This window comes from Passer montanus, unplaced genomic scaffold (assembly GCF_014805655.1).
Source record: "Passer montanus isolate IOZ18808 unplaced genomic scaffold, ASM1480565v1 scaffold77, whole genome shotgun sequence".
Classification (NCBI taxonomy): domain Eukaryota; kingdom Metazoa; phylum Chordata; class Aves; order Passeriformes; family Passeridae; genus Passer; species Passer montanus.
In genome coordinates this window covers 503177-625072 of record NW_024372923.1, presented here as the reverse complement: position 1 = coordinate 625072, position 121896 = coordinate 503177, and the positions used below count along the sequence as shown (strand labels likewise).

Sequence of the window (121896 nt, the reverse complement as noted above, 5' to 3'; positions counted from 1 at the left end):
TAAAATAAAAAGCGTTATTTCATATTTATCTTACAGTACAGCTCAGCCAAGATTAGGAAGCTATTTTGCTACTTTTGAGTCCTCAGAGTTGGAGTTACTTTACATCAATAATGTTTTTTCTTCCACCACCTTCCAAGGCCACTTCTGGTGCCCTTGAAGGATTAGAACTGGCATGACTCTGGGATTTTTTCATGTATTCAGTGTTTTTAACTGCAGCAAAAAAGCCTCCCAAGACCTCGGGGCTCATCCACAGAGCGCAATAAAAAGAGTTTTTGCCACTGTGACTCACTGGAGCCCTGCACAGAGCACAGAGGCAGAGCCCTGCCCGTTGCTGCAGCACCCAGGGGTGCAGCCTTTGTGCTGGGATTAGCTCCCACATGCCAGCCCTGCAATCACAGCCACAGCTCCAGAGCCTCCCCCACAGCCACAAAGGTCAGGCTCAGCTGCTCTGCCCAATTATTCCCCAGCCTGGACAAGAGAAAACACTGGGACTCACGGGCTGGACTCAATGCTGAACTGCAAAATCTGCTCAGCTTCTCTTTCTGGTTCCATTGCTGCCATTTGGAAGATTTTGGGTGATTTTTTTTTTTTTTTAATATACTTTCTCCAGTCTCACTAGTGTTGTTAAACCACCCAGAGCGGGACAAGCAGACCACAAAGGCAGCTGGACACTGAGCCTGGACTTTTAAACCCAAGAGCTGTGAAATACTAATCCTGGAGCGAGGAAAAATGGATTTACTCAGGTTTAGGGGGCCAAAATGATCAATCAGCACACAAAGAACTCCTTCCATCACTAATGCGCTTTTGCTGGGAATAATATATGTAAGAAAAATGGAGTTTTTAACCTTTTCTCCAGAGAACCACTGCTTTTCAGAACTACTCGACGGCAGCGACGGGGATGAAGAGGAAATTCTCGTCTGTGGAGAAGATTTAGAGCTTAATCCTTTTGATGGCTTGCCTTACTCCTCCCGTTATTATAGACTGATGAAAGAGAGAGAAGAGCTTCCAATATGGCAAGAAAAACGTACTTTCATGGAAAGTTTGCTTCATAATCAAATTGTGATTGTGTCAGGAGATGCTAAGACTGGCAAGAGCTCCCAGGTCAGTACAACAGATGTGGTTGGGGTTTTTTAATGTATTTTTAGAACATTTAATAAGGTATGAATTTCACAGTCACTGTAACTACTGTAATCCAAGTATTAAGGCCAGAAAGGGAAAGTGAAATACAGAAGGTGAATAAAGATTAATGCAGTCATGTACAGATGTAAAATATATTAAATATTTTAATAACTTTCTTCAAACACTCAAAAAAATTCAAAGTTACTTTGTGTTTTGCTTCTGGCTAACGCTGTATCAGGAAAGAAATACAGGGATTTGTCATAAGATAAAGTGACAAAACATTCCCAGGGAATGAAGGATTGAAATCAGCAAGGCTGATTCTCAGGGAGAATTAATGTGCTTTCCTCCTCTTCAGCCAGGAGCAAATGTTTTCTCCAACAGCACAAAATTACTTTACAAAACTCATGCTAAAAGAAACCACTGAAGCCACAATCTCAGCTGAGTCTAAGCACACAAGTATCAGTCAGGACTATGAAATTCTGCTTTACCAATATATAACAACCCAGCTCTGATGTCACAGTGAGCAGAAAAGAATTTTCAAGTAAGTGCTACTGTTGTTTATGACTGGGATCAGGAGAAAAAATTTCTTGCAGGTAGAGCTGCAGGATAATTACTGTTACAGGGCATCTCATATATCCTACAGACTTCAATGCTGGACACTTCTAGAGATCACATTTCAAACTAGAGACATCACACTTCACCCTGAAAATTCCGATGTTCCCATAAAAATGATTCACTCGCGAATAATTTTTGAAGTGCCAAGTTTTTACCCCTTGTTATTGCCTGCAATTTACACACAAAAAACTTGTGTAATAGTAAACAACTTGCCAAGAAATGTTAGCTTTTAAATTGTCCTTTAAAAAGGCAAAATTTATTGAACATTCAATAAGATGTAGCACCAATTGCTGGTTGGTTTTTAAACATTTCTAGAAATGCATATAACTATACAGAAATAAATTATATGTGGCTGATGCACCTAGGTTTAGATGTTGATTAAATTAAGGATTTGAAACCTGATACATCCATTAAAATAATATTTATTTTGCAATTTTAATTTCTTAAAACATCATGGATATTCTCCAGTGTTGATGTTATGTAAATGTCCAAATTAAGGAGCTGCTGTGTGAGTTCCTGGAGCAGTTCAGTTTCAGTGATGTGTTTGTAGAGTAATTAACCCAAAATTACAGATATTGGCCATGGCATTTGTCAGTTTGAAATCCTGGGATATGTTTTCCATGGATATGATCCAGCAGGAGCGGGTTAGCTACTGAGCCAGCCCTGAACACAACTGTACTGACCTCACTGTCATGCCTCAGGTTTAGCTTTTCTATTTTTCAGGTTCTGAGCTGCTTTAGTGTGTGGGGCTGGGTTCACATCAGGGGATGGTGAGCTCTGTGCACAGAGCAGGGAGACAAAACAATTCCTGCTCCAGCTGGGCACCAAGGACAAATGATCCCAATCTCAGCCCAGGAGCACAAAGCCCGTGGGCTGCAGAGAGAAAAACAAGCAGGATGGGACTGCAGGGGCTGCAGTGGGATTGGACACTGAACTGCAATGTGCACATGGAGCAGAGCTGAGCCCAGGGAGAGACCTCGTGACATGTTGTCCATTTTGTGGCCACTTTGGGTTGTGCTGCTCAAGGTGGATCTATTGAGGACTCTTAACAAATCCCTACTTTATTCTTTAACTCTCTTTAGTCTCTGTTCTAGGTCAGCTGTAGAGGGAGATAAGGTCACCCCTGAGTCTCCTTTTCTCCAGGCTGAGCACCCCCAGCTCCCTCAGCCGTTCCTCTTTACAAAACATGACAGGGAAAAAATTAAATTCATTAAGTATCGGTGATATTTTGCCCGATATCTGGGAAGAATGACGCATCTGACTCCATTGATTCAGAAGGCTACTTAGTTATATTATTACACTATATTATACTATATTATTCTATGTTATATCACACTATATTACACTACATTTAAACTGAAACTGCACAAGCACTCAACTGAACAAAATCTTGTGACTGTCTCCTGACTGACAGTCTGGACACGCGCTTGGCCCTGACAGGCCAAGGAAACAAAACACCACCACTCTGGGTAAACAATCTCCACATTACATTCTCCACTGGCACAACACAGGCGCAGCAAGTGAGACAAGAATCGTTTTGATCATTCTTTCCCCCGCTTCTCTCTGGTTCAGAGGAAGCGAATCCCACAATTAAGCGCTTTTGCCCACACGGCCTCGCTCAGCTCACAGCTGTGACCTGCTCGCGGTCTCCGGAGGCGCAGAGCTTGCGGATCCCGTGCAGCCCTCAGGGATGCCGTGGTGTCCCCGCAGGTCCCGCAGTGGTGTGCGGAGCACTGCCTGGCCCCGCGGGCCCGCGGAGCCGTGGTGTGCACGCAGGTGCTGCGCCAGGCCGCCGTGGCGCTGGCCCTGCGCGCGGCCGACCAGATGGACCTCAGCGTGGGCCACGAGGTGGGCTACTGCGTGCCCTTCGAGAGCTGCTGCACGCCGGACACCATCCTCAGGTTGGTGCCTTTCGGGACGAGAGGAGGCTGGGGGAGTTGGCAGCTGGCAGTGCTCAGATCTTGCTTTGGAAAGTTGTAGACTATTTTTAAATCACGGTGCGCTGAGGGAGAAGGGACCCCACAGGGATCACCAGTTCAGTTCCAAGCCCTGCACAGCCACCCCAAAAATTCCACCCTGGGCATCCCTGGAGTGTTGTCCAAACTCCTGGAGCTCTGGCAGCCTCAGGGCCGTGCCCATTCCCAGCACCCTCTGGGGAAGAATCTTTCCCTAAAATCCATCCTAAACCCCCTGGCCCAGCTCCAGCCATTCCCTCAGTCCCGACACCACAGAGCACAGATCAGAGCCTGCCCCACTTCTCCCTTCACATGGAACTTTCAGACTGCAATGAGCTCTCTGCTCTCTTCTGCAGAGATTTTGTGATTAATCAATAAGCACTAAAAGGTTTGAAGGTGGCATTCTGGGATAAATTATAGCAGAGATTTAAGTGGGCACAGTTACTGTCCATGCAAAACTCCATTAAGTACCTCAGTAACCTCTTTTTCTTTTCCTCTACTTTTTTTTTTTTTCTATTTTCCAGTACAGGAGTGTTCATTACCAGGAGAGAACAGAGGATAATTTTTCCCAAAGTAAAGTTAAAATTCAAAAACAATCAAAAATGTGGGCAGAAGAGGGTATATCCAGCAACAAGAGGAAAATAGCATTCAGGGGGATTTTTGGGAGATAAGAAATGCTCTTAATGTAGCAAGTACAGGCAAGTGACAGCAGGAACACAGAGATTCAGCTTTTGAGCCTCCCAGAAAGTTATGAGAGTTATTTTCTTTGGTTCCTTAATATGGGAGGCACAAAGTATCATATCTAGACCACAAGCTTTTTTCTCAGTCACCAGTTTCCAGTGGAGAAGAGGATACTCACCACTTCTGAAAGTCCATTCTCACTGCTCTTCCTCTCACCTGTCCTTTCTCTGTCTGTGGAGAAATCCTTAAACCTCATCCTGCAGCAGAACTTCCTGCAGCTGCTCCTGGTGAGAGGGAGATGAATCCCTCCCTCTCACACATCAAAACCTGCTTCAAGAATTCCAAGTCCTGATGAGCAGCACAACAAAAATAATATCCTTTTAAAAAACTGTCATCAGAAGGGATAGAAGTGAGGAAGGCCTTATGGTATAAATTAATTGCTCATCTTGGTTCTAGCTCTGACTCAAGTACACCTTCTTTTCCTCATCCAAATGGATTTGTTCCTAGATCAGGAATTGTTTATGGCATGTGATGGAGGATGAACAGACGATTTCAGGGCAGGAGGATTTCTGCTTTTGCCTGGAGCATCCTTTCCACCACTGTGTCTCTGTGTCATTGACTCACATCAGGTTTGTAGCTGCTAAAGGAAGGATTTAAACATGTAACTGAGACTAAAAATACTCCCTGTTCTGTTCTTCTAAAGTTCTTCTAAACCTTCTGATATTTACATTTTTGTAATGGAGTTTCTCATGCACTTTTCATGTAAATAATGATTGTTTTGCATTCCTTTCTAGAGGAAGAGATAATTGATGGACTGTTAGTTTGACCAGTGTGGTTAGAGAGGCAGCAAATTCATCCTCCAATCCATGGTCACTTTTAAATTTCTATAAATATCAAGATCCAGAAATGAATGTGCCTTCTTTTGCCTTAGACATCTCAGCATGTGAGTGTCGTTCATTTCGAGTCGTATTGCGACACTGTTCTTATCAAATCTTTTGTGTAGGAACAGAAAGAACCAAGCTGCCCCCAAGACACTGAATTACTTTCTTACAGTAATAGTCCAAGAAACCTGGTAGAGTTTTGTGTGTCTGTGTTGCAGGTACTGCACAGATGAGATGCTCCAGAGGGAAATGATGTCCACGCCCCTCCTGAACTCCTACAGCGTCATCGTCTTGGACGACGTGCACGAAAGGACTGTGGCCACAGATGCCCTGCTTGGCCTTCTGAAGGAGGTCTTGGCAGCCAGAGCAGAGCTGAGGCTGGTGCTCCTGACTGCCCCCCACATGTGCAGCACCCTGCAGGGGTTCTGTGGCGATGTGCCCGTGCTGCGCGTGCGGGGCAGGCACCGCGCCCAGGCCGTGTTCTCCTGCAGCGCCCACGGGGAGCCCTTCCTGCCCGCCCTCAGGCTGCTCCTGGAGATCCACCACACCAGGGAGAAGGGGCACATTGTCGTCTTCCTGGCATCTGAGCAAGTGAGTTGTTGAACCGATGCCTTAAGTTTTAGCTTTCGTGTTTTCCAGATTCTGTACTGCATTGGGAAATAACTCTGAACTTCATATAAAGTGTTTTAGCAAGTTCTCCTCACAGTTCAGTCACACAAAACAATGCTTTTCCAGGCCCAGAAAGTGCAAACAACATCAAATTGGGGAGAGCAATCTGAGAGGATGAGACTTCATAGCCTGGAGCTGTAATTGGACAATTAATCCCAATATGAAAATGGACCAAAACTTATAAAAGTGTGAGAACTTGTGACATGCCATCCATCTTGAGTCCACCTACATTAAAAATAGAATCAATATAGTCTCCTATATTTTAGCAAAAATACTGCACAAAAAAACTTGGATTAAACCCCTGGCTGTCCATTCCAGTCAGATATTCTGAAAGCAACAACATTTCAATATTAATTCCAGTATAAAATGGACCAAAGTTTTAAAAATGTGAAAACTCGCGACTCGGGGTCCATCTTGGGTGTAGCCTTGGCCAGGCTCTTGTACTGCCCAAGGTGTATCCTGTGAAGGCCTTTTAACAAATCCCTGCTTTATTCCTTTAATTCTGTCTAGCCTCTGTCCTAGGTAGCCCCTCTAGGAATCAAACCTGTTGTCTTTTTGAATTTAATCAGTAAAAGCGTGTCTTTATCTGATCTGACATATAAATACCTTGCTGTCAATAACTAAGACAGCAGATGTGCCACCAGGTTTTATAACTTCAGAGTTTTCCTTCAAAGAAGTCATGGCATACATCACACTATGTTTTGTACACATAAAATATCTATATAACACATAAATACTGTGCAGAAAATATATATATTTTCCATAGGCTTAAAGAAAGGCCACCATGCTTTTGTGCTATGCAAAAAGCTGTAAAAGTGCACACAGGGGCACAGGCCACAAGGGCAGGGATTTAATAACCTGTCCTGGCATTGGGCATCCCACAGTTTGTGTTATCCCTGTTGGGTGGGGATGGACACACGGACACAGCTCCAGCCTCCATCAATGCCCTACAGCACAGGGGTGTTTTTACCTTCAACCTCCCAAGGAGATTTTTCTATCTGGATTCTTCTTCCCAACCATTTTTGTGCACAGCAGCAGGAGGAAAATGTCACTCCAGAGGTGTGACAGAAAATCCAGGAATCTGCACAGGCTTGGCCATTCTAAATAGTGACACCTTTGGATCTCTGTAGACAGCAGTGGTTCCCTAAATTCACTGCACCAGTAGGTCCTTCATAGCTGTCAAAGTAATCTGACAATCAAAGAAATATTTCAGTATTTGTGATTACTATTATTATTACTATTATTATTTTCCTGATAATGATCCCCAATCTTCCACTGTGTGTCATTAAATCTGCTTTAGAACAACAAACTCCCCAGGAAAGAATGACTTTTCACAAGCAAAGATAATTTACCACAAACTACTCAGGTAGTTTTGTTGCTTTTCCTTTTTTTAAAAGGAGGATGGATATGAAACACTTTTAATAATGTAAATAATCAGCTTTAAACCATATAGACACCAATTTTACAAATGATAAAGTAATGAATTCTCTGTGTTAGACCCCATGTTTACAGTAGATAATGTCAGAAAAAACACACTCTGTTTCCATTTCAAAAGGTTGGGAAGAAAGTTTTATGTCTGCTTAAAAGGGTTTTTTTGACAGGTAAATTCCCCACAAAACTAGAATAAGAATTTCTTTCTTGCCCAGAAAGATCACTCATTTTTCTCTCTCACAATGAACAGAACACTCATTACAAACCAGAACATGCCATGAATTCTTGTTTAACTGTGATTTAAAGTTTCATATTGGTAATGGTTCACTGTTCCCAAGCACTCAACTGTCTTTTAAACTAAACAAAAATATGAATTAACCAAGAACAGCAGGATTTATGAGCTGCCCTGCTGCCAGCCTTGCTATTAGATGTCACTCTTGTATCTTTATAACAATTTTTATGGAGCACTTTCAACCTATAACTGCTGGAAATGTGGTGTCACTCTCAAAGAGAAACTCAGTCTGGCTTTTCAATTTTGCAAAACCTTTGCTAATAAAAATGCTTTTAAAAAAATTCCCTTTCAGACTGAGGAAGGCCATGAATTATTTTTGTATGCCTTTCAAAAAATCGTGCAGAACATAAATGGTTTCTTATTAACCCCCCTAACAACAAAACACTGAAACAACAACAAAAGCTTTTACAATTCATATCCAATCTCTGGATCTGTGAACTATTTTAAAGGTGATGTTCCATCAATGCAAGTTAGGGACATTTTATTGACTTTATTAAATCGTTATAGAGTTTATTAATCATTGGGGGAAAAAATTCAAACCCTTACAATAACTGCATCTTCTCAAATATAATAATTAAGGGAAAGTAGGGAGGTTTCTGCATATTTTGATCATTTTATGTGTTGCAATTGGACTAAGAATATAACAATTTTGTAAGGAAAAAAATTTATTTCTCTTGATTGCAGGAAATTGAAAAAGCTTATCAGATGATCAGGCAGGAACAACCCAATTTAAACCCTGACCTTGGAGAACTCATCCCCATCCCTTTGTACCCCACAAAACAAGACCTGACTCCCAAACTAATTCAAAACAAGCAGAAATGCTACCAAAAATACAGGAGGAAAGTGCTACTCACCACCAGCTCTGGAGAACCTCTGATCTGGACTAAAAACGTGGCTTTTGTCATCGATGTTGGTGTGGAGAGAAGAAAGGTCAGTGAAGGGAACCAGAAGCACTTTGGCCAAAATAAACTCTGCCAAAGGGCTTTTTCAGGGCAGGGAGAGGGAATTGTGCAGCTCAGATGAATGCAAATGGTTTCTAGAGGATCATGTGGTTTTCTCTTCTTTCACAGCACAGGTTGTATGATATTTTTAACATGCAAATTAGTAGCATTTAAACCATTTTCATGGACATCTCATTCCTCCAGTTACTTCCCAAATTCAATCAGAAATTGGATTTTTGACGTTTCTAAAGCCAGATGAACACTTCCAGTTGTAAGTGCCACTCATTTGGGCACCAAACCCATGGCAGATTGTTTGCAAAACAAATCTCACCTGAGTTCTGGCCTATCAGTCATGAATGTCCAGTATTCTGTACATAAAGCAGAATAAAGTCACTTCTTAGGCACTTATTGGCAGATCTCCTGGTTTAGGAGATTATTCTCATCCCTTTTTTAATGACTTAGCAATTGCCCACACAGGGAATCTCTATTTTTTCAAAGTGCTTGTGCTCCTCCTGGCCATGTGCTCCCATCCAAATGCTGTAATTTATCTAATTGCATTAGAAATAATTAGATAAATTAATTAAATAAATTTATTTATTTAATTAATACTTAACCTTTTCTGTTCATTTTAAGTTTGGCCTCATTTCTTGTTTTCCACCCTGGGAAGGATTAGTGCAGCTGCAAAAAAAATAAAAAATCTCGTTTGTATTATTTCTACTAAACTGATTTCCTAAGGGATGAGTAACTGTGTAGGAACATGAACTGGAGAGCTGCACTACTACAGGTTTTGCAACTGTCCTGGTGAAAATAAAAATTCCAGTAACAGGCAAAAGAAAAGTAGTACATTTCCCTTCTATAATACAAGGTGGAATAACCAAAATTGGAGTTAAGAGTTCCTAACATGTTGGAGCAGGGATCATTAATCCTGATTGGCCTTGCAAGTATTTCAGGGAAGAGCTTGTGAACTACAGTAGCTTTCATCTGCATTGCAAAAATCTGTCATTTTAAAAGGTTTTTAACTGGGAATTATGAACTAACTCAGTCTCAAGGCAAGTTTTAAAACAGTAAAAAAGTTACAGTTTTGTGTGCAAGGAAGAAGAGCCCAAAAGCAGTTTTCAATTAGACCATGCTTATTTCCTAAATTTATTCCTACAACTGCAGTTTTCTTGGATGGCAGAAATGAATTTCACTGCCTTGGTAACCTGAAGCCCAAAGTACAATTCAACAAATTGCAAATGTTGGGAATTTAAAATACAAATCAATGGGAACAAATCAGATCCAACAGTCCTGATGTCTGTCAAATCACCTCTATCAGTGATGCAATTTTTACCTTTAATTCAATATTTTGTTTACTCCTGTGATATTCCCTCCTCACAGTTCAAATTCCCATTCAGCCAAAGTCAGCTGAGCACAGAGGGAACAGGAAAAGTTCAGTGCAGAGCAAAATCCCACCTGAGCCTTGCAACTGGGATAAATCAGCAATTCACCTGCAGGAAAAGAAATTTGTGCCCTGCACTGAAGGATATTTTGTTTTTTTAATTTTTTTTTTTTTCAATCTGCTTAAAGCAGCTAGAGCTGACTCAGAAGGCAGGAATAGAGAGCTGCCTTATCCTGGCAGGTTTATATCTTGCTGGACACCCCAGGATTGTGACCAGAGCAGGGAGTGAATCAGCACCTCAGCTTAATCCAAATAAAGCATAATGAAGATATAAAGAAACTATAAAACATGGCATCATATAACTTTAATGCAGCCCTCATCTCCTGTAATTTCAGTATTAAGACAAAAATCTGGAGTTAGGGAGCAAAATGCTGTCAGAAAAGGTTGGGATTCTGTCACTGCAAGAAATAAATAATATTTTCTGATGTTTTTCCTGATGATACCATTTTCTGCTTCAGTAAGGTACATTTCTTCAGGGGAAAAAAAAAGACATTTATCTCAGAGTACACTTAGAGTGACTGCAAAACATCTGTCAGTTTGTCAGGGTGCCGAGTGCTCTCCTTCCCGAGCTGCTGAAACAAAAAGAAATGAAAACTGTTACTACCTTTCCTGTAAAATGACCTAGAGAGAAATTCAGTACAGACCATTCATATTTTTGCAGCCCTTGTGTACTTGTCTGATGCTTGGTGTCTCTTTCATTTAAAGGTGTACAATCCTAGAATCAGAGCAGACTCTGTTCTAACCCAGCCTATCAGCCAAAGTCAAGCAGAGGTGCATAAACAAATTCTGGGCATGTCTCCATCAGGTAGAAATATTAGCTCAAAATTTAAATCCATTAGCTCAAATTAATTAATACAATCAATGTGGCAACGTGAGGAGGAAGCATTTTAAAAAAGGTAATTTTCCTGAATTTTCTTCCAGGGAAAATCTTTTGCTTGTATCCTGAAGAATTTACATACAAGGAAATGAAGCCAGAAATTCCAGCTAAAGTTCAGGAATCCAAACTCACCAGCTTGGTGCTGTTCCTGAAGAGGATGGACATAGCAGGCTTTGCACACTGTGACTTCATCAGCAGCCCAGGTAAGGGCATGCACCAATTTCTCATATTTTTATCACTATTTTAGAAGCTCTTTCCGGGCTATTTTTACCCTGTCACTCACAGGATTGTTTTTTATTTAAGAACTTGTAATAATATCACCCTTTTCCCACTTACCTGCTACAGCCATTCTCAGCTCAATAATGCTTAGAAAAAAGACCATAAAGTATCTGGATGAAATTGGAATGCTAAAAAGAAAAATCAATATTGCAAGTATCTCCTCATCTAGGTTACATATTGTTTTCCTGTAACCCACAAAGAAAATTTGTGCCCTGTTGTACAAGGTATTGTACAGATATCCAATGAAATATATTCCTTTAATCAAAAGTTTACAAGCCAAATAAACCACTGTTGTTACCTGGGGGATGTGTGTGGAGGAAATGAGCTTCCTCCTTATCCTCCAGCATCTCCCAGCTCAAATTTACAATGGGCCATTCCTTAAGGACAATATTCCTTATAAAATAAACCCAAATACACTTTCAATACTAGGCAGGGAAGACACTGAATTTTGAGGTAAGAGAATGAAGGAAGTTGCCTTTTTTTTTTTCCCCGACTTCATAATTTAGGGTTTTTTCTATAGAAGGATATTTTCCTCTGTTGTGGCTTATCACAAAACCCAAGTGCCACTGCAGGTTCTGCAACCCATTAAAGTGAGGGAAATAGCCCTGATTTCAGTAGTTTGGGGATTGCTGGCTTCATTCTTGAAAATTTTCCAGTGCAAACAGGAAAATTTCTTATATTTTTCTTATTTTCTTATATTTTGTGCCCTTTCTTGTGCACATACACAAAATTGGAATGATCTATGTGTTCACTGTAATTAATCAGTAATAAAGTGTTAATTTACACTGTTGGATGTTGCAATAGATAGTTAAATGGAATTTTAAAGAAAATTTTTTTCTACTTTTCCCTGGTGTGTCTGTTTAGCAGAAACATGCCTAAAAGAAATAGGAAAAAACATGACGAGGCTGATGGTAATTAATTCAAAAGCAATGAGAATTGGAGTATTTTGGCCTTGTGTCACCTCCTGTGCTGAACCCACAAAATCTGCATGGAAAATGCTTCTGGAATAGTTTGCTCCCATTCAAATTTAAAATATATTTTGCTACTAAAAAAAATATGCTAAAACATATTAATGTTCTTCCTAGACATGAAGAAAGTTGGTCTTGAACTGTAAAAGGAATTAGCAAAATTATGTGAGGGAAAGCATTTGGCATTTTTGGATTTAAAGGGGACAGCATTCAGAGAGAGTGAAATGCTAGAGGCACATAAGGGTTTCACAGATGCAGGAATTCTAAGTTTTGTCTGTATTTTTGGATAATTCAGCTGAAGAAAGCATTGTCCTGATGTGTGAAAAATTGTGAAGGTATTTGATGAGTGAAGGAATTGGCTTTACTTGGATGGACATCACATAAGACAAAGCTTTTGCTGACTAGATCAAGAGTGTCAAGTGCAGGTACTGAACAGTTTTAGAAATTACTAAATTATTGTCCACTAAACTGCCTGAACAAAGAAAAAAAATCCCAAAAACTGCCTGAACAAAGGCAAAATCCCACAAACACTGCAGGGGTGCTCTGAAAGGAGAGGAGAAAGTCTGCACAACTTCCTTGGCTGCTTCCTGCCTTGCACAGTTAAATATTTGAGACACAGCTTTGATGATGCAGCACAGCTCTTCCTCTAACCAGGACACATCACACATTGGCTTTCTTTCCACTTTGGAGCAGGCAGTGAACTTTTTTCCTACCAGCACTTGGATTGATCCCTACAGAATCCTCCAAAGATGAGAGCAAAGCTCCCCCAGTCAGAACAAAGTTTGAAGTGCCTGCTGTGAAATTCTCTGAAAGAAACTGGAGAACCCAAGGGAGAAATGTGTCAGTTCTTGTGTTGGACCAGCTCACAGAACTCAAAACACATCAGGATTTCAGGCACACAAACCCAAGGATGGTTTGGGCTGGAAGGGACCTAAGAGATCACCCAGTTCCATCCCTGCCATGGGTTTGACTGTTCCATGGCTCTTCACTTCTCTGGAGCCGAGTTCCCTTGGAGTAAAAGAAGTAAAAGCATTGCAGCATTCCCTGTGTGCCACAGGCTTCCTCTGCTCTGTTTCTGTCCAAGAAACATTCTCACCTTATCTTTGCAGCTTTGCAAACACAGGGAGGCTTTAGGGATTCTAAGAGGTGGTGGAGTCACAATCCCTGAATATGTTTCAAACAAGTCTGAGTGTGGCACTGGGTGCCAGGGTTTAGTTGAGGTGTTGGGGCTGGGTTGGACTTGATGATCTTGAAGGTCTCTTCCAACCCAGTGATTCTGTGAATTCTAGGTGAATTTCTCCTTAAAAAAATTCAAATTTTCACTGAGATGACAGAGTAAGACATGGGCATGAACTGGTGAACAAACAAATCAGGAGGACACTGGAATTCATAGCAATAAATACTTCTCAATATGTTTCCTGCACATAGAGAACGTGCAGCAGATAAGATAAAAAATACATCAGTAAAACATTTTATTTCTGCTCAGCAACAATGAGCACAAGGGATTTTTTTTTTTTGTCTGCTGCTCTTTGAGGAGAAATAAAAGCCTGGATTAGGTCTGACTCATTACTGCATTATGAAAGCAACAAACATGTCAGGCTTACAGCTGCTGCATTTAATTCATGCCATAATCGAGAGCAGCAAATGCAGCAGATCTCATTCTCCTTTCTGGAATTCATGAGCCAGAGGAAAATGAACCTGGCACTGCAGCTCCAAGGTGCATTAGAGGGATTCCTGTGCCCCTGGAACAGGGGTGGGTTTACATCCTGATCAGTTAATCAGATAGATCTTTGCTGGGGTTTATAATGGGACAAAAGAATTCCAGTCCCACAGATTGCAGCAACGTTGAGTACTTTTGTAAATCACTGGAAAATCCTTATATAAGCTAAGTGAATCATTAGAAAGATGAAACCATGTAAAATTTCTCTGTGGGATCAAGGGGAAAGCATTTGCAGATTCTGCATTAATTCAGAATTTCCCTAAACAATTTTCAGATTAAAGGCTATGTTGATGGTCATGACCGTGACATTTGAGACCTATGCTTTCACAAACCCCTGGAGAATATATTTCCAGAAATCCAGAATAATTTTATACAATAACATAGTATAAATTTATACAATTTCAAACTGTTTCAGAAAAATAAATTGTTGGCATATTTTCACTGGAGACTGGCAAAGACAGAAACTCAATGCACCATGTAAGCTCTGCTCAACAGAGATCACTTCAGGGCAGATTTATTATCTTAAATTTACTTGTTAATTCTTTGATGTTTGAGGTTTTGGATTTCATCAATTAAATGATGTGTGCAGACATTATTCAGTATATTCTGTCAGGACAGGGCAGGTCAGGCTCTGTCCTGGTTGTCCCTGCTGGCAGAAAACACAGCAGGGACCATCACCAGCCAGACTGGAGGAGTGATGAAGCAGCGTGAGGGGGAATAGAAATACTGCAAAGTATGAGTTTGGGGAAGCAATTTCTTCTGATCAACTATCATTTCAAAATAATAGTTATAACTGGTGGCTTCAGAGCAAAACAGACACATAAAAAATCCTGACTCAGAAGGTACAGGGGGGAAAAGAGAATCAGGACAGAGAAACTTGTGCTTGCAGAAGAAAAATCTTTGCATAATTTGAGGAAAACTTGGCATAGACACCTCCATCTTTTCAGGATGTCCAAGAAGCAGGGTTAGAAACCAGGAATGGCAAACACCATTCCCCAGGACTGCTCTCCCTGCAGTAATTAATTTGGCAGTTCTTTCTGCTGTTCAGCCCAACAGAACCTGCAAAACCTGTGGTGTGCCAGGCAGAGCATCAGCTCCTTAAAGACAACATTCCTTCACCTGACATCCATGGCAGCTCTAACTTTTTAAGTTATTCCTCTGGAAGGAAAAGATCTATCAGAAAAAGGTATTTTACAGCCTCAGCATTTGCAGAGTAGAAGACCAGAACACAGGAGGTGTTGATCTCCAGAGAAGCACAAGAGAGTAATTAAATGGACTATTAAAAATCACAAAATTTAAATTTCATTCCTATCTCTAATATCCACTTATTACAGAACTTTGACCAAATCCCTAAATCACTTGCTTCTTAATGCAACAAGAATTCTTTGGAATTTATTTGCTCACACGCTGAGCATTTCAGCCATCTGGGATGTGGTGCTGAAGACTACAGGTGTAGCTGCATTTAGAGACAGAATTTACTCTGTTCACATCAAAGTTACAGAAATGTGAAACCAGGAATATAATTTTAAGTGGCTTGAAACTCTCAGATAAACTATTGCAGTGCTAACAATAACATTGAGTTATATACCTGCTTTACTAAGCCTAAGAAGGATCAAAAGCAGGATCTGTATTTACATAGAACTGGTCAGATTTCCTGAAATGAGTCCAGAGCAACCCAGTCTTGAGCAGCCAAAGAACACAGAGCAGGGGAAGAAAATATCAGATTAGGAAATACCTTTTAAAATTCCAGGGATGTGACAGCTTCTTGTTGAAAGCACAGGACACATCTTGAGAGGCTTTTAGAGCTTTGCTGCTGTCAAAGCAGCAGTGGAAGCACAAATCCTCGTGGTTCACACCTCAAGGCAGCAGTGGCTGCTGCTGGCAGGAAGCCCTAAAAAAACCTGGTGTTTTATTTTTGCTTTTTTACTGTTCCTTCACCTGCTCTAATCCACCTTTACTGTCTTGTCCTTTCTAGAGCAATAAAACTCCAGGAATCTTTTTTTTTTTCTTTTTTTTTTCCAGAACACTCATAGCAAGACAAGGGAAGTAATTTGTGCTTATAAATCTCAAGGCAACTAACTCTAGGGCATAAAAATGCAAATTACTGATGCCATCAGGGGGTTGAAATTGGCTGCCATATAACCATGTATTTTGTGAGCTCTAGCAACAAACTGCTTTGTTGAATTCTGGAAAATAGCTTTCCATGATCTCCTAGTAATTACTGCACATCTGAGTGACCCTTTTACTCTCCCTGTACTTTCAATCTTTCAATCACTGATTTTTATTTCCTGTCACTGACTCATATTCATCATCAGCTGCTACTTCTCATTTCTTTAAAACTCCTCATTATTTTCTTCTCAGATGTTTCAATTTTGCAAGGGCTCATCGTTTATCCCACTAAACCCCACATTTTTGTAATAAATGTCCTCTCTGGATAGAATTGTGCAGGCAGAGGGAAGAACTCTGAGACTGAGATGAAGCAGGTCCACAGTTTCAAAGGAATTTACAGGTTCCTGAGAGAATTTGTCTGAAAACTGGGTGTTCTAAACTTAACCAAGGTCACATTAGCAGATTGAGAGATTCTGGAAAAGCTCATGTAAGGGGAATTAATAAACCATTTTCCCCCATCAGACATAACAGAATGAGGTTAAAAGCAACAGGTGCTTATTTGCTTCCCATTTTACTTTTTCCTTGACTATAAGTGGTTAATTCCAGAGAGATGGCAATAAACAATCCACTATCAATGAAATCAAAACCTGATCTCAAGATTTTCTTGCAGAATGTGTGGGGAAAGTGTGGCTAAATGTGACCTAGCAGCTAATTACAGCCTTTTAGTCTTGGTGATGCCATACACATTCCCACTCTTAATGAATGCAAGAAATTATTTCTAGTCACCTACTAATGAAGATCCAAGTGCAAATCCACCCCCTGCCTGTGTGGGCAGCTGTGCTTGTGGTCTGGATATTTTATTTAGGGATTTTTTCCCCATTAATATACAGACTGACAGCAGCTGACAAATGGCCAGTGCAGTTTCCCAGGGCTGGGGATGAGGCCAAGTCCTGCTGCAGTGGAATTTCTGCCACCAGCTTCAAATTTAACTTGTTATCCATAAAACTGAGAAAATATCAACCAGATCCTTAGGCTGGAGTAAGGAGAAAGTTGCTGCACTGGCTGGAGAGCAGTTGTGAATGTAATGAAAGATATTGACCATTCCATATAACCTGGAACAGAAATCTACCTTGGAAAAGAGCTGGGAGGAAAGAACCTTAAAGAACCTTCACGCTTCAGGAGTTCCCAAATTTCCACCCATGTTTTCCATGCCCTGGAAACAATTTTTTGGAGTGTAGGCCTGACGACTTCAACTTGAGGTTCCCTCTCTCGACCAAATAAAGCTCTTCTGTGCTTGTTTGACCTCCTTTTATCACCATCAGATTCCTACAGACTTGCTCAATTCCTAATTTTAAGTGCTGATTTGCTTAATCCTGTTCTCTCAGGACATTTTCTTATATTCCCTCATTATTTTTGCTGCTTCACTGTTCTCACTTCTACCTTACAACCTTGGAGGTTGTAAGGAAGTTATAACCCACACTAAGGGAAAAGTGAACATTGAGTTTTGTGGGGTGAGAAAGTACAGCCAATTGCTAGGGAGACATTTTCTTTTACTACATTCCCATTTTTCTTCTGATATTATGAGAATCTATGTAAAAAAAGTAGAATAATTTAAAAGGCAACCAAGAAAACTCCAAATACCTGCAAGAATAACAGTTATAACTTCTGTAAATATCCAAATATCTCCTCTGGTTAACAAAGACCTTGCCTAGACCTGCATCTCAGCAGCCCTCATATGTGACCGCCCCTCTTAAAAAAGAATGAACATAAAAAACCCACAAAAAAGAACCTGCCAATAATGAGAACCAAACTGAAAACTGCCAATAATGGAAGCAGTTTTGACAGTCTAAGGTTATTAAGGATTGTGTCTGGGCTTTTGACGAAAAGTGTTCTGACATTAAAAGTATCAGCAAAGTGATTTGTAACTCTGTAATTGTTATATTCTGTCTGCCACATTCTTTCTCCAGAATTTTCTCAGCCTTCCATTCATCCATTACTTTTTGTTCTTAATCACTGTCAGATAAAAGAAGTGTCATTTTCCCACAGCTGAAATATTATAATGAGAGTTCAGACATTCATTCCTGTGTACCACTCTCAAGAACTGGAATTCTCTTCCCTTTTCCTTAGCTCCTGAAAGCCTGATGCAGGCTTTGGAAGACCTGGATTATCTGGCAGCGCTGGACAACGATGGAAACCTCTCTGAATTTGGGATTATTATGTCAGAATTCCCCCTGGACCCTCAGCTGTCCAAGTCACTGCTGGCTTCGTGTGAATTTGAGTGTGTGGATGAGATGCTCACCATTGCAGCCATGGTCACAGGTACTCCTGGATCAGCTCTCACTGCAGGCCTCGTGCCACCTGCCCAAGCCAGACTCCTTCCAAATCTATCCACAAAAGCAAATTTTTGTTATTCTTATCCTGCTTATCTCAAGTAAATGAATACATTTGGCTGTTCAAATCTTAACTGTAAGGATACAAGGAAAGCTAAGCAAATAATTCCCACAGAGAATTCAATTTCCAGGACTCAGCTGCTCGTTACCTTCCTCTCTTTTGTCAGAAACATCCCTTCAAAATGAAACTTTCCTATTTTAATCTACATTTGTGACAGATCAGTGCAGCAAAATAAAGGAAGTTCTAATTATAAAACATTGAACTGTTTACCTACAAAGAATTACTTTGTGGTCTTGTCTCTCTACTTCAAATATTTTATAAAATTGACATAACCTTGGAGTCTTGGGCAGCAAACACATGAACCACAGGATATCAAGCTGCATGAGTTGTTCTCCTTGTGGGACAACTTTTCATGCCCAAACTGGGTTGATTTTTAACTTGTGATAGTTTTTCTAAACTACATATAACAAATGTAAATGATTGAGCATAGGCACAATTCAATTTTAGAAAAGCTCAACCATCTCAAAAGATACAAAAGTAAAATGTACTGGAAAGCACAAATTTCAACATAGAGGGGAAAATTAAGGCATTAAATCAAAAGATGTCTTTTTATAATAAAGAAACCATTTGTTGGATTCTGGCTAAATTAGGTTGTGACATTAGGAAGCTTTTTTGGCATCAGTCTGGGAGAAAGCTGCTCTTTTGTGTTTGCAACACACATTAATTACACAACAGACCAAACCCTTCAGTGTCTGTGGGAGTTTCTGTTTTTCTGATTCTCACAGAACAAGACTGGAAGGACACCCACAAAATAAACCCTTAGTGAATGCAGCAGGTTCAGTTCTTCAGCACTGACCCAATACTGGGGGTTAAACACAACTGAGGAAGGAAAAACCCAAAAATACCAGTGGGGTTTTGTGCATGCACCTTGTGTTTTCACCACTGGCCTGGTTTTTCCTCAGCTCCCAGCTGCTTCCTGCACGCCCCTCCTGGCACAGAGGAGATCGCTCGGAGCCGCTGGCGCCGCTTCTCCCACCCGGCAGGAGATCACTTCACCCTCATCAACGTCTTCAACGCCTTCAAGGCAGCCACTGCCAGCCCCACACACCCAGGCAAGTGTGCCCGAGCCAAAACAAGCACACTGGGACCAGTGTGGAAAAAAAAACAAACCCAAAACTTGGATGATCCTTTCTAAAATTGCTGATATGTGGGGAGAAACCTATGGGAGTAGCTAATGCTGATGAATATTAACTTACTAATTAATTAAAAATGTCATAGGAGAGCATCTCTTACCCAACAAGGATCCATAACCACTATTCCAACTGTCCTTTGAAGTGACACTGTGCAAAACCAGAATGATGGTCCCTCCTGTAGAAGCACAAAATCCAAGTTTAGGATGAACAAAAGCTGTTGAGGAGGGCCTCAATTTCCCCAACAGCCCAACACACAGCTAAAATCTTGTAAACTGAATGGGACAGCTGTGAACTGAAAGGAAAATTTAACAGACAAATGGAAAATAGTAACATCCACATTTGCAGGAACACAGATAAAAGCCAGGAGACTGCAGAGCAGCAGAAACTCTTCACTGCATTCTCCCCTGCTCAAGCATCCTGCTCCAGTTCATTTAGCCCGAGTCCAGTGCTCAGACAGCAGAGGGAAAAATTTGCACACACTGAGTAAAAATTTGAGGCAGGGAAGCAGGATTGTCTCCTGTTCAGCCATGTGGAATGCTGAAGGGAGCTCCAGGAGAACCAGTCCTTTACCAGAGTGCAGCATCAGCACCAGCACTACAGGAGTGATTTCAACTCTATATCCTGGCATAAATCCACAAGGCCTGAAAAATAGAATTGCTACTCATTCTCTGGGAAGCTTTCCTCATAACTGAGCAAAGAAGGGATTAGATTCAGGAAGAAATAGCTGCAATTCTAAAAAACTGACGATATCAAACATTGCCCACTAATTTTGTGAGCTGAGCCTAAGCTGTCTGTAGGGCTCATTACCAGAATTTTGCACATCATCTGCAGCAGTGCAAGAGCACTTACTCCACAGAGCAGCACCTCTGCACAGTGAGATTCTGCTGTAAGCCAAAACATTGTTTTTCCCCCACAGGCCTCAGCAGTGAGCAATGGTGCCGTGATTATTTCCTGAGCTGCTCTGCTCTGAGCATGGCAGAGATGATCAGAGCCGAGCTGGTGGAGATCATGAAGCGCATTGAACTTCCCCTCTCAGAACCACACTTCGGATCAGAAGCAAATCTACTAAGCATTAAGAAAGCTCTTTTATCTGGTTACTTCATGCATGTAAGGAAATACACTGTGGTTTCATCTTCCTGCACTGTTAAATTATGTAGAATGCTTTCAGAAAACTTAAGTTCATTAGTGAAGTCTCTTGATTAACATAAAAGCCTTTTTTTTCCCAGTGTATCAAACACTTCTTCCCATTTGAGGCTTTTCTCTGGGGTTCATCTCTCACTGCATGGAGTTCACACTCTCCACAGCAAGAAAAAAACTGCCAATATGCCTTTCACTCAAAGAACTCTTACACCTCAAAAAACCTCTTGAAATTGCAATATTCTCTCAGGAATTATCCCCTTTTTGAAGGTGAAAATTGCCTGGAAATAGAGAAATGACTTGGATATATTTAGGTGTGCATAACAGACAGCTTGCCTCATCTCAGGAAGGCACTCGAAGTGTAATTGTAAATGTAAACTAGATTGATTTATTCCCACTTGAGTCTCACTTCACATCCCTGTGCACTGCCTCCACACAAAAATTACCTCTCCCAACTGCACATTTCATGGCCTGACACATTGTATTTAAAAGTCTGTGAAAAGTATATGTGCTGAAGAATACTTGTTTTATGTTTTCACACAGACCTGAAAAGCCAAACTCAGATACTTCTGTACTTATTTGTTGCAGCTTCCTTTCAAATACACAGATCAACATTTTCTTCAAGTCTCATTTCATGGTATTCACTCCCAAGCTTTCCCACAGCAAACTTGGGAAGAGGTTCCAGTTGAAAGTATCTGAAGGGAAGTTCAATTTCTGGTTTAAATCTAAAAGGCACTGATCAATTAAATAATGGGTAACTCTCCACATTGTTTGTTTTTTAGATTGCTCGTGACGTGGATGGCTCAGGGAACTATTTAATGTTAACACACAAACAAGTGGCCCAGCTCCACCCCTTCTCATCCTATTGCAACACCAGGAGGATTCCAGAGTGGGTTTTGTTCCACGAGTTCAGCATCTCAGAGGGCAATTCCATCAGAGTCGTCTCGGAGATCTCCCCCCATCTGTAAGTGAACTGGGATGCAACTGCTCCTTCACTCCTAAAGCCACAAAATCACCACTTTGAGAGGATAAAAAAATTAAAAGGGAATATCTGTGATCTCATGCCCTCACTATTCTCAGTAGTTGCCACTGTAACTGTAATTAATTGAAAAAGCCCACATTATGAGCTGCAGAAGTTTCTTACAAGGTAAAATATATAGAAAAAAATGCAAACAGAGTTAACAGAGCAGTGTATTCACACGTGAATCCAGCTGGAAAGGTCTTTGTTCCCTGAAAACCTATTTTCCAGCAAATCCTTTTCTCAACATATTTTCTGTACCCAGCCAGCTGAATCATGGACTCTTTATGGATTCAGAGAGAGACCAGAGTCCTCCTTCTGCAAAAATCTCTTTACACAAAGAATATACATTTCACTCTCCAATCTATTTCCCATGTTTATAGGAGAGCTTTTATCATAATGTTATGGAACCACTCTGCTCTAAAGCAGGGAAATTCCCATTTAAAGCAACCTGCAGCACTGGGAACTGCATTGCAGCTCAAGTGCAGGCTGAGGATTTTCAGTGCCAGGCTACTGAAAGCACAAACTCTTATTAGATCTTGCAGAGAATCTTGGATTCTTGCAGAGTTTTGGGATGAAAAATCAACTTTGTAGCTTCTTTTAGATATGCCTGGAAACAATTGTTCAAATATTTGAAAATCCAATAAAAATGAATAATGTTTTGTGTGATTTCCTCCCCAGATTTGCAGAGCTGGTACCTCAGTATTATTTCAGCAATCTTCCTCCAAGTGAAAGCAAGGATATTCTGCAGGAAGTGATCAATCACTTGGCACCTGTTTCAGCCACAAAGGAGGAACAGAAAACTGCCAGTGACAGCAAAGAAAATGAGGAATTTCCCCAAACTCCCCCTGAGCAGAGATGTGTTATTCAGTGAATGTAAACTGAACCATCACATACTGGACAACAATAAATAAAAGCAATATATCCAAAACACATCCCCACCTTAACCTATGTAATTATTTCAAACTTTTGACATAAATATATTTAAAAGCAGAAACGAGGAAAAAGCACTTTTCTCAACAAAAGGAGTTGCATGCATTGTTTTGGAACAAAACCACGTGATTTAGTTTTGGTTAAAAACACATTGGACAGATATTCAGGTTTTGACATTGGGTTTTTATTGATTGCTCCATGATGACACCAAAGTAAAACAGGATGCAATATTTAAAAATATTAATTTGTTGATATTTTTGGTTGTACAAAACCGTTGACTCAACAGCAGCTCTGCAGATAGTGTGAGGTCACAGTCCTGCATGGCTGCTCTGTAAAAACCTGGTGCTTGCAGGGGAGCTCAGAGTGAGAGATAATCTTTGAGTTTATCCATGATTCCATGGATTCCATCAGCTGGAACCACAATAACTGTCCTCAGGGGTTTCATGGGTACATCATCAAAGGACCATCTGCCACCCAGACAGGTGTCACTTTCCTCTTGCACAGAGTAGTTGAATTTCAGAAGGGCTTTCTAAACAACAGAAAAAAAACTTTCAGATTAAAATGTTTAATTAGCATGAAGATAATACATCATCCAAACAAAGGGAAAATAATGAACCTATTATGCCCATGCTTATTAAGAAGTTTTTTCCCCTCCTGAAGTGTCCACTAAAAAGAACAACCAAAAAATCCACTATTTGAAGTATTTTAAACAAACATTATATTTTCACAGAATTAATATCTTTCATATTAAATTCTATAATGTTTGCTACCATTATAGTTTGGGATGAGAGAAATAACCTAGGAGGGAGGGCAAAAAAAAAAAATCAATGTTCTGAGGCTCTGCTGCTTTCAGGGCCTACTCTTAAAACTGCCCAGAGTCCTAAAAATTAACAAATTTTTACTTTTATGAGTAAAAATCAAACATTAAGGGGATGAGCACCAAATGAATCCTGAGGAGAATTTCAGAAATCTCTTGGAGAGGTTCCAGATGGCTGAAACAACTGGAACATCCATTTATGCTTCTCCAGACAGGCAGGTGTCTAGAATGTGCATGATTTGTTTCCAGGGATATAAAACCCATACAGAAAGCCTCTTTTCATCAGCTTTCCTAGACAAAATTCCTGATGGACCAGAAAAACAACCTAATGAATAGTTCTAGTTCTCACACAAGTCAGATGAAGAGCTGAACCATCAAGTATAAACACTCACCTGATTCCTTCCCTTTGGGGGAAAACTGAGATCCACTCTCCTTTTAGGCTTTCCACTAACAATCTATCAAGGCTTTAAATCTCATTTTGGATGAATTACCACACCAACTGAGTGGCTTTGTTCAGGAACAATTTGAGCACCTTTAATCAGTTCCAGGTCTGATTTTCTGGTTATGACTTTAAGGAGCAGAGTGAAGGCCAGGGCAGAGCCAAGTGCAGGAAAAGGCTTCTCTCAGTTTGATATGGCTCCAAGTGCCTCACCACATTTAATGCTATTTTATGGCAATCTAATTAACATTATGTGTGATCAGGGAGGACAGGCACTCAGCACTAATTTAACACACACACATTATTAAGTACAGAGAGACATTTCATTTAATACCCTTCATAATGTTTAAAATGATTTTTTTTAAACACTGGGAAGACTGTTAAAAAGAAAAACATGCTCAGTTTGAGTCTATCCTTTTGAGCTGAAAATTACTGGAGTTTAGATGAAAGCACACAATTAGCCTTTAATAAAGAACAAAGATGAAATAAATAAATAAAAAATGGGCCTTCTACAACAGAACACCCATGGACACATGAGCCTCACAGGATTCTTCCAGCAGCTTTTCAGAAACATTTGACACAGACTTCAGCTTCAGCTTCTGTGGCAGGAACACAAAAACAAAATCCACAACTTTCTAACGCACAGAGGCTGCAACACAATTCCCTACAGCCACCAGTGAATTCCCCCACTTACATTTCTCTCACTCCCAAAAAATAAAATTACAGCCCTATCACAGCCTCTGTCAGAATGATTGCACACAGGAACCTTTGCCATTAACCATCCCATGCATGTGCAAGTCCTTTGCCCTGCAGGCACTGCCAGAAATGAAAAATAACAGCCTCTTGACAAAGTAATGATATTGTGTAATAGCAGTTTTATGACTTTGGGAACAAACAAACAAACAAACAAAAAAAACCCAAACCAAAACAAAAAAAAAAAAAAGAAACCCTGAAAAATTCTTTGCACTTCAAAGCACATCTTAAATTTAATTTTCTGCATTTTCCCCTCACCTGATCTGGCATGGGACCAGCAGAATTGTGTGGCCAGGTTGCCTTAGGAAATGGGAAGTAATATTTTCATCTCAGTGTTTCACCACTTTTTATTAATATACTTGCCCTGAGCAGAATGGAGACAGAAAAGGGAAGCAAGAGCCACCTCTTAGGATCCCCTTAAGTTTTTATTCTGAGCATTTTTTGCAAGTAGCAGGTACCCAGGAGGAAACAGATAAATCACTACACAAAATGAGGTTGATTGCTCCTCTCTCAACACTACTCCAAAATACCCTGGATTTAATTTTAAAGTATTTCTGATCATCTTGATAAAAGCTCCCATTGAATTTGAGGTGAAACATCTCTTGTTGATGACATGTAAAGAAAAAGAAGCATTTAAAATTAAATAATCATGTTACCTCATGGAAGAATTCTTCTTCTGCATTTGCAAACATTAATTCCTCCTTTGGCTGATTCCTCCCTTCCTTCCTCTTAGAATTGCTCTTTGTGGCCTCTGTAAAGGTCTTGCTGATAAGGAGGTAATAGTGGCACTTTCCACAGGGCTTGTTTGTTCTCTGTGCCTCAGTCAGCTCCTTCCTGAAGAGGAATAAATGCTTACACAAATCCCAAACAAGCATATAACCAAACCTTGTAATGCAGTGGTATAGAAAGGATATTCAAATTGCAGCCTATTCTTTTATGGCTACCTCAGAAAACCAATTTTGTAGCTGCATTCCTGGACCTTCAACATACTATTGGTACTTCAAACTATAAAAACATGGATGTTTTTCCTCAGCTCACAGGATAACCCTTTTTTTCCTGTTCATGGTAGTGTCTGTGCAATGATTCTAAGTGCAACTCCTTAAAAATACATCACATTATCACTCCCTTGAGGAACTGCAACTGAAAAGACAGAAAATACTCTTGCTCAGCCTTGTGTTCAACATGTTGTCACGCCAAAACCTTTAAGACAAAGAGGCTGAGATCTGAATTTGAGCTGTGACAATGCTGAATTGGGGAGACCTCAATCTGACTTCTAATCTCATCTCATGTGAGAGGAAAGAAGGCAAAAATGGAAGAAGAAAAAGAGATGATCTCCATTCCATTACTGGTTCCTTATCCAACAAAACTTCCTTGTTCCCAGCTCTCAGCGTGGCACTAAAATAATGTAATGCTGTGTTTCAGTGGATTAATTTATTTACATTCACCCAGCTTTTGATATAATCCATGAATTAGCAGAGATCAACCAGCACTTCACCTGCTTTTTCATTACTTGAAACTAATCAAAACATTGCATATTTACATGGGTCAAAACAAATTCACCTTTTAATCCTTTCCCTCAGTCCAAATCTCCCATTCCTGAGCCAGACATTAACACAGAAACACCCAAGCTGCTAACAAAGTTCTCATTTTTAAATTTTCCTAGATCAATGTGAAAATAATCTGCAATACAAGGATGAACTGCAACATACACACAGCTATTTCTGTAGAACAGCATATTCTCAAATTATATCCTCTATAGAATCTGAGAAAGTTTTGTACCTTTATAAAGACATGAAATATTTTTAAAATTAACTGAAGACCATATATGAGTTTTTTTGTTCACACTGCACTCATATCTACAGCATCAACTGTCTTAACACAGCTCTGTATACATAAGAATTCTGAAAAATATGATGAAAAATACCATTCAGCATCATGCAAGAAAGAAATAAAGCAGCAAACCTACTGGAGCTGCTGGTGCATGGGCAGAGCAATCTGTGGAGGGACGTTGATGAACCTTTCACTGAGGATGAGCCCCACAGGCTTTGTGCTGTCGTTGAGGAGCTTACTCAGCTGCTCCACCACGCGCTGCTCACAGCTCTGCTCACAGCGACTCACAAGCAGCTCTTTGATTTGCTCAGCACACTGGGTGCCCTGCAAGCAGAAGGTGCATTTCCTTTACCTGATACAACAGATGTTTACACAAGAAAACCTTGAATGCCACCTTTGAGGGAGCTTCCTACAGGCCTGGTGGCAATTCCCCTCAGCAGCCTCTAAAGCACTGCACAATTCTTTGAAATCATTCTCCAGCCCTGAAGCTGAGGGCAAGCAAAGCTTGTGAAGGGATGAGAACAAGGAACTGCAACACCACAGCAAAACTCCAAACTGCACAAGATCAAAGGGAGGAAATGCAAGAGATTGACAGCTCATTTATGATGGAATTTCTAGGACCAGTTTTAATTCTCTGGTTCATGTTTGACCCTCAGTAAGTTACTGCACTCAAAAAAAGCTACGCCACTTCAAGTTTTATCACCCCAGTCCTCCAGAGTGGAATTCCAAATCCTGGTCCAGCTGTCCAGGCTTGTTTCACAGGATGCAGTCTCATTTATTACTGATGCTAATATTTATAAGCAGATGTTACTGAGGAATACCAACCTTCCTTTCTGTTAAGTTCAAGCAGCTTATAAAACCAAATACTTCATCATCATCCTCTTCATCATCAGAACTGTCTTCCTGCACTTCTGCTTGCTGTTGAAAGGAAAAGCAACAACTCACACTGACATTCTATTTCCACTCTGTAGCAAAAGATGTTTTTCTTTCCAGGTGCTACCAGCAGATGAAAACCATTGAGGAAATCTGTACAAACACACACTGCAAATTCTGCTGCATCACTGAACACCTCAGTGTGCTCAGAGCCAGCTTTGGAGAGGGCCAGGCCATGCATCTTCTACAGCAGAGTCCTCTGAAAGGCACTAAAGGCTGATAGCTCACATTTAATAAGCAGCATCCCAGCCCAGGGGATGGAAATATCTTCAACAAAACCAATTTCCTTCAGTTTCTAATGGAGGAAATGTCTTGAAAAACCACAGAGCAACTAAGCTTTGACAGGGAGGGGGACAAAGAGCTGTGTCTTTGTAGGAAAGTCACAAGCTCCTATTTCTTATGGAGATGGTAACAAACCTCTCTATTGCATTTTCAGCTTCACTACACTGAAATTCAGGAAGGGAAAAGCCTTCCGTATGAAAAAAGAAACTAGCAATAACAATACATCAAATTCATTCTTTGCATGAAAGCAGGCATAGAAAATTTCAGTTCCCATAGAAAAATTATTCTTAAAACAGAAAAAGCAAGAAAGCATACAAATAACAGACAGGATCTCCTTCTGAAATACAGAAATAATGTCATTTTAACAAAGAAAGCTTTGTACTTCAATGACAAATATAATATCTGTCTTACCTTGATAATACTCCCAATGTGGTTCTGTTGTATCAATATATCAGTTAATTCAGCAGTGTTAACAGGAGCTTTTAGAAACAACTGGAAGACAGGAAACAAGTATTAAGTTTCAGGCACTGAGGGTATCTCATGGACCACTTAACAGAAAACAAAGTGAGATTTTTATTTATCTTCCTTCATTATAATACTGCAAACACTAACATCCAGCTGCTGGAGGTGCTTGCTCCTGCACCATCCACACGCTGCTACTTCCACACTGGTACCCTCTGGAGTTTGGTATGATCTGAAAACTGTGGCTATTCCATTCCTGAAGTGTCCAAGGGCAGGCTGGATGGAGCTTGGAGCAATCTGGGACAGTGGAAGGTGTCCCTGGCCAGGGCAGGGGGTGGCACTGGTTGGGCTTTAAGGACCCTTCCAATCCAAACTACACTGGGATTATCTAATAAAAGGAAGCAAAGTAATATATAAAAGCTATAAATCAATACAAAGAATGCGAGCTGATGCCTTTGCACAACTCCCTAGATATTATTTATCAATGCAATATCAAGTAGCCACAGTACCTGCTGCAGTAACTTCTTTATCCCATCATAGTCATTGTCTGATATGGAATGTGCCTCAAATTCAACATTCACTTCCTGTGGGGTATAACAGAGAATATCACACACATGTAGCAAGAGGTTATATCAGAACAAAGCTAAACTGTAAGAAACTTGAAGACAAGTAATGGCAAACAGCAGACACAGAACTTGTTTCCACCTTGCAGTAATGTCAGCAATTGTTATAATTTCTCCTGTGACCTTTAGAGAACATCTGTGAAAGCAACTTTTTAAAACTGACCCACCAATTGTGTCATGAACAAACCTTAAATGCCTTGCTCCTGCCATCTGGTTCACACAACTACAGATTTTGTAGCCACAGACTCCTCCTGGAGAGAGGCTTGATCCAGGCAGTTAAACCCTGGAAACTTCAGGACTGGGGTCTAACACCTTGGCTGCAGATTGCTGCAGACATTTAAATAATTACACCCAAACCCACAGTTCTGCTATTTCCCCAAAGCCTCCTGGCATCATTAATTAACCCCACTGTGGAACTCTGCAAGAGATGAGACCCAGGCTCTGCAGGAGAACTGCTGCTTCTCCTTCCAGAACAAATGCTGTGTGTCTACCAACATTTTTACTGCTATTCAATATTAAAAGTCACACACCTGCTTGAGGTTACTCTGCCCACCTATTCCACTGTTCAAGATCATTCAAGGTTATTCTGCCTTTTAATTGCCAGTTTCAATTACACCTCCTGAGCAACCTCAACAACTCAGCCTCACTTTTTTCACCACTGAGCCTCAGAATTCTTTCCAATCCCACATCAAAGTCATGGCCTTTGTTGTCCACTGGAAGAACAGTGTTAAAGACCTGTTTGCAGTGTAGAAAACAGGCACACGGTCCCTGGGGAAGCACTAAAATTCAGGAGACCCTGGCACAGGCTGCCCCTGGATCCCTGGAAGTAACCAAGGCCAGGCTGGACAGGGCTTGGAAAATCCTGGGACAGTGGAAAATGTCCCTGCCATGGCAGGGGGTGGAACTGGATGAGCTTTATATTCCTTTCCAAACCAATTCAGGGATTCTACAATAAAAGGAAGCAGATTTATTTTTATAATAATAAAACATAATAAAAGAGCTAATCCTCTGTGCTGACAGCACCATTTCCAAGCAGCCGCCCGCAGCCCCGCACCTGAGCAGACACACCTCGGGCCGGGGGGCTGTACGGCTGAAACCCCGGAGACCCCAACACTTGAAAAACAGTTAAAAATATAAAAACTTTCAACAACAACAACGCAGCGAACACGCTTCGGATCTCCGGCCCACAGGGACGCGCTCCCACAGGACACGCACCCAGAGCCCGCTGGGCCGGGTGGGGGACCAAACCCTTCCCGAACATCCCCTGACAGTCCCATCCCGAACATCCCTGACAGCAATCCCACACCAAACCCTTCCCGAACATCCCCTGACAGCAATCCCTCACCAAACCCTTCCCGAACATCCCGACAGTCCCATCCCGAACATCCCTGACAGCAATCCCAACCCGAACACGCCCTGCCAGTCCCACACGAGCAGGAGCCGTGCGGGGCCCGTCGCGCTCACCTCAGCGATGGGCTCGTCCGAGTCGGAGCACTCCGAGCCCTCGGAGCCGCTGTCGGAGCCCTCGGAGCTGCCGGAGCCGCTGTGGGAGCCCTGCTCCGCGGCGGGGCCCCGCGCCCGGCGCTTGGCCGGCGTGGCCATGGCACGGTGGAAGGGCGGTGTGTGTGGCCGCGGGATGTCGCCGAATGTCGCCGAGTGTGGCGGCAGGCAGCGCCCGCGGAGCGCGGAGGGGCCCGGGCGGCCGCGGAGCCTGAAGGGGGAGGCGCGACCCGCACCGCCCCGCTCTGCCGGATTTCCTCCTCGTGCTGTGGTGTCACTTCCTTCCAAAGGGAATTCCTTCACGGGGATGGTTGTCAGGGGTTAAATCAGGGCTGTTTGTGTCCCCCGTCCCTGCAGGAAGGGCTGGAGGTGGCACTCGGGGCTGTGGGGCTCGGCCGCAGCTCGGGCTCGGTGACCCTGGAGGCCGCTCCAGCCTCAGGGGTTCTGTGCTGTAAAAGGAACGGGGTGTCTGAGCATCTCCGACATTAGCGAAAAGTACTGTAAGTAGAAAGCAGCGTTAGTAAAAATTGCCAATCAAAGCAGGAGCCAGCCTGCTCGCTGTATACAAATCGTGTCCCGGCTTCCCCTGAACCAAATTCCCTGGATAATTCCAGACAGACCTCAGAGAAGGGTGACAGGGACAGCGCCGTAAGCACAGCGTGATTCTGGTCTTTATAAAAATGCCAGTCGGGAAAACGCGTTGAAATGTCCTCAGCACTGAAAGATGCTCATTACCGATCGAGCCTCGGTTGTATGGAACGTGTTCATTTAACGCTTTGTGTCTAATTAATGAAGAAATGAGCTGTTAATGAGGCCGTGGAAAGGAGAGCACTGGGCGCTCGCTGTTGCCAGCCAGAAGAAACGCAAGGCACAGAGCCTTGGGATGTAATTCCAGCCTTATAAATAATTTTAAATAACTGCTTCAAGTAGGATCAAATTTTCATATTCCCCTCAAACGCATTTGTGGGTTTTTTTATTTTGTTTTGGTTTGGGGGTTTTTGTTTGTTTGAGTTTTTTGTTTGATTGGTTTTTTGTTTTGATTTTATTTATTTTGGTTGGTTTATTGTTGGTTTTTGTGTTAGTTTTTTTTTTTTTAATTTGTTAAAGCTATGTTTGCTCTGTAAGCAATTAGATCATTGCTAAAATGTGAATACTGATATTCAGGGAAAGAATTTAGAGGAAGATGAATTTTCCTGTGTGTGTGATCTGTCAGGAGAATACCACACTGGTAACTGGGGTAAATGTGCACTTAGAGAGTGGATTTCTGTTTGTCTTATTTGTATATTTCCTTACTTCTTGTAACTTTGAGTTTAGCACCAAAGCTTGTAAGGAACTGAGAAGTATCATCTCCCATTTTTATGGCAGAATAGATGTTTTCAGTCCTGCCTTGTTTCCTAGAGTATCAGAGAAGGCGTATGAATATTATCTATATTATTATAGATGTATAAATATGTGCATATAGGCACATATATATTAAATAAAATCAGTATCTTTGCATGCTCATTTTGATGAGCAGAGGGTGAAAACTAGCATGGAAATTACCAGAAAAATTATATTTTTGTAGATAGGATCTGATTCAATTGCAGAACTTGGTGGCATTGTAGGGTTTGTTACAGCTTTTACAAAATATTCTTTAAAATGTGTTCCCCTTGATGAGTTTCACTAGAGCCTCTTCCTTGAGCAGTGTTATCTGAAGGCAGCACATTATTTTCTGCCCTTATCAGGGTGGGTGCTCCTGCCTGGAGAATGCACAATAACTGCTTACTCACTGTGTAAGCAGCAGTACAACTGGTAGCAACCCAGTTCTTGGAGCTGTTAAAGCCACTGTTTGAGTTAAAAACTCTCTAGATCTAATTTAGATAAACTCCATTCTTGTATTTCAGGGTTCTGCTGGGCTTCCGTGGTGAACAATGAAGGTTCTGCTGCTGAAGGATCCCAAAGACAAAGATTCAGGACCAGATCCTTATATTAAAGTGAGTAAAAGTTGAGAAAACAAAAAAAAAAAAAGTGTCACTTCTTTATTAAATGTGAATGCAGCTGTTTCAAGTGGGCAAAGGGGCTTAATCAAAATTAGAAGTGCATGTCTGAAATTATGCAGAGAGAAAAAGTATCTTGGAAAATAGCCCTTCCTGCAAAAACTTGTATTAATTATTGGACATTTGTACTGAATTCATTGTAACGCTCTCAGCAAAGTACTGATATTAAACCAGCTTCATTTGAATTAATTACTATTGATTATGGTCATATGGACAGAATAAAGATTAATTAAGAATAAAGAAATTCTTTGTGTTTTTACTGGGAATGTGATGTAAAATAGAGGTTACCTGTTGCTGGGGTTCCTTGGTCATGTGAGTAAATCTCACTCATAAGAGGAAGAATTCCTGATAAAAGAGGATTATTTCTTTAGAAGAAACCTACTGACAGAATTACAGAGATGCACAGGGACATTTGCAGGACTGGGTGGGCACTTGGGGACTTCAGAGTTTTGTGCTGGTGTCTCCTGTACCTCAGAAGGTCCCATAGCTGTTTGTTTAATAAAATCTTGTAATATTAAATAATTAACAAATCTAAACTAGATTTACCAGGGAAAGGAAATAAAATGCCTTTTTATTTTGCTTTAGCAAAGAGAAATGCTGCTGCTGACTCAGTCAGCTCTTTGAAAAAGCAAAAATGCTCTCTGGAATTTATTTCAAGAGCTGCAAACCTTTTCTTGACAGGAATTAGGATCATACAGCTTGGAAGCAACGTTGGTCCCAGTTTTGTCATTTGAATTCACCTCTATTGACAGCTTATTTGAGAAGGTAAGCTTGAAATTCTTTCAGTTGTCTTATTTCCAGCAGGATTTGGTTGCCAAGATCCCATGTCATCACTCTCTGTGTGGTGCCTCTTTTTGTTGCCACAAACCAGCTTTGTGCAGTAAAATTTCATGTACAGCAAAATTTAAGGACCTTGCCCTTGCTTGTTAAAGAATTAAATTGGTCAGACAGAATTCATATTTAAATTCTGAATTTTCACAAGTGTTGTTGTGCCTCATTTCAGGCAGTTATTGCAGCTGTTCTGTTTGTCACAAGGTTGTGAATAATTGATCAACTGATTTTTAAAATTAATTTATGTATATATATTTTTTTTATTATTTCTTACATTTATTGTTTCTAAATAGCTTTCCCATCCAGAGTGCTATGGAGGCCTAGTTTTCACCAGCCCAAGAGCATTAGAAGCCATCAAGATCTGTTTAAAAGAGAAGAGTAAGAAAGAGGGTAAGTACATATTGATATTCCTTGGTCTTTTTCTTCCAGCATCTTGTGAAATTTGGATTTTAATGAATTTTATTTCACCCACCAGTAGATATTTGGAGCATGATTTTTTAGAAAAACCTGAATTTCACAGTTCTTTTAACATCATAAAGGGCTCGTGCTACACTGAGCTTTTAGGGGTTATGTTTTCCACACTTAAAAATGAAGGAAAGGAGCTTTTGGTGCAAATTACTGCTCAGTGAGAGCTTTGCCAGCTCTGGTTTAGGAATATTTTGCTGCAGTGCCTGGTTTGCTTGCTGACTGCTGTCCTCCCTTAAAGAGAAGATCATCTCATAAGAAATTGCCATCACTTCTGTGCCTGTATAATTCATATAAAATGCTGCAGAAAAAGGCAGTTCTCTGTCTTGAATAAGAAATTTCTCAAGTGAATTAATTATTAGCTAAAAAATAGTGAAGTGCTGATGCATCAAAGCCAAGAGATGAGGAGTGAGGAAAAACTCTGCTAAATAGAAATACCCATCACAATGAAATGCCAAATCCTTGCAAACTTTTCCAAATTCTTGTCTTGGCTGATCTGGTGTGGAGTTTCTGCTTCACCTGCTCAATTTCTGGGCTGTGGACAAATCAAACCTTACTCTTGTAAGCAAGGTTACACTTTTGAGTAAGCAGTAAATGCACTGAGACCATCAGCAATTGTAGCACGTCAGCAGCAGAGGACAACCGATGAAGATTTTAGGTCAAAAGTAATCTCTAAATTTCATCCCTAATCTTAATTAGCACTTTTGGAAAATAAATATTTTAATAATAAAAATGAGTCTGTAGTTCCTATTTGGGTTCCTCTCAAAGGCAGTAAAGCCTTGTGGTTTTACTTCTGATTTTTATTTTTACTGTTGTAGTTTGTATTTCTTTTTTCACCCCCAGTAGTCCCAGAAAAGACTCAGTGTCCTGTGCTGCTCTGGTTAAAGCAAGGCAGTAAAAACTGGTGTATATATTTTATATTATATATAACTTGGTGTATCTATTTTTGATCCTTTAGAATTTGTACATCCAGATTTGCTGACTGTGTAGTGGAGTTTTAGTTATTTTTATCATTTTGCTGCCTTTGTGGATTAACAGAAGTCCAAATAGTCATTTACCATTCACATTCTGTTGCCATGTGCTTAAATTTCATTTAATTTAGTATAATTTAATGTTTTTCAGCCTGGTCAAAATCTCTTAAACAAATGTGGAATATCAAACCAACATATGTGGTAGGAAAAGCTACAGCTTCTTTAGGTAAGCTGGGGTTCAAAAAAGAAAAATTGGCTAAATCTGGCTTGTAAGTACAATGTTTGGAGGAGGAGCTGCTGTTCAAGGGTGCTGAGGAAGAAACTTAAGTTTTAAACTGCTTAATTTGGAAGAGAGGTAATTATATAAACATGAAATTATCCATGCTCCAGCCAAGGACATCCATGGATCTAATCCAGCCTCTGGATTTCTGCTGCTTTTGTTGTAATGTGATGGTCACTGCTTGAAAAATTGGGTCAAAACGGGAAAAAAACCCTTTATTCTTAATTTGAATGTGGTTTTGTCACTGCTTTTGGAAGTGAAATTGCACAGATGATTTGTGCACAAATTACTTGTGTGCCTCCCTTTCCATCCCAGGGTTCTGTGACAGGAAATCTGAATTGTTCTCATTGTTTTCCATGGTTTTTTCTTTGCTGCTTTTGGTTCCAGTGGAAGAAATTGGTCTTGTTCCACAAGGAGAAAAGGCTGGAAATGCTGAGAAATTAGCTGAATATATTTGTTCAAGTAAGTGGCTCAAATGTTGGAATTAAATTAAGGTAATGTCCCTTCCATCATTTCAGAATTTCCTTAAGGTAAAACCAAATGCATAGTGAGGCAAAAATACTTCAAAACACATATACAAGATACTAATTTGCATGTAATCTTAGACCCTCTAGTTAATTAATAAATACTATACGAGCCAGCAGGAAAAAAGTTTATTTTTACTAGAAGATCAGAGCTGTAATGATTGGAAATTGCTGCTAAATCAGAAGATTTAAGTCCTGGTGACTTTCCCCAAAATTACCTTGTGGTTCCAGAGGGATCTGGTTTTCAGCACCAAAGCTGAGTGGTTTTGAAGAAATTAAAGTGATGCTCTAAGTTTTGTTCAACCATTTTGTTATGGTTAAATCTGTAACTCTTCTCAACCTATTATCAGATTATTGGGGAGTTTTAAAAGTCCATTTGCTGACTTCTGTTTTTACTGTAATTTGTTAACATTTCCAGTAGCAATAAGGAAGATTTTTAGACTGAGGGGCTGTTTATTTTTTGAGTGGATGGCTCAGTGGAAGCACTGAAAAAGGAGTTTTTGTGCAGATGTGAGAGGTGCTGAGCAAAGTCTGCTCAGTAGCAGAGATTTATAGGAAAAAGAAAAATGGGATGGGAGCTGGGAAGGATTGTTTTTGCTGGGCACAGTGCTCCTTAATTCACTGGCAAATAAAATACTTCAGCCCTAGAGAATATTTAATGATAAAAATGAGAGCTGGCAACACAAGATCAAATAATAAATTCTGAAAATTAAAAATACAGCACGAAGGTGTCATGAGTGAAGAATAACCCATCTCCTCTCTTCTAATAGCAAATGTATTAAAGCAAAGAAAGCTTTCAGCTAATTTTTAGTGCTGGAAAATCTACTTCTGGCAATGAATTAATATTTGCCAGGGATTCTTTTGAGCAGAAAGACAAGAGAAATACCTGTTTATTGTGTTGCATGAAGGTGAAAAAAATTAACCAAGCAGTGAATTTCAGTCACTGGAGCCTGTTTGTTGTTGAGACATAGAAATATCCTCCAGGATTTACTGGGCTGTGCATATTTAAATCTCTCAGCTGATCAAGTGATTTACAACAACCTTGGAAGTACAGATGAAATTATCTCATGTTCCCTATTATGTATAAATTCATTTTTGTTTGTGCATGAAGAAGTAAATTAAAGGAATAGTTCTGAATTTCTTGTATCATGAGGGGTTATTGCCAGAATAAAATTAAAAGCTGAAATAATGAGATTTTTTTTTTTGGTTACCTTTTGTGCTTTGGTACCCAATTCAGTTTAAGGGATTGGGAGATAAAGGAATTTACTCCAAGACAGTCTGGCTTTACTCTTCTCAAGGCAAATACTTGGCTACAGAAGCAAGAGATCCCAGTCCTTGTTGTGTCACTCAGGCCTACCAAGGAATTTTTCTGTGCCAAAAGAATTGGGGTTTGTTCACAGGTATCACACTGACATTTCAAATAACTGCCATGACTTGCAGCAGAATTGATGCTGGAACATTTCAATTTTATTTAATTTTAAAATCCTTTTTACATTCTGAGCCAAGTTCATTTTTCCTCTTATTTTTAGTTTTAATTTTTAGAATATCTGGCTTCTTTTTAAACCTCAGTGTGCAGTCAGGACACTCAGGTGTGTCTGGGTTGGCTGCTGCAAGGGTCTTTCCACTTGATTTTCACTCCACTCCCCTTTTTTTTTCTTAATCCCTGAAGAATGTCTGCTTGAATAAACCAACAATCTCCTTCCAGCACTCAAAAGCATTTCTTCTCTAGTAATTGTCTCTTAAAAATATATTAACAAATCTGAATTAGTAATAAAATTATTTCATTTCTTTGGAAAGCTGAATGCAAAGCTGTATCAATCCATAGAATTTAATAGTGAAATTTTCTCTGTGTTTCTTATTTATAGAAAAGGCAAAAGCTGTGCAAAGCAAGTCTGCTGTTAAATTCCTAATTTACAAAAGCAAGTGAGGATATCCACTCCCACGCCAGCCGTGCAACCAGAATCCTTTTTCCTTGGGGAATTAAGAGAATGGAATTGCAGATAGAAAAGTTTCCAGCACAGTATTGTCCTTTTCTTTGTCTGCCTGAATATTCTTTTCCAGAGAGCTCTGTCATTTATTGAGCAGGACAGATTTTAAATATCAAATTGAGGCAGGTTGTGCTGAGGAGGAGATAAAGTGCATTTCTATTCCCCTTGCCCTTCTACAAAGGAAGTTATCTTTTTAGCCAATATTCATATTCTAGTTATGGAACATTTTTAATGTTCCTGCTAAGTAGCCTGTCCTGTGAATTGGGGCTGTGGATGTTTTCAGTTACCTCAGAGCTGAGTCTGTGGTGAGGCATTTGATAAATCAGCATTTGATACCTTTAAAATGTATTAAATCACATTTACTCTTTATTAAAGGCCTGAGTTAATTGAAGTTCTTGTTTGTGTGTTTACAGGAGAGAAACCCAATTCCTCAGCTCTCCTGTTTCCTTGTGGAGCCCTGAAAAGAGAAGTACTTCCTACAGTGCTTAGAGAAAAAGGTTGAACTTCCCCTGGAGACCCATTTTAATTAGTCAGTGATGATAAAAGTTGTACCTAAAGCTTGTGAACCAAATTGGAAGAAGTAAAAGTGGAACTTGCTGAGGAGAGGACAGGAGTAAACACTGGGAACTTGGATGGCTGCCCACAGCTCTGGGACCTGCAAATCTTTCATAGAACTTTTATGTGTCTTTTTTAGCCTAAAATAGTTACAATTCAGTGCAGTTAGGATGTTGTGAGTGCTGAACTGAAATAATAGAAATTAATGAATGAATTAATTATGATTGCTTGTCCTAATTGCAGGCATACCCCTGGAAAGCCTCACTGTTTATCAAACAGCCCAACACCCTGATCTGCAGGAATCTTTGAGCAGTTACTTCTCCCAAGAGGTACTGGACACTGATGTAGTTTGGGATTTTCTGAGGCAGGTGACAATGCTTCCCAGAATATTCTTTTTTTGGAAGTAGTGTAACTGAAATATCACTGGGCATCTTTGCTGTGCATCACAAATCAGAATCCAGGAATAACCTGCCCTACAGTTTGTGTAAAAGTAATTGCTTTTCATTTTTCAAGATTGCCCTTCTGGTTTTTCTATGTTAGGAGCCTCCATCACAGAATTACAGAATCAAGGAATGGTTTGGGTGGGAAGGGAGCTTAAAGCTCATGCAGTGCCCCCCCTGCCATGGCAGGGACACCTCCCACTGTCCCAGGCTGCTCCAAGCCCTGTCCAGCCTGGCCTTGGGCACTGCCAGGGATCAGGGGCTCCTTTGGGCACCTGTGCCAGGGCCTTACACCCTCACAGGGAGGAATTCCTTCCCAAAATCCCATCTAACCCTGCCCTCTGGCACTGGGAGCCATTCCCTGTGTGCTGTCCCCATGTGCCAAGGCCCTGGCACACTGCTGGAGGAGGGAGCTGTGCCAACTAAATCCCATCTAACCCTGCCCTCTGGCACTGGGAGCCATTCCCTGTGTGCTGTTCCCCTGTGCCAAGGCACTGGCACACTGCTGGAGAGAGTGAGCTGTGCCAACCCCTTCTTCTTTCCCCCAGGGGATCCCTGCCAGCATCGTGTTCTTCAGCCCATCTGGTGTCAAATTCTGCCTCCAGCACATCCAGAAGCTTTCAGGGGATTTGATCAACCAAGTCAAGGTATCTTCTCTTAAAAATGGTGGAATACAAGAGGCAATAAATTTGAGGTGGGCAAATGAGATAGAAGGGCTGTTAAACTACTGCAAACCTAGATTTTATCTTTGGTTTGTGTTTATTTCTCTGAAGAAAACCCCAGTTTATAGTAAATACAAATGATATTATACAGAATTATAGAATCCTAGAATGGGTTGGGTTGGAAGGGACCTTAAAACCCATCTTGTTCCACCCCCTTGCCATGGGCAGGGACACCTTCCACTACACCAGGTTGCTCCAACCCCATCCGACCTGGCCGTGGCTGGATTTTAAAAAAGAAATTGTTTTCCCCAACCAATTCCCCCATCTCCGTTGGGATAGACTTCATTTTCCCTTAGTGATGCCATGGTGTGAGGAGCTGTTGCTTGCACCAGGCTGCAGCTGATTAAAATTCCTCTCACTTTTCCCTGTTCTGTGGGACTCGGAGCTTTCAGTGTTTGTAATGGCGAGATAAATACTCATCCTCCCCGAGTCACTGCTAAGTAGCTCCATTGATGGGTGGCTTTTAATGCTGCAAATCTCCAGCCTGAGCTGGGGGAGCTGATGGCTGGGAGGAGCTGAGCTGGTGCTGTCCCTGCAGTTCGCTGCCATCGGCCCCAGCACGGCAGAGGCGCTGCGAGGCGCCGGCATCGCCGTGAGCTGCACTGCAGGGAGCCCCACGGCCCAGGACCTGGCTGCTGCCCTCCACGCTGCCCTGCACCCACGCAGCTGCTCGGGGCCCCTCTGAGGGCACAGCCTGCCCGGCGAGGTCTGCGTGGTGCTCCAGGAGGGCTTGTCCAATTTACAGACCTGCTGTCCTGCAAGAACGTGGGTTTTGGGATCATGAAGCACTGTCCTGGTCAGGGATGGGTGTGAGAAGGTTGCACTTAAATACTCTAAGAAAGCTGGGATCTGTCCAGCATCCTTAAAATATCCAGCTCTTCCCCTTCCTCCTGTGTGCACTGTGAATATTTTACCCTTGAAAAGCAGCTGTGAACACTGGGACACTGAAACCAGCCCCACACCTCCTCACCTCAGGTATCCCTCAGCACACAGCTCAGGTTGCATTGCTCTGTATGATCAGTTTTACTTGCACTTTTGTAGGAAAAACCCCTGTTCCAATGAAGTATTTTCTTCCGTAAACTTGTTTGTTTGTTGTTCTGCTTTTCAGATATTTGTACAAAAATGTTAATTGTAGATTCTTAGTGGAACAGGAGAACTCTTGTGGTGAAGTTGCTCTGTGTGGGGCTAATTCAGGTCAGCTGTTGCCCCTTGTTACCCTAACAGGGTCTTAAAAATTAGCTTTTGGTTTCTGTTCCTGTAATGAAGGATTTATTAACAGGGAAATAAACTGGCTTATCAGAGTTAATAATGGTGTTAGAGTTGTCTGTTCTGGATGTGGTTTATGCTTTAATTGTTTATCTCTGGAAGGGGAAAAATAATCCTATTTAGCACTAACACTCCCTCCAGCTAATGCCAGCGGCCTCACAGGAGATTTGAATCATAATGTACTCATTTATAATCCTCCTGAAAGTCATTTGTGTTGTTAGCACAGTGCTGAGGATCCTGGAGTAACAGAGAAACTCATTTGCTGCACAGTTCAGGTGAAGTCTGAGGATGGGACCTGAATTTCCATCCATGTGAGAGGCTCCACACCTGGAACAAGAGGGAAGCCAAGTTCTGTTCCTGTAAACTGAATAATTCCAGAGTGTGGGGTCATCAGTCACACCAGGCTCAGCAGGACATGTTTGGCTTATGAAACACTTCCCTGGAGCCAAGTTCTGTTCTTGTAAACTGAATAATTCCAGAGTGTGGGGTCATCAGTCACACCGGGCTCAGCAGGACACGTGTTTGGCTTATGAAACACTTCCCTGTCTCAGGATGAAATGGAATCCCAGGCTGGTTTGGGTTGGAAGGGACCTTAAACTCACCTAGTTCCGTAAGAATGCATGTAAAACCCATTCCTACCGTTCTCAAAAGTGGTTTATACTGTTATTATGCAATAAAGAACCACATTTATTTGCAGAAGAGCATCAGGACATCAGATGTTATAGTCTGGATAATTTTATTTTCAAATAATACATATTAGCAAAAAAACCCAGAGTCCTCACATGTTGAGGTAAGACCCCACTCACTGTTTGATTGGAGTTTACAGATCTTTTGGAAAAAAAATTAAAATTTGTCTTTCAAATAGTTTTAATTCTGTTGAATTAAAGTTTGCAGCTCTGAGGAGGGTCATAACCAAGAAAAACGAGGCAGACTGATGTTTATATTTAATAAATAAATTTTTATTTAAAAATATCCTCTCATTTATTCACAGTTTCAAGTCTGAAAAAGATAATACTATTCTTGATCAATTCCAACATAGCTGAAACCATTCACTTTCCAAAACAAAATCCCAGAGATGGCTGATAAACTTCAAGAGTCACATCAAAGCTAGAAAGGCACATGTTTTTGTGCAGGATCCTCCCTGGGATTAAGAAGTGCATCCACATATCCACAGAAATCTCCTGGTACAGCTTGGGCTGCCTTTAGCAGTGGAAGCGTTCCAGTGCAGCCCTGCTTACAAAACACATTTCAATAAATACCAAACCAGAGCAGCTGTGAGGTTACACTTTATGCAAAACACGGATTTCACTGCAAGAGAAAAAACCAGGAATTTCCCCACGGTGCAAAAGTTACATTTTCATCTCCAGAACTCCAAGCTGGCATTTCAAACAAAGAAACGCTGCGAGCCGAACACGGCGAGCTCTGTGGCGACAAAAAGGAATGCCCGTGCTTTCCCAGGTTCCAAGGGAACAACAGTGCTGAGAGCTCACCCCAACACCCACAAACAGCCCTGGGAACACGCAGTGCTCCCAGCAAGGCACTGGTGCTGCAGCCTGCAGGCTGCCCTCAGTGCGCGCCGGGGCTGCCCTCGCTCCGCGGGCCCAGCTGCTCCAGCAGGCTCAGCAGCAGCTCCGTGCGCTCCAGCAGCGACGGCCCCTTGTTGGCAGAGGCCCGGAGCAGCAGGGAGTAAACCTGCTTGTTTGTTCTCAGAGCTGCTTCCTCCTCGCTGCTGCCCCTGCAGAGAGAGCAGAGAGGCACAGCTCGTTACTGACCACAGCTCTGCGGGCTGCTCAAGAGCATTATTCAATAATGCTGGTGAGTGTCCCTGGGGATATCCTCAGCTCCCACCATTCCCTGCACTGCAGTCACAGCATTCTGTTTATAATGCAGGCAGGAACATAAAATATAAATATAATAGAATATAAAGTGTACAAGCAGCAGTCAGGTTAATTGCAAGTGCTTCAGGAATGACTGAGAAATGTTGAAGCAAATTAAATTCATCACACGCTTGGCAGGAATCAGGTTCATTTATTAAACAGAACAGGTAGTCAATAAAAAGCCACTGAAATGCAAAGTATTTCTGGGATAAGTTACAAGTATTCCCAGAACAAAGTATTACTTTCAATTACTTTTCCCCTCCAATTTGCACAGCCAAGTTCTGCTCATGACTCCACTTTGGGAGGGTAAAACTGATTTCATCCATTTTGACTGCCAGGCTGCAAGTTTGGCTATCAAACACTAATTTTATGGCATGTTTTACTGGTTTTTTTCCAAAGAGCACCTGAGTCCCTGAAGCAGCATTTGAGCTCAAATTTCCCCCCTTTTCACCCCATTATCAAGGCAGAAGGCAGAACTTCCCCTCTGCAGAGCAGAAAGGTGGAAATGCACACAGGATATACAGAAGGCACAAGAAGGGTTAAATCAAAGGTAGCTTCAAGCTTGGCCTCAAAGTTTCAAGGAGCTGAGGAGATTTATTTAAGAGTCCCCTTGCACAGCATTCAAACTGTAACAGGTTCCCCTGTGTGGAATCTTCAGTGCAAAACCTCAGGATGATGCCAAGGTAAATGTGGAGGTTAAAACCCTCCAAAACAAAAAATGAGGAGTTGCTCATGTTATGAGACAACAGAACTAAACCCATTTACTCAGTTAGCTGTGACATCTGCTTGGTAACATAAATTATCCTGTAAAAATCCTCTGTATTTCACATATCCAGACTGCCACCTTGTGGAAGCTCTTTTTTAGGAGGTGAAAGCTCCTAACATTGCCTGAAAAACAGCAAAAAGGCACCCAAGGCTGTGTTCTCTTCTCATGTTTTTTATTTACCAGTCTCCTAATATCAGCAGACAACTTCTTGGGCACAATGAACTCATTTCAGAGTTTACTTTTGGCAAAACAGCTCTTCCATCAGCAGTGCTTCAATCCCCAAAACTATTAACCCAACTTCCAAGCCTAAAAGAATCCTCTAAACCTATTGCCACATTTTCAGAACTGCACTTTATGTAACATTAGGAGCAGCTCCTGCAGTCACACACTTGCTGCAGGGGGAGTAAAAGGTATTTTCTGGGTCCCAGAAGAACACCACACACATTCAGATCGAATCAACAGAAGGAGTGGGGGAAGGAATTTGCTGCCACACCAAATCTCAACATCTCTTCAAAGTCAGCACAAAAAGAAGTCAGGTTTGTCCTGAATGCCAGCAGCAGGACAGAAGACTCCATTAGGAGTTAATAAATTCTCTGACACCAGTGCACACCTCCCCATATCCATCCCTCTCTTTGCTGCATTACTGATGTGCCTGAATTTCTTCTCAAGTGCTCTGCTTGCCAAACTCCAGTGACATTTTATCAGCAAGATGCATCAAGAGACCAGCAGCACCCAGGAGCTTCTCCCCCAGAAACTCTGCTCAGTCACACACCAATCTCACTCCAGTCAGGATAAAGGACACCAAGTTTCAACTTACCCAATCTTTTTTTTGCTTGAAGTTAACAATTTAATGGATTGGAGGAGAAGGAAGGACATCCTGGACTCAAAAATCCCAAGCAGTTTCAAGACTTCCTCTTTATTAAGGCCTGCAGAGGAATCGTTCACTGACACGCTCTCAGCAGGACTTTTATCCTTGCTGATCTACAGGAGACAAACAACCCAAAATAATTCCACTGAATTCCACCTCTTAAATACAGGGAATGGTTTAAAAAAACCCTCTTGCAGGTGAGCTGACTTTTTGATGTGTTACCCAAACTGCCAGCAAGGGACACACACGTCAGCACTCCTGCAAGTAATTAGTGACTGAGGCACCAGGAACATAATTCACACTGGCTACAGACAGCCCTGCATGTTTAATATTTAAATATTAAATATACCAGAGACAGAGAACTTCTTGTATTATACACAGATTCTGAAGTTCTTAGAGAAGACTTTTAAGGGATAGCAGAGCTGCACAAAAAGAAATTCATTCAGAGTCAGACCACATTTGTACAGAAATATGTTTTAATCCATCTTTGGATCATGTTCTAGAGGAGTTTTTTTTTATCCACTTCCAGGTTAAGGGAGAGCTGCAATACAACTAACTCTGTCCACACTCTTTGAGCCACTGGCTCTATGGAGAAGTAACCAAGGAATATTTTAACTGCCAAATGCCCCTTCATTTGTGAAGGCATAAGCTGGAAGGGGGCAGGTATCACACCACTTGAAGTTCCTTTACCTGTTCAGTTTCTGCCACAAGCTCCTTCCTGATGAGCTGAAATGCACCCTTGGTTTTGGTCATTATATCAAGGGCCCCAGACAGAGTCTTCAATTTCCCAGCACTGCTGTTCTGACCTAAAAAAATTAAGTACAAAAGGCTAATGTTACAGACTGTATTTCTCTTCCATCCAAAAACTTCAGGAGTTAGGAAGAAAGCCCTTACTGCCCTAGCCAGCTGAAAAGCAGCAAGATAAAAGTGCCTTGTCTCCTCTCTTGAGGAAAATTCCATTCTGAGCAGCAGATCGCTCCTGCTCTCATATAAATTTAGTTATCTAAAAATGAAACCAAGTAGGCAGTGGTGGTTTGGAAAGCTGTTTAAAGCCAGAGCTGCACTTACTGGCCATCTGGAACTCTGCAAAGGCCACTCTCTCCAGCTGCACACGCAGGAACTCGCAGGGGGCATCCTTCAGGAGCTGGAAGAGCCGCACTGCTTTGCTGTAGTGCAGCTCAGCGAGGACACGGTGCTGCTTCCTCAGGTGCTCATCACCAACCTGCACTCACAGGAGGGCACACAGTGAATCCCCCCTCTCTGCATGTTCATCAGGAGCCACTGCAAAGGCTCACTTGGAGAGGGTTGGGAAGCAGCACGCGTTTCTTTGGTTAAGTAATTGAAATAAATATATCCCAGCTACAGGTAGAAAATAAATATCAGCTCCACACATACTGAACATGTTAAAGATGGAGTTCAGAAATCCAAAGAGCCTGGGGCAATACCTGGTTCCTGAGGCAGCTGTGGTACATGGAAGCCAGCCTGTGGTGGATGGTGGCAGCTCGGTACTGGCACAGGGGCTGTCGTTCAGACACTGTATCAACATCACAGTACTTCAAGGACTTCATCATGGCTTCACTGACTTCCTTCTCTATCTACAACACAAATAAATACAAATGTCAGGAAAACATCCCTGAAGAAGGGCATGTAGTGTAGGACAAAGGGGAAACAGCCTTAAGCTGAAAGAAGGAAGATTTAGAGTAGATATTGGGAAGGAATTGTTCCCTGTGAGGGTGGGCAGGCCCTGGCACAGGGTGCCCAGAGCAGCTGTGGCTGCCCCTGGATCCCTGGCAGTGCCCAAGGTCAGGCTGGATGGGGCCTGGAGCACACTGGGATAGTGGAAGGTTTTACGTTTTTTTTTCCAACCCAAACCACTTTATGATTGTACAATTGCAGTACCAATTTTGCTCCCTGTTCAGTTTTCCAGGATGCCAACAATGCATTTTTTCAGACACAATGAATGCCCTCTGTTACCTGCTCCTGAGCCTTTCTGGATAAGGGAGCATAATCCTGCTGCAGAGTTGCCATGGTGAAATACGTTGTAGACAGCTCCCAGTTCACAGAATCCCAAACAGCTGGATGCACATCCCTCTTCCCCAGAGACCTCAGTGCCTTCAGGTAGTAGTCAATAGCCTACAAATGACAAAATCATGCACACAGTTACTGCCTGCATTTCTAACAGCTACAAAACAACTTCCCTTTAGTCAAAATATCTCCCTGAGCCCTCTTCAGTATTTGCCATCTGATAATCACTTTAATTCTGACCATGCAATTCTTCTCCCTTGTGTGTGACACTGCATTGTGTTCAACAACACCACCAATGTCCTGACAGCACGGATTAGGGTAGTATGGAGGCAGGACAGCCATCCCAGATTATTCCACCCAAATTTAAACATATTTACCAAAATATTCACAAATACCTCACAGTAGAAGTCATTTTGGTGTTTGGGGTTACCTTATTGTAATAAAGGGCCTCTTCTGGGGAAAACTCCCTTTTGAAGTCCCCTTCAGCTGCACAGTGGGCCTGGGCACAGATCCTCATCAGCCTCCCCGTGTTGCACAGCAGAAGGGCAGCATTGGTGGCATCATCAATGGACTCAAAATTCTGAATTCCTTCTTCAAAGCAGGAGAAACTTTTCTTCCAGAGCTGCTGCTCTGTCGTTGAGACGTTTTTACTCACTAGGGTGAAGCACAAGACTTAGAGACTCAAATTCCTCAGAGTTTGAAGTTTTCCCTGATGGATTTTTGAGATCATTCTACACATTTTGGAGGAATTTTTCCAAACTGTATACTCCATTAATCAGTTTAGGCTCAATTAACTACAGTTTACAAGCCACTGTGATCTACTGTAAACAAATAATCACAATGGACATTGAAAAACTACAAAGTCATTTAAATGTCCTCTTTATAAACAGAAATAGATTTTTCATACAAGTAGTGAACTTGATCACTGCTGTAGCTCCATGAAATGGTCAGGAATAGAAAAAGGATACTTGCCCACTCTCTCAGTCTGCACTGCAGCTGCCTGGTTCATGTAGAACACTCCAATCTCATTCCTGATATTGCCCATCCTCTTGAGCACCTGGATGTGCTGCTCTGGGTTTTGGCTTTTTAAGTTACTGAAGAGTAGGATTTCATAAGCTGCTTCATAGCATTTACAGCTGACAGAAAGCTGGTATTCCAAGTCTGTGGATAAATCTGTAGCCCAGGCAAACACTGGAAAACAAAATGCAAAGCCTTGGTGTCAAACAGTATTTCTCTAATTTAAGTCTAGGGGAAAATGTCCAGAGAAAGTACAAGACTCAGGTAGATTTTGTTTATCACTGAAACAGTTACTGCCTTTAGTTGTTTCACAGCTTCAGGCCATGTCATACAATATCTTGACAACTCCCTTCTGTATGACAGGCAGGCTGAGCCTTCTCTGAAGAAAGCACAAGTGAAGTGCAATAATCCCTGTGCCACAAGTTCTCCAGTGCATGGTTTTGAGGAAACCCAGTGGATTATTTATGTGTGTCACATATCCAAAGTCTAGCACTTCTCCTGTGTCAGGATCATACCTTGGCACCTGGATTCTCTGTGAAGGCTGTGTAATATCTCCTGATCTTCTTTAGTCTGGTAATTATATTCCTCAAGGTAAGCTGCTCTGTTGTTTGCATTCTGAGCCAGCATTAACTGGATATCTCCACAAAGGGTTAAGCACTGACACAGGAACAGCAGCACCTCGGGCAGCATGCTGCCACACAGACAGCAGTAGGTATCTGGTGGGAAACAAAACCAACGTGGATGAGGGAGGGGGAAAGAGAAGAATTACACATCAAAAGGCTTGACACAGACTGACAAGATAATTGGGTTTTATGTTACCTGTCTGCAGAGAATAAGTGTGACAATGTGTTATCCTTAGAAGAAATAACCTATTTTAAAGTCAGTTGCTCTACACAGCTGATAGTTCAAAAAGAGCCTCTATGGTGTCCAAGATGAGCAGTCACTCTGGTAATTACAAATGCTAACCTCAGATTTGACCAAGAGAAAATGGACTTTTTGCAGATTAACTCAAGGGAAATACAGCCTGAAAAGTTAATTTCCAAAAGGTAGAGTTTAAAGCTGCTTCTCAAGTCTATAAAAGACTGAAAGCTGCAGAGTCCTGTGAGTTATTAAGAGGTCTATTGATGCTTTGTGCTAAGATCAAGTGGGTTTGCTTTATAAACCTCCTCCTGCCCTAAGACAGGAGCCTTCCCTTATGGCAGGGAAATGGCAGCACTTTAGCACTAAGCTACTGGCATTTCCCAGTTAGTTACTCTCATTATGGCAGTATCAGTCTAAACAGCCTGATTTTACTTTTTTCCTTTTCCTCAGTAATACTTCAAGATGTATTCTATTTTAGAGGAGCATCCAATTCAAACCTCAAGAGGTTTAGTATTTCTCAGAGTCAAATCTATGTTTAAATAACATGGGAACCACCAGGGAAAAAACACCAGCTTGCAGCAGCATATCTTAGAGCACAGAATACTGTCTTGGCCTTGGCACCAGGACAGACTCTCCCAAATTCAACTGCTCTGGAGCTCCAAATGTGCCCTGAAGTTCCCAACCTGTCAAAATGGGATCATCTTTTTATTGATCAGTGACTGAAGTTATCCTCACTACGGACTTCTGCCCTGAATACTGAGCTGGACACTGACTTCAGTTAAACACAAGCTTGTCAGACTTGTCACTGCACACCACAGGGAAAAATCATGCACAGCAGTGTCTGATGTGGTGACAGGTCTCTCCAGGCAGTGGCACAGGTGACAAATCCATCCAAGGAACTTACCATGGCACTGCAAGGCCAGCTTGATGTAGCGCAGCGCTCGCCCGTATTTCTGCAGGATCATAGCAGCATCAGACAGGACATAATAAGCTCTTGATGACTTCAGGATGAGCTGGAGTTTCATTTTATATTGCCACGATCCAGGAATCATTCCTGACTGACTGGAATGCTTGCCCTTCTGGAAGGAGCCCACTGTGAGAGGAACAGAACCTTGTCAGTGACTCTCCCCTCTAGCACGTGCCAGAGGCTGGACAGGAACAGGCAGGATGGGAACTGCCTGATCACAGCCCTGCACAGGCAGAGCTCTGCAGCTCATCTGCAGAACAGAGCCAACACGTGGCACTTCCCCTTGCACTGCACCCAACAGCAGCATGCTGGAAGGCAGTGGGACAGTGACAGTGCAGGTGACCTCTCTGATCTCTGACAGCTTGTGAAACACAGGAGCAGAGGCCAACACTGTTCCCTCAGGGAGCAATAGAAAAACCACAACAAAGTCACAGGCAGAATTTGGCATGTTCTCTACCACATCCTCAAGATAAATGCTCAGTTGCTGTATGAACAGTCTCACTGAGAAAGCTTCCAAGTGTGGGATTGCCCTCCAGCACACAGGAACCTGGATAAGCTGGTCCTTCCTACAAGGGAAAACAAGCACTCTCACACTTATTTCAGGATATCCTCTGCATAAAGTGATGAAGCTTTTCTTTGAAGCTGCAGTGGTTATGGAGCCAGAAAAAACTGATCCTGATTTAAGGCCTCTCCCCACCAAGGGACAGAATTTTGCCCTGACAGCATTTGCACACAGAAATGAGTCTCTTGGTAAGGTGAATTTACAAGGCCTGACTTGTAAATCCACTATCTTACAATGTTTATATATAAATATATAGTAAGTAAATATAATAAATTCTTAAGCAGTACATGTTCTACTAGGACAAAGGCCAATCTAAAACAGTAACACCCCAGCCAGCTAAAGACACACACACTGTACATACCCTGTATCCACTCACAGGTAGTTCTCTTGAAGTTAGAAATCCCAGTATTTACAGCATTTATCCTTTCCATGTGTACATAAATATGTAGATGTGGCAGAGGAAAGCCATAATTCACATCACAGCAAACAAACCCATGGACTGGGACACAGCAGTGAGCAAGTAGCTCTGCTGCTGCTTCGGGGACGGACTCAAGCACAGATCCAGGAATCTGTGTGAGTGTGAATAACTCAAAATTGAACTGGCTTCTTATTCAGAGATTTTTCAAAGGCAGAAGGGAGGAGAAAGGAAAGAATAAAGAACTGCCAAAATAGGCAAGACAATTTTTTTTCCCCTGGTCTGTGCTTACAGGGCTCCTTGCCCTGCAGAGAACTCTGCTACTTTCAAACAAAAAGCCATTCCTGGAACTTTTTATATCACTCCAGAACAAAATAAAATAAAGAGACTGTAGTCTGTTTGTAGTCCTGTAACTCCAGGAGTTTGAGCATTTAAGCAAACAAAACATTTCTAATTTGCTGCTTCTTTTCACAACAGTAGAGGTACAAGAAAGAAAACAAAATCCCAGTTAACATTTTATATGCAATTCAAGCACCAAGCCTAATGTAGGAACAAAACCTGCCAGAAGGGAGAAATTCTTCCAGAAAACATCCAGGCCACACACACATAAAGAAATTAAGCCTATTTTTAAATCAACCCACAAAACTTAGGGTGCTGCACATACCAAACCTCAAAATACCAAGCCTTTATAGAAGTCATCTGAAAGCCACATCTAAATAGGGTCCAGTAAAATAATGTGTTGACTAATAAAAGATTCTTTGCTATGCAAAATAACTCAAATGAGCTCCTCTTTTCATATTTAAAAAGGAACAGACTGTTCTCCAATTTTCAGTGCACTTTTCCTTAGGCAATGCTGTAATTAGTGATTTAAGCACACTGTTTTGACAATCAAAATAAAGTAGCAGCAGTTTGTGTTGGCACTGGAAAGGTCTTATTTGCACAACAATACAACTTACTTTTGTCTAGAAATAAGGCCATCTGTTTTTCCAGAGACTCAGGACCACCACTGGTGGATTCATCCTCATATTTCAACGGGATTGGAGTGCTGGGGTCAGCTGCAGGAAGGTCACCTTCTTTTTTAACACTGCTGTCAACAGACTTCAAACCCTACAAAAGGGAGAAATCATTTTGTTCACCTTGAGAGCAATGTTTAGCAAACAGAGCAGATGAAGAATTGGGTGGGAGGTGAAGCATCCTCAGGAAGCTGGCAGTGAACTCACCTCCAGGACGTGGTTGAGCACCAGCCTGCAGCGCTCCTCGGTGCCGTGGCAGACAGGGAAAGCACAGCTGGGCTTCAGTGGGGCACCAGGGAGGGACCAGAAGAAATGGTGACACAGGAAATACAAAATTACTAGTCACAATATGTAAATGAGAGGTAACATCAAGACAAAGTGGGATATGGTAAAGAAAAAAAATCTACACAAAGCTTTTACCATGGAATTCAACCATCTCAGATTTTATGAGCAGCCCATGAAGTGTTTCCTTGCCCACTTCAGTTAACCTGAAGGCAAAACTAGCAGGGAACTGAATTTCACCACCCATGAACTGAATCATCCAGGAAAACCCCTAAATACCCCCAGTGTCACTTACACGTATTCGATGCACAGACTTGTACTTTTCTGGTACTGACAACTCCCCAACAGATTTGATGATTGCCACTGCTTTATTGTCATCTGGGGGATCAGAACTGTTGCTGTAAGAACCATTTTCATCACTGTCTGGCATCTCTTCCTCTTCCTCACTGTAACTTTCATCAGAATTTCCATTTATAGGGAAGTCTGCACTGTCTTCTTTTTTAGGTTCATCCAGCTGAAAAAGCTCTGATAACATGTAGTTTGCTGAAGCAATAATCTTTGCAAAGAAGAGAAAAAAATTATTCAATCTCAAGTTAAATTTTTCTTTTGAGAGGAAAGAATATAAATTATCTTAGAATAAGGAGGACAGAGGACATGCAAAGAGGTGTTGATAATGTGTTAATACAGCCTGAGCTAACTCCCTGGAAGGGAAAAGGATCCAAGCTGATCAAGTTCAAAAGAGAATAAAAACCAATTGGTAGAGAACAAGTACTGCCTGTTCTGACAGCCTGCAGATCACAGGAGACAACACAAGGAAAAAAAAAACCAAAAAAACCTGAAGAGATTCCATTGGGATTTTGAAAACCTTTCACAACTCTAGAAAGAATCCACATTCTTATTAGTTTCCTCTTCTAATCCATTCTAAATATGACTCAGATTTTTCACATCACATTTTTGGGATTCATTTTCAGCTGAAAACAGCTTAAATCATTTAGAGTCTCTCTAGCCCAAGCCAGTTCTCAAGGCAGGTTGCCCAGAACTGTGTCCACCTGGGCTTTGAGTATCTGAAATGATGGAGACTACAACTTCTCTGGTTGGCCTGGTCCAGTTTTCAGCCACTTTCAGAGTAAAAATGTTCATATATTCACATTTTACACTTTTTATCCAGGATCTGCTCCCAAAGGAGCAAGAACAACAGACTGAACATAATGAGAAGTTCCTTTTTAGATCAGGACAGAAGACTTGTGCTGCAATGAGGGGCAGCAGAAAATACTAGTTTAAAAAATAGCATGGGGATTATTTAAAAATAAAAGTTTTTTAAGTTTGTTTATAAATTGAAATTCTCTCCTTTGGGAGGAAGAAGTAGCATACTATTTATTACCAGGTTTATTATGATTACAGCATCTGTTGTTTATTAAGATTACACCATATTTACACAAAAGTGCAAGAAAACTTTCAATTCTCACTTGAGGATGTCTGCCATTGTCCAACAACTTCAGACAATTCAGGAGCAATGTTCTGATTGTGCCATAGTGTTTCTTGTTCTGGTTTTTCTTCAACATCATATTGCAAGCAACTCTAAAAAGAAAGTTTAACAAAACAGTGAAATCCCTGGATAATTGCTTTGTGCTAGAGAAAAAAAAAGCTTTAAACAATATTCTACAATTGTAGATCTTCCAAACTTTCTAATGAGTCTACAAGACTCTGTCAGCAAAGAAGTTTAAATGGAGAAATGGTGAACAAGAAAAAGTCTCTTTTGCTCTAGTGGGACTAAGATTTAGATAGTTTGTACATGACTGTCATTTGATCATGATTTTTGCTCTGTGCTCTGAATAGAACTGCACCAAGAATGAAGTACTTCAATAAAAATGATAAAAACTCACTTGTACAGCAGAATTGCCACTGGCATTGTGAAAGGGTTTTGGTATTTGTCTTCAGTCTCTTCACAAAGTGTGGTGAGGTCGTAGAGCTTTACTATGTCACTCCCACTTGCTGAAAAGGAAAATCTTTCATTAATCAACATCACATGAACATCAATCTTTTCAAACTGATCTAAACCTTCTTACCTTTAAACAGCCAATAGGTGTGTCCTTCTTTGGTGCAATTTGATTTCAGAAAAGATAAGATATTTTGAGCAATATCTTTTATCACTTTGGTAGAAAAATTGGAGTTTTCCAAATTGGGAATATCTTCAGTCTTGATCATTTCATATTTCTGCAAAGAACAGAAATTAAGACTCAAGCTCAGGAGGGTTTTGAGACACCAAAATTAATATAGCAGTGTCTCTATCAACAGCTAGAAGAAACAAAGTCTGGTATTATAATAAATTGAGTTAATTTCTATTATTTACTTTAAGCAAGCACATCTTAACTACACCTTGACAAAGCTTTAAGAAGGATCCATTTCTGTCACAAACATGGTGAATGGAGAACAAATGAGGAAAAATAAGGGGCAGAAGGTACAACAACTGCTACTTCAACCAAACCTAGTCAGCCTAGGAAACAACTCCAGGCTACCAGGTAGAACAGAAACACAGCTGCTCTACAGTAAAACAGCAGAAACAAACACTCAAAAGCTTGCATCTGTCTTGGCAAGGGAACACTGCAGATTTCAAGATGCAAGAAACTGATTTCTGCTGTTGCATTTTTTCATTTTGCCTTCACTCCAACACCATGGGAAGGAATCTTGCATGCGTGAAAGGGAGGGGAAGAAAGAACACACTATTTTTAGATGACTGCTGCAAGCTGTCCAAGATGCTTTTCATTCTGCACCACAGGATTTTTGTCATCTTTGCTCAGAACAGTGTGAAGGATTTGGGATAACTGAGGCAGTTTTAGAAGATGAAGAATGAATTATTATTTTAAGGCATAATGCCAAGAGCCAGACTTACCTGAACAATTCCATTGACATGAAAGCACATCACAAGCTCTGGTACGTTGCATATTAAGTTGTCCAACCAATAGTCAATCCCTGTTAGCACATTTATTGGCTTGTTGTTATCCCTAAAATAAAATATTTCTAGTGTTACTTAAATCTTTGTTTACCCTTCAGGAAATATTAGGGATGTTTACTAATGGGATTTAGGTGTAAGTCACCTGAGAGTGGATGAACACTAAAACCATTATTTGTGAATTGTTGTATTAATGAGTTATAACAAAAGAGATGTGCTGATTAATGGAATATGCTCACATTCCATCCGCAGTCTGGAGTTTTTGCCCACATTTAACAGGCTTCAGACATCACACTATTACCAAGATAAGTACTTCAGAAGTTCTAAAGGAAAAGCATTTTTAGCTGCAACTAATTATAGCACAAACCTACTCTCAAACCTTCCAACACTCCTTGCAGAGCAAGGTACTGTTAACTCCTATGCGTGTCTTAAAAAGATGACAAATACACCAAATCAGCTTCAAGTTTTTGCTCACTGTTTGCCTATGTAAAGGCAGGAACAGAACGAGTGGTAATGAAGGGACTGACATTAAATTAGGACTGGAATAGTTCTGTCTCACTGCTCAGTAACATTTTAAGTGCTTATGCTCAACAAACAGCTACTGAAATTCAGACTCCCAGGAAGAGAAATGTTATTGCTCTCTTTTATAAAAATAGCAAAAAATACACATTGCTAACTAGGAAGCAGAGTAACAAATCAATCAAGGCTGGTATAAATAATATCTATGAACTTCTGAGCTCACCTGAGACGCAGGCTCACAGCAGGGTATCTCCCACCTCCAAATATTGGCATGTTTGATCCCACCAGCATGTGGATATCTTCAAAGGTCCACAGGATATTACGAACAAAGTCATTTTTAAGTCCCTTGTTAAGAGAAAACAGAATTGGCCAGTAAACCGGTGGCATAACACTTGTTCTCCATGACATTCTGTGGAATTATGAGACAGCAAGAAGCCAAAGCAGCAAATAAAAGCCAGCACGTGACAAACCCAGCGCGTTCACGGGAACTTAAAAGTGCAGATGCCACAAAAGCTACTTCTACAGGGATGAGGTTTGGCCTTGGCTCCAGTTTAGGCCTGGTTTGGAGGCGCTGGTTTAACCTGGGGGGTTCAGCTCTCACATAAAGCATACCTGACTGTTCTCCCCGTCATTGAACAAAGGAGTCAGGTTTTGTTCTCTGGGGGCTGAGGCCACGTGCCCCACTAGATATGAGGGTTCAAGAGGCACATTTCCCTGTGGAGAGCACAAGGATAACGAGTGATTCTGCTGCTGAGGTCAAGTCAGCCATTTAAAAAGATATGAACAACAAAAGCATGTAAGGGAAAAAAATTTACCTCCAACATCTTTAAATAAATCTGCATAAAACTGCAAAAAGCCTCTAGGCAGTGACTAGAATGCTTCTTTTCTACAGTTAGTGCCAAAATGTAGGGTTTTGTAATATTCTCAGAGGCTCTGGGAAGAAACCAGGAAGAATTTACAGGAGCTCCTTATTAACCCAGGGCCAACACCAGATTACCAGTGTCCAGAAGCAAAACCTCTATCCTGCTGGATTATTTATGAACTAAAGACAATGGCACTGTGCAAATGCCCAACACCTTCTTTATGATAAAAAGTCTGCTGAATGGAGCAATGGCTCCTAAGGAGGGTGGAAGAGAGGAGGAGTCCATTTCCTAAAAGCTTTCAAGCACTGAAGCATTTCTCCATTTCACACAACACATGCAGTTATAATTTTATGGCCAATGGAGGTTAGAAACTCCCTAAATTTGGCAGATCAGTTGGTAACACTGTGCAAGCACAATTGTAGCATCATTATTATATTAATGCAGACTGAAGACAGCAGACCTTTCAACCTCTCCAAAATTTAATCAATTCTGTTTCATATCACTCACAAAAACCACAGGAATTAACAGTTTTCATAAATAAGTTTAGCCAGAATAGAAACCCTGAATTAGGGCCTGATACTAATCATAGCTTGTTGCATAATTGCTGTAAACATCTCCCCTTCCACTTGTGTAATCTCATGGCAAGTATTTTTAAGTACTGCTTAACTGTTTTCCCTTTTCAGAAATTTTCATTTTCCTCTTCACCTAACAAATTCAGGGCCACCAGAAGATGGATTTTAATGGAAGATTTAAAAAGAAAGTCCAGAACCTTAAGCTTCCAAACACATCTTCTGATTATGAGCATTTTCCTACTTTTAGGTAAAGGCACTGATGAATACTCTTAGCCAAAGGCTTTGTTTCTCAAAGATGCTGGGATAAATAGCAATTCAGCATTACAGTGACAGAACAAATATCTGCATTTTGGAGCTCTGAATCACTGGCAAATCTGGAACTGCACCTCCTGCCAAGTTCTCCTCATGCCTTAGCTCAGCTCTTTCAGCACAGGGAGCTGCAGCAGCACTTCTGAGAACCTTTCCCCATCTGTGGCTGTACAAACTCTGTGGTGCCACGTAAAACATTCTTCATACCAACCTGGTTAGAGGCACCTGGATCTTCAGATAGCGAGGAAGGCATTTCAAAAGGAGCTGGCCAGGAGGCCCTTCCTGCTTCATCACTCTCACCTGCAACAGGACCCTCCTGGTGCTGCTTGGAAGTGGAAGGAACAGGCTGAGCAGCTCCATCTCCATTAATGCTGACAAGGAAACATTTACAAGTTCAGCTGACAAGATGCAAACAGATCCATTTTTAGAGTTGTTATGTTTGATGCACCCTTGCCAACAAATGACTTGGCTGATATGCAGTTAATTAAGTCACGCTGTTTATTTTATTCTTCAGTATTTCAATTTTAAAATAAAATACTTCCATTTCTGTGAAAACATTTTCATGCTATTTCCTGACCTCACCCCTCAATTCCCTCTGTTTAAAGAAGAAGCAGTAAATAAGTCAGAGCATAATGGAATTTTAACATTTACTCCAAGACCAAAAACCAAACAGAAGTGCAGAATGCAAGTTTCATGCAGACAAAAGGTTACCTGTAATACAAAAACTTAGAAAGTATTGCCTTCTGGTACCAATGTTCTTTACTCTTCTTTTTTCTTTGCCATTTCTGATCTATCAGCCTTTGATAAAACTCTTTCAGCCATGTCCAGTCTCCTGTCTAGGCAACAGAAGAAATATGAAAATAATGTCAAGAAGCATCTGCAAAGTAAACCAAGTACCTAATAAACTCACAAATACTCCTCCCCAAGAAGAAACCAAGAAAAAAACTTCAGAGCTGAAGTCCTGAATTGGTCATTTATTGAAACTATAGCTTCTAGGAAAGTTACGTTCCTACTGATAATTTGACTTAACTAGGAAATCAGATAGATAAGAGGCTACATAGTAAGAAATACATATTGCTTATAAAATAAATCAAATGGTATAGCAACACTGAAGTAATGACACAAAAGTGAGATAAATATTAACACTACAATGCCATAAACACAGGACATCAGTGTAGTTTGTGGGTAAATTGCTGCAGAACAGAACACCCTTGGCACCCACATATGATTTTTAGGGATTTTCAGACTTTTTTTTGCTACTCCATTCCTGAAATAATGCATTTTGCCCACGTGCCACAGTTACCAAGAATCAAGTGGCTCACCTGAGACGATCTCATGAAGAGTTCCTGGATATCCAACTCATCCAGCAGGAGTGTTCTCCCAATTCTGTGCACTGCCATGCTCACATGGGATTTGCTGTAAGGGATCTTCAGCAGTTTTTTGATGTTCTTGCAGAAGGAAAGTGAAAAGAGAAAGTATTTAATATAACTATGCTGCATGGAAAACAACTGTCAGGAAACTAAGGCTCCATCATGTGTAAGTGATTTGGGAAAACTCCACCACTCAAACATCCCCCTCCTTCCTTCTTCTTCCCCCTTTGGTCAGTCAGAGTCCCCTCTCCTGGCTGTGTCTGTTCCCAGTTTTCCATGCACTCCCACACCCCTGCCAGCAGGACTGGATGAGAAACAGGAAAATCCTTGGCTCTGTGCAAGGCCTGCTCAGCAACAACAAAAACATCTCTGTATTATCAAGTTGTGCTCAGGACAATCCCAAAGCAGTCCCTTTCCAGCCACTGGGAAGAAAATTAATGCCACCCCAGCCCACATGGTCAATAAAACCTGACAGTGCCAGGGATTTGAAAACCATTCCACAAGAAAATGCATTTGCTGAGGGCAGAGAACACAAATGACAGTCATAAAGAGACCAAATCATCAGGAGAACAGCACACATGGCTTAAACACATTCTCTGATTTGATCACCATGACCAGGTACCAACAAAAATGACAAAAATATCCAAGGGGATGATTTGGACTGTGAACCTTTATTTTCACAGCATGAATATCAATTCTTTGCCAGGTGTCCAAAGCAATCCAGACAGAGATCTAAATCTGAATACAAATCTGACAAATATTAGCATGAGCATGCTTCCTCTTCTGAGTAGCTTCATCTGAATTCTACAGATAGTACCAGCACCGAAAGAGCTGACAAAAAACAAAGGAAAGAAAAAGTTGAAGGGCAGCTCTCTCTTCCAGATAAGAATAGAAGTAAACCATCTCGAGAGCAACAGTTTGCATCAAAATAACTGACTTCAAACACACAAAACAACTACCTTGCAAGACTGATGTGCTGCATTCATTAAACTGCACACCTCAGCTGTAAATTATTTGTAGAATTCCAGAGGAAATATGATTTTTCTCTCCACATTTCTTATTCAGTATTCACAACTCCCTTACTTGGTGATCTGTGATTCACTAAGGGATCTTTCCAGATACCATGACAGCATCTTAAAGGTTTATGCAATATAAGAATTTGAATGAGAGAATTTAAGATGTGTCCATACCTCTGAATCAGATACAACATCCACATCATTTCCAACGGAGTCAATGAAGTCATAGGCCATCCCAAAGCTATTAAAAAAAACATTACAAGACAGTTCCAGTGTGACATTACAGACCTGGCTTTTATAGTCATTATATCTTTGAATGGCTTCGTAAAAAAAAAAAAATACCCAGCTAAACATCCCCTAGTGTAATAAGACCTAAAATTAACAAAGTGAAGATTTCATCTTCATATTCTGCAAGTTTTTCAAATATGTCTTTGAAAGTGCTTAGATCTAATTTCAGGACATTTAGAACACTTCAAGTTTTGTGGAAATCAAGAAAAATCAGAGAACATGAAGGATTCTTTTAACACTGAAAATAAGAAGAGTTCTTCAAGGAGTTTCTCTTTAAGGCATTAAGTATATTAAAGACTTTAATTTTAGTAGTTCTAATTGAATTTTACCTCTTATTCACATTTTCCAGAACTGCCCTACATGTTGTAACAGACACATTGTCTCTTTCCTCCACCCTTGTTAAGGAAATTACAAGGTACTTAAGCTGGAATATTTCAATGTACAGATCATTCTTTAACACAAATCCAGATACTACTAAAATCCAAAACATACATGATGTGCAAGCTATACTTTTGTTATCAGCTTTTTAATACTGACACTAGAGAAAGAGATTGAACTGCCAGACACAATCATAGTATCTAAAATAAACATGAAAAATTGATAAAGCCCTGAAGAACATGTTAGTCTGCTCTGAAAAGTACAGCTCCTAAAAGAGATGATGAGGATGTAAACAGACCTTGAACAAACTGTTCAATTTTACTGACTGGCTGACTTGGTGTGAATTTGCTTGCTCAGCACAGGACTTGAGCCTGCTGTTTATGAACACTCTGAACTCATTCAACAATTCAGCAAACACCCACACAAAGGTAACACTGCTTCTGGGTGTGCCCCTCATTTCACCTATAGTGTGACAGAAATATGAAATCCTGATTAAATACGAAATTTCATTTGCCATTAGTCAGGTCCAGTTTCTAAAGATCCAGAGAGCTGTAAATTGGTTTCCAAGGGGAAGCAACCACATGTTCCATTTCACCTGTTATCAAAGGCAGAAGGGCTGGCTGAACCAGTCCAGTTTGATTTGGGCCAACCAGGCAAGAACAAGAAGTCAGTTTGACTCTCTGAGGCAAGGTGTCAACAGGCACGTGAACAAATAAACAAAACCATCTCTGTATGTTATAGAAATAATCACCATCATCAAACATTTACTAATGAGACAAGACCATAGAGGCAACAACTCAAAATGAAAAAGCAGAGGGAGAATGCTTAAAATAAAGCCATATGTAGTTGCTATGGTAAAACCTGTACTTTTTACTTTAAATTACATAGGATCCAAGTTCACAATCAGAATTGCTTTTAAAGGCCTGGAAAAAAATAGGGGCTGCTGTCATTTACCTTGAGAAGGGTTTACTTTTCTTGCTGTTGCCCAGAATGGTTGTCCCTGCTGGTCCCAGCTTGGCACTCTCCCGTAGCCAGTTGGCAGGAGGCAGCTTCAGGTCTGTTTTCTCCTGCAGACGGGCAAAGGCTGCCTGAGGAGGGGCTGAGGAGTATTTCACCACAGCACAGCTCTTCACCTCGCTGCCTCCGAGGAACAGCACCGAGCCCTGGTTTCCAGAGAGAAATCAGCCTTCTGCTTAAGTGCTGGCAATTAAAACTACCAGGCTTGTTATGTGATAAGTTATTTTTAAGGCTAAGTGAGCAAAATCCAGTTCTATATTCACTTACCTTTCCTCAGCACACACAGTTTTCCAGTTATCCCAATTCCAATTAATGTCAAGCATAAGCTTCACTTTAGGAATTATCACAGAAACATTGAGGTTGGAAAAGACCTCCAGGATTATCAAATCCTATCTGTGATGGATCACCACACTGTCACCCAGACCAGAGATCTGAGGAACACATCCAGTCTTTCCTTGGACACCTCCAGGGATGGGGGGGCCTGTTCCAACACTTGACAACCCCTTCCCTCAAGGAATTCTTCCTGGTGCCCAACCTGAGAGCCCCTTCCCAGCTCCCTCAGCCCCTCCTGGGGCTCCAGAGCCTTCCCCAGCTCCGTTCCCTGCCCTGCACACGCTCCAGCCCCTCAGTGTCTTTCCTGACAAAACAGCCCCAGAAAGTGAGGCTGGACCTCAGCAGGGACAAACCCTGCCCCGGTCCTGTGGCCACCGTGGCTGATCCAAGCAGGTGACAGTGGCCTTCCTGCCCACCTGGGCACACTGAGGTACGAGAATGAAGTGCCACTAAGGTCACAAAAATCAGTCAGAAAGGCTAAAACGACTCCCACTGAAGTTTGTGAAAGTAGGTGTCTATTAACACCAAGTGCTCCCTAACACCAACATTAAAGCTAAACAGGCTTCTACCTTATTATTATTAAATAATGATAAATTAAAGAAGCTTAGTGTTTGCCTGTTTATTTTCAAACACGCAGCTGTCACCCGTGCGAGAGGAGCTTTGAACTAACACATGCCGAGGGAAAAACAGCTCCACAGGACACCACTTACGTAAATACAATGCACTTAGGCATAACAACAGCAACACGGCTCGCAATTAACGCCTTAATCATAATTACCGTGTTCCCTACAGCACTCCGGCCCTGACAGACTGGAAAGAGGATCAAAAACACCGCTCCAATTAAAACACCACGGGGAGATGTTCTGTAGGCACCGCTCGACCCCCCTCAGCCCCTCCACCTCACCGAGCGCGGCCGCCCCTCCGCGCCGCTCACCTGCTTGGGCTCCTCGGCGTCTCCCCTCAGCGGGGCAGCGGCGCCCGCGCCGCAGGGCTCCTCCATGCTCCGGGAATGGAACCGGGAATGGAACCGGGAAGGGGCGGCGGGAGCGGAGCCGCTTCCCGGGGGCGTCCGGCCGGGATCCGGCGCCTCTCGCGAGACTTTTCGAGAAGGCGCGGGAAGGGCGGGCGCTGAGGGCGGCGCCGTGAGGGGCGGGAGGCGGCGGCGGCCGCGCCGTGAGGGGCGGGTGTGGCGCTGCCAGCGGGCTCAGGGAGTCCTTGAGGTCGGAAAAATACATGGCTAATTTGTGAGCGATCCCTACTTTGTTCAGTTACACCAAAGCACGGAGCGTCACGTCCAGTCGTTCTTTAAGCACCTCCAGGGATGGGACTCCACTACCTCCCTTGGCAGCCCCTTCCGATTCTTGGCCACCCTTTCCATGAATACATTTTCCCAAATCTCCAATCTGGATCTGCCCTGGCACAGTTTGAGGCCATTCACAGCTGAGCCAGAAGGTCCTCCCGAGCCTCCTTTTCTCCAGGGTTTTTTGACTTTCCTGGATAACTTAATGAAACAAGCGAAAACTTGGTAATTCACAGCTGAGCCAGAAGGTCCCCCCGAGCCTCCTTTTCTCCAGGTTTTTTTGACTTTCATAATTTAATGAAACAAGCGAAAACTTGGTAATAGGGTACCTCAGCATGGCAGAGGATTGAAAACTGCAGTGTCCTGCCCTCTGTACACTGAGTTCAACAAAAGCTAAGCACTAATAGCTTCTGTAAGCAAGTAATTCCTAAATAGTGCCCATGGGATTTTTAATGTTTATTATTTTCCATGTAGATGGTATTCCTCATTCTCTAAAGCACAAGAGGCAGTACACTTGATGACTGGTCAGGGAGTACAAATGTGCTGAATGCCTCTTAGATGACATCTATATCTATAGCCACATGTATCTTTTAATAGATATGTACACACAGAGAGATAGATATAGATCATGGAATCACAGAATGGTTTGGGCTGGAAGGGAATTTAAAGATCATCGAGTGCCACCCCTGCCACGGCAGGGACACCTTCCCCTGTCCCAGCTGCTCCCAGCCCCAATGTCCAGCCTGGCCTGGGATATCTCCAGGGATCCAGGGGCAGCCCCAGCTGCTCTGGGCACCCTGTGCCAGGGCCTCCCACCCCCACAGGGAACGTTTTATTCCTAATATCCAATATCCAATCTAAACCTAGTCTCTGTTAGTTTGAAGACAAAAAGAACACAAGTGTCATTTTCCTTACAGTCTGTCAAGGCAAAGGCTTGGTTTGTGCTATATTGGCCAAGTGTGCTGCAGTTAAATAGTTGGCATGTTTCCAAGCCAGCCCTTGAATTAAAAAAAAAAAAAATAATCCTGAAGACGCAGCCAGGTTTTCTGTAAATACTGGGCGTGTGTTCAATTAAGATGTGTGTGTGTGGAAACGCGTTTTCAAAAGAGCAGGAAGTTACATCTTAAAAATTCTATCTCAAACGTCCTTTGAGTTTTTCCTCAAAACCAGCTCTCCTTTCCCCACCCGTTCCTATTCAGGCTGTGAAGAGTCACTGAAGTGATTGTACAGAACTGATTTGTTTTTAACACTGAATCCTAAGACGAGCTGTTCTTTCCCGCTGCCCTGCAGCACAGGAGCAGGAGCGGGGCTGTTTTCTGGTCTCGCTGAGACACCGGGGCACTCTGAGGTCACAGGGACGGAGGTTCCACAGCCCGGCCGCTCCCGGCGCGGGTCTCCAGGGAGCCGCGGTGGCGCTGGCAGAGTGACCGGGGTGGCAGTGACATCGAGCCATGGCTAAGGACGGGTCTGAGCACAGCGGGGGGCACAGTAGCGACTGGGTAAGGGCCCAGTTTGAGCCTCAAGAAGCCCCCGTGCCCCCCTCAGGGCTTCTTGAGGCTCAAACTCTCAAAAAAAGCACCGTGCTAAGGGTGGCTGTGTCCTTCAGTCAGAAATGAGTCCTCCCATTCCTGAGGAGTGAGGAAAGAGTGCCCTACGTATTCACTGGGCAAAAGTTCTGCCTTGGTAACTAACCCTGGCTGGATTTCCCCCCCGCCCCAGTTTCCAGCAATGCTGGACGTCTCTTATTTGATAGTTACCCTTGGTTGATTTCCCTTCCCTTCTGGAGAGCTCCAGCCAAGGTCTGCCTCAGTTCTCGCCTCCAGGAGAACACTGTGATCCCATCAGAAACGCTGGGCTGGGACATCTTGGCATCCCAGGGCACTGTGACACTCCTGGCACAGGCTGCTCCTCGCTCTCTGAACCCTTTGGCCCGATGTGGGGTTGAGCTGTTCCCAAAAGTTTTGTGTTTTCAAACTTGTACTGCAGTAGGAGTAGCATGGAGGGGGGGTTAGAAGGTCGTTGTTTTCCCTGGTGGTTATTGCTTTGTAAACAGTTTTCAGAAAGTTCCTGGGCGTTCTTGTCTTGAAGATTCCTAAAATTCTTGTCTGGTTGTTTTATCTACGTTTGAACGTCTTTATGGTTGGGGTTTGTGTTGTGTGTGTGGGAGGCTCCTCACTGCAGCCACTAGGTGCTGCTGCAATCCAAGTAATAAAAAATAAACGGGGAAAATACCATTTTGCCCACATTTCTGACCGGATTTATTTGTTATTTGGGTTTTGTGGGGTTTTTTGTTTGGTTGGTTGGTTGGTTGTTTTTGTTTCTTTTTTTTTTTTCCAGTTGGCTTTTCTTTTAAAGGGTCATAATCTCCATTATTTCCTAGTTCACTCACGATGATGGGATGCAGCTGGGCGAGCTGGAATCAGTAACAAGCGCTTCACTAAAGCATGTGCTGAACTCTGTAGCCGCTGTGGGCCAGGAGCACAGAATGCCGCTGCAGTACAAAGCTCGGGTGCAGGTCAGTGCCCGCGGCAGCACAGCCGATTTTCGGAGCTCTTTTGCAAGTTGTCACTCTCTCAGTTGTGAGTAGGAGCAGCGCTCGGGGTCGGTAGCGGAGCAGTCGCAGCGGGCTGGCAGACTTTGTGCCTCAGGGGATGCAGTGATTGCTGCCTGTGCTGCGGAAGAAACATATTTCCCTGTTACTCACTCATAATTTTAGTTGCTTCGAGTCCTGCTGTATTACTGCCGATTTTCTCTTTTATTATTGAGACGGCGAATACATTATGATCAATCTCAGCCCACAGCGCGTGTGTAAAGCCCTGTAAGAAGGTTTAATGGAAATTTGATCAGCTGTTTGGCAATGAATGTTGGAAATTCAGTGTATTCACACAAAGGAGTGTTCTTTTTGATCATTAAAAAGTTAGAAGCTCCTCATTTCAAACATTTTTAAGGCTTGATTAAAAATGGGATTTGTGAAAAATTTTGTGATGAAAGGAAATACGGTATTTTTAAAAATCACAAGTATTTAAAATGTTGCAGTGTTGTAAGCACCTTTTCATGTCCTTATTTTATCATCACACTGAGCTTTGCTTTGCCCACCTGCTTTGGGCACAGAACATTTTCTATTTTCATTTTCTATAAGCACAGCAGTTACAGTGGGTTCATCTCACTGGTTCTGCTATAGTGAAGGGCAGAAATGAAGGGCTTGGAAGGAATATTTAAAAGGGAAGCTTGGGACCATGAAAAGGAGATTATACTGTAACGTGAGTATGCACTGTGTTAATATTACCTCTGCCTTTCTGTGGAACATCTGGCCTTAGCCACTGCCTGAAAAGGGTAGGTTTTATCAACACACCAGGGTGACTTCACCTGAAGTTCAATGTCTTGTCTTTACCAGCCTTCCACTTTTATATAGAATTAGGGAAATTCTTGCCTGTAAATTGAGAATTGATCTGAGATCAGTGGGGAGAACACAAAGATGCACTAAAGGCTAAAATGGGACAATCTGGGGAAGTTTGTTTAGGCACTGGTAATAAACACTATTCCTGAAATGCTGAGATTGACATTTGGTTGCAGTAGCATATTTTAGTAAGAAATTTACAGATTCAGGAGGTGCTTATCTTTAAACACATGTATGAGAATGCATTTGTTGGATTTACTTATCCACTGAACTACAGTCTGGGTGAATCAGTATGAGACAAGTGAACTGGTAAATATAACTAAAAAAAGAGAATCTGCCTAGTAAACCAATTATCCCGAGATCTGACCATGCAGGCACATTTTGTGTCTGGTGAATCTTCCTGCTGATCAGGCCTCCAGTCACATTGATCTTTAGAACTCATTCAGGTTCCCCTATTCTTGAAACACTTCTTTTAGACTGTGTTGCATTAAAACTTCATTTTCTGTTTGGAGTGGAATATCACAGATGGGATATTGCTCTGATAACATTTAATAAGTCAGATATGTTCAGTATTTCTAAAATAGCACTTTTTTGCAGTTGTCTTTTTTCCTTCTGAAACTCTGGTTTCATTTAGAGACTGGATGAGCATCATGTTAAAGAATGAGATTATAAATCAGTTAAGCAATTAATACCTCTTCAACTTCCCCTGCAACAAGCAGTGTCCATGACATTCAGTTCATAAATCACAGACTAATGCAGTTTTGAGGTCCCTTTTGTAGTTTATTTTAATTAGCTCTAGGCCTACTACTAAATCAAGCAAGGCAATCCTGACATATATGTAGCATTTTGCTGCTTTGCAGACAGAATGTATCATTTCTTATTTGAAAATTCGCACTTTTATATTAATCATGTATATATTCAGCAAATCCTCTTGGTCATTTTATTTAACAAATTAGAAGTCCACATTAACCCTATAAAGTCATGTGCAGGTGAATATTTAACATAGGAGTATGACTTTTGTGCTAGAACAAAGGCAGCTGTAATCTCACAATACAAGAACAAGGACTAATAGACTCCAAACAGAGTTTAAATTTATTTCTTCTTTTTTTTTGCTATAATTTCTTTTCGTGCAGAAAGCAGGAAACAACAACTTCCCATTCTCTTCTCATGACAACAGACATGACATATGCAATGCAGTCGAGTATTTTGACCTGGTAAGTACCCAGCACTGAGACAAATCAAGCAACTTCAGAGCTATTGGTCTGCCAGAGATTAAACACAGCATCTTTTTTGTCCCCTAAAAAAAAAAAAAAAAAAAAAGAAAATAAATGCCAAAACTGTGAGGAGAGAAAAATGTAAATAGCAAAGAAAAAGACACCTTTTTATTAGTAGAGGGCTGGGATATCTCTGGGACTGTCACAAAGGTGCAACAGCACATGCAGTCATTGAGAATGGCACAACTAAAAGGGAAGGAAAAAGCCATGATTTGGGTCTATGACATTTTCTAATATTTTCTAATATTCCTCTTTTGGTTTTGTACCCAGTTAAAAGTCCTATTGGTCTGCTCTAAGTGATTTGCCTTGCAATGAATTTTTGTAGATATCTCAGCAACTTCTAATTTGCAGTGCCAAATATTTTGTTCAGACTCATCTTTATCATAAATTTAAGAATCCATAGGATACCCACAGATCTCAGGAATGCATTCTTTGAATCCTTTACAATACACCTGTTTAAATGTATGCTGCAGAAGCCACAACTTTTGACTAGAATTAAAATTTCTTTTCTCTGTGGGCAACAGTTTCATGTTCTTCCATTCCCCTTAGATTGTTGGTATTATTCCAGGCAGCAAAAGAAATTGTGCAGTTCACAGGATGATGAGTAAAGGAGGAAGCAGTGAATTGTGATATAGGGAGTTTGTCTGATTCTGGGCTCTGTCAGGCCCAGACTTTTTGGAATTCATTGTTCACTGAGTAACCTCAATTTCTCTGCACTTTGGGCAGTGTCTCATTGTTTTAGAGATACTGATCAACCATAATTCCATCTAAATTTCCTGTGAGCTGTGGAGTGTGAAAATCAGGCTCTGTCTCTCTGTGTTTGGACACACAAGGGATAGCACTGAAGATTCAGATTTCATGGTCTGTCTCAGTTTCTTTATTGCAGTCCAAACCTAGAATTATTAACCTATTTCTTTGGGTGCCTCTGAAGATTCATTTAGCCGAGTGTAGCTAAATAGCCTTGAGTAGCTGGTGTGCTACAGAAATGCAAAGTAAAAGTGGTTTATTAGCACTGAGAGGTGGAAGGTCAGCAGACTTCCTATTATATATGCAACCAAAAATGTTCATACAGGCGAGTCTGACAATATTATTTTTAACTTGCTAAAGGTCAACCGTGAGTTCTTGCAATCACTGTGGTAACAGCTTCGTTCACTTCCCAGTGGGGTAGTGACTGTTACAAGATTCATCTGTGAAGCTGTGACTGGAAGTCATATGGTTGCATGAATTTTTCTTTCCTTTTTTTTTCCCCGTAGGGCATGGGTGTGAGGAAGTTGGATCCAGAGAAGCAGAGACAGAACTCCCACAACTTCTTCGAGTGGGCTCGTGCGCCAGGCCGGAGCAGCAGCGAAGGCTTCGTCACCGTGTACCAGAGCACGTTTGTGTCAGATCAGAGCCCTGGGAAGGAGGAGCAGAACCACAGGCGCTACCCCAAACACCACACCCAGAGCCACAGCGAGCACAAACAGAGCTCCAGCACAGCTGCTCCTGAGAGAAAGCCCTGAAGCCATAAAAGACATCTTAATCAAGAGCACCTCGGGAACATCCACCGAGCAAATGTGAACTTTCACTACCCAAAACAACGGTGAAGGAATAAACACTCATGTGAAGTGCACGTGGTTGAGAGTTCATTGCCTTACATTGCTCTGAAAACATACATTTCTAGAAAGCCTTTAAAGAAGAGGAGCATTATAAGGAAAAACAAGATTGTGCATATTTTTAGACATGCGTCTGCTAGGAGAACACAGATAGGGATTGTGCTTGTGTTACCTGATACTGGTTGACCCTCATCTTGATAGAAAAGCTCTTTCAGCTTCTGAACCTCAGGCAGCTGACAGCACCTGTATTGACACAGGAGCATAACAGACCTGGATCCTTGAGGGATTACCACAGCAGGGAGCCAAACCCCTCTGTGTTCAGGCAAGAGAGAAACATTTCTGAAAGGTTTCATGGCTGAGAAAGCAGGTGGCCAGCCATTAGAGAAAGTAGATAAAAAAGATGTGCATTAGATTGCTGTGCAAAATAAGTGTCCTATTTGGTTATAGCACAGCAGTTGTAGAAGTGAAAAAAGAAAAGTGTTGTGAACAACATTTGTGCACTCAAAAATTTGGTTCATGGCTGTAAGGGGGAAAAAAACTCGAGCTGAAGTGAAAGGCTGCATGGAGGTTTGACTTTGGGGTGGACTGGATCTTAAAAAGAACTCATGATTTTATAGTTACATGTCTCAAGGAAGATAATTCAAACCCAATCCTCCAAGCACTCTGCTCCCAGAATATTCACTGATGTTAGGATGTGGCAGGCAGTTGAGTCACACCTAGAGTCAGATCTCCAGATGATGTGTTCCTCTTCTGGATCATTTCCATTAATATCAATAAAATAATAAGCTAAGCTATGTGTCTTAAAATATCCTACAAATAAGCTTGTTGCTATGCAAAATAATGTTGACCAAAAAAAATAAATCAATCATAAGTTTATTAGATAATTTCCTTTTTTTACAAGATAAATGGAAAAATAAACCCTTGACCCTGCATTGTAAGAGCTGCCTTGAACATGAGCTCAGTTAAAAAATGACATTTCTGCCTTTCAGTGAACAGATGCATTTTTTGGTATCAGCAAGCAGTGGCTGAAGGCCTTTTTGTGTGCCATCAAAATAGATGGGATTAGATTCCCCAAACGTGTAGCATATTTATTAGCACATGTTGGAATAATAAACTCTTTTTTTTTTTTAATGGAGTCCCCCCTGTTAGAGTTCTTGGGGTGCCACACAATACATCAAAATCCAAAACATCAATGAACAATGTAAAACCAAATAAAAAGCCAAGTGACATAGTGCTATTAAAAAAAATTGCATTTTCTCAGAGTAAAGACAGCCTGCCTGACAGCTCCAGAGTCAGAATTTCCACAGCTTTAGCCAACAGTTTCATCCCCAGAAAGTTCTGATTCAGAACTGAAGTGTGTGCCAATCACATGGTGAATGAAGTGCCCCATGCTGTTTGGCAGACTCCGAAGGGCAATCTTGGACCTCCATCAGAAGGAAGGAACACATTCTTGCTCCATTAGTAATGTTTATCTGTGGTTTAGCATTACAACTGGATGTGGTGAAATAAATTGCTGCAGTTTGTTATGCCTTAAGACACCAATAGAAACACTCCAGATTTCTTTTCTCACCCTCTTTTTCTTTTTTTTCTTCATATTTTTGGTTAAAATGTGGCTTAAAAAAGGAAAAAAAGAACCTGTGGATTAATACATATTTTCAACTATATTGTAATGAAGATTGCAGAGGAGAAATTGAAGAGGTCATGAAACCCTTATAAACTGAAATACACTGTAATGGGTTAAATAAAACAGGTGATTCCCACACATCTCATGCTCTGCCAGTGTTTCTTGGATAAATAACAGGAGACACAATACACTGAATTTGGAAATGAATAATGAATTCCTCAGATAAATTTGTGTACTTTGAATAGAAACCATCAGTTTGTTTACTCTTGTGATGATAATGTCTCTGTGAGGAAGGTCCTGTTGAGTTAAAACATTTTTGAACATGCATTTTCTTTTGTTTGTTTCTTTGGGAATGGAAGAAATTGAAATAAGGCTGATAACTCCCCTGAAATTTTCTGGTCAGTGCAGGAAAGTGCCCTTGGCTGGGAGTTCACTGGGATCAGATGGGTGTAGGTAGGGTCAGCAGAATGATCAGATTATGTGTTAAATCAGCCAAATACTGTTCTAAGTGCTGCTGATAAGGATGGACATACTTTGTGCAGTGTTTTATTTTAAAAAATCAAACCCAAACACCCTCTTTACAGAAACAACAGCCTTCATCCTCTAATCCTTTCCAAGGAGTATTGGTGCCTCTGTTTTTTCTCCTGAGCCTGCATCAATGTAGGGACTGCCTACGCAGCATTTTTAGGAAATCTTTTTTGTGTTAATTTAAAAGTGTTTTCAGTGTGTTACTTAAATTCACAGAACTCAAACAAAATCAATTTTAAAAAGTTAAACCAGAGGGCTGAACAGGCTCCCCAGGGAATGAGCACAGCCCCAGGGCTGCCACAGCTCCAGGAGGGTTTGGACAAGGCACAGGGTGGGATTGTTGGGGTGTCTGTGCGGGGCCAGGAGCTGGACTGATGATCCCTGTGGGACCTTCCAGCTCAGGACATGCTGTGATTCTGTGGTTAACAGAGCTGAGCTGAGGAGTAACACCTTTGCCACTGAAGTTTCCACGCCCGGCTGAAGCCCCTTGGTTCTCAGCTGGAGCTGTGCTGGGTGACAGTCTTGTGATTGTATCTGCGGTGTTATGTTCACTTCTTTAAACTGTGCTTGGTTTTCTTTTCCTTCTTTCTGTCCTGATTGCTGATAACGAGATGTGAGGCTGGGGTCTCCCTCAAAGCTGCTGTTGCTCAGCCTGTGATGGCCCTGGTGAGCTGGTGTCCCCTTTTATAGCTGTGTCATTTGTGAGGTGTTGTGAACAGTGAAATGAGACCCCGGTGTTCTGTGAGAGCACACTGGGTTTGTACAATAGGAGGCAAAATGGAAATTTTGTCTTTTGTTTACTTGGTTCTAAAGATTTAAAGAAGTCCTTAAAGCTGGAACTGTGGGGAGCATTGGAAGGGGGAGTTCTGCTGCTGCTGGAGCTGGTAATTCAGTGGGGATGCAGCAGTTTGACTTCCACGTCATCTGCTGTTAATCTAATCACTGTGTTCATAATCTAATCACTCCACGTAGCTGAAATGTTGTTCCTTAGCTTGTGCTCTCAAGGTTAGAGTGAAGAAACTTGATGTGGCACTGGAGGTGAGTCCATTTCCTTCCCTGTGCTGCACAGTTAGACAGTGACAATTCTGTCCCAGCTCTGCCTAAACCCAAAGCTGATGCTCATTTATCTACAGTGATATAGTTCATGTGTGGACAATATTAAGCTTCTTTAAATGCTCTTTTACTGGTTTAACATTTCCCTAACTGACAAAGTATTGGTATTACTGTGGTGGTGCTGATGTGGAACCAAGAGTGCAGGCCTGTGTCTAATGGAAGTGTTTATGCTGATACACTGGCCGTGCTGGTTGGCAAGAAATAAAATTTCTGAAATTAAGTAGAAACTTCTTAGGCATCTTTGTCTTCAAGCCACAGTACACAAACATTATTATTATTATTATTATTATTATTATTATTATTATTATTATTATTATTATTATTACTACTATTACTATTACTATTACTATTACTATTGCTATTGCTATTACTATTACTATTGTTATTAATTTTCTTTAAGACTCTCCTGCTGCTGCCACCTTATCTAAAGAGCAGTAGATGGCAAGGGCAGAGACCCATTCCATTCTGCAGTGGGAAAGAACTATACAGAGCTGCCTCATCCCAAATTTCTTGGTTTATTCCTGCTTCCCCAACAAAGTAATAAAATAACTAGCTGTTAAAACACTGTCTGTGGAATATCTAATTAAAGGGAAGTCCATTCAACAGGGAAGCAATCATAACTGACTTTAAATTGGGTGTTTAGCCATAGTGGGTGTGAGTGAACCAGTAAAACACCCAATTTATGATTCGGACTGCTGCTTTTATGAAGATCACGTTTCCTCTTGTCTGGTCAAGCTTGTTATTCTTCAGTATATTCACCTGAAAACAAAATATTTCAAATTGTCGTTTTTGAAATGTGGTGTACAGAAAAAAAATGTCGTTTGAAACGGGTAAGTTTAATTCAATCAGAAGCAAAGAAGTGCTTGGAAGAGACCTCTGGGACTGCAAGGACTGGAGCTTGGGAATTCAGGAACGCCTGCTCACAGGTGAGTGCCCAGCCCCCTGAACCAGGGAAAACCCTGTGCTTTCTCACCAGGCCAGTGTTTAACTGTCGCACACAAAATGCAGCAGCTCTGCCAGACCAGGTAGAGGGTGGTGGTTTTCCAGTTCAGAAAATCAGAAGAGTCTTAGGAATTTTAGTTTCTTTTCTTTTAATTCCTTGCTGTGGGATATGTAGAAATAGTGCTCACAGAGCACTACTCTAATAGCAACAAGTATGTATTTTTGTGATCCTTTTCAATATTCTACGGAATGACAGATTTTGTAACTGAAACAATACTATGAAAACAGATTTAAAATGAAGGTCTCCTGTCCCTCTCTCACCCCACACCCCCAAAAAGGAAGGTTGTGTTTGGACTGCCCAGTACATTCCAGCACCTACAAATGGCAATGTTAATATGCAAACAGAGCAGCACAAGTGTCAAGTCCTGTGCCCAGATGTAAACTGTTGTGGGCTCAGGCCCTATGGTATTAACCAGACACTCAAATGGCATTGCAGTCATGCATTAATGACCCTAAGTGACCCTCCTCATCTGATTGCTTAATTAGTCAATGGCCCAGTGGCTCATTGGCAGGGCTCTTTCAAGCTGTGTCTCCCCTCACAGGGAAATCAGATGCTATATGGCTCTGTCTACTTGTGGGAAAGGCAAACCCAATAAATAAAGTGTAATTTCCTGATTCCCCTGGGATATAGTGATTCTTTTAACAATGCTTCTTCAGTTGAGTTGAAATTAAAGCCCAGCCTGACCAACATATTGTGGAATATTTCATAGACCGAGTTAAGCACCAGGTTTAAAGACTTAAGAAAAAAAGAGGACTGGAGGGGAAGGCTGTTGATGCAGAAGCGCAATATTTTCCATCAAAAATGCCTAATCCTATCTTTGTTCCTGGTTTTAATCTCCACACTTCCAGCTTTACATCACTGCTATGAAGATTTTCAGTGCATTTGGGATGTAAATTTTCATTCTGAAATAAATGTGCTATCATTGAGACGAGAATTAACATTTGTTCTTCAGACTATTTTGTGACCTGCAATGCAGCTTGGTTCCATAGGAGGGCAGATGTGTTGAGCGGCTTGAATTTAATATGTGTTATATTAGTGTTAGAGGTGCAGTTGGGAGTTGAATTATCAGATTTATACTGATATCAGTGAGCTCTCAAATTGTGTCAGAGAAATGCAACAACTTGATTCCAGCATAAATAGAAATATCTCATGGGGTTTGATGCTTACAAAGTTCAAAGGTTTTTCAATACTCATTTATTTTATTTTGTCTCAGAGAGCCTATAATCTGATTACAATTACTTATTTAATCACTGACAGTATCCAGCAAATTCACAAAATTGGTTTTTTGGTTTACCACTTGGATTTAAACCAACTTTTTATTTCTCTAGCATCAAGTTTTCAATATGTGCTAATTTATGCTAGAGTTTTCTTTATGCTTCAAGCTAAATTCGGTCTTAAATATAAAACAGCTTTAGCCTTTGGGTTAAATAATTCCTTACAAAAATTAGAAATTTCAAACCATATTTGCCTTTTCAAGTGAGTTGAAAAACAAGTCAAACTTGTTTTTTTGGAGGCACAAATGTGTGTGTGCCCTCATGGCTTGGCTGATCCCTTCTTGCAGAGCCCCTGGGAGGGGCCCTGTGCCAGCAGCTCCTGTGCTGTGTTCAGGAAATAGCAGGGATCTCCCCACTCTGTCCTGGCTCCTATTCCTGACCTGAGCAATTCCAGAGGGGATCCCTGTGGAGCCCTGCAGCCTGGGAATGCTGTGTTCTGTCAGCACTGGCGAGCAAAAGCTTTCAGTGGGCAACGCCATTTCTTCTGAAACTGGAGAGGAGTTCCCAGCAGCTGGAGCTGGAAGGGCAAGGTGAACATTTCATGTAACAAAGTCCTTGAAGTGGAAGAGGGGTTATTAACCAGTGAAGACATAAAGAGCCCAAATTTCCCAGAGAGATGCAGGAATGGTGGTGAGGCAGCCTGACCTTTCCTTGCTGTGCAGCTGACCCCTCCTCTTCCCTCTGAGCGTGACTGGGTCTCTCTGCAAACACACAGGAGCACCTGGAGAGGGGATTAAAGCAGATTTCCTGCAGCATGGAGCAGCTCTGAGCTGCTGTGGAAGCAAATACTCAGAGTCAGCGGAGGATGGTGGGAGGGGTGGTGTTCTGTTGGTGTTCCAGAGGTGTTCCATAAGTGTTCGTGTGGTGTTCTGTTGTCCCCAGCCCCCACAGCCCACAGAGGGCAAACAAACCCCACTGTCCTTTAAAAAAGAAGCTGTCAGATGTTCTCTCAGCAGATGGGTCAGCCTTGCTTACAGATGTGGACACTTTTGTTCCATATCCTTCTTCTACAACTCAGCTTTGGACTACAAAGTTGCCAAAAAAGAGTGTTTGGGAGTTGTAACTTAAGGAGGAGGGTTTTCCTCACCTCCACTCCCTGGCTTATTCTCAGGTTGCTCTTATGTTCAGACTCCAGATTCTGACCTGCTGCCAAAGCAGATATCAGAGGCCAATATGGCAGCTGTCATGCAGGCAAAGATCCTGCTGAGATTTGTGAGATAATTCAAGTGTCAGAACACAGGCCAACTGATAATTTTATTTATCTTGATGTGCAGATGTCTGGTTGGATAAATTCAGAATCATTTCAGCCCACTGCCCAGTGGATGGTCTAAATGCTGGTAACTAAGGCAGGAATAGAATCTGTCACAACTCTTGATGTCCTTAGGACATGACACATTGGGAGTCTGTCCTCACGTTTTCCTTGCACTCTGATAACGAGTATTTACAGCTGCTTTGTCTGGTGGAAACCTCTCTCCCCCTTTCTGGACTGGAGGCAAACATGCCAACATTACTTTTCCAGATACGCAAAAACTTTTCCAGCCAGCTCCAGATTGTTTTTTGTTTCTCCCTTCTCCTTAGTCTCCTTGAACTTCCCCAGCAGGATTTTTGCCATCCATTTCTAGAAATACTGCATTCACTCTGACACAAAACAATATCTTTGGCTGTGATAATAAATTAGGCTCAGTGGGAATTGAAGCTTGTTCTTTTGTCCAAGGTGATATAATGGGAGCCATTCATAATGAAGAAAAAAGTAATTGTTATGCGGCATTTTTGTATTAAACATGCCTCCCCAAATTATCCAGAGTATAAAAGAGAATGTTTGGAAAGCTTTGTTACGACCATGCTTGAGCAAAATGCATGTGAATGTGCTCTTATTTGCATAAATAGGATTTCTTAAAATACAAAACATTTGTATTTCACTGAGCTCCCTCAAGCCCTGCTACCTTACAAGAAGGATCATAGTTTTATCATTAATCAAAACAAAGCCAAAATCAATAAACATGCATAATCAGGGCTCTCTGATTCCAGTATGCAAATACACTACATATTGATGAAATGTTTCTGAATCTAAAATAGTTTTACTCTCTTTTTTCCCCTCAGAAGTCCCTAAGCCTTTTAATTTTAATATTTTATGCACTGCAATGCAAACAGTATAAGAATGAGTTTGTGTATCAGAGATAACAAGTTAAAAGATAAATGTTGGATGAATCTCCTCATAGTTTTTGCTTGCTCTGCTGGCTTTAAAGGCAGTTTATGCTTCCGAAAGGCTGGTAATTACTTGACCTTTGGAGTCCCAAACCTGCCAAAGCAGTTGCTCTGCCGTGCTCCTTCCAGCCGGTACCGGAGCAGTCGGGGCCTGGGCCCTGTGCCAGGGCTGTTTGTTAATTAGTGAAAATCATTTGTTCCTTGTGTTTAGGGTGACGGAGGGGTTACCTTGCAGGGGGATGGAAATGGTTTCAGGCAGGACAAGTTTGTGTCCTTGGTGTGTGGCTGCAGTGGCGATCAGCACCTGCAGCTCCGCGGATTGTCACCCCTGCCAGAGCCCAGAGGAATTATCCCAGAGGATAATTCCTGATGCATATTTACTGCTGCCTCCTGTAGTTATAAATTCCTTGTCACACTTACATACACTATGTTACAAGGCACAATATCATCTGATGCATCCAAAGGTAAACATTGCACCAAGAGTGTCAGTAATTTCATACATTTCAGAAGCATGGCACTGCCACAGTTAAGAACCTCTAACAGTGCGTGGCTGAAATTAATGCTGAAAATTCCTTTACTCTGAATCACAAATTTCTAGCAAGAAATTCATTGAGCTATGATGGGGGTGAATCTTATCAGCAACTACACTTATTCAGAAGCTGCGCATATCTGTAGCAGGTATGAAACAGATCCAAGAAATGGGCACATCGACAACCAAAGAATTAAAATAAAACTAAATTCTATGAAGGACATAGTTAAAGGAAAAGAAGGATGAAAAAGATCAGCATTAGAATAGCTCGGCTGCAATTAAGTTGAAGAAGTTCCTTGTTTGCTAGTCAAATAATAAGCCGTGTCAGAGCTCTAGAATTGGCTATTCCAGCATAATTGCGTCTCTTGTGTATCTGTGGGACTCTGCTAACCACAGGCACGATCCTCTCGTGAGAGTCATCCCCTCCTTGCTGATTTATCAGCCCTGGGAAAAGTTTAAAGGTGTGATGTTTATTTTATATCATCATCAGCTAAATGTGGCAGCCATCATAGATTAGGAAGCCCAGTTTCAAACTGTGAGAGTCTTTTAGGCTGATTAATTTGCTGTGGGGGGGTTTCACAGTGAGTCTGTCTGTTTCCCAAGCCATGCTTACTTACATTTGCTCAGTGCTTGCTTCCATAACCATGGAGTGTCTAAATAAATAAATAAATACATTTCTATAGGTAGAAATAGGTTCTTACCTGAAGAGAAATAGTAGATCCTATGTGTAGCTGTACTACTTAGAAGCAGCCTCAGCAAAGTCAAGAAGTATCATGGATTTGTAGCATAGATATAGATAAATACGTAGGGTGAGAGGTGCAGTGAGCTCCTCAAAGTCAATTACTGCTTGATTTTCATTTACTGTGCAGGTGCTTTCCGGGAAACTTTGTACTTTTGCTTTTTTAATTGATTTTTCAGTGATCTGAACTGAACCTTTTCTTTTAACAATAGGATGGGGGTTTAATTTTCATGGCAAACATTTGCACAAAGGTACTTGCCAAAGGGAAGAGTGAAGGTCACTGCAGAAATGGGTTGATGATAGGAGGAACTGATATTCCTCAGCATCTCCCTCACTGCTCAATTTTCCAAACCAGCAAAAAGAATGAGAACTATTTCTCTTTGTTTCAACCTGTGCTTGCACAGCCTGAAACAGAATTTAGCCTGTGCCCTTTTCTTTGCAGATTTTGGTGGTTGCAGTGCATTGCTGCTGGACTGTCACAGGGTTACAGTGGCTGTGGCTGATTTGTTACTGCACTACATCCATGGGATGTAATGGCAAGACTTCTACCTGTGCTGCTTGTTGATTTCAGCTGGAACTTGTCATTTTGGCAGGTCTAAGGCTAGTGAGTAATTGATATGACCTGCTGTATCAAAACAAGTTCGACATTAAATCTTTTTGTACTCAGTTGTTTTCAAAAAGGAGAAAGAAACTGAAATCTCTCTGATTTTGGCAAGAATGGTAAAGGAAAATACAACTGAGGCCATTTCCTTATTGCTTGTGGAAGGTGTTCAAATAAATAAGAACCTGGACAGAATGCTAGTAGTGATGTGAGGGATTAATATTTTTAAAGCTCTTGGGTTTCTTTGGCTCAACCTTTCTGCAGAAGGGTGGAGTGTTTACATGAACCACCAGCATCCATCTCCAGGGGTGCCAGCCTGGCACCTCATCTCTGTTTTGCATTAAAAAGGAGAGGGAAAAACTGAGCTGGTAATCCTGCAGGAACACTTAGGAGGGTAACAAGCTGCTGTGAAGGACAGCATGATCTTCTCCTGCAAGTCTGAGGGCTGTGAGTTTTAATGTCAGCGTGTACTGATCCTCCTTGGGTTATTAATCTCTGGCTCCACGGGCTGCCATTTGCATTTAGAGCCTTGCAACGTTTTGTGTTTTCAAAATATTTTTCACATGAGACTTGTGAAGTGCATTGAAGAAAACAAATGGACCTCTCTCCACCCACGGGGTGTAATTGACTGCTTGGCACAGATAGGACTGGAACGACAGGAACCCCCTCGCCTTGATCTCCTTACCCTGCTCTAAACATTTTCATGACCTTTTTTGGAGAAGTCTGGCAAAAGTAATATCAAACAGGGGACTTTTTTCCCATGTCCTCCTCTGTTTTGTTGCACAGTGTGGTCTGTTTTAAATAAGCTCCACAGTGCAGTCATTTAAGGGAATGAAGATATTTCATAGCACGCTTAGCATTTGCATTTGAATATAGGCCACCCTGCTGTTTGATTAAACTGGAGTTTAAGAAAACTGTAAGAATTGAGGTTCATGTGCAGTGCAGTACCTCACACTCAGATTGCAAAGGTTGTTGAAGGAAAAAAAAATGATAATATCCTTGGAAGTACATGACTAATGAGAATATATATAGCACTTCTGAGACTGCTCAAATATATAATTATTGTGAGGATTTCACAGACACATAAATATAATGATCTTCAGCTAAGTAAATTGCTACCTACCAATGAAATAAATATGGTCCCTTCAGAATTTGAAATAATTCAGTGCTGTAGGTGGTGGGAAATGATTCACCTTAGCTGTTATCTCTGGAACAGTAATATAGAAATATATCTGCCAGTACTGTTACATTTACATTGTTCTTCATATCCTGTGGAGTTTGTCAGAAGATCTGCAGTCCCTGCTGGTTTTCACCCCCTTATTTTGATAAGGCTCCTCACAGCATGGCTCAGCCATGGGTTGGAGCAGCTAATATTGTTTACCACAGCAGGCATCCCAGCCATAATATTTTTCCAAGAAACACTGATGTGTTTAAAGGTCAGGTTGATACTGATTTGACTGCTAAACATGAATTCATTTTTCTGGGAGTAGAGGGGTGTACATGCCTTGGGATAAAGGTTAAACTGTTGTTTATGCACTCGATAGGTGGAAAACACAAGGCTTTAATACACAAATCATAATAGCCTGGTCGGTCAGTCAGGGAGATGTGGTGCTTTACATGGAAATGGAAGCCTGGAATCCACAGGCTTTTCTGACTGTTGCTGTAGGAAAAAAAATCTCACTGATAACCTCGAGGCTTGCCTAGAATTTCTAACGAGTTTAAACTCTTTTTTGGACACAGCAGGCCAGAATTCATCCAGGTCTTTTTGGCAGCACTGATAAAATTGAATTTTGCTCCCCATGATGAGGTGTCAGGGACTGGATCCCCCTGCTACAGCAAGGGGAGGGAAAGGAAGGCAGGTGGGAGAGATGGACAGTCCTGCACATTTGGATTTGCTGGTTCTGCAGTCTCTGGTGGAGTGGGAGTGATGTGGTGGTGTCTGCTTTTGCCAAAGGCAGCTGCTCTTCTCCTCCTTAGCTGCCCCCTGTCCTTCAGGTGCCTCTTCCCATGGCAGTGAAATCCTGCTTGGGAGGGCTGGCTCAGCCTCAGGCATGCCCAGCAGGCAGCTGAGGTAAACATCTGGATTTTGAGGCAGGTGTGGTGGGCTCTGAGAGCTATGCCTGGGCTGGCTGGGCTCCCCAGGGAGCAAACCTCAGCTCCCTTTTCCTAGAGGTGGCCTCAGGTGGAAGCTGAGCTGAGCTCTGCCTGCAGAGCCCTCTGCACCCCTGCTCTGGTGTCTCCAGGCAGCTGAGATCCCACAGCTGAGAGCTCAGGGATATCTGAGCACCCTTAGCTGGCTGCTGTCTGCCAGGTACTTGTTCTTATTTATGAACCATTCCTTCCAGTCTGTAGAAAAATGATGCAGCTCCCAAGGGAGATTTTAACCAAACCCCACACCCAGTTTTGTTGGAAGCGGTTTTGCTTCCACCAAAGCGTGTTCTTTGCCAACACCCTCCTTGCTTCCTTGCACTGTGTCCATGTCAATCACCCCCTCCTTTCCCATTCCTCTCTTTTTCCCTTTTCCCAGCCTCTCAGAGCCTGAGTCACCTCACCCATCCTGGAAATACCTTTCCTGCCAGCTTTCTCCTCTCGTTCTGTGTTAAGGAAATCTTTATTCTCAGGTTACAAAGAGGTGGCTGCAGCCATGTGGGATCACATTATATATTTCCTTAACTACAGCTTTTGGTATTTTTTGCCTTTGGAGACCTCAAAGCCCATCCAGGGCTGTTCCTCTTGAATTATCTTATATTTTCTAGATTTGCTGTTGTATTTATTTCTGCAGATTTTGCCTCTGCCGAGACTCCAGTCCTGGCACAGCAGCTCAGGTCACTCCTTTGATGTAGTTTTCAGTGGGATGTTCTGACACCTTGACCATCTTGGCATTCGCTTTGAGAGCAGATGGAGGAAACAGTCCATAATACTCCTGTTGGCCTAAAAGCAGAGACTCCAGTAGTGCCATGAGCAGCTGGCTGACATCAATAGCACAGGATGTGTGTTTGATTAGCTCTGCTCTCACAAGAAAGACCCACTGTATTGTTTTGAAGAATGTCTTCAGTTGTTTTAGCAAACTTAAAAATCCCCCGCTGCTCCAGAAATAGAACGTTCAAGTGAAATGTCTCCCATGGCAGGGATAAAAAGCCTTGCAAAATGTTTTGTCTACAGATCACCCTTAATCCTGAAGCTGTATCAGTTCAGAAAAACTTCAGGATTTCTTTTTTTTCCCCCCCATCTCCTGAAGACACATAAATCTAGAAACCCTGCAGGAGGATTTCTGTCTCAGCAAACAGTGCTTGGCTGTATTTTGGGTTGGTATTTCAGCTCAACATTACAAATACTTGTGTCAAAGATCTTGGCTGGAATCCTGGAATTATTTCAGATGCGATGGTGTGATAATAAGAAAAAAATCCTCGCTAGGCTTTCATGCCTGCCTCTTATTTCTGCCAGGTTGCCATTGCTCTCTTACTGAAGAGGAAAAGCTGTAAAAATTACATTGTATTCCTGAGGTTTCTTACAGAAAGATGATTTCTGTGGATGTTTGTAAGAAAACTGCTTTGCTGTTTTTTTTCAAAGGAAAATGAGGCACAGGATAAAGAAGGTTTGCTTGAGGAAAATCCAGCACTGACTACAAAGGAGAATTCTCATTTCCTCTCTGCTTTTCTGCTTCCACCCCCGTTCCTCACACTCAGAACTCCCATGCCTTGTTTTTCCACCTTATTATTAATAATCATTTCTCTGCGTTGATAACTTCTAATTGCTTTTGTGGAGAGCCACCTCTTTGACTTCCTTGTATATGGTGCTTTATCCCTTAAACATTTAGCAGGAGTCACTTGTTAGATTAATTCCAGGCAGATACTTTTACAGGGGTAAGCCCATATTCCTTTAATATTTTAATAAGTGTTAAAATAAAAATAGATATTGTATTTATTATCTATACTTGTTTGTGCAAGGAATTTAAGTGAATCTTTATATGTGGCTGATATTTCAGCAGTATAATCCTACAGATTTTTCTAGAAATCAGATAATTGAATTAAAACTCCCAGTGTTTTTGCAAGAATATCACAACCCAAACCTGTGACTATGAGATATTGCCTGAGCAAGTTTAAGGCCCATTTAAATGTAAAAGGAAAACAAACATTTCAGAATTAAAAAAAAAAAGAGGGGGTTCTTGTTAATAGTAAAAGGCAAGGGTTGTGGACACCTTCAGATTAGAAAAGGCAATTAATATTTATTTCATATCAAAGTAGATTGCTAATTAGGGCTGTGCTCTTCCCATCCCCCAGGGAAATAATCAGGCGAGGAATCTCATCTGGAAAGTTCATGTACGGCAATGAGGAGCTCATCAAAACCCAGCACAGACCTGGCCGACCTGATGAAATGCTCAGCCTGCCTCACAGACTCTGCTCTCTAATGGGGTCTAAAAGACCTGGTATTAGTGAATTTATTTGCTGGTGTTCTAAAAGGCCATGATTATATATAGCTCAGTCACTTGTCAGTGTCCTTTCATTAACGTGCCTAAAGAATCTTAATTGCTCAATCAGCAGCACAGATTTTTGGTCTGCTGGTACAGTTTAAGGGGTTATCCAAGCCAAACAGAGAGAATGGAAATCCTGCCCAAATGGATCCTACAGAAAGAGCAAACCATTACAGGAAAAAGTCAAGCAAGACTAAGAAGGGAATTTGAAGAGCAAACAACTGATGATGGAAAGATAAACAAGAAATTATTTCAAATATACCCAAATCAAGAGTGGCAGGGAATAAGGAACAAAGGCAGGGCTGGGTACTGGCGTGTCAAAAAATGACAGAGCTGAAATAAACCAAAAAAATTGAAAAACAACAGTTAAGCTAAACTAGATGGAATTCTTTGAACTATTAAATAACACTTCCTTTTTGACAAAATCTTGTCTGTATCCAGTGGAAAATTTCAGCTCTTGTCAGCCTTCCTGGCAGCATCATCAAGGTCCTCTCTGTTGAAAACTGAATGGTTGGGGTTTGGATAAAGAGTTCGTATCTTAATTTAAAAAAAAAAAGAAGATGATGAGGAAAATTCCTGTTTCCAACCAGATCTAATCTTTACTGTGCTGTAAGATATTTTTTTAATTATAGCTAATATGAAAATCATGCCTTTGTGTTCTAGTAGAAATTTTTTGTTATGGTTCACTAGTTCAGATAATAAATTTGGATTTTCAAATGTCTATTGTACACTGATAGAACAAGTAAATTGTCAGGAGAGAGCTAATTTTTCTTCAGTTTTCTAATTACTTTTTAACCTGAAAAAAACCCCTTGAAACATCAGAACAATCAACTGCTAATGTGACAAACAATTCCAGAAATGTATCCCAAGAATTATTATTACATGTCATTCAACCTTTTAACAGTGAGGATACAGCATGAACAAAAAGATGTTAAAATTTACAGAGGAAACTAATGTTGAAGAGGGGTGGATGAAATGAGGAAACCGGTTTATGCTGGTGTTTGGACATCATGAAAGAAATTAAATTAGGTGTTAAAGTTGCATCAAAGCATATTTGGGAGAATCATTCTAACTCCCCACATGGATACAACACTGGTAGTTTCTAAATTATTTTCAGACCTTCAGGAATAAAAATCCAGAAGTTCCTGTAAGAAGATAATGGATAACCTTTCAGATGGATAACTTTCAGGCTTTAAATATAAGACTATTTTCAGAAATGCATAAAAGGGAACTATTTTACTGCCTTGTATTGCTTCTGTGCAGAGCAGCACCTGAATTGCTTTCCTTGAGTCTGATCAAGCTGTATTAGAAAGGGTTTAGTGGGAATGGAACAGCTAACACAGATGATTACAGCAATTGGGGAAAAACTTCCCCAAAGAATTTAAACAATGAATAATAAACTCAGCAAAAAGCCTCCAAGATAGTTCAAATAAAACCTGGTAAATTTAGTAAAATATCTGTGCAATTTTCATTATGTTTTCCTGTCTGAATGTGCATTTAAACTTCTTCAAATTGATTCTTTGATGTTTTGTAGATTGTGATGTGCTTTGAGGTATTTGTGCAAGGAAAGGTGAACAGCCAGAATTATTTTGTCCCTTCTTTACATGCCCCATTTGCTATTTCAGATTTAACTGAAAGGTAGAGGTTGTCTCCTAGAAGCTTAATGATATTAAATCAGCAGCAAGACGTCTGACATGGTTTGCCATTATTCCTAAAAAAAATAATTAGCCAGTGTAGTGGAGTCAACCCCAGTGGAGCCCAGGTATATCTGCTTTATAACCTTCAAGACACGAGCCTTAATTACACCCTGGCAGAGTCACTTTAACACTCGAGTCCATTTTGCTGGATGTTGACATTACTAAATTATCTCATGTTCAAAATGCAAAGTAGCTGATTTTTTCCTAAATGCATTTCTTGGCAACCAAGAGATAAATTGGTCTGGTTCCATTTTTAAGAAGGGCTTTGTCCTTTAATGGTCCTTAAATTAATCCTGGTAATTCCACCTGAGAGGATGGCACTTCTAGAGAGCACAGAACAAAATTGTGCATTGTATTGGCCGCATGCATTTACAAATATTCTGTAGTCTGTTCACACTGAAAAGAGATTTCTACAGTTATTTAAGAAGTGAGATATAAATAGATGAATGTCATTAAAGATCAGCCTCCCTGCCTTTGAATTTAATGGCAGGGCTTTAGATGAAGTGAAGGACAGTTTGTCCTAGAAGATTGCAAGTTCATTTTCAACAGAACTAAAGCCCTTAAATTAGGAGATGGGCACATGTTTATACACATATAGCATAATAATTTTTAATACATCTCCTATATTCCTTAGTTCATCTAAATTATTTGACTGATCTTTTGGAATAAGAGGCTGTTAGTAATTGTTTTATTTAGTGAAGCTGTAAGGATCAGTGTTTGGGAATCTACATCCCACAGCCTTTGGTCCTTCACAGTAAGACATTATTTCAGGCACAGAATTTCAGTGTTCTGAAATTTTTTTCAAAAAGGGTGTTTAGGGGGGCCAGAGCAGAACCCAGGCCTGTCACACATTTCCAAGGTCTCTCAGGAGTTTTGTTTTAAATCTGTGATCTCGTAGTGCTTTACAAGCATTGCTTTGGAGAGAAGTGGATCTGTGTTCACCAGAAGGGAAACCAGAGCACGAGAATCTGAAGAACCAAATGTGCCAATGCCGAGCTGGGCTGGGTGTCCCACACCATCCACTCCTTTCAGTCATCATCTATTGGTTTCTCTGGGTCTGGATTGAAGGCACTTGAGAGGGTAGTTCATGTTTGGACTCAAGTGTTTATTATTTCTTATCAGTAAAACAGCATCACAACTGTGAGTTCTGCAGCTTTTCATTAGAAGGCACAAAATGGCCAACAATCTCTTGTTCCAAGGTCTTTGAAGACTAAACTATCCACTTAAGAACTGACACCTGGATTATTTTCCCTTTTAACCCAATAACTGATCCCAAAGAGCTGCAATGTGGACTTTTCTGCTCAATTACCAAATGCCACCCAAACCCAAGAAGAAGGAAGAAGCAGCATGAAGAAGAAACCCAGGATGACAGAATCACAGAATCACAGAGTAATGAGGTTGGAAGAGACCTCTGAGATCATGAAGTCCAACCTAAGTCCTAACACCTCAACACTATAACACCATGTGCCACGTCCAGTCTTTTTTTAAACACATCCAGAGATGGTGATTCCACCACCTCCCTGGGAAGAGCATTCCAGTACTTTATTATTCTTTCGGTGAAAATTTTTTTCCTAATATCCAACCTATACCTGTGCCCTCCATCTTGCTTCCATCCACAACATACTAAAAATCCCAAAACTTAAATTTCTCACCAAGTGACACACCTACACTACTCTCTATAATCTATTTCACACTTTTGTGGTTTCTAGCCTATCTTGAAGTCTAGGAAACTTTCTCCATGGGATCTCTCGGGATCTCCTCTGGTCAAGCTGACCCCGAGATGTATTAAAAGTCTCTTTTCCCCAACCCAGCTGTCGAAGAAGGAGTCGGAAGTCTTCGGCTGTCGTTTTCAAGGTTGTTTATTATTTCTTATCTAAAACATTTTCTGTCTGGCCTGCCAAGGTTCAGCAGGTCAGTCCGAGGCACAGTGCCTGTCCCTGGGCTGGTGTTGTCTTTTTATACTATAAATGATGTGTTTGATATTTACAGTTATGTTCCAATACCTATCACCTATGTCAGACAGTGACTTTCTAATTTACAGCAATCCTAGAGTGCTACCATCACCAAGAAGAGGGACACTAGGAAGAAGAAGGAAGAAGAACAGGACAATGCCCAAATCCCTCCATCTTGTCCCTAGACCCCCATGATAAAATTCTTCAAAATTCCACCTTTCACCCTGTGCCAGCTACTGTCATGACCCTTAAACTTTTGCGACTTGTAATTCTTCGTATAAAGTTGGTGATTTGTTCCATGGGTGGAACTCAAAGCCGCGGGGGTCTCTGGCTGCATGCCAGGGTCTCTGACCCCCTGCCAGGGCTTCAAAGCCCCCTGGCTGGGGCTGGGATCCCCCAGGAGCTCCAGGGGGATGTCCCGGGCTCGGACATCGCGCTGCCCCGGCCCCGGCCGGGGATCCTTGTCCGGTGTCGCCCCTTGGGGACCTTGTCAGGGCTTCTCCCTCCCTCCCCCGTCCCGGGAATGTCCCTGGTGTGCGGGGAGCCGGGGCTCTCCGGCAGATGGTGCTGCTGGAAGCCTTTGAGGAGCAGCGCTCGCTCAGCCCGGGGCACGCAGGCAGGGCAGCCTGTGCCCCTACACGCGGCCTTTGGATGCTCATCACAAATGTCCCAAAGAGGCTTTTCCGCCTGAAAAGACTCCAGGAAAAAAAAAATAAAAAAAATCTCACTTTACTTAGCGTAGCATAATGTGTTTTAAACACCCTAATTATAGCTACATGTGCCAATTCATAAATAAAACAAAGCAAAAAGTTATTCAGCCATGTACCGGCTCCATTATTTAAGACCAGGGAGACATCAGTCTTGGTACCTTCAAAGAAAGATTTTTTTTTTTACTGAGTAAAAAAACAAAATACAAAATCAATATAAACTATTAATAAATCTGTAACAACGTATCAGAAAAAAATATAGGAGTCTGCCTGCTCCCTTTGGCTTGGTTCTGGTGTTGGAAAATCAGTATTTTGTGGTGTACAAAAAAAAAAAAAAAAAAAAAGTAGAAGACTTGAAGGGTCTTACAGTCCTTTTTGGTAAAGTAGAGGACTTGAAGGGTCTGTACTTACAATCCTTTTTGGTAAAGGCAATTACTTAAATTCTGGATTCTAGGCTAAGACAAAAAAGTAAGGTTAACAACAGTAGTTTAAACCCTCTTCCAAATGCTTTTTCTCTAAAAATTCAAATAGCAAATTTCCATCTTGGCCAGACGAGTAATGAGGGAGGAAAGAGCTTTTAAAAGAGTTGAACTTTCGATTCAGTATCTGAACTTTTCTCTGAAAATCTAGGCCAGGGACTGGAGGTGTTAACACTGTCTTTAATCAGCAGGATCCTGTTCCTTCAAGAGGCCTCAGAGAATTTGGATTTGAAACACGGAAGGATTTATCAGTTCAAAAATTAGTTGCAGATAAAGTGTATCCGACTTTTGCAGTTGCTGCAGATAAAGTTAGCACAATATGCTGCTTTTAAATGGATACAGCCAAAGTCCCACCATCCCTCTCCTTGAACAAACCTGCTGTCAGCAACGGAGCTGGACTTTCCCTCTCTGCTGCCATGCCCACGGCAATGAGGGCAATTCAGTGAAAAGCAAAAGCCACAACATTATTTTCACCTTTGCCTTCCTGATTTAAAGTTCTGCTTTGGTTCCCTTGGGAATGAGAGATTTTGTATGGGATGACACCAAGACCTGCCCACCTGGAATAACACACACAGATGGGCAGAGTGGATGCTCCAGAGAGAGACTTTTGTGTTTGTGTGTCTTCCTACCTACATCTGATAGGATCAAGACAATATCATAAAGTAGTTCAGAATGTATTTTGCAACTGAATTAAGTTTAAGTCTGAGGTGCTGCCAAAAGGAGGGTCCTGGCTTTCTCCTGGGTCTCAGACTCAGGGTCCTGGGGTGTCCCAGCACTGGCAGTGATGCTTGAGGGATTTTGGAGTCACTCAGATCAGCAAGGTGATGCTGCTGAAAGCACCCTCATTGGGGTAGGGAAAGTTTAGTTTAGTTGGATTGTTGCACGGACCTCTAAAGCTGAATCTGAAGAACAGGAGGAGCACTCAGGGTGGAGATGTCAGGACCACCCCACCAAGAGTTCAAAGTCTTAAGTACACTTCAGCTGGATGTGACACTGTACCATGAACATTAAGTAAAATTCACTGCCTAACCCAAGAATGGAGTTGCCAAGAATTTGAGCTTCCTGGCTGTGTGGACCTGAGGATGTCCAAGTCTCAAGTGCTCCTGTTCCTTACCTGTGTTTGCCAACTGCCCAAGAACCCTCCTCAGGCTGAGTATCAGCTTTGGCAAGACCAGGGGAAGAGCTGCAGGCAGAACTCAGAGCTGATCCCCAAAACAGTCAGAGCTCTAGCTGGGGAGGGATGGGAGGAGAGCTGAACACTAAAATGCCTTCTGAATAGCTGTGATCAGACAGCTATTGTACTATCACAAGGAAATGTAATCTGTTGCATGAACAGATGCATGTTCCAGCTCCTCCTTTGAATAATGACATTCAAATCTCATCTCTCAGGTGAATTGACTTCTAGATGGATGGGGCAGGAGCCTTACTAGCTTTTCACTTTGGTCCAGTGAACAGCAGCAGGAACAGGAGTCTACAACGAGTACATGGAATACTCAGTTTAAAAGGGAAGGGGCTGAGTGGGATCTGTCTTGGGTCCAGTGACTGTTTGCTTTGGCATACAGGGGAGGGATGCTCTAAAGCAAGTGTAAAACCTATTATGTATTGACTTGCAGCATCTCTGAGAAGTTATCAAGTCCTATTAATCCTAAAATCAGCCCTTAATGTAATTTATTGAGGGAGGAACTTGTGCATTTATCTGCTTGTCAGACTGTGTGCAATATAGAGCTCAGTCTCTTTATGACCCTCAGCGGTGCTATCGTCTGACTAAGAATGTGGTGAGCCCCTGGACAAAGGGACTGCTGTAGGTGAAATCTCTGCTGCTGTGTGGGAGTGTTTATGCTGCAGATGAGTTTCCCACCTACCAGGACAGTGGACCTCTGGAAATCTCAAGTTTCAGGCAATCCGTGTGAGAAGAGAGTGCAAATGGTTTTGGTTGATTCTGCTGAAAGATTATTTGGTTCAAAATGAACTCTGCCTTTTTTAAGACCAAATGTTCTTTGGAAGCATTACCTCAGAGACTGAGGTTAGAGGGTGGTGGGGTTTATTTATGTGGGGTGAAGACAGAGGAGATTTTGGAGGGAATGACACGATGCGCATAATGACATTGATCTGAGTAAAACCAGACCCTGCCTCTACTTCTGGAAGATAACAAAAAATGGGGCTTTTCTCCCATAATCGTGATTAAATAACTGCCCTGTGGCTACTTTTCTGGTGTCAAAATTAAATATATTTTGCATTGCTTTTATTGCAACTGGCAAGTGAGCAAGTCACTAATAGTAGCAGAGCCGTTGTGTAATCAAGGCTAATCCTTACTCATGGTGGGAATCTGAGCCAAAAGCCTATAATCCTACTCTAGGCCACATTCCTCTGCAGTTTTCCTCTAAATATCTCTTGCTTTTTGTTCCTTGAAAACTATTTTCTGTATTTTTAGGTTAGATTTTTGACTTAAATTTTGTATTACTTCTTTTGAGGTTTTTCTTTTCATGAGGAAAGTGTTCATTGATTTTGCCTCGGTGCCCTCTTCACTGCACTGCAGCCTGCCTTGATGTCTCCAAAGACAGTCACAGCACTGCTGCATTGCTCACATTCCAGATTTTTAGATTTCTGCTTTATTTGTGAGACTCTCAGATTTTATGTAATAAAAAAAGAGAAAATAAAGTCTTTGTGGCTGTGGAGAAAGGTCTACAATGAAGGTCTATAACAGAGACAGAAAAACAAAAGACCTTCAAATTCAGTCCTCTGTTTTTGGAGACCTGACTCGGAATTTTTGAATAATTCCAGCTGAATGTCTTCATGTTTGTTTTCCACTGGATTGTGGGTAAGAGGGACGTGGTGCACATGCACACGTAGGTGTTTGCAAAGGCTTCTTTGCCACTGTTGAACAAGTTCACTGAGTCCTATGCTCTAAACTGCTTCTGATAACAGTTGCTGGAGATTAATTATAACTCTAGTACCTGTATATGCCAATTTCCTGATGTAGTGGGTTTCTTGTGATTAATAACTGACAGCCATTCTGCAGCTTTTTGCACAGAGTTATTTTGTTGGAATAACTTAGATCACTTGTTGCCTCCAACTTTCATCTACAGCTTTGGTGTCTGTACTGGCACAGCCTGTGGATCCATCCAGTTTTCTAACAGCTATTATCCCAAACTGCAGGAAACTCCCAGGGTATTCCCCAGCTCCGAGCCTGGCTCTGTGGGAAAGTTCTGCTCTGAGACCTGTGGGTGATCATCTTACAACCTGGAGCATGGGAGTGAATAGTCCCTTTTATCCGGGTTTGAAAGGGCCCCAGCTCTGTCGGAGGTGGGGGAGTCCCCCTCCCTCCCTGCCCGTGTGCCTGGCCGGTGGCAGGAGGGCTCTCCTCCAAGGCAGGCTGCTCCCTGGGAAGCAGGATCCCAGGAAACCTGCAGAGCAGCCAGCCCAGGTGGGTGCATTGCACTCTGCTGGCAGTGGGTGCCTGCCGTGCAGAGATGGGGGTGCTGAAGGGCAGAATTAGCCGGGAAAAGCATTGTCTAAACTCAACATTTTCCACGCAATTTTTTTCTTCTTGCTTTCTCTGTCTGTGCATCCTTGACTGGTCCAGGTACCAGGAGAAGCTCAGTCCCAAAGTGGCAGCACACCAGCAGCAGCAGGGTCACGTAGCAGCCGAGGCAGGAGGTGCCTTTGGAGCCTTGGTGCATCCAATCCCACTCAGCCATCAGATCCCTTCTCCCATTCCCTGGGGCAGCCCCTGGAGATGCTCCAAAGCACTCTGATGAGCCTCTTCCAGCTCCTTCCAGCTGGAGGGAGATCCCTGGGGAGGAGCCTTTGTGCAGGTCACCGTTCCTGCCTCTGGAGGCATTTGCTGTTGTCATTGTTCCATTTGGGCTTGGAGTTCCCTGTTCTGTGGGAAGGACACCAGTGCCACTCAGGTTACCCCATTGCCCTGGGAGCTCCCAGGGCTTTGAGCAAGACTTCATGGATCATGGATCATGCTCTAGGCAATGCTTCAGCCCTTCTAAAATTACCAAAAATCAATTTATTGTTTTCCTCGCCTGCCTTTCTCTGTTTTCCTCATAAACTACTTAGAATTGCTCATTTTCAGGTATTTTTCCTCTCTGAAATTTTATATAATTCTTGCAAATATAGTCCTGGGGGTTGAAGGACAGTAAAAGGAATACTAAATCCCTTCCTAGCCAAAGAAGAGCCAGCACAGGAAACAAAGCTGTGTTAAGATCTTTTTTTCTGCCTAAGATAAAAATATGTTTTAAACTGAGGGGAGATTGCAATGCTATCAATTATGAACTGAAGGAGGAATTTTGTAGCTGGACATGTATCGGTCATTAATTCAATCAGAAAGCAAGATTTATGACCAGTCTGCAATGTACTCATCCTGGTTTAAACTGTATTGAAATGATGTAATTTTGTATTAAATTTATGTAATGCTAGTAGAACCAAGATCAATATCTCCTTTAAGTTTGTTGTTTTTCTTCCAGTTGTTTTAGGTGGAAGTGAAGAGTAGAAAATCATTTATTTATGAAGTTTTGTGCCTGTTAGAGCTTCAGGCACCAAACTCCCCACTGGATACAGTGCCATACTCATTCCTTCACCTGCAACAATCAACACTTCATTATCACTTTATAATCTGGAAACTTAATTACTGCCATTAATTACTACCACTGAGCAACAATTTCCCACCAATGCATGTACTAAACTCCGTGCTCAATGTAGAAACTAGGTAGACATTTTCCATGGAGTCTCAGGCAGTTATTTGGGATTTGTCTGGTCATTAGCAGTGTCCTGGAATGCTGTGTAGTGTTATCTGTCACCTCTTCTGTTTCCAAATAAACTGTGCTAGTGAAGTGTGAAACCAAAACCACTTGATCCTTCGCATTTTGAAGTCACAGGGAATTAAAATGAAAAGCTTTATTGTCTAGCAAAGAATTCTTATTGCTTGTCATCAGCAGCAATGAATTTCTTCCTTGCTCTTGGAGTTTGTCAGCGCACAGCCATGAATGAAGAGTTTTTTACACAGACCAGTTATTTTTTCTTTTTTTAAAAATTTTTTTTTATTGGGAAGAGTTTTGTCTGTTTTTAAATGCAAGACTTGAAGCTTTGTTTTAAATCATCTTAAATCTGGAGGGGTTTTACAGGACAAGAGCTGGCAAGGTTTTGAAATAGCTCTTACAGACAGGTTGTGGTGTCTCCATCTGAGGAGGTGGGTTGGCCTCAGAAGTCATTGGGTACCATGGTCCTGATTGTGCCTTGGGTTGAGCCACAAGACTTCAAAAAGTCCCTCAAAATTCTATTATTTTGTGATTAGGCAGGAAGTTTCCAAAGTTTGCTCTCACATTTATCTTGTATAAACCCAGCCTCATTCCACTCCAATGAGATTTATTCCAGGAAGTTTCAGAAGCAGATTAGGAAGCCCTGGAAGAATCCAGTGGCATTTGTCTCTTCTGGCACCACATTTGTTTTTTGACTCCACAGTCCTAAGAGGCAATGGAAAAAAATAAAATAGAAGACACAGAGCTATAAATAGAAAGACATCAGAGGAAAGACTCAGTGGATGAGTGTAATGAATGGCAAAAGATGGTTCACAGGGAGGGAATGTCAGCATATATTACACAGGGGGGACAAATAGCTTCCTAACATCAACAGTTTATTTTGCTGAACTTTCCTCATGGCAAACATGCAAGCTGAAGGATCAAAAGGAGTTAGGATGCACTCCATTTCTGGTGGTATCTGCTAATAAAGATTGAATTGGTGAATATTAGGGTGAATCTCCACCAGTGCAACTCACTGTTTGTCCTTTCCCACATCTCCATTTCCTAAAGTGTAGCAATTAATTCTAGTGATCCCGAGCGATCCCTTTCTCCTGAATTTTTAAATACTAACCAGGGTTATACAGAGTCCACCTTTTGTGCAAAGGGAGGTGCTTTGGAGAGCAATAAACATCCTCTTCCTGCTGTCAGGGCCCTGTGATCTGTCTTTGCCCTGTAGCTGCCCTGCTCTGTGGGGCTGGAGATGGGAATTGGAACTTGCCAGCTCCCAGGGAAACACCAGGACCCAGCAGAAAACGAGAGCTCCACGGAGGCTCTGCAGCATTTTGCACACTTTTGGTGCTGCAGGAGGGTGCTTTTTTCTTTTCCAGCTTTCAAGAAGTGCCTGAAAAGTAATTTTTTGTTTAAACTAAGCAGATATTTTAAACCAGTTAAACCACTTTATCTGTGAACATTTGTGCCTCCTGTCCAACTTTGCCCTCCAATGGACTTGCAATTTCCTGTCAGCTATCACACCTTTGCAGCAGGTAGAGGCTCCATCTGCTACATCTGCCAAATCTTTCCCTAGATTCAAGCCAGGAAGGGTCATTCAATCTAGTTTAGTCCTGCAGGTAACATCTACTCCAAGATTTCACCTGGTATCCTATTTTTGAGTACAATCCTTTTTCATCGAGCAGGAAGAATCTGAGTTTCATTTATTAAAAGAGTCTTTGTTCTCTTGTAGGAGGAGAATGTAGTCAGAGATAATCTTTATCGCCCAGTCTCCTGATAATACAGAAAAGCAGATATCTTGAGAGCTGGCTTTCAAGTAGAATGGAAAAACCAGGGTTTTTTTCCTTGTGAAATTTCATTTTTAATTTTAAGTAATTGAAAAACAGGAACAAAAAAAAACAATTGGCACGGTCCCTGCATTTGAGATTACTGCAAATAAACTTTAAATAAATTACAGATGGCTCTTTTATTTACAAAATGCTCAAAATGCCTCAATTGACAAATATATTTAGCTGGAGTGTACGATGAAGTGATAAGCAAGTCAACAAAGCAAACCAAAAATAAGAAATTATTCTCTTTTTCGAGGATGCCCACAAATGGCGAGTGTTGATAGAGAAGCACAGTCATCAGAACCAGGGGATTAATATGCACATAATGAGGGCTGGGCTCAAGCAGGAGGAGAAGTTTCAATAACAACAATGGGAGCATTGTTGGGGAAAAAACTGCAGCAAACCCATCTGCTGGAGCCATGTGCCAGAGTCCCACACAGAAAGGCAGAGCAGATCTGAGCATCCCAGGAAAATCTGGTGCTCAGCTGAGAGGAGATCCGAGCTGGAGGCTGCCTGGACCTGCCTTCAGAACACCTTTCTGATGGGCAAAGAAAATAACAGCTTACTGCAAAGAAATTTGAAATAAGAAGTTCCCACTCGCCCAGTTGATGGAGTGACCTTTCCAGAAACTCTGACAAATTTCCAGCCTCTGAGTCCTGGGTTTGAAATATGAATTTAAAAGGGAGGGGGGTCGGCGGGAGAGGGAAGAGGTAGAAGGGTAGTGTGTCATTTCTTTTGGTATTTTGTTTCCAGCTCTATCCTTTGATCTCTGCAGCAGTGTAGTTCAGACAATCTGTAGAAATATTGCTAAACCAAGTTACTTTGTTATATTTTACTTCAGCCATTTGTCAGCATATGCCATAAAAATTTTAGTTTTCTCTCTTGATCTTTATCAGAGATTGCTGTTTCTCTTTGATGTCCCCCTCCTTATTTGACATTTGGATCTGGTTTCCCATTTAATTATCTAACTCTCTATTGCTATTTTAGTTTAAAAGTTCACTGCAATATTTTACTCCTCCTGTTTCTCAGTCCATTCCTCTGTGCTCCAGCTGAGACACAAGAAAATGATGAAGGTATTCACTGTCTTAGGGGGATTTGTGCCCAAGTCCTCCTGTGAACAGAGGGGAGCACAAGCTGTGGTCAGTGAGTGTGGGCAGCAAACATGATGCTGGGGCATGCTGAATCTCCTAAATCAAAATATCCAGGGGCCATTCTTTGATTAAATGGTAAATATAGTCTGTTTCTTGTAGGTTTGAAAGTCTGAAATGTAAACAGCCATGCAGTCAAAAATAGCTGTAAAATGTCATTTAATACAGTCCCAGTTCCTACAAATCACCTTATGAAAACTCCATCCTCACTGCTTAGCTGTGTCAGAAAACAGAAGGAATTCCTCACATTTTGTAGCCCAGAGAAGGAGATTTGCTCTCCAGAGAGACAAGCTGAAGCACAGAGGACATTTTACCTCCTTAGTCCAGAAAGTTTCTCATGATGCTGGAAGCTCCTCAGGACAGCTGGCTCTTGGGATGTTTCCCAAGCCATTGGCTCTGCACGAGGTGGGGATGGGCAGAGAGTGGCCAGGGTCTGGTCTGGTGGTTCACTGCTGCTCAGTGTGGCCACGTCCCTCTGAGGCAGGAGTTACTCTGTCTGCTGGCACAGCTGGAGAAGTGGGAACTGTGAGGTAACTGTGCCACATCGCTGATGGGTGAAATCCTGCTGAACTCCTGCAGGAACAGAGATTCCAGCTTCATCCAAAACCCAGCTAGATGGAGGGGGAGATGTCTGGGCACTACTTCTTGCTCTGGAGTTCAGGGCAGGTTAGAAGAAGCTCCCTATGGTGATGTGAGACAAAGGATCCAAATATTGCCATTGGCTGTTGTTGAGAGCAGAACTGGAGCCGTGCACAGCCACGGGTGAGTCCTGGCATATGGCTGAGGGGCTTCAGTGGAGGGTGTGCAGCTCCATCTGGCAGGCCCAAGGGAGCAGATCCACTGGAAGCCACAGCAGAATGAACATATTGTGCTTCAGGCTGGGTGACCTCCTCCCCCAGCCCAAATTTGGCAGCCAGACTAAAACTGTGGAGGAAAATACAACATTTGATCAAACCACTCTTTTTTTTTTTTTTTCCCTTTGTTTTTTTGCTTTACTTCCACTTTTCAAATGAAATCTTTGAAAGCAAAGAGGAAACCAGGGAAGTGGTGATCCCAACCTGCCTATGTTCAAGAGCTGGATTCTTGTCTAGCATGAAAGCATGAAGCAGACCTAGGTTCAATCCCCTCTTCTGCCTGGGAAGTCTGGAATTTGCACTCCCCACCACTAAGAAAAATAACCCAACTCCTGAGATATTGCGAGATATATTTGGATATATGGAGACATTTCTGTGTTTTTTGCCATGCACGTTTTCTGTGAAGCCAATTGCTCTTTGTAGGCAGTACTCAAATACTGATGGAGCAGAAGAGAAGGACTGTGAGAAGCACTATCTGGTATAACATTTCCAGCCAAAAATATGGAGGTAATTTGCTTCATTTTCTGCTCTTTGCACTGCAATAGCTATTTTTGCCTGCCAGATAAGGCACTTCCCCAAGGATGGTGCTTGGAAATGTGCTCCTTTGAAGACAGGCAGAAAATATTCTTTCACCTCTGGATTCCCTGGATATGGCCAAGGTTTGAAACCCCCATGTACCATGTTTGAAGCCTGTTGTGAGTAAATTTGCTGCCTGCATGGATATGAGGCTCTGAATTTGTCTACCTTGCCCTGATTCACCTTATCTCCCAATGGGAACTGGGATTTAAGAGTGAAACAAATAAAATTCTTGAAACCCAGACTAGATTTTTGGCAACAAAACATAAGTAAAATAAGGAATTTATGGTCCTGCTTGGTAATTGAGAGGAAGCTGTTCCCAAATCTCCCCTCTGTGTTTTTGTGGATATTTCAGATAAGTTTATCTCCTTGGGCAGTACAAGGATCTTGATCCCAAGGCACTGGATTTGAAGGAGAGTCCTTGGTCTTCCCATGAAGTTTTATTCTAGCTGAAGAAAGTCAAGATTTATTGGGCAGTTTCCAGCTTACTCTTCAGTTCAGTGTCCAGGGGCTGGGGAAGAGTTGCCTCTGTTAATTAGGAAGAGATCAGGATTTTATGAAGCATTTTTCTAAATACAGGAAGGAACTTGGATACTGGGAGAGGTGATTTGCAGTAATATTTTTTGGTTTTGGTAATATTTTTTTTTTATTGGTGTAATTCTGTTCAAGTCAACCTTCAGCACATATAAAACCCCTCATCTCTACTGGGCAGTGACAGTGATACACCAAGGACTCTGGAAAACACTGCCAGGTCCCTGGCTCTGCCTTTGGCAGTTCCCTCAGCGTGCTCCAAGAGCCGGCAAAGAAAGAATGAAATCACAGAATCGCAGCATGGTTTGGGTAGGAAGGACCCTTAAAACTCCTCTCATTCCACCTCCTGCCAGGGCAGGGACACCTTCCACTGTCCCAGGTTGTTCCAAATGCTGTCCAGCCTTGGACACTGCCAGGGGTGGGGCAGCCACAGCTTCTCTGGGCACCCTGTGCCAGGGCCTCACCCCCTCACAGGGAGCAATTCCTTCCCAAAATCCCATCTAACCCTACTCTCTTCGAGACACTCCAGCTTCACGGTTGTATTTACTTCCCTTGTGTTTCTGCATGGAAAAGGGAGTTTTTGTTTGATTTCTAGCCATGCACTGATTTAAAAAGACCACTAATATGTTTCTAAGTTTCCTTTCAAAGTTTTACAGGGTAAAAAAGAGAGCCAAGGCATTAAGGGCTTTACATGCTCAGAAGGACAGCAGCAGAAAAACAAAGGCACTTAATCTGGGATACACAAAGCAGGAAGGGGGGCAGCATGATGTAGCTGTAATGAGAGACGGCGAGATTGACGTGGAAAAGATGGGACAGGCAGCAGAGTATAAATAGAGCTGCAGTTTATTTGTAACTTTCATTTTTAGGTAGGGATGATTGACACATGGATGGGCTGGATGAAGGTAACCTCCCTGATCTTTAACTTGCAGGTCACATGGAGAAAACTTTGAGAAAATACTCCAACATGTAGATGTCAGATTGAGTGACAGCAGCGTGTGAGGTGAATTGCATTTCCTGGCTTTTTTACATGCATCACTTCACAGAAATGATGGCTGCCATCGGAACAAAAAGACGTCCTTCCCGACCGGGGTCAACAAACTGACAGTGCCCACCCATTAATAGAAAACACTGTCATTTAAAATAAAATGCTATGGAGAAAACTTCAAAAATCTATTAGCCAACACAGCAGATAGTATCAGTTTCTGCCCGTGAATTACTGTATACCGTTCCAGTGTTAATGTACAGCACAGTGTGTGGTACAATTTTCATCTGTAACAATATATATAGAATGCCATATGGCTGACAGCATGCACTACACATGTCAGGCTCTTCTGTTTTCTAGCTCTGTACATCTTATTTGCTTCTGTCTAATTATCTTGTTCTGTGGAGGGGAGGGAGAGAAAATAAGGAAAGCCAATGGGAATTCAAAAATCAGGGGTAACGAATAGTGCCAGTTACTTAATTCCATTGTTAGTGTGTTCTTGTGTTTCTTAAAATGCAGCGCTTTTTAAAGGATGCAGTTGGACCTTCATTGCTCGAGGTGGAATGTGGGGCTGTAATAGAAGCTCTATTTGTGGCATTTCAAAAAAACCCCAAAAAAACAAATCAGAAAGAACCTCCCTGCTTTATGCTGTCCACTTATATTGATTAATTCTAGGCATAATTTTTCCAGCTGCTAGAATGTGCCCATATTGCTTTCCTAATCCTGTCTCTCTAAAATAAGTGCCTGGTTGTTTGTTTTGGTTTTTGTTTTTTTTTCTTTCCCAAAAGAAATAAAATAGTGCTGAAAATAATTGCTCTAAAACTGGACCCCTGGGTCTAAAATGGTCTAAAGAGCTCCTCAGAAGTTTAGCCTTGAATTTTTTAAATTTTATTTTTTTCTGAGGGATTTGGTATTGTTTAAAGGTCAGAGCCCCAAGATTTGTCTTCAGAGATTTAGTCCTGGTTTATCTGTCAGTCACTTCCCCCCTTGTAAAGGCCAGAGGCGATTGCCAGCACTTCCCTTGCTGTGCTCCCCTCTTCTTGAGCACTTGATCCACAGGGAAATACCTTGTCCTGGACTAGAAGGAAGCTGCCATCTCTTCTTTAATGGAAAGGGAATTGAGAGAGAAAGAGAAATTTGGGCTTCCACCTATATTCAAGGATCCTAAATGGGGCAGAACTGCTACGAGTGCTGCAGCCTTTAAGCTTTGTGTCCCTGCAGGGCTGAGAGGCAAAACCCTTCACTCCATGGGTGGAAGGGATTGGTTGGCCCACCATGAGCTTAAGATAGTGTCATTTTTGGATCATTAACTTTTCCTGGCTGCTGCCCTGGAAATGAAGCTCAGTGCCATGCTGGAAAGTCAATATAGCTAAATAGGAATTGTAAAATTGTTCAGGAAAAGCAAAGGCACAAACGAGTGCCTTGGTGCAGCCATGGGCTGGCAGAGGCTGCATAGGAATGTTAACATTGGTCTGCCTTTATAACAGTTCAGGAGTGAGGGCCATAAAGTGAGCTCTGGTTTGAACCTGCACTGCATGCTCCTCCATCAGGAAAAGAAGACTTGATGAGTACCTGTGTTCTGTGGGAGTGGGATGTTCCAAAAGGGGGCATTCTTTGATCAGGAAGGCAGTTTTTTCCTTAATGTTTGCAACGGTGAAATGATTTTTATAGTAGAGATCTCATTGAAAATTCAGGAAGCAGCCAAAGTTAACAGCAGTCTGCTCTGTTGTGTAAGGATCCCTTGCCATATTTGCTCTTAAACCTAATTAAACATGGCCATCCATTTAGGAAAAGACCCTCTAGTATCATTTTCCAAAAAGTTTTCTTAATTCAATACATTATCACCTTATACCATGACATTTTGCTCAGTGATGGGGCCATTTATGCTGAAATTGTGGTGTGATTGCAGCTGGAGTTTGCTGTGTGTTCTTCCTATGAGCTCTCCTGATCTCTGTATGAACTCCAAACACATGATATTTCATTAACACACATTTCTTTTTGTTCATATTTTTTGTTGATTGTGTCCAATTCCTTCTGCACAAATCCCATGGTAATTATGAAGAAGAAGCATGTTCCATGCTCCCTTTTTGGTGTGAAACCTGTTCCAGCAAATGGCATTTGATTCTTCTCTCCCAGTTAAAGAGGAGTTTTCATTTTCACACCAGAGGTGTCTGAGATTCCAGAACAGGGACATAGTGCAGCAAGGCAGAAATAGAAAACTTTTAACAGGGAAAATACAAATTTAATACAGTGCAAACCAAAACACTGAAACTCTTAAAATACAGCTCTGAACAGTATTTGAGTAGTTTTTGCAAAGCTGAGAAAGAGATCCAAACAGCATTGAAATACTTTGGGGGAAGGATTGGCCTTGGGCAGAAAAGTGAGGCCAGGGTGGCCCTGGAGCTGCAGAAAGAGAAGTGAGCTGTGCTCTCCCATGTGTGTGCTCACTCCAGGACATGAACAGGATTGGCTTTGCTCTACACTTCTATGTTTTCCCCCTTAAAAATAAGGCTATTTAGAAAAATAAAAGTATTAGTACATGTTTGAGTCTGAGCATCTTACAGGAAAGCCACCTTGTTCACATACTTCTTTAAATCTTCATCTTATATACCATGAGTTAATTTCAGCTCTTTCACCCTTAGTCACAGAAATTCAGCCTTTCCAAAAAGAGCTGTTAACAAAGATGTGGTATGAATGGAAAAAAATAGCCCATTTATCCATGGCAAATTACAGGACAAAGTTCTCCTGTGTTTCATTAGTGCAATCCATAGTACTTCACTTATTTGACCATCATTTGTCTGGCTTTCTACGAGGGCAACAAAAGCCATGGAGCATTTAATGTCTGTCAGACTGATCAGACTGAGGAGGCTTTTGCTATTGAATAATTTTTTTTTTTATGGTATCTTGACAATAGCAACACTGAGTTCTGTTCCCCTCCAGGCTCAGGCAAATGAGACAGTTGCCTGGAGCAGATGAAGTGAAATGGCCGTGGCCCTTTCCCAGTGCTACAGCAAAACCCCAGCATGGCCAGAGCAGCTCCTGCTGCTGGGCAAAGCATCATCCTGGAGGGAAAACATGGCAGGTATGGCCACCAGGAGCAGGGAGAGGGAATCTGCCCAACAGCCACGGAAATCTCTTCCTTTTCCATCCCACGGTCAGCAGAGAGCCACACACACTCTGCAGGGTCCTTGCCCCCCTTCCTACCCCAGTTCTCTGTTTCAAATGCACCCTCTGCTCTTTTCCTTCTCAGCCATGGCCCAGCTGAGCTCTGGCCAAGGCCTGTGCTCCTATTTCCAGGATGCAAACATTCCATACTGCTGTGCTGCTGGGAAAACTCACACACACCGTGATGGCCAGGATGTCTGCTCAATGGCCATGGGTGTCACTTTGTGACAGCAATATCTCACTAAAATGATGTGCAGGAAAAATACCTCCAGTGCTTCTCCTGGAGCTTATACAAGTTCCTCTTGTAGTGAACACTAAATGTTGCCCACATGCATATTCCCTCCTCGTTAACTGATCCCACTGGGTTCCTCCTTCCCCTCAGTCTGCTGCTGTGAAGAGACTTTACAGGGCATCTCTGCTTCTGTTTGAGAAAATGGCTCTGTGTGTTGGTGTTTGGTTTAGGACTGGCTTCTGGGTAGTATTAATCATTAATTCTAATAAACTTTGAGGTTTGGGTCCCATTTTCATGTTAAAGTTTTACAAAGAACATTTACATTCTTAGGATTAAAGGTGCAGAATAAACATGAGGTAAAATTGTACTGGGTTTGAATAGCTTATGTATTGAAACCACCATGAGTGATTAGCTTTGACTGTTTGGTCATTAATTTTGGCTACAGGAAAGAAAGCAGAAAGCCCATGGAGAAGTCACACCAGGCCATTGGATCTGCCCTTTCCATCAGAAAAAGCATTCCTGTTTCCTGTTCTGTGTGACCATGGGGGCTATCCTGTGCACCTCATTTGTGCCAGAGTCTCCCCACTCCCTGAAGCCACGCTCCAGGGCAGCAGTGGGCTCCATGCTGGGACCTCTCTCTGTGTTGTCTCCTCTTGGCTTTGGCTGCATGTGAAAATTCAGCTCTCTCAGGTTCACTCCCTCAGGGACTTGGGTCTGTTCAGGGACAGGAGGTGTATTTAATTATCTTTATCCAAATACCACTGTGTTTCTTTTCTTTTTGTTAACTTTTAACATGATGTTGATCTGCCTATCCCATGGTAATATTTCCAGCCTTGTGTATCTGGCTAGTCAGTGGGGAAGACAGTTCCCAGAGCAACTGCTGCAGTAAATGTTTTTGGCATCCAGATGTGTATTCTGTCATTTCCCATGCCGTGCGTGTGCTGTCTCTCACATCCATGGATCAACAAGTGTGGACAGGTCTGGAGGCATCTGGTGCTGTTATTTCATTGCTGACACTGAGGAGGTGCTTCCTCACAAGAAACAAACCCACTCCTGTGTGACATCTGTGTTGTTACAGAGACCTCGGCAAAGTCAGCAGCAAATCTGCTTTTCCCTTCAATTTTGACTGGCTTGCAAGTGGGCAATTTATTCTCCATTTCAGCCTCAGATACAGTTGGAAGCATCCCACCAGGAGATTGTTTGGATGCACTGTGCTATTTAAGGGCACAATTCCCAGACAGGTACTCCAGGATGGGAAGCTGATCCTGACATGACAAACCCAAGCTGTCATTAATCCTGCTCTGTGTTGGATCTCTCTTCCAGAGTTGCCCTGGGTGGCAGAAAGTGAATGCACAGGAGATCTGGGATTCTTGGTGCTGCTTTATGCCTTGCTCCTATAACTGCAGAAAACATTTAATCCATTTTATTCCACAAAATGAAATTTAGATACACAATTAAGAAAAATGCCTCCCATGGGATTTCCTGAAGCCCTAATAGCTGGATTTGCTTTCTGCCATTATGAAGAAATTGTACAAAGGATCTACAGATTCAGAAGCTATAATGGGGAACTTTCAGCTCTTTGAATTATTTAATTATTCTTCTTCTATCTGTACCATATGCTAAATAATGCTGTTAAATTTGGCTGTGATTTTTATTGTTTTACAGTCTTGAAACATTCATAATCTTGGCTAATCCTAAAAGTGTTTGCTTGGGAGCCTTATTCATTATTTAGGCCAAAATATTAAAAAATGTCTGTTGGCTCTGGGGCCTTACTTTTTTCTGAGTTTTAGTTTGGTTTTCTGAACTTGTTTTTGCAGCAGTGCAGAGCATGCCACTTCCAATGGTGAGAGCAGAAGTTTCAGAGGAATATTTCTCCTTCTTTCAGAGGAATATCTCTGTACTCACTGAGTAGCATGTGCATGGTGCGACTTTTCTGTAGGAAGAGTGATTTCTAGTGATTGCTGGACACTGGGGTGGACTTCTATGAAAAAATTAAGCTGTAGGGATGTGGAGAAAAGGGGTGACACCCAGGCAGGGTGAGTGGCACCAAACAGTGTGTCACTCCATGACTGTGAGGTGCTCTGAACAAAAGTGGGGCTGAACACCAAAGAAAGGGGAGAGAGCAGAGGACAAGCGAGGGCCGGAGAGAGCTGAGCTGGCTCTGCAGGAGGACGATTGAAGTGAATCACAGAGAGCAGTAAGAGCCCTCTTGCCTGCCTTAGAGTGCCGTGGCAAGGAGAAGGTGCTGCTGCTGGAGCTCTAGAGCTGCACGTGGAGGAGCAGGAGTGTCTCAGTGCTGGACATGCAGCAGGGCTGCTCCTCACCTCTCCCATGGTACCTGGTTCTTTTTGCCAGCACAGCTCTGCACCTGCAGCCCCTGGGCTGAGGTTTCCATGTGCTTTCCTTCCCCTGCCAAACCTCCTGCAGAACATCTCCCTGTGCTGCCACAGGGATGTGAGGTTCTGCCATGTGTACCCAACTCTGTAGATGAACAAACCTGAATAACCACAGCCTCTAATGACAGCAATCTGACCAACCCAGCAGCCAGCTTTGGGAAGCAAACTGCATTTTCTTCCCATTCCCAGCTCAAAGTGTAGCAGTGATCCTTGACATTAATTATACAGACTTTCACACAGCACATGTACTTGCAGAGACAGGACATCTACTACAAAACTTGTGCACAGCCAAGCCTTCCCATGCTGGTGATGAATATTTATGCCAAGAATGTAGAGTGCAAGGTGGCATCTTCCTTGATGAATTGGGGGCTAGATGCTATGACTACATTATTTAGACCACTTTATTATAAGGGTTACAGTTTTTATTGCCTGTTGCAAAGCAGAGAGATACAGTAGATCTTCCCAAAGATCAAAGTGTGTCTCTAGGGCAGCCAGTAAATTAGTGGAGATTATAAATGAGTGCATAGTCATTGATGTCTTGAGAGCTCGGCTCAAGAGATCAGAGAGTATTCTTTCCCCCTTTCTGTTCATAAGTGTCTTTCCAGAACAGATTACTTTTTTTTACACTTAAAAGCAATATTCATGGACTTCATAAGAACGAGCATTTCAGTAGGACATTCTGTGATCACATCACTCCCTGTTGTATATGGACTTATTATGGACTGCTGCCTCCCTGTAATGCAGGCTCCTGGAGGCTGATGGCAGGGATATGTGTTTGGAGGATCGTATCACTTAACTAATGTCATCATATTTTACTGCAAGTACAGCCTCTGTAGGAACTCTCACCAGAGTGGGAGCCCTTCAGAGCTCTGTTACGAGGTGCAAAGAGTATATGAAGCAAAATAAAAGCCAATTAGAGAACACTTCACTATCCTGAAAGGGGAAATTATAGCTATGGTGGGGAAAAGTAAATATAAACCAAATCACACTATGCCAAAAACTGCAAATAAAAACCCCCAGAATAAACATCCCTTTCATGAAGGGATTTGAAGTTAACTTTTAATATCCAAGTTGGGAGAGAAGTGAGAATTGTGTCTTTGTGCAGAAGATGGAACAGAGCTCTCGTTTACTACTACAAATCTGGAGCCTGTATATCGTAAGAACAGACTCAGTCTCAAACATTTAAAAACTTTTTTTTTCTTAAAGTTTCTGTATATTCCATAAAATAGTAAGACCCATTAAAAAATCCCAAACCATAGTTTTCTGGACCACTCAGCTTTGGAGAAATGCTTTGTGTGGAAATCATTACTGCAGAAATAAGCAAGTAGGATTACATTATCAAGGTTTAAGGCAGTTATCTGCCTTAGTGGAGACACCAGCCTTAGGTTTTCAGGGATGGCTTTGATTAACTTATTCCTGTTAGAGGAAGTTTCTGCTGCTGTGCCAGTGGATGCTCTGGGCTGGTCAGTCTGAGAAGTTGAAACCTGGTGAGAGGTTCCTTGTGGAAGAAAAGACTCATAGTGCAGTAGGGAAATCAATGAGCAGATCAGTCTGTAGTGCTTTTCCACCTGTCCATCATCTCCTGTAGTAAAGTGAATCTCTCAGATAACATAACAATGGTTCATTTTTCTGTCCTTGGGCAGCTGAGTCAGTTTTTGTCAGGAATGTGCTACCTTTTCCTTCAGGTGTGTTCTGAGCAGCAGCGCTGGTGCAGCTCAGTTCCTGAGGGCTCAGCTCGGTTTAGGTGAGCAGCGTAAGCTGTGAAACATCTGCTCACAACTGTAGCAAAAATGATGGTATCAGTTCTTAGGAAAGGAAATTCCTGCTCCCCAGGTGAGCTCCTTTGGAATTTGTTTCCCCCTCTGGACACAGGGGATTTGATGAGAGACAGAATGCCATGTCAAGAATAGGTCTGATGGTTGATGCTTTTTAATATGGAGAGGAGTGGGCTCGTTGGGGAATTTCTTTGCTTGAAATGTGGAGCCTGTTTTCTAAGACGATCCCAGAGGGATTGAATTTTTTGTCGTTACTGCCTTGTGCTTTTCCACCTACCCATACAAAATACAGCACTTTTTGAAACTTGATGTGATACTTTCTTAAATGTCAGTTTGTACCAACTTTGATGACATCTTTCACTGCTTTCATAGAAACTCCAAACCCTCGAATTCCCTTTCTTTGTTTAGAGGCCTTGATTACCCACTGTGGTTGTTACACAGTGTAGCTGTTTGCTTTATTGTTAAGATCCATCTGAGGACAAGCGAGGTTGAATGGCCAATGCAGTGTAAACATGTGCCACTAATCCCTCTGATCTGGTGCTGTTTGGGCTTTAATATTCTGGGCTGAAAGATAATGTCTGAATGCTCCTGTCAGAAGGGCTGGGAAAGGGACAAGAAAGAGCTTCCTTTGGATTTGAAGAATAATCTCACAAGGCTGTAAGGTGGTAAATTGAGATCTGGATCATTAAAATTCGTTTAATTGTTGGGGGTTTTGGGGCATGATGAGTGTCTGAGACAATCTTTCATTCATGTTTGAGTGTTCCAGATATGCTTAAATAGCTCAATTACCCCTTTCATGCTTCTGGACAGAAAGGAAAATACACTTAAAACATTTTAGCTTTGAAGGTTTGTGGGAGAAAATTCTGTCCCTTTCTGCTGTGGTGGAAATGTGTGGGAATCCAACCCGAGTTATCTGGCATGACGTGTTTTCTCCCTGTTCCTGGATTGCTACTCTGGTTTTCAGTTCCTTGTGGGTGAGGAAACTTCTACATGAATCACAGATTGCACATCAGTGTTTGTCTTCTGAAAACAGGTGAATTGACTCAGTAAAAAGGCACTTGGCCTCAGAAATGTAGGTGCTGCTCTATTGTAGTAAATGCTGTGAAAAGTGATAGGAAATTCAGAGATGTTTGAGTCAACCATGGACAAATCCTTTTCCACCGGGGAATGTAGTGTTGACCAAGTTTGTACAATGCTCTCAGGCACAGCGGGGATTGTTGGGGTGTCCTGCACAGGGCCACGAGTTGGATTTGCTGCTCTTGATGCTCAACCCAGCATAACCTGTGATTCCATGAGTCTAGGTTTCTCCTGGAACCTGAGGGACACCATCGAGTTCAGAGGATGTGAAACAGCATGTTTGCAAAACAGTGAGAGAACAGGCAGAGCGAACAACAACGCGTTTATCTCCGTACAGGGCACTGCCCCTTGGACAATTCCCATGTCCTGAGCCTGGCCGGGCTGGATTGAGCTCCGCTGTGCCCGTGAGGGCACAGCCGGGCTGGGCAGAACTCCGCCGTGCCCGTGAGGGCACAGCCAGCCTGGATTGAGCTCCACCGTGTCCGTGAGGGCACAGCCGGGCTGTCGGGCAGAGCTCCGCGCTGTCCGTGAGGGGAGGGCCGGTCGGACTGGGCTGAGCTCCGCCGTGTCCGTGAGGGCACAGCCGGGCTGTCGGGCAGAGCTCCGCGCTGTCCGTGAGGGGAGGGCCGGTCGGACTGGGCTGAGCTCCGCCGTGTCCGTGAGGGCACAGCCGGGCTGGATTGAGCTCCACCGTGCCCGTGAGGGCACAGCCGGGCTGTCGGGCAGAGCTCCGCGCTGTCCGTGAGGGGAGGGCCGGTCGGACTGGGCTGAGCTCCGCCGTGTCCGTGAGGGCACAGCCGGGCTGGATTGAGCTCCGCCGTGTCCGTGAGGGCACAGCCGGGCTGGCGGGCAGAGCTCCGCCGTGCCCGTGAGGGCAAAGCCGGGCTGGGCTGTAGGGCAGGGCCGGCCGGGCTGGACAGAGCTCTGCCGTGTCCGTGAGGGGAGGGCCGGTCGGACTGGGCTGAGCTCCGCCGTGTCCGTGAGGGCACAGCCGGGCTGTCGGGCAGAGCTCCGCCGTGTCCGTGAGGGCACAGCCGGGCTGCCGGGCAGAGCCGGCCGGGCGCATCTGCAGGGCTGATGGGCCGTGAGCTGATTGCCATTGATCGGGATGCTGCTGACACCCGCTCCGAGCGCCCGCTCCATCGCCATGGCAACCAAGAGCCCGAATACTTGTCCACATACTTTAGGAACCTCATTAAATCAGGCAGCAGGACAGCAGCTGTGGGCTCAATGTGTTAGGCTGACAGCCGGGGACTCGGTTTATGATGCTCAGGTGATTTTTGGCCCTCTCTAGGCCAAACTGTTGAGAACGTGGAGCTGGTGGGACAGATGGCAGAATAAATAAATATTGCCAATATGTTTAATGTGCACACATCTTCTGAGAGGTGCAAAGCAACCTCGCTCAGTCTTATCAACTCTGGTGATTTTAAACAAAGCATAAATAAAGGATAAAAGAGCTGAGCTGAGCTGAGGGTTTTCTTAAAAATTTATTTAAGGAGATGATTTTAAGAGCAAATGGATTGAACTGCAGGCTCGTAGCAAATCTCATAGCTACAGGCTTGTAGCAGATCTCATAAAATGTTGCATAGATATAAGCAATTAAAATTGTCTATCTCAACGTATAATCATGGAAATTCATCTGTGCAAGCCCCAGATCTTGAGAGGTTGATTCCATTTTCACCACTTTCATGAGACTCTGCCAGAGGTAACATCAGTGGAATAATATCCAAGATTTCTTCGTCAGAGGAATTTCTCATGCTCCAGAGGAATTAAATACTCCAGTGACCCCCCCAAATTTGGCTTTCATCAAGCTCTGTTGCACTCTGGGGTTTGGAATTATTAGCACAAAAGGGACCTTATACCACGAGGCTAAGCTAAAGATAGATTTAGCCCAAAACCACTCTAAAATCATATACAGTGCATTTTATGTGATAATGATTGCAATTATTCCATATTCTTCATAGTTCACCTACTTTGACTTAGGGTGTTAGGAAGCAGTAAAGTCAGAATGTAATTAGACACTTCATGTCCTAGTATTTTGCATAATTCTGAGTTGGTCTGGGCTTTCACATTATTGCACAAATAAAGTGAAAAAATGGTGGTGTGGAGTTCTGTTTCTTCTTTTTAATGCAAGTAAAATCAGTTGTATCGCTGAGCAGTGATTCCCTTTGGTCAAAAGTGGTCACCCACAGGATATTTGTGGTTCCAATCATTTCCAAAGGATCAAAGAAAGCAAAGAAAACGCCAAACTATGTGAAGTAAGCATGTCACCAACTTCAAGATCTCAAAACTGTTATGCTCAACAAGAGCTGAAAAATAGTAATACTGTCATCCAGGTGCTTTAATTTTTTATGAAAGGGAATGGCAGATGCCTCAGACCCTGAATTATAATTTGTAGATTCTAAACAAAGAACCTCAATTAGTAAAGCAATTATTAATATTGGCTGGAATCCATTCTGCCCAGGGTCTCAGACTGAACCCAGTCCAGTTGGCTGCCCAGGACTGTCTGACCTGGAACTTTAATTTGATAATTCCTTACATGATTTGGAATTGCTCCGGATCCTTAACCACACAGCCAGAACTGGGTCCTTTGCTTTGAATTTGGGGTTTTTTGGTAGCCATTGATGGTAACATTTTAAAATGGTCACAGATCATGGGGCATGGGCACCAAAAAGTGAGGAAAGTTTCCACCTGCCTGGCTGGTATGTGGTGCTCAGTAGGGAGGAGATTTTCTCCTCTCAGCTGGAGGACTGTGGGTGCCCACCTGCAGTGCTGGGACCAAAGACAGAGGCCTCCCAAGCTTAGCATCTCCTGGACAGGACTTTTTCTTGTGGGGTCAGTTTGGCTGCCCTCAATGCCTACCTCTCTTTTGTCCCCAGACTGGTTTGCAAAAGCAGAGGATTGCTGTTGCTAATATGATGGATGAGCCCTGCTGGGGATGAAGAGACCTAGAAAACCTGGAAGAGGAAGTGGTGGAGTTGCCATGCCTGGAAGTGTTTAAAAAAGTGTAGATATGGCTCTTAAGGACATGGTTTAGTGGTGGCCATGGTGGTGGTGCTGGGTTGACTATTGGCCTTGATGACCCTAAAGGTCTTTTCCAACGTGAATGATTCTCATTCTGAGATCTGGATCTAAGGTGGACACTGGCATCTGAAGGTTCATATTTCTTCCTATAGCCTCAAGGAGACAGAAATGCTTTTTCTCATGGAAAGAAAATCCAATGAGGGATTAATAAATCCACAAAATCAACCTTGTGCTCAAAACAATCCTTTGTTTCCAAATATTTACTGGAACACTGCTTTGGCCACTCCAGAACAGAGGTACCTGAGATGAACCTCTGGTCTCACCTCAGGAACGACATCCTTACGTTGAACTTCCACGGACTGGATTTCTGTCTGGAGGCACAGTTACATTTTGGATACATCTGTTGGGAAGATGGGAATGCAGACATGGGACAGAGTGGGTTCTCTCTGTGGTGCTGCAGGGTTTTCATTAATTGCATTAAAGATTAAGCAGTTCCATTGCATGAACCCACCACTGACTCGGTTGCAGGTACCTAAAATCTCAGTCAGTGAACAATTGAGGTGCATCTGTCAGAGGGACTGTCAGGATATGTCCCTTAGAATAATATTTTCAGACTGCTCTAGCCATTTTAGGAATATGATCTGTACTATGCATGGAAAGTTGGATCTTTTCTTCTTTTGGCAGGTGTATTTTCTCATTCACCGTCTTTAATTCTTTTGTGTATTTGGAATTCCAAATAAATGCATTGCTTTATATAATTCATGATCAAGGACACTTGTTATGCAGCTAATTTTATTCCATCCATTGAAAAGCAGAATGATACAAATACCTTTTTTGACTGTGTGAATAAGATGAGCAAAAAGAATCTAAATTGAATGACCAAATCTGGGTTGCTTTTCTCCTACAGTAAACTCCAGGGAATCTGCTTAAGTAACCAACGTGCACAGAATGAGGGTTTAGATGTGGCTGTTTTACCTGGGAGAGCTGAAGGATTGACTTAACAGCATTTTCCATGAGTCCTGCACATGAGAGGAATAATGCCATGTCTTGTATTTTCAGAGACCCCGACAAAGGAAGGAAATGATGAATCTGACTCCATGTTCTTAGAAGGCTAATTTATTATTTTATGATATATATTATATTAAAGAATGCTATACTAAACTATACTAAAGAACACAGGAAGGATACAGACAGAAGGCTAAAGATAATAATGAAAAACTTGTGACTCTCTCCAGAGCCTTGACACAGCTGGGCTGCAATTGGCCAATAAGTAAAAACAATTCACATGAAACCAATAAAACAATCACCTGTTATTAAACAGTGTCCAAACACATTCCAAAGCAGCAAAACACAGGAGAAGCAAATCAGATAATTATTGTTTTCATTTTTTCTCTGAGGCTTCTCAGCTTCCCAGGAGAAAATCCTGGGCAAAGAGATTTTTCAGAAAAAATGACAGTGACAGCCATGACATCTATGGATAATATGTGATCGTCAGGTGCAGGCAGTGGGTGATAAAAATGTCTTTTGGTCTCCAGCACGACCCATAAGGGCTCAAGGAGAGCTACTGGGGCATTCCCTGTACAAAAAAATATCAAAAATAATGTCCTTCAACAGAAGGGAAAGTCTTATTTACAATGGCCAATCATTAGTAACTGACACAGCTGCCCATTTATCCCTTGTAGTGACACCTTTATTCCTTTCTCGTATTCATTTTATAGGTCCTCACTTAACAGATAAATATTTGCACTGTATAATTAAAATTAATTAATTTTAAAAATGACTCATTCAAAATGACTTTTAGTAAAACCAATTAAACAGCAAATATTAGTTTTGCTTTGTATCGGTAGTTTAAAAATGGCTTTTTAAGTTGAGCAGTAAAATACAGCTCAGTGAATGCACCTGTATTTCTAATTAAGCAATCCACATAGAAAAAAATAACAAGAACACTTTCAAATGATAGCAAGTGAAAACCAATTCAGCTTCCATTTTAGTATTTATTGCGCCCAAAGATAATTCTGAAATCTCATCAACTCCTGAGACTCCAGCAAAGTTATTAAATTTCTGTCTTTACTCACGGACATTGCTGAAGAGTTGGCTTAAATTAAGGTCCATGACAGGCAGGAGTCCCGTGGGAGTCAGCAGAGTTATATTAGCACGGGAGAAAATCAGCTGTCCTGGTAAGCTCTAATTTCTTTTCCCAAATCCTGTAACAAATTCCATTTCATTATGCACCACTAAAGCAGTTCCATGATGGGGCTGGTAGGTTTCCTTCTCCGTGTGTCAGTGGAGCAGCTGGAGACATGAGAGGGTCCACAGACCATTTTAGAAGAATTACCTAAAATCTCTTGGTCTTTTTGTCTCAGAAAGTTTTAGGTTACACTTTAAAGGAAACCCACTGTGAGATAAAGGGCATCCAGTTGGGAAGAACCATCTCCCAGGTTTTTCTGGAAGCACGTAAATTTGTGCATGCTGCAGACAGACACCTCCCTTGTTCTCAAGCAGAAACGACCATTTCTCCAGCAACAAATTATTCATAAGAAAAAACCTGGTCAGTTTCTATGAGACCAACCAAATTTCACAAAAAAATATGTTTCATTCTGTATTTGGTTTGGTTTGTTTTTCTTCTCCCCTGCTGACCCCATGACAATGGCAATGAACCGTAGAAGATTCTGGTTCCTGGCGGTGTCTGGCGTGACTTACTCAGACACCCAGAAGAACCCAACAACTCCCTGCCAGGTGTTTTAAGGTGAAATTCCCTCACACCTTTGGACATAGCAGAGGATAGAGTCTGGAAAAAGAGTGTGCTGTGTGTGGGGGGTCTGCAGCATGGGGAATGTGTTGGATGGAGCATCTGTTCCCCTGAGGCCGGGGTCATCCCACCAGGACTTCATCTTGAAGGAGCTGCATGTGAGGGACCTGTCCTCATGTGCAGGAAGGGATAAAAAGCAGATTCAGGTTCAACTCATTCTTTCCAGAGCTTGTGTGACTGGGTAGATGATGTGTTTGGCTCTCTGCTGGCCCAGGGTTGGTTTGTACATCCTGTGGGAAAGGAGTTGGCCACTTGGCAAAGTCCCTTTGTGAGGCAGTAGATTGTCAAATAGCCTCTCCAAACCCCATTAGCAGCAGCATGGGAACTGATCTGTCCATAAATACTGGGGAATTAGGAGGTGGAGGTGTTCTTCAGCAGCTGTATCATTGCACAGATTCGTTTTCAAGCACTGCCATACTTTGAAAATTAATCTCTTTTAAATGAAATGTTCGTTTAAAAATGATGTTTAATGATGTCTAATGCATCCTGAGATGCTGGCAGGAGAAGGTTTGTTCTGCAGCTGACAAAGGAGGGCGGGGAGCTAATTAACAAAGACAATCAAACTTTCATTAGTATTACTGAAGCCTGCACGTTAAAATGTTTTGCTGCAAACAACTGCTATTTATGTTCCCAAACCCCATCCTTTTCTATCAGTGCTTCCTTTAAAGATGCTTTATTGTGTGGCTTTCTAGGTGACACCACATGTAATAGATTTCTTGGAAATAGGGTTTAACCATTAACCATGAGGATGTGTGTCATTATTTTCTTCAGCTAATGCCTGGAGGTGAAGCTGAGTGAATTTAATGCATTAAGAAAGGTAATTATCAGATAATCTTGATTGCCAAGGTTCTTCCTTCTCCAGCAAAAACTGATGGTGGCATAATCTGTGTACACGAGCATCTCATTTTTCCCTTATGACTTTGATTTAGGTCTGACAGCACTGTGCAGCATTGTTTCTCTTATTTTTGTATTTTTCTGCTAACATTTCTTCCATATCTCTCATCTGTTTCCTTGTTCACCCTCATAAATTACGCTTCTTTTACCAACCTCTTTCCTTTAAGTAATAATTATATGGTCAAATGGATTGCTCTGCATTAAGGGCTAGAGGGGAAAAATTGGCAAATTTTCCAGTAACAGATTTTTTTCTCCTTTTCTGAAAGCTGAGGTGTAAGTTTGTCACAGCTTTCACAAATCTTCTTTCTCAGCAGTCATGCATCAAAGGCTTAGAACTGCAAATGAATTATTTTGATTACTGCTGCCTTGGGAAGATCTCCAGGGATGGGAGGTGGTGGGCTTAGCTACTGTCCATCCCTGCTGGGCCAGATCCTGCTCCCGGGGGAGGAAGGCATTAGGAATTTTGCCACTGACTTCACTGGTGCTAGGATTTACCATGGAGAGCACATTTTTCTTTGGGAAAAAAAAAATAAAAAAATCAGGCTTGGGCTCCTGTGAGGTTGAGTCCCCAAATTTGGTAGAATTCAGTATTTTTCTTCCCTGTATTTAGCCAGTATTCAGGTGAATGAGGGAAAAGAAGACAAAATGAAGGACACTTGAGGAGACAACAAGAAATAAAATGTAAAAAAATTTTTTTTCCAGATGATTGCATCATCAAAGGAAGAAAGAGCTTTTCCTTCCGTGACTTTTTGCTTTTGTCTGATAGATCCGTGCAAATCTGACTTTGCCACCTCACTGTGGGAAAGATTAGAGATGAATCTATGATAAAACTAATGAGGATCTAGAGAAAATTGTCAAACCCAAATAGGCTTAGTATTTTCTGCAGGATATTTTAATCAGTTCACACACTCCTGCACTACAAGACATGTAAGGTTGGTTTCATTGGTTTTATTCCTCCCCTTGGTAACTGGAGAGGGAGAAAGCTGGGACAGGAGGACTTTCCAAAGCCTCATCTCTTCTTCCCCTTTGCTTTGTCCTCATCCTTAGGACAAACAAACCTGACAGGAGGGGGCAGCCAGGTGGGGTTGGGCTCTTCCACCTGGGAAAAAGGGATAGAAAAAGAGGAAACAGGCTCCAGCTGTTTCCAGAGGAGGTTTAGGTTGGATTTTGGGAAAAATTGCTTCACCCAAAGGTTTGTCCAGCCCTGGCACAGCTGCACAGAGCAGTGCTGGAGTCCCCATCCCTGGAGGGATTTAAAATCTGTATGGATGTGGCACTTGGGGACATGGGTCAGTGGTGGCTTTGGCAGTGCTGGCAGAGTTGGACTCGATGGTCTTACAGGGCTTTTCCTACTTAAATGACTCGGTAATTCCATGATTTCCTCTCCTTTTACAGCTTGGACGTCCCTGCTTTACTCACTGTGCAAGGAGCTCTGCTGTGCCCAGGCTTGCCACTGCCATGGAACCAATCCCGTGTCCATACCAATCCAAACCCAGCTCTGCTGCACTGCCTGCTCCTCCCTGGGTGACCTGGAGATGCTCAGGCAAAGTCCAAGGGCTGGGAATCCCCAGGGGAAATTGCATCTTAAATCACAAAAAATCCATGAAAATTATTTACATGGTGGCAGTAGTGGATTTGCCAGGTAGCATGAGGCAAAGTTCTTGTCAAGGAGAGCAGATAAAATAGTCTCTTATTTTAATTAAAGTAATTATTCATGGGGCTCCAGATGTTTAAAAAAAAGAAAAAGAACAAACCCCTTTGCCTAACAATGAATAGCAACATAAATCGCCTGAGTTCTCTGTGTCAGGACAATGGCTCCACTAATCAATATATCTCTCCAGTTTTATAAAATAATGCTAATAGCTATTGCTGTCAATACTTCTATGGGAAATAATTTAATAGAAGATTATTGTCGATCTATTACTTTTTTTTTTAAATCCCATTCATTAGAATTATATCCTTCTGTGAGTTGTCTGAAAAAAAAAAAGGGCTATGAAAAGGACTCCCTGCTGTACGAAATTCTATAGGCCTTCAGAGGAAATTCCATAGAGCTGTATTACATTTCTATAGATTTAATTCCTGGTGCTTTCTGTGGGAGTTTTTCCCCAGGAGGACATATGTGAGAGATCTAATGCTCTATTTGTATGTGCTTCAGTCCTCAGTGGTTTTCATCCTTTTTTTGTTTGTGGGCTACCAAAAAATTTTCCACTAGAACATGTGGGCTCTTGTGTATTGAATTTGCACTCAGTGACCGTAGGCTTCACTGCTTTATGTGGGAATTGCTCCAGTGAATCTGTGGACATCAAATTGAGAACCACTGTTTTATTTATTCCCTTTATACTGGTCATGGAATAGAAAATCTAACCACCACTCCATGTGTCTGGGAGCAGCTGAGAATAGCTCATAACACATTACTGTAATCATCACTATTGTCATTTATTAATTTACACCGATTCACATCTGCTTCTCCAAAGTGAGGATCAGGCTGGAAATACCCCTGAAGTAAGAGAACAGGAGCAGTTTTAAACTACAATCAGTATTGCTGCCATGGTGTTGTTAGAGAAGCAGCATTAGGGGAATGGAGGGGATACTTGTGGAAATAAATATACCCAGGCTGCTGGGAAACTCAAAATATGAGAGTGTTCAGTGAATAAAAAAAAAATCTACAACCATAGCAGAGAAATTTAATTTGTGTTTGAATGTGTCTAGTGATTGTTTCTCACTTATACTCATTAAAATATGAGAATCAGTGGCCTATTCTTTCCAAGACCAGCATTTTCCCCCCATTTAGGTGTTGAAAGACAAAGGCAGAGCCTTTATAATATTAGGTAATTAGAGTTCTTGACTTCAGGCAGTGAGTGTTTGCTGTTGTGTCCCTCTCAGTGCACAAGGCAGACAAATCTGTTGTGAAAGTGTTTCTTTCTGGCTCTGAGAAATCATACAGATGAAGGAGCAGAAGTTTTAAATTATCCTGATGTAAAACAATTCTTGAGTCAGGGTAGATTTTTTTTAATGTTTTAGGAACTTTACAAATCCCCATGAATCAGTGCATTTGGAATCTGATGGAACAGGTTCAAAAACTGTCAAAAAGGTCTATTCAATATTGAATATGCTTGCACTGTGAATAGCAGAGAGGAAAATCCAGTGTCTGCCAAAGGAATGTAAAAAGGACTGATAAAACAAGCAGAAATCAGTTCTTTCAACTCCACAAGGTTTTGTTTCTTTTTTCTTTTTTCTTTCTCTTTTTTTTAAAGTAAAGAAGACATAAACACAAAAGCTGCAGTTGACAGTGTCTCTTTGACAGCACTTTTGTAGCCATTTAGGCAAAACAATGCAAAGCAGCTTTCTGGAGGCCGCTGGCAGAACATACTGTAGCTCTCAAACTTCACACAGACTGCTGAGAAATGAAATGTTTGACTGAGAAGCTGATGTGGGTTTGGCAACATTGCCTAATTGATAGTGTGAAAAGAAAAAGGATTCTGCTTCCACCATCTGCAACAGCAACAGGGACCAGCTCTTTGTCTGACAGCATCTGGAGCCTTTCTCCCACCTCTGCCTCACCAAAACAGGAGAATTGCAAGGAAACAGGGCAGCACGTGCACCTGGGAGGATCAGATGTGGATTTCCTTTCAGGTTTAATTGCTGTGTGAAACTCCTCTTTGCCCTTGCCTTATTCCTGTTGGCAGAAAGGTTCTTTGGAGCAGGAGCTGGCTGTGCTGCGTTGGCCCTTCGAGGTGCACAGGTCGGTGTAAACCTCACCTGAGAGAGGTGAGGGGCTTCAGTGTGGGGTTTCCTTAATTAGGACTTCCAGGGCCACTTGTGCATTTGGGAATGGGATTGGGATCTCCTGCTATTTACAAATTTAAAAGTCTTTTCCAAGCCACTCATGGCTCTCCTACCAATCCTTGCTCCTCCACTCTGTTCTTCCCCTTTGAGGGAGAGCATTTTCTTGGCTTTTCTTGGTGGATCGGAGCATGGCCAGATTATTGCAGCAGCCTCTCTCTGACAATGGCCCGTGCAGGGAAAATGCAAGAAATATCACCAAGGCCAGTCAATGGGCAAGCCAGACCAGTGCAGAACACTTCTGCCCAGTATTTATAAATCATGAGCTAAATTAAGTCCTATGACAGAAAATTTAAATCACTCAGGAGAAACCCCAAAATTTGTTTTCAGGTAACAAGAGTGGTCTCTTGTGCAGTTTTCCACACTTTTTAAGCTCCTTTATTGTTTTCCTTTTTAATATGGAAAGGGTCCCATCTCATGCTGATGTGGCAGAACTTAAGCAAAGAGCAAGTTTCCCAATTAAATGACTTGAGCACCTGTCAGACTTTGCAATAAAGCGCTAGGTTGTCAAATTTTGATGTGAAAGAGACTTGCAGAAAGTCTCTGGTAAGCATAAAAGTTTTATCACAATGGCATTTCAGTTTCTCTAATGTTTAAGAGAGGAACTGTAGGGCAGTTCCTGCTGTAACATAAATATCATCTGTGAAAATAATTTCATCTGATGAGAGCATTTGTGACTAAGAAGTTGCACTGTGCCTTGCCATTATTGGCCTAATCCTCCTCTGTGTCCATCCATCTGAATTCCATTCCCAATCTGCCTTCAGGCATGTTATGTACAATTAATAAATCATCCTGACTAACTCTGTTTTTTTCCATATATGTAATTTTGGCTGAATTGTTTTCACAAAGGAGGACAGTGTGATGCTTGATATCCAAGGCCTGTATTTGTAATACAATACAGTAATCTCCTTTATTTAGTAGCATATATCATGTTGCTCAGACGAAGTTGGAATCCTAATAAATCTGTACCCAGAAGTAGGGACCATGTGTTGGTCTACCAAGCCAGTGTAGGTTTGAGTGAGGAATACACTGGAGATGAAAGTGAACAGTTCAAAAGCAGGAGAAAATGAGTGAAATGTATTGAAAATCTATTTTCAGGAACTTTATACCCAGCTCTTGTTTGGATCCCTGAGCACAAAGCTTGTCCTCCTTGTTCTTGACAGCACTCCCACAAAGATCTCCTGGCTTTCTCCCAGTGCTGCCCTCACTCCAACTGCAGTCCAGCCTCAGTGCTGGAGTGGTTATTCTCATTTTTCATGGTTTGGGTTGGAAGGGATCTTCAAAGCTCATGTACCCCAATCCCCCTTCCACTAGAGCAGATTGTCCAGAGCCCCATCCAGTATGACCTCGGGTGTTTCCAGGAATGGGGCATCCTACCACCACCCCTCTGGGCACCCTGTGCTGGTGTTTTACCACCCATAAAAAAAACCTTGATCTAATCAAAATCAACCATCCTTGGAAGGGATCTTCAAAGCTCATGTACGCCAATCCCCCTTCCACTAGAGCAGATTGTCCAGAGACCATCCAATCTGACCGCGGGTGTTTCCAGGAATGGGGCATCCACCACCTCTCTGGGCACCCTGTGCTGCTGTTTTACCCTGAAAAAAAAAATTGATCTAATAAAAATCAACCCTCCTTCAGTTTAAAACCATTCCCCCTTGTCCTGTCACAACAAGTATCCTACCACCACCCCTCTGGGCACCCTGTGCTGGTGTTTTACCACCCATAAAAAAAACCTTGATCTAATCAAAATCAACCATCCTTCAGTTTAAAACCATTCCCCCTCGTCCTGTCACAACAAGCCCTGCCAAAAAGTTTGTCCCCATCTTTCTTCCAGGACCCTGCAACACTGCAACAACCTGGCAGTGTTGGTTCTCTTTGGAAATGGGATGGGATTGTGGAAGGGGAGAATCCCAGCAAGGCTTTCACTCAGCGCACCCTGCAGCTCTCTGTGGGAATGAGCAAAGCCTCTGGACATGGCCAAAGCCATTCCCTGTAGGAGCATCAGCACCCATGTCTACAGCAGAGTGAGGAAGTGACATTGCTTTATGTGTAGCATTTCAAGATATAATCCTTAAATGATAATATTTTCATTTTTACACAGACTAGCTGCAACTCAGACTTTGCCTAAAATGTAACTTCCAAAATTCATACCTTGAAAAACCTGCTTGCTGACTCAATTTATTTATTTTTCTGGAGTTCTAAATAGACAAACACATTTTCTTGTAGTAGTGTAACCCAGAGGGAGGCATTCAAATGTCCTCAGAGGAGATGACCCCTACTCTTGTGACTTGTAATTAAGAGCCTCTCATTGAAACTGCCAGGAGTGTCTGCTCATTCTGTCGCTTGTTTTAACTCCAGCTGGCTAACTAGAAAAAAACTGTTTTCTTGCAGTTTTTTTATCTGCAAAAATCACTGCAACCTGTTGTGACTGGTATAGATCTGTGAGAGAAATTATAGCAATGTTTTGATGTGTAGTGGTAATACTTCTGTCATCGACACCCGATGCTGAAGGCAGAGATAACTTCAGCAGGAGAAGGATTAGACAAAGTAATCTGCAATAAATAAATTTGGTCTGGGCTGTAAATCACTTCAGAATTCTTCACAACATTTTGTCTTCCTCACTGGCCTTCAGATATCTGGTGTCTTCACTGCACTTGACAAGTGTTTGTGTCTCCTCTCTAATGAGGAATTTGAGTAGGACAGCAGTTGGGAAGGTTCTGAAATATGAGTTTAGATTTTTACAATTGAGATTTTAGGGGTTTACCTCTGCAGAAACCTAAGAAACATTTTGGGAGTTACTTGATAGTCAGTAAGGCTGAAGGAAAGACTGCAGGGAAAGCAGAATGTGATTCAGTGGAAAGCTTTCTGAAAACTTGAAAAGTTTATTTTATTTTAGTAAAACAAATCTAAAGTTTTAGAAAAAAAAAATCCACTGAAAATAAAGCTAAATTTTCTTTCCTTTCAGTTGACAGTGTGCTGTCTTTTAGGAGACAAAATTCTGCTGCTCTCACTGCTTATGTACTGTGTCACTTCTTCCAAGCTGTGTACAGTATTTAAAGCATGCCTTTCCTACCACTTTGTAATAGGAGAAGAACAGTTCATCACATTTTAGAGTGGTTGTTTTCCTTCCATGGGACAGAACAATATTTCTGAAGAAGAGGTTTGTGTGTTCGTGGTACCCAAGAGCTCATGAGGGGCTGTAAGGCACCAGAAGCACCCCGAGGAGCCTGGAAGGAGCAGAGCTGTGCTGTTTGAAGCTGCCTGGCTCTGCCTGGCACAGGCAGCACCGTTATCACCTCCTCCACTGATGTGCTGCCTGGTTCCCTTCCCTTCCCTTCCCTTCCCTTCCCTTCCCTTCTCTTCCCTTCCCTTCCCTTCCCTTCCTTTCTGTGTTTTCCACTTCACACTTGGCTAAACCTCCCCTGGATACGAGCATGCCGCCGTACATTTCCCCACTCCTCATGTGGCATGCCTTGCAGTTAGCTCATTCTTTCTGCTGGATAGAACCTCAATACATTAAGAAAAGGATTAGTATGTGCAAAGCACAAAAAAAAAAAAAAAAATCAGAATACTGGAGAGTACTTAATTGGCCAACTGCCGTCAACCATTTCAGCACTTGCATCTTCCGAGCTGCTTGCACCGTATTGTTAGAGGAGAATAAATCATTTGACACAACCAGGTTTTCGAAAAATATGTGAAAACCATTCAGGCAAAAAATCAGTTGAAATGTATGAAATTTTCCATCTGAGTGCTCTCTGCTAAGAGAGAATATTTCAGTGAGGCGCAATATTTAATCTTGTTTTAAAATAAATAGTTTACTATATAAAATCACTTGGGGTGTGATTTTTTAAAACACAGTGTAATTTCATTTTAGTTTTAAGGTTTGTACTGAGGAATGCTGGAACATGACAAATAAGGTCTAGGCAAAGTTGTGTGTTAGAAATAATCCTGCTGCTGTGGCATGTGTGAGGCACATGCACGGATTTAAATCTATGAAATATTTAAACTGATAGAAATCTGTGAATGTGGCTAACACAAAGCACAGCCCATCCTTGCTTTTGTACAAAATGGGACTTCTGCATCTCCACAATGCATGACCTGGGTGAGAAGTTTCTCCTTATCTGTTGCATTATCCTGCACTGTTGGGACTGGTGGATTTCACAGAACCACAGAATAGTTTGGGTTGGAAGGAACCTTAAAGCTCTTCTCATTCCACTGCCCTGACTTGGGCAGGGACACCTTCGACTATCCCAGGTTGCTCCAAGCTCCATCCAAGTGGCCTTGGACACTTCCAGGGATGGGGAGTCCACAACCTCTCTGGGCACCCTGTGCCAGGGCCTCACCACCCTCACGGGGAAGAATTTGTTACTAATATCTAATCTAAACCTTCTTTCCTTCAGCCTAAAGTCATTCCTCCTTATCCTGTCACTCCATGCCCTTGTTCAGTGTCCCTCTCCAGCCTTTTTGAAAGCTCTCTTTATGTATTGGAAGGCTGTTATAAGCTGTCCCCAGAGCCTTCTGTTCTCCAGGCAGAACAGCTTTGGGAAGGAAGCAGAGCCAGTAAGTGATGGACTGGAGGTCTGAGCCCAGGAAGCTGTTCCCACATTCTACCAAAGGCTGAATGGTGCTCACTGAGGTTTGGGGCCTCTGACCCGTGCTTAGAGTATGGCATCAAAGGACAAAGCTTGTGGAAGATCACTTTGTGCAAAGGTTTTATGATAAACTCCGTTTTTTGGACCGAGATTTAAGTATAGGAAAGAGTGTGTCATACCTAAAGTACCGCATTGAAAATGTCCACTACGGGACATTCAGCTAATTAAGTAGGTTATTAAAACTACAGGGGTTTTGCAACACATGCATGGGTATGAGCCAGTCATGGCTCAT

At 42.0% G+C, this 121896-nt stretch overlaps 5 protein-coding genes across 11 annotated transcripts; 3 read left to right on the top strand and 2 right to left on the bottom strand.

The window, feature by feature from the left end:
- Positions 1-308: 308 nt before the first annotated feature.
- On the top strand, positions 309-22614 carry DHX32 (DEAH-box helicase 32 (putative)). The gene is made up of 11 exons (XM_039731462.1): positions 309-1101; positions 3445-3635; positions 5470-5842; positions 8328-8573; positions 10728-10827; positions 10944-11102; positions 18103-18294; positions 19329-19478; positions 20476-20666; positions 21479-21660; positions 22396-22614. Exons 1-11 carry the CDS (start codon positions 832-834, stop codon positions 22586-22588), a joined length of 2247 nt encoding a protein of 748 aa, XP_039587396.1. The 5' UTR covers positions 309-831; the 3' UTR covers positions 22589-22614.
- Positions 22615-22809: 195 nt separating this feature from the next.
- Positions 22810-30525, bottom strand: LOC120512770 (BRCA2 and CDKN1A interacting protein). The gene is made up of 7 exons (XM_039731463.1): positions 30251-30525; positions 28673-28747; positions 28113-28193; positions 27312-27404; positions 26623-26810; positions 25313-25490; positions 22810-23176 (listed from the first exon to the last, which is right to left on the bottom strand). Exons 1-7 carry the CDS (start codon positions 30386-30388, stop codon positions 23006-23008), a joined length of 924 nt encoding a protein of 307 aa, XP_039587397.1. The 5' UTR covers positions 30389-30525; the 3' UTR covers positions 22810-23005.
- A 69-nt stretch (positions 30526-30594) lies between these two features.
- Positions 30595-40782, top strand: UROS (uroporphyrinogen III synthase). Of its 4 annotated transcripts, none has more exons than XM_039731466.1 (10): positions 30595-30786; positions 32170-32259; positions 33004-33087; positions 33447-33543; positions 34741-34815; positions 35257-35331; positions 37795-37878; positions 38180-38265; positions 38925-39023; positions 39582-39632. In XM_039731466.1, the coding sequence occupies exons 2-10, from the start codon at positions 32197-32199 to the stop codon at positions 39615-39617; spliced, it is 699 nt and encodes a 232-aa protein (XP_039587400.1). In that variant the 5' UTR covers positions 30595-30786; positions 32170-32196; the 3' UTR covers positions 39618-39632. The 4 variants fall into 4 exon arrangements, with proteins under 4 accessions (XP_039587400.1, XP_039587402.1, XP_039587399.1 ...); XM_039731468.1 differs by lacking the exon at positions 39582-39632 and adding an exon at positions 40635-40782 and having other exon boundaries at positions 30596-30786; XM_039731464.1 differs by lacking the exon at positions 39582-39632 and adding an exon at positions 39637-40404 and having other exon boundaries at positions 30598-30786.
- Positions 40783-41296: 514 nt separating this feature from the next.
- On the bottom strand, positions 41297-61730 carry EDRF1 (erythroid differentiation regulatory factor 1). Of its 2 annotated transcripts, XM_039731456.1 has the most exons (25): positions 61567-61730; positions 60237-60445; positions 58791-58857; positions 57553-57678; positions 56942-57066; positions 56442-56601; positions 55099-55200; positions 54710-54831; positions 53908-54019; positions 53084-53231; positions 52901-53009; positions 52484-52595; positions 51313-51573; positions 50943-51014; positions 50679-50829; positions 48683-48871; positions 47433-47633; positions 46873-47091; positions 46331-46554; positions 45850-46008; positions 45321-45470; positions 44944-45097; positions 44566-44681; positions 43825-43988; positions 41297-42099 (listed from the first exon to the last, which is right to left on the bottom strand). In XM_039731456.1, exons 1-25 carry the CDS (start codon positions 61630-61632, stop codon positions 41931-41933), a joined length of 3687 nt encoding a protein of 1228 aa, XP_039587390.1. In that variant the 5' UTR covers positions 61633-61730; the 3' UTR covers positions 41297-41930. The 2 variants fall into 2 exon arrangements, with proteins under 2 accessions (XP_039587390.1, XP_039587391.1); XM_039731457.1 differs by lacking the exon at positions 55099-55200.
- A 1569-nt stretch (positions 61731-63299) lies between these two features.
- On the top strand, positions 63300-69524 carry TEX36 (testis expressed 36). 3 transcript variants are annotated; one of them, XM_039731469.1, is made up of 4 exons: positions 63300-63431; positions 64313-64447; positions 66463-66543; positions 67857-69524. In XM_039731469.1, exons 1-4 carry the CDS (start codon positions 63384-63386, stop codon positions 68103-68105), a joined length of 513 nt encoding a protein of 170 aa, XP_039587403.1. In that variant the 5' UTR covers positions 63300-63383; the 3' UTR covers positions 68106-69524. The 3 variants fall into 3 exon arrangements, with proteins under 3 accessions (XP_039587403.1, XP_039587405.1, XP_039587404.1); XM_039731471.1 differs by lacking the exon at positions 63300-63431 and adding an exon at positions 63900-63947; XM_039731470.1 differs by lacking the exon at positions 63300-63431 and adding an exon at positions 63919-64040.
- The last annotated feature ends 52372 nt before the right edge of the window (positions 69525-121896 follow it).

Excerpts from the sequence above, each read along its gene's own strand:
- EDRF1 (XM_039731456.1), bottom strand. The coding sequence starts at position 61,632 with ATGGAGGAGCCCTGCGGCGCGGGCGCCGCTGCCCCGCTGAGGGGAGAC. Across the intron at positions 57,679-58,790 it reads ATGTTGTATCTGATTCAGAG|AACATCAAAAAACTGCTGAA; the intron begins GTATGGACACAT and ends TCCTTCTGCAAG. Across the intron at positions 46,009-46,330 it reads AGGCCCTTTATTACAATAAG|GCTATTGACTACTACCTGAA; the intron begins GTAACCCCAAAC and ends TGTCATTTGTAG.
- TEX36 (XM_039731469.1), top strand. The coding sequence starts at position 63,384 with ATGGCTAAGGACGGGTCTGAGCACAGCGGGGGGCACAGTAGCGACTGG. Across the intron at positions 63,432-64,312 it reads GGGGGCACAGTAGCGACTGG|TTCACTCACGATGATGGGAT; the intron begins GTAAGGGCCCAG and ends ATTATTTCCTAG. Across the intron at positions 64,448-66,462 it reads AGTACAAAGCTCGGGTGCAG|AAAGCAGGAAACAACAACTT; the intron begins GTCAGTGCCCGC and ends CTTTTCGTGCAG.
- LOC120512770 (XM_039731463.1), bottom strand. The coding sequence starts at position 30,388 with ATGGCCACGCCGGCCAAGCGCCGGGCGCGGGGCCCCGCCGCGGAGCAG. Across the intron at positions 27,405-28,112 it reads ACATTGGGAGTATTATCAAG|CAAGCAGAAGTGCAGGAAGA; the intron begins GTAAGACAGATA and ends TCCTTTCAACAG. Across the intron at positions 25,491-26,622 it reads CCCATGCACCAGCAGCTCCA|GAAGGAGCTGACTGAGGCAC; the intron begins GTAGGTTTGCTG and ends ATTCCTCTTCAG.
- UROS (XM_039731464.1), top strand. The coding sequence starts at position 32,197 with ATGAAGGTTCTGCTGCTGAAGGATCCCAAAGACAAAGATTCAGGACCA. Across the intron at positions 37,879-38,179 it reads TACAGTGCTTAGAGAAAAAG|GCATACCCCTGGAAAGCCTC; the intron begins GTTGAACTTCCC and ends TCCTAATTGCAG. Across the intron at positions 38,266-38,924 it reads GCAGTTACTTCTCCCAAGAG|GGGATCCCTGCCAGCATCGT; the intron begins GTACTGGACACT and ends TCTTTCCCCCAG.
- DHX32 (XM_039731462.1), top strand. The coding sequence starts at position 832 with ATGGAGTTTTTAACCTTTTCTCCAGAGAACCACTGCTTTTCAGAACTA. Across the intron at positions 3,636-5,469 it reads ACGCCGGACACCATCCTCAG|GTACTGCACAGATGAGATGC; the intron begins GTTGGTGCCTTT and ends TCTGTGTTGCAG. Across the intron at positions 20,667-21,478 it reads TATCTGGTTACTTCATGCAT|ATTGCTCGTGACGTGGATGG; the intron begins GTAAGGAAATAC and ends TTTGTTTTTTAG.